This window comes from Bufo bufo, chromosome 3, assembly GCF_905171765.1.
Source record: "Bufo bufo chromosome 3, aBufBuf1.1, whole genome shotgun sequence".
Taxonomy (NCBI): domain Eukaryota; kingdom Metazoa; phylum Chordata; class Amphibia; order Anura; family Bufonidae; genus Bufo; species Bufo bufo.
The window spans coordinates 567669643-567813821 of NC_053391.1; the positions used below are offsets into that span (position 1 = coordinate 567669643).

Genomic DNA, 144179 nt, shown 5'->3' on the forward strand with positions numbered 1-144179 from the left:
TCCTGGTTGCCATGGTAAAGTGTAGTGGGGAGCAGTATACTTACCGTCCGTGCGGCTCCCCGGGCGCTCCAGAGTGACGTCAGGGCGCCCCACGCTCATGGATGACGTGTCGCATGGATCACGTCATCCATGCGCATGGGGCGCTCTGACGTCATTCTGGAGCGCCCCGGGAGCCGCACGGACGGTAAGTATACTGCTCCCCCGCTCCCCACTACTACTATGGCAACCAGGACTTTAACCGCCTCAGGACCGCCGTACGCAGGATTGTGTCCTGGCGGCGGCCCTGCTCTTCTGGGTGGACGCATATACGCGTCCTCTCGCGATAGCCGAGATTTCCTGTGAACGCGCGCACACAGGCGCGCGCGTTCACAGGATCGGAAGGTAAGCTAGTGGATCTACAGCCTGCCAGCGGCGATCGTTCGCTGGCAGGCTGGAGATGCGATTTTTTTAACCCCTAACCGGTATATTAGACGCTGTTTTGATAACAGCGTCTAATATACCTGCTACCTGGTCCTCTGGTGGTCCCTTTTGTTTGGATCGACCACCAGAGGACACAGGCAGCTCAGTAAAGTAGCACCAAACACAACTACACTACACCCCCCCCTGTCACTTATTAACCCCTTATGAACCACTGATCACCCCTGATCACCCCATATAGACTCCCTGATCACCCCCTGTCATTGATCACCCCCCTGTAAGGCTTCATTCAGACGTCCGTATGATTTTTACGGATCCACTGATACATGGATCGGATCCGCAAAACACATACGGACATCTGAATGAAGCCTTACAGGGGGGTGATCAATAACGGGGGTGATCACCCCATATAGACTCCCTGATCACCCCCCTGTCATTGATCACCCCCTTGTAAGGCTCCATTCAGACGTCCGTATGATTTTTACGGATCCACTGATACATGGATCGGATCCGCAAAACACATACGGACGTCTGAATGGAGCCTTACAGGGGGGTGATCACCCCATATAGACTCCCTGATCACCCCCCTGTCATTGATCACCCCCCTGTCATTGATCACCCCCCTGTAAGGCTGCATTCAGATGTCCGTATGTTTTTTACGGATCCACGGATACATGGATCGGATCCGCAAAACACATACAGGCGTCTGAATGGAGCCTTACAGGGGGGTGATCACCCCATATAGACTCCCTGATCACCCCCCTGTCATTGATCACCCCCCTGTCATTGATCACCCCCCTGTCATTGATCACCCCCCTGTAAGGCTGCATTCAGATGTCCGTATGTTTTTTACGGATCCACGGATACATGGATCGGATCCGCAAAACACATACAGGCGTCTGAATGGAGCCTTACAGGGGGGTGATCACCCCATATAGACTCCCTGATCACCCCCCTGTCATTGATCACCCCCCTGTCATTGATCACCCCCCTGTAAGGCTGCATTCAGATGTCCGTATGATTTTTACGGATCCACTGATACATGGATCGGATCCGCAAAACACATACAGACATCTGAATGGAGCCTTACAGGGGGGTGATCACCCCATATAGACTCCCTGATCACCCCCCTGTCATTGATCACCCCCCTGTCATTGATAACCACCCTGTAAGGCTGCATTCAGATGTCCGTATGATTTTTACGGATCCACTGATACATGGATCGGATCCGCAAAACACATACGGACATCTGAATGGAGCCTTATAGGGGGGTGATCAATGACAGGCGGGTGATCACCCCATATAGACTCCCTAATCACCCCCCTGTCATTGATCACCCCCCTGTCATCGATCACCCCCTTGTAAGGCTCCATTCAGACGTCCGTATGATTTTTACGGATCCACTGATACATGGATCGGATCCGCAAAACACATACAGGCGTCTGAATGGAGCCTTACAGGGGGGTGATCACCCCATATAGACTCCCTGATCACCCCCCTGTCATTGATCACCCCCCTGTCATTGATCACCCCCCTGTAAGGCTGCATTCAGATGTCCGTATGTTTTTTACGGATCCACGGATACATGGATCGGATCCGCAAAACACATACAGGCGTCTGAATGGAGCCTTACAGGGGGGTGATCACCCCATATAGACTCCCTGATCACCCCCCTGTCATTGATCACCCCCCTGTCATTGATCACCCCCCTGTAAGGCTGCATTCAGATGTCCATATGATTTTTACGGATCCACTGATACATGGATCGGATCCGCAAAACACATACGGACATCTGAATGGAGCCTTATAGGGGGGTGATCAATGACAGGCGGGTGATCACCCCATATAGACTCCCTGATCACCCCCCTGTCATTGATCACCCCCCTGTCATTGATCACCCCCTTGTAAGGCTCCATTCAGACGTCCGTATGATTTTTACGGATCCACTGATACATGGATCGGATCCGCAAAACACATACGGACGTCTGAATGGAGCCTTACAGGGGGGTGATCAATGACAGGGGGGTGATTACCCCATATAAACTCCCTGATCACCCCCCTGTCATTGATCACCCCCCTGTAAGGCTGCATTCAGACATTTTTTTGGCCCAAGTTAGCGGAAATTATTTATTTTTTTCTTACAAAGTCTCATATTCCACTGTGTCAAAAAATAAAATCTCACATGAACTCACCATACCCCTCACGGAATCCAAATACGTAAATATTTTTGGACATTTATATTCCAGACTTCTTCTCACGCTTTAGGGCCCCTAGAATGCCAGGGCAGTATAAATACCCCACATGTGACCCCATTTTGCAAAGAAGACACCCCAAGGTATTCCGTGAGGGGCATATTGAGTCCATGAAAGATTGAAATTTTTGTCCCAAGTTAGCGGAAAGGGAGACTTTGTGAGGAAAAAAAAATATCAATTTCCGCTAAAAATTCTATGAACTCGCCATGCCCCTCATTGAATACCTTGGGGTGTCTTCTTTCCAAAATGGGGTCACATGTGGGGTATTTATACTGCCATGGCATTCTAGGGGCCCTAAAGCGTGAGAAGAAGTCTGGGATCCAAGTGTCTAAAAATGCCCTCATAAAAGGAATGTGGGCCCCTTTGCCCACCTAGGCTGCAAAAAAGTGTCACACATGTGGTATCTCCGTACTCAGGAGAAGTTGGGCAATGTGTTTTGGGGTGTCATTTTACATATACCCATGCTGGGTGAGATAAATATCTTGGTCAAATGCCAACTTTGTATAAAAAAATGGGAAAAGTTGTCTTTTGCCAAGATATTTCTCTCACCCAGCATGGGTATATGTAAAAAGACACCCCAAAACACATTGCCCAACTTTTCCTGAGTACGGAGATACCACATGTGTGACACTTTTTTGCAGCCTAGGTGGGAAAAGGGGCCCACATTCCAAGGAGCACCTTTCGGATTTCACCAGCCATTTTTTACAGATTTTGATTTCAAACTAATTCCCACACATTAGGGCCCCTAGAATGCCAGGGCAGTATAACTACCCCACAAGTGACCCCATTTTGGAAAGAAGACACCCCAAGGTATTCGCTGATGGGCATAGTGAGTTCATAGAAGTTTTTATTTTTTGTCACAAGTTAGTGGAATATGAGACTTTGTAAGAAAAAAATAAAATAAATCATTTTCCGCTAACTTGTGACAAAAAATAAAAACTTCTATGAACTCACTATGCCCATCAGCGAATACCTTAGGGTGTCTACTTTCCGAAATGGGGTCATTTGTGGGGTGTTTGTACTGTCTGGCCATTGTAGAACCTCAGGAAACATGACAGGTGCTCAGAAAGTCAGAGCTGCTTCAAAAAGCGGAAATTCACATTTTTGTACCATAGTTTGTAAACGCTATAACTTTTACCCAAACCATTTTTTTTTTTTACCCAAACATTTTTTTTTTTATCAAAGACATGTAGAACAATAAATTTTGAGAGAAATTTATATATGGATGTCGTTTTTTTTGCAAAATAGCCCTTAGCACTGCCCCATAGAAGATTGCATACACATCCCAAGCATACCTGTGTGCACTTGTGTCTCTATTCCATGTCCAAGAAAAGCACTTTTATTCTGCTGGAAGACAGCAGCCAAGTGCCCAAAGCAAACCAGACTGAAGAGGAGAGGGCTGCTTTAGTTGCTCATATTTTGGGATTAGTAGCGACTAGAAATATGAACCTGACCTTGTTTAAAAGCTGACAACCTTTCAAATGATACCAGAAACATAGCATTATATCCACTATATCAGAAGATATAGCCGTTAGAAATCGAGTCAGGAGTGAAAGCTGTTTTTACTTTCACTTTCAGCTGGGCACTTGGGAGCTGTTTTCAAGCAGAATAAAAGTGCTTTTCCTGGACATGGAATACAGATACATAGTGCACACAGGTATGTCTGGAATGTGTCTGCAAACTTCTGTGGTGCAGTGCTCTTAGTTATAGTGGTGAAAATGAGGTGACAGACTAACTTTAAGACCTTCCTGAAAAAAATCTAGAATCCTAGACATAGGAGGAGGACTTAGAGGATCAACCAAGACATTAGAAAATTTTAAGAAGGCTATCCAAACCTTAAGATAGATAGCAAAGGTTACAGTTTTCCTGCAGGACAAAAGGATATAAAATACTTCACCAGGTTCTCCTTGGTCAGAAGGGGGCAATTAGAATGAGCCTTGTCCGTTCCTGCCTCAGCTTCTGCAATACTCTTGGAAGAAGTCTTAGAGGAGGGAAAGCATCCAGAAGTTGAACTGGCCAAGGAAGAGAGAAGACTTCTAGCCCTTACAGAAGGTCTTTTGGATTCAGGGAAAATAAAGTTTGCATTTAATGTTTTGTCTGGTTGCGAACAAGTCTACCTGAGGATGACCCCAAAGATGGACTATCTTACAGAAAACATCTTGGTTTAGATACCACTCCCCCTGATCTAAGGAAGAGAAAAGACAGGAGGCAGAGCCTCATGTATGTTGCTGCTTGGTGTGGGATAATAGTAAGTGATCAGTTGCACTTACCGTTTTTAGTTGTGAGAAGTCACAACTGCTTTTCTTCACTTTGCTGATATTTCCCCGTCCAGCATACGGGATGCCTGCGCTGCTGCCTAGGTTCCTGCCAGTAACACCAGAGCGGTCCTCGGGATGAAAAGAATCGTAGGAAAGCAGAAGAAAATCAGAACCACTATGTCGGCGCTGTCGCAGGAACGTGATACCGGGTCGGTATAGAAGAGCAATATTTCTTTTATTAATACAGGTCTACGCGTTTCAAGGGCGGAACGCCCCCTTTGTTTGGACAGTATTACCTGATCTAAGGGAGCTTCGGCTTAGAAAATCCACCCCTCTGTTTTCTGTTCCTTTTAAAAGGAACAAGAGGCATAATTAGAGAAAAGATTTCTGCAGTTAAGGACATTAAAGCTTCTGATCTTGTCCTTCCTTGCCTGTTTAGGTAGGATACTACCGTAGCATTGTCTAAAAAGATCTTTACCCCTTTTCCCTATAACTTGGGCAGAAATCCTTTTAAGGCTAGAAAGACTGCTCTTCGGCTCCTTTCACACGAGCGTGACGGATTAGGTCCGGATGCGTTCAGTGAAACTCGCACTATTTTAAGCAATATCAGTCAGTTTTGCGTTCAGTTTTTTTCACGTGGGTGCAATGCGTTTTGATGCGTTTTTCACGCGCGTGATAAAAAAAAATGAAGGTTTACAAACAACATCTCTTAGCAACCATCAGTGAAAAACGCATCGCACCCGCACTTGCTTGCGGATGCAATGCGTTTTTCACGCAGCCCCATTCACTTCTATGGGGCCAGGGCTGCGTGAAAAAACGCAAAATATAGAACAGGCTGCGATTTTTACGCAACGCAGAACTGATGCGTGAAGAACAATGCTCATGTACACAGACCCATTGAAATGAATGGGTCAGGATTTAGTGCGGGTGCTATGCGCTCACGTCATGCATTGCACCCGTGCGGAAAACTCGCTCGTGTGAAAGGGGCCTTAACTTCCTCATATTTTGGGAATCCTGACTGACCTGAACTTCCCACTGACAATGAGCCCCCCACCCGGTAGGACTGGCATCCATGGTGATATTTAGGGGTTGTATCACCTGAGGAGTAAGAGGAAGTGGGGCATCTAGAGGGAACAATGAACCCTGCCCCTCTTCCAGAATCTACCAATGAAGCATCCTGGAATAAAAAAGGGACCAATTCACAGCTGGGATTGTGGAGGTCATTCTGCCTAAGATGGACATTCCCTCCCTGATAGTCCGTTTGCTTGAAGCAACAAGACTCTGCATCTCTTCCCTTAGGTAAGATGTTTTGTCCTGAGGGTGGACACACTGCTGTTTTACAGAGTCCAGGATTAATCCCAGGAAGACACCTCTGGGTAGGAGCAAGTTTTTTTTTTTTCAATTTCAATTTATCTGCCAACCCACATTTTATAGAATTCCTACTACTTCTGAAACACAGGAAGACAGAAGATCTATGGATTCTTCTACCACCAAAAGGTTGTCAAAATAAGGAACAATTAAAATGCCCTTTTCTTTTATCTGAGCCATTATTTCCCCCATTAATTGTGTGAATAGTCTGGAATTAGCGACCCCCAATTAGGGAAAAATAGGCCTACACAGAGTCACTGGGGACCAGAGAGAAAGCAGTTACCTGGGCAGCCTAGTCCCGGCAGAAGCCGAGGGCTAAAGTAGAATGGGGGCCGAGGGATATAACCAGGGACTGGAAGTGGCAGATGGTGACAGAGGGAACCCCGATGGATGGGATGAAGGGGTTTCTAACCAGGTTAGGGAGCATACTAACCATCCGACATGTTCGGGCACCGCAGGATCACTCCTTCTGTAAACTTGCACCTAAGTGGGATTACCCGCACCCCAATGCGGATGCAGTAATGGGGGACTGGTGAGGTACACGCCCGCCGGGAGTGCTAGTAAAGTAGAAACCCACGATGAAGAGGGTAAAGAACACCTGGGCAGAGCCAACTACAAGAAAACATGATTTAAACAATAGGTCATTTTCGGATGACATATTCCCTTTAATAGCACCACTGCCTTCTGAAACAGCTAATTGGTGGGGGGCCCTGGTGTTCAACCCAACGGATCAGATACTGATGACCCAGAAGATAGGTCATCAGTATAAAAATCTCGGAAAACCCCTTTAATTATCTCAATGTCAGATCTTGCTGTTGGTTTGAAATGCCTGGCAACAGACCCTTTTGAATATGATGGACTTTAAATTTGTATACTGGTTATCTAATGTAAACCATGAAATTACCTTTCTTTCTTGCTTCCCAGCATTGGTTATCATGAGATTCATGACAAACAGACTGGGCATTCTTCCACTTGATACTAAAAGAGCTATGTGCATTTGCCTGGAGAGATCTTTACCTTTTAGGCAAATTGACAGACTGTTCGTCAAACCCTTACAGGCCAGAAAGGGCAAAGCAGCTAGTATAGCCTCCTTAGCTACAGTAGGGGACCAAAGAGTTTTATTTCATTTTACTGTTTGTTAGAAAGCATCCCAATTCCTAATCTTGTCCATGCTCATACATGGCTGCCTCGGCAAAAATTGTTGGTCCCTTTTCAATATATTTGGCAGACAGCATCATGGGTCTTCGCACGTAGCTTTTAGAAGCACTGCAAGCTGGATATCCCATCTTCTGAGTGTTAGACCTTTGGCAGAATAATCATCAATGCAGTCTTGCAAGAATTCTTCCCTATCTCAAGTTTTCTAAATCCAAGTATTGCCGTGGACTATGAGACAGGAAAATTTGCTTTCCTGAAATTTTCTTTTCCTTGAGTCCAAGGCAGCAAAACCTCAACCAATAAATGATTTTTGTGGCCATTTGTTTGCTTGCTGGCTTTTAGTAGGCTCTACCCTTTCTTGGTTTGGAATCCAAAGCCCAGTGGTGCTGCCTCAAGCTCAAGGAAAAGAAAATATCAGACATGGCACCTATAGGACATGGTTTCACAATACATAGAAACATGTTATAAACCGATTCAGAGTTCGTGCTTGCGTTGTTTCGAGGTATAAAAGAAAACACAGGTAGAAATTTATTTCTATGACATTTTTATTTCATTTCAGCTGCTAAAGGGCACACTACAGCACATGTGCAACAACGTGAAGTTCTAAATTTTTTTTTTTTGTTTCATTTCTTAAAAACGAGATTGGTCCTAAAAATATAGAAAGAAATAATTTTAAATTCACAGAAAAACTGTACATTTATCAAAAGTCACTATAACACAGTTTGGTTACATATATATAAAAAATAATATAGGAGGATGTGAGAGCTGGTGGGGTAAATCCTGGTGTGGGTCCAAGCACCTTATAATCTGCAGGACTGGCCTTGAAGTGGAATGCAGTCATACAGAGATGCTTAGCGCACTGGTAGACGATCCACACTCATACTCTCATTCAGTGTCGCAACGACTAAACCTGTGTTTATCCTATTCTGAATTTGAATTATGTTGTTGAGCATATTTTGGGTATATGTCTGCTACCAGTTTTGATACATATACCTTCCGTCAATGTGGCCTGTGTCTTAAACACAGCAACCCTCATAATTGTAAAAACACACACTGCACTGAAACGTTGGGGCATCCGTCTCACAAGCGTACAAACTGGATTATTAAAGAGAGCAGACAGAGCTCAGGTGCGGTATCAGACAGTCAAGTTGATAAAAAGGGTCCATGCACAGCAAGAATAAAAATACCCACATTTGCCAATGATTATTGGGCTTGTAATAAAATAATGTGTTCATCAGGAAGAGGAGGGCTTAAAAGCGGCCATGATGGTAAAGCAAAACATTGGATGCTTGGGGACGAACCCAAACTCATAAGAGTGCTGCCATGTAACTATTGACATATAGGACAATAATTCCTACTAAAACTGATTCCATGTCTTTTCGGGATGGTTTCAGCTTGGGAAAAAAGACTGACACCACAAGTTGTAACAAAAGGCTGCCTTCAACCTTAAAGTGATTGTCTGTTTTTTTACCTAAAAATCTCCAAAAATTTTTACCAATTAATTTATTGATAGGTCCATACGGTGGCAGGAAAAAAATCTGGTTGCCTGTAGCAGGAGTAGCTTAGTGGTAACTGCATAGTAAATACACCCATGAATGGTAGCCGAGCTGTACCAAGTTAGCACAGTCACTACACAGAGTAGACTGAGCGTCTGCTTCTGGCTCCATGGTATTATTTCTGGTGCTGGCAACTGGTCATGAATATCTTGCCTTAAAAGTGGAGTTCCAACATTAGCTTAATGTTGGGGTCCTTTCACATGGGCAGATTCGTGCCCGGTAATGATCACCAGTCAATGATATCAAGAAGCGAGGGCTCTTTTAAGGAGTTTCACATGCACAAGTAACTACCCGTTTGAACGGCCACATAAATGATGGGATAGTTCGTGCACACATCAGTTTACATTAATGTCTGCAGTGCACCCTGTTTACACAGGCATATGTACTGCCGACAAAAGATCATTGTTATGTCAGCATAAAAGAATTGATCAGCCAACAAATGAGCTTGTTTTTGTTAGCTGATCGGCTGGCCTTTTATGCGGGGTAATGATCAGGCCGAACCAATACTCCTTTCATCCGAAAACTGACCTATGTGAAAGACCCTTTAGACCTAAAAAATAATACGACATTCAAAGGTGGACATTCACTTTAAAGCATGGTATAGAGAAAGCCTGGTTAGAGGAGTACTAACATGCTATGTAACCTACAAATTTCATATTACGACAGCTTTATTAAAGGTTAACCTGATCATTTCTGCTTGTAGCATGAATTCCCAGAAAAATAAAAATAGACATTAAACTCAAGTACTGAAAATATACCAAAAAAGGCTTTAACATTACTTAAGATACGGCGGTCATTTAGAGAAAAATAAATATGTCTGCATTTTATAAATTCATTTTAAAGTCTGTTGTCTACTACTCAATACAAAAAAACAAACAAAAAAAACAAAAAAAAACTCTTGAATATCCTGCATATAAAAATATCTGAGTGCAGTGCCAGCATACATCTAAAGATCTACCCTCGCCCAGTTCCGCCTCAGAACACATTTCATATATGAGGGAACAAGCTAAACCAAACGCAATCCCCACGACAGGGAATAAGAATAATCCAGTGTCAAATTCCAGAGGATCATTTTCTCTTTGATGTAAAAAGATGACATTTTATTGGGTTTAGTGCATAGGACATTATAGTTTATTGCTTTACAATGCAACACACTGGTTGCAGCTGAGTATTGCTCCATATACCACCTGCACTATCCCATTCATTTTCCTATTACTTGCAGGACTCAAAGCAAGTCAAAAAGACTCAACCACATTGTTCAGTTCCAAAGGATGTAAGATTGCAACATGTGCGAGTCTTGGACTTTCACATGTGAAGGGATTAAGACTTGCTTCCTCTAGTGAATGAGATTTTGGTGACGTTCGGCTAGGAAAGATCACCCTTATAAAGTGCAAGATCAGCTATACAAAACTAACCTGAAGACGAGACTGAAATGTGTAGATATCAAAGCCAAAGATATTTCTGGGGGGGGGGGAGGTATTTATTATAGACCAGAATTTTAAGCTGGTCTATATCATCCCCTGTGGAGCCGGAGGATGTGCCTAATTTATGATTAAGTACAGGCCTCGTTATAAATTAGGCACATCCTCCGGCTGTCTGTGTGCCTAAAGTGACATCTATGCCAACTCAGAAATGGCATAGATTTCAGGTCTTCTTTTAAGTCAGAAAACTGGCGTAAAATATGATAAATATACCAGGCCTAGTGGTTCACGCCTCCCCTCCTTTTCAGTAAAGCAGCGAGGGCGCGACGGCATTTAAAATGTCGCAAACACGTGGTTTGCAACATTTTTACACCAGAAAACTGGCATGGAGGGGAATGATACACTCTCCCTATATTTGTAGGCAGAACTTGGATCAAAGGAATGGGGTGAAATGTGCTGGCACTGCAGTGTCTATTATGGAAGGAGAATATTTGTCTCTAGAAAAGATGAAAAAGTTAAATGAACTTTCAATGCAAAATAAATTATAAGGGGCTGACTGAACCAGACCGCACAAATCTACTCTGGTTTACACTTATATACATATGCCAAGTGTTATGTATATACCTATACTCACTGCAGCATTTATAGAAAGAACTGGATTAGCGGATGGATCCATGATCCATAATAACTCAGAACGTATAACCTTCTGGACAGACCTTATGAAATGAACAGAAGAAGCAACATGAAATACTCTCCTTCAATCTACACAATGGTCCTGGAAAGACAAGAGACCTCAGTAAAGCAGTGGAGTATTAATGGTTGTAGATCAGTTTCTGAAACATTCCAGCCAAAAGATGAACCACTCGATTCTTCTGAGGAAACGAATGAACTAAAACGTAAAAAAATGGCAATAGTCACCATCAGGGTGAAGGTATAAAACAGACCGTTACAACACTTATTCGTAAAAAATTGTCTTCAGGAGATTGGTTCTCTGAAAAATGTTCAAACAGTCAAGATATTAAATACTAAAAGCAAATGGCTATACAACAGACACCATGATAAATAAATACACAAAGTAAATAAAAATTGAGAGGTCACATCAATTCTACACAACGTATTATAAAGTCAAACGAAGAAAATACAAAAAAAATAAAGAAGTGTAGCAAGTGTCCTCTGGAAACCCTGTAGTGCTTAAGGCCTATAAAGACCAAAGGTACTTCTACTAGGTGATAGCTAGTACCTCTGAGTCTAAACATTAGGGGGCAAATAACACAAAAAGAAAAAAAAAAAGAAAAAGCCACTGGCATGGGAGGAGGTAGTGCCAAAAGATGATGGGAACAAAAAATGGCTTACATAAACAGTGATTAACCAAAGGAAGCAGCACATTGAAGAAAACCTGGTTGGAGCCTGGGGCACACAAAATTATTGTTCTGTCAGAGCTAGTGCACTGAATACTGGCCATACAACACCACACGCTATAGAACAGATACCTCATCTATGGTCCAAACCAAAATGCACAACATCGCTATTGCTATTGAGTAGGTCCTGGTGCCCGATGTAAGGGTCAAAAACCCGGCCTCAGGACTGAAGTGAGCAGATGCTGAAAGTGTAAAAAAAAAAAAAAATGAGAGCTTATGAACAACTCAAGCACACAACTAAGATGTATATCATAAGGTAAGTTTGTGCCCATTTTCTGTGAAGGTATTGGCTATGTATACATGTACAGTATAAATATATGCATTTTGCACATTATGCTAATGTAAGGGTAGGAATGGAATACATGTAAACGTGCATATTTCAGCTGAATTATCCAAGTTCAGTAGATATGAAACATACTGGCTCATGTACACATGGACACTCGGTAGGCATGTCTACATAAGCATACTTAACACTGAGATGTGAATGAAGATACAGCCAAGATGAGCTGGGCACAGAGGAATCTTGTAGCACAGCTACTTCTAGTTGAGGCAAGGCTGCCCTGGTGAAAGAATTCCACCTCAGAGACACCGAGGGAAGGGAAGGAATTCAGACACACTGGGTTAGAAGAAGGGGCCCAAGGGCACCAGAAAGCGAGTGAATGAAACCCTAAGTTGCCATAATTTTCCTTCAAAGAGGGGGTGTGCACCTTTGAAAGATAAACGGACAACAAGAGAGATGAACCCGTTTTTCAGTGTTGCAGAGATGCACATACAAATGTTGAGCTAAAAAAAATTTCTGCGCTTTAGTCTCAAAGGGAATTGTTTTCTTGCTCTTGGTTAAATTCCTCCCATCGGCTTTCGTAGAACTTTTTCAGAACGAGCCCGGCCTTCCCGACTACAGAGTCATCCTCGTTAAAGAGTTGGCAATTACTGAACACCAGCTCGGCATCTTCTGCAAATTCTTTACAGCTGGAATATCTAGAGACAAGAAAGACGGAGGATGTGATAAAAGGATTGGGGCATGCTATGCATCTCACACATAACCCAATACAACGGGAAATCAGCTGATCCTAAATAAGCATTGAGTAATAATTTCACCTAACAAAGCGGTTTATGTGAAAAGAACCAAATCTATATTTTTTTGCCAGACCCCAAAGGATCATACACTTATCTGCAATCACGTGGAAAGGTAATAACAGTTCACAGGCCAACCGCTTTAAGGCAATCAGGAGCATTCTTCTAGAAGACTTACCTTCCATTCAGCAACTTGTTCCGCATAGTAGAAAAATCCATAGGGCTTTTGATGATTTTTCTGTATCCAGGAACAAGGCGTGGGTTCACAGGTTCTAGGAAGGGCCATGCATCGTCATGTGACTCCATCTCCATTAAGATGATTCTAAATAGACACATATACTTGATTAGACTCCTACTTCCTATCACCAACACTACTATCTGCCATTACAACTGTACTCTTTAGGTGATAGAGAATGGAAGTCACCTGGCATTCAAAGTGCCAAGGATTATACCACACGAGCGTCAGCAGACACAGAGGCATATCAATGATACAAAATGAAACGGCATGGCTAGCAATTAGCTATGGCTGACCAAAATCATCCAAATGGTTGGAAAATAACTATTTTCGTTGCACAAACTGTAACCAATAATTCTATTATAGTTTACCATAACCCCTTTGCGCACCTGGACGTAACCATATGCCCTAGATATGTTAGGATTGTATGCAGCAGATTCATGGGCCATGCCTGCTCCATACAAGGTGGGTATCAGCAGTACTACACAGCCGACACCTACCTCCAGTGGCCAGGATTAGAGATATGGTAAGTATTTAGCCCCTGAGATGCTACGGTCAATACCAACCGCAGCATCTGGGAAGTTAGATACAGGGAGGGGGCTCCCTCTGTCCTCTGAATGGCACCTGTGCAATAGAACCACAGGGTGCCAATCTGTTGCTATGGCAGCAAGGGGCCTTCTGAAGGACCATAGGCCAGCCAGTCAAGCACTCCGCTATCTTCAACACTCCCAGAGAGAATAAATGGAGTAGCAGGGTGCATGCTCGACCTCTGCTCCATCAAAATGGGGGAATGGGATCAGTGGGGGTCCCAGCAGTTGGCCCCCTAGCAATCAGCTAGTTATTAACTTATAAACTTGGCACAATCCCTTTAATAGAATGCTGGGAAAAATCACTATTCATAGTAATACGAACACATTGCTGTGAATAGTACAATCGCAGCTTCAAATAGGTTTAAAAAAAAAAATTATATTAAAAAAAATATTAAAAGTTAGTAGAAAAAATGGCACATCCAGAAATGGTAAAAATATGAAAATATATTTGATATTTTAAACATTATCAAGCTTGGTGAAAGACATTAAAATGTAATACCAATGCTAGAATTGCCTTTTTTTTGTTAAGGTTGAATGTTCCCTAAAATATCAAAACTACAAAAAAAGAAAAAATGTTCCGGCCCTTGGAAAAAACTAAAATATTATTTCCAAAATTGTATACATCTTGAAAGGGGTTAATAAATGTTCCCTGGGATTTCTGAACATGTCTGTGTCATAAATAGAATAAAAGCCAACCATTCCATTTATATGAGCATGTTAGTCATAGGCCTGCAGTCTACTCCCTCTTTTCAGTGTGCTTATGGGAATGTGGACAATTTGGGCATTGGTGAGGTTGGATGAGAAGGTCCTGCAGTCAGTGTACCAATTAATTCCAAACGTGTCTAGTGGGGTTGAGGTCAGGACTCAAGTTCCTCCACACCAAACTCATTAAATCATGTCTTTAGGGATCCTGTCTTGTGCACAAGGGTACAATGATGAACATGGCAAGGGTCTTCTCCAGAGTGTTACCACAAAAGGCTAAAATGTGTCTTTGTGTATCTTATGCAACAATAAAAAGCCATCAATATAAGTGGGGAACAACTCGACACCCCTGCCTCTTCACCGTTTATACATATAGTAGTAGCTGTGCTGAAGAATGTAGCATTGTCCCATTTACGTGAAAGGAACATTACCCTTGACTGAAAGTAAGGGACCTCGCCAAAACCCTGAATAAAAGCCCCAGGCTATTAACCCCTCCTCCACAAAATTATACAGTAGGCACGATATACCAATAGCAAAAACTACCACTGAAATGTGATTCACCACACACTTTCAGCGCTCTGGTCCAGTAGAGGTGTGCTTTATACAACTCCAGCCAATGACTAGAATTGCACAGGGTGATCTTGCACTTGTGCCGATGCTACTTCCACAAGAGGTTTGGAGAGAGTGGTCAACCCTTTATGGCTGAGCTGTTATTCTAGACCAGTGATGGTGAACCTTTTAGAGACCGAGTGCCCAAACTGCAACCCTACAACCCACTTATTTATCGCAAAGTGCCAACACAGCAATGTAACCTGAATACCACAGTCCAGTATAGTATATCTTCCATGTACTTTATCATTTAGCTATAATACCCTGCCTGCATTCAGTGCGCTGTTCACAGCGCGCCCTGCGCTGATGAATGGCCGGAGAAGTCTACAGCATATTGGTACTCCATAGACTTTTTCCAGGGAGTGAGACTCTGAGAAGACTCTGGGTGCCCCCTCCGGCACTCGTGCCATAGGTTCACCACCACTGTTCTAGACACTTCCACTTCACAATAATAGCACTTACAGCTAACACGAGCAGCTCTAGCAGAACAGAATTTTCACAAACTGACTTGTGGCGAAGGTGGCATCCTTAGCCAATGCCAAGTTTAAAGTCAGTGAGCTCTACAATACGACCCATACTACTACCCCACCAATTTTTCTAGACATTAGTAGAAACTCAAACTCCTGAACACCTCATCAATATGACTGACTGATGGTATCAGAGCAAAATGGTTTTCTGAGGTCCATCATGATGATACGATCGAGAGTAGCTCTGTGACTTACTCGCAGAATGTTAAATCAGGGCACTGGCTTCGCGTTCCAATTCGTTTCCGTTTTGCTAGTGATGCTTCTGCTGGAGAAGGTTGAGAGACTGTCGATGGCTCTTTTCTACGAGACTGCTTCAAGGGACTGTTATCTTGATATCGTTGCACACTTTTTTTGGCTCTTTTTGAGGAGCCACCGGGTCGTAGATACTCGCTTTCTCCTTGCTAAAAAAAAAACATGATATTTAGTTACACAAAAACAGTAAAAACGAAATTTCAACTTGCAAGCAAAACACTTTTTTGTACAGATATTAATTACATTTACGCCTTTCATATGCATACATGCTTTACTGGTTGCCCTGGGTAACAGACAGCAGTGTTGCTTCACTCTGCTGTCAGTCATGTGACTTAACAGCTTTGCGCTAAAGCAAGGTGCAGCAGGTAATTTCTGCAGCGGATTCTGCCTTGCACTCTGCCTCACCCACTTAACCTGACTTATACATCTACTTCTACTTCTCGGGGGGGAAAAATGGAACAGGTTCTTCCTAAATATGGAACTCTTTCTGAACAACTTATTTCTCAAAGTATTTACACCAGACAACTGGCATAATTGGATTTTTTGTACTCACCGTAAAATCCTTTTCTCGTAGTAGGCATTGGGGGACACAGCACCATGGGTATATGTCCAACTACCACTAGGAGGCGACACTAGACATAAAAAGTGTTGGCTCCTCCCCGTTGGGCTATACCCTCTCCACAGACACTAGGCAGCTCAGTTTGTACCAAAAGCAGTAGGAGAGAGAAGAAAGGCAAGGAACCAACAACTCCCGTACCAGGAAAGATCAAGAGACCAGCCCGGAGAAGCTGAAGTAAAACAACATAGGGAGGGATCTGTGTCCCCCAATGCCTACTACGAGAAAAGGATTTTACGGTGAGTACAAAAAATCCAATTTTCTCGTGCATGGCATTGGGGGACACAGCACCATGGGACGTCCCAAAGCAGTCCCCGAGGGTGGGAAGAACAACCATGCCACCTGTGGGCATACAGGTGCGGGAGAACCATGTGACCCAACAGGAGAAAAGCACGGAATAGGCAGGACGCCTCATAACAAGGGAGAAACTCCAAGGAGGCCACAGTGACGACTGCCAGCACCCCAGGACAAATGCCTGGGAGAAGGTCCCAAATGCAAGAAGAAGGCAAGGAACACCCAGCTCAGCCGAAGGCTGGAGTGAAAGTAGGACAGCATCGCGTATCGGATCTACCCAACATCCCAATTGTCTCAGGCGAAAGCACAAACACCCTGAGGTCAACCCCTGAAGGGCCAGGGGAGCAAGGGAAATTGGAACCACTGAAGGCCAAACGAGAGAGTGAAGCTATAGCAAGGCTCACATGTGAGTGGAGCAGGTCTCCTCTCACCGCAAAGCAGGTGAAAAAACTAAGCGCCCTATTGAAAGGAAAAGATCCTAAAGGCGCTAAGGGAAACCGCCAACCCCTGGAAGGGGAGGGGGTTGTAGGTAAAAACCAGGAAAAGAGAAAAGACAAGACCTGCATCCCCAACCAGGAGACGAGGAACGAGCCTCTGAAAACAAAATATCGCTGAGAAGCGCAAGACCGGAGAAACTCTGGCGAAACTCATTATCAGGGAAGAAGGGAACCAGATGCAAGCCCAGGAAATCTCAGCAGGGGCACACTGGAGAGAGGGAAGCCATAGCAAGGCTCACATATGAAGGGAGCAGGACTCCCCCCCCCCCCCCCCCCCCACCGCGAAGCAGGTGATGAAGATAAACGTCCAATTGGAAAGAGAAAACTCCCAAAGGCGCTAAGGGAAACCGCCAACCCCTGGAAAGGGAGGGGGTAGGAAGTAAAGGCCAGGTGAAAAGAAAAAAATAAGAGAAGACCTGCATTCTAAAACCAGGAGACGAGGAACGAGCCCCTGAAATAAAATAATCGCTGAGAAGCGCAAGACCGGAGAAAACTCCGGCCAAATGAAGTATCAGGGAAATGCAGGGCAAGGAAATCTCAGCAGGGACACACTGGACTGAGAGACATGGGAGGAGAAGGAGAGTACTCCCAAAAGTCTAAGGAGGAAGGCTCTACAAACAGGAGGAGTCCCTCCCGAAGGATACCATAAGGTGGAAATGCAAACCGTAGCAATAAACCACTCAACACCAGGTACTTGAAGTGGGAGGATGGGAAGACAGACATGAACCCCATGAGGTCCAAAAGGCTATTGGAACCCGCAAGGGGAACAATCAACCCAGGCCCCTCCCAAACAACGATAATCCTACAGAATCTGTGTGATCAAATGAAAGGGGACAGGGACTCCAGAAAGGAGTTACCCGCAATGGGCTCACAAGGAACCAGGAACTGAACCACCAGAGGACAACAAAAACCAGAATATCCAAGAAAAAATGAAAAGAACCACCCTGTGGGAAGGAATTGGCCATGGACAACTAGCCATTCCAAGAATAGTGGCTAGCAATCAGCATACATTGTCCCGGGGAGGGCAAATACAGCGGCTTGGGTTGTACCACTAAAACAACAGACGCCCATATGCATAAGGAATGGTGAAGTCGCTATAAAAGAAGCGGGGGTGACTACACGAAATGTAGAAACCAGCTGCGACCGACATACAGAAGGCTCCCAGGGGGAGAGAGTACCAGATGGGCGAGGACAATAGCAAGGTCCCAAAGGACTGCCCTCTGTTAGATAGTACAACTAAGCATAGATATAAGGGAAAACCCGGACCCAGAAGGAACTACGGAACCCTGTCCTATGTCAGAGCAATCAGCAGAAAATTCACCTACCAGGCAGGTGTGTGACGCTCAGTGGTTCTGTCCCTGACTCATCAGGGAGGACGTCCAGCGAGGAAATGTCGCTGACCCCAGGAGGATTCCGTGTGGCGGAGGACATCAAGTGATGGCCGAAAAACTACCGCAGCGGCCGGAGCTCAGCAAGCTACGTATCCCAACAAGGAGAAGATCCAGTGGAGATCACTGTACTCCACGAGGAATGGTCCGCCCTGTAATAGAAAACAGCGCGGATACTCCTTTATAATATGTGGAACGCGGAGTGCAGCCGAAAGTAGTATTTGATAAGGATGGCAATAGCAACCCTAGCACAAAAACCAACAACCACCAGGCCATGGTGTAGGGAGCGTGGTGGTATGTGGACCACCCACCCACCAGATCAGAACAGATCAGTCATATACTGGGTACACCAGAAGTAGAAATAGACCGACAAGGAGGAGGTTGGGCTGGCCCACCCCTGCCAGATATGGCTACCATATTCGTGCTGAACCAGGATGCCGAAAAGGGAAGTAACCAACATCCGCAGCACAGAGTAGAGCCCGGGGAAGGAAGCACCCAGTAATACAGAAAATGTATGGGCCACAGATTGCACCATAGGGCCCAGCACGTGGGTACTAAAAATACACGCCCAAAACCGAGGTAAAGTGGCTGCATGATGCACACTAAGGAGGGTGGAAACAAAACCACAGCATCCAGGAATGCGACCGCATTTGGAGGGTACAGGTCCTCAACCTGTAAGGTAGACATGAGGCTGTGTAGTGCAGAGATACGACCAGACCGGTGCAATGGGTACAGCATCTGGAGATGGCCGAGGTACTAGGTCTAAGATTAGAGCGAAGGGTCCACATGGAGCACCCTAGGACCAGAGAAGTGTAACGGCTGCCACGTTAGCTATGGCACCTATATTTCGCTCGGGAAGGGAAAAATAGGGCCACACGGTACCACAAGGAACGACAGGTGCACACCACAACAAGGTAAGTGCAATGGCAACTGAAGAATGCCCTCTATTTCACCTAAAAAGAGGGAAATAGGGCCGCATGGCACACCATAGAGCCCGACAGGTGTAACGGCTGCAGCAGAGACGGTGCAGGAACTCACCTAAGAAGGGAGTAAGATGGCTGTTTGGTGCACTCTAGATGAGGTTGCAGTGGCAACGGCACTACAAAGTGGCCTCAATATCTCGTCCAGTAAGGGAGAAATAGTGCCGCAAGGTACACCATAAGGCCAGACAGAAGCAACGGCAACAGCTCCTGGAGATAGAAAGGTTAAATAAAAATGAAGGGCACAAGGTGGCAGCCTGGTGCCCACTAGAACCAAACAGAGGCAATTGCACAGCAATTGAGAGTGGCCTCTATATCTCGCCGGGAAGGGAGAAATAGTGCCGCACAGAACAATAGAGCCCGCCAGGGATACTGGATACAGCATCAGGAGATGGTGTAGGGACTCTACCCATGAAGGGAGCAAGGTGGCTGGAAACAGACAGGTGCAATTGCTACGGCAATTGAAGGCGGCCTGTGTATCTCGCCCGGCAGGGGGAAATAGTGCCGCATGGAACACCTAACCAGTCAGCAGGAACTCTACCTATGAAAGTAACAAGGCAGCTGGAAACAGACAGATGTAATCGCCACGGCATAGAAGCCGGCCTGTATTCTCTGGTACAGGCATTACAAAAGAACCTTTAGAGGCCGAGAAGGGGAGCCAACCCTACAAGTGGCGTTTGCCTGAATTATCAGCTTGCCTAAAACATAGCCCCTGGATAGGGGCCAGGAAGGTCTGTCGTGCACAGCCTACGAGGGCGTACATACCAGAGACACCGCGTAGGTGTCCCAGTTGCTAAGCACGGTGACGGCTGCCTTACCTGTGCGGTAATTACCTGTGCAGGCAGGAGGGCGCCATCTGAAAGTCCACTAGAGGGGCACCAAACCTGGTAGGGTAGGTACCACCATGCACGTTTGACTTGACCACGCAGAGGGATTCTGCACGGTGGAAGACCGCCTGATGCTCTGTTCCGAGGGAATCGGTGCAGAGGTGTCCCCAGAGGCAACTGACAGAGAAGGCTTCGTCACCAGCCTCCGGCCTGTCCTGGGGGACCCGAGGATGCTGGGGAGGGGTGGAAGCTAGTTGAGACCACCCAAGGGTGGTCCATGGGCTACTCCTTGCGTGACCCTGTATCTTAGCGTGCGCGTGGCTCAGGGGGGAAGGAGACCGCAATTTGTAGGTAGCGCTCCAGCGAATCCGCCAGGGACTGAAGGATCGCCATGGAGAGAGCCCATTCGCGCGCGGGGGGGGGGGGGGGGGGCCTACCACGTGGAAACCTCCGTAGACAACGGACGCACGAAAATCGTGGCGATCCGATACGGAGGCTGGGAGAGGAGGCCCCATAGAGCAGCAGTGCTGACCTATCTAACCCCGGAAACAACAGTTTCCAAGAGGTGCTGCAGCAGCTATATAGTAGGCAGGAAACCTCATGCAGGTGGCAGGGCTGCAGGAGAATGCAGCAATAGAGAGGGGAGAGAGGGAAGGGGCCTGTGGAGCAATTCAGCCAGAGGCTGCCTACCGGACCCCAGGAGTTATGCAGCGCACCCAGCGCAGAAGCTGGCGACCGGAGATAGCAGGAGCCGGCGACCGGAGAAAGAAGGAGCCGACAGCCGGAGAAAGAACCGCCCCTCAGAGAGAGAGCAGAGAACCTGGGGCCGGCTTGGCAGGCAGAAGAGGCCCCTCCCAGGCTCCCCCCACGGAGGGGAGGAGACGGAGTAAGCCCGGGAAGAGAAGAAAGGGGGCGGGGAGTTGCGGCCTAGTAGGCCCGAAAAGCCGGGGACTAAAGTAATGGAGCGCGGCCGGGAGCGAACGGCCGCGACCGCGATAGTGCCCCAGAAATGCCGCGACGAACGGGGGCCAGGTGGGGGAGAGAGCTGAGGAAGAGACCCCCAGGGAGAGAAAAAAACGGAAGGCCAGGGGTTTCAGGGGCCAGGATACAGCTGAGAGAAAAAACCCACAAGCTATGTAGCAGAGGCAAGGCAGCTTATCAGAGGCAAGGTATTGTCCCACACAGCAATAAAAGCTGTATCATGTATCCGGGTAGGGAACATGAGGGGGGAACGCGTCCAGGCCCGGGAAGGAGGGTGGGATCCCTAATCTAACATACTCACCCTCAGACGTCTTCAGTCGCAGCAGTAACCACCCCCTCGGCGGACTCAACACGGGAACCGTGGGACTGCCGGAATTCCACTGCGGAAGCAGATTTGGGGACTGGGTGGCTGCCAGGTACCTGAGTACGCGCCCGCAGGGGGGCAACTAAAGTGGAACACGATGGAGCCACCCCTGCCGCAGGCCGAAACCTGCAGAGAAAGAAAGAAAAAATAAAATAAAAAAGTAGCAGGATGACCTGCACAAAAAAGCAGGTCAGGTCTGCCTCCTATGGACACTAGAACAAAACTGAGCTGCCTAGTGTCTGTGGAGAGGGTATAGCCCAACGGGGAGGAGCCAACACTTTTTATGTCTAGTGTCGCCTCCTAGTGGTAGTTGGACATATACCCATGGTGCTGTGTCCCCCAATGCCATGCACGAGAAAAATACATGGATAAATCTTGCCCAAACAACTCAAAATCCTCTGCTTCCCTTTATATAATACATGATGAATCTTTTTGATGTCTAGTGCCTCCTAGTGGTAGCCGGGCATATACCCATGGTAATTTGTCCCCCAATGCCATTAACGAGAAATTGTTTGACTGCAGCCACCAGTAGGGGGAGCTCAGTAGATAGGTATTCAGTTTCCATTGAACTTAATGGAAGCTGTAAAAATCTCTGTGCTCTAAGCTTACCCTAGTGGTGGCTGCCAGAAAATGCAATGGATTTATGTTGGGAACAAAAGTTCAGTGCCAGGCCCCCCTCCCCCCAAGACCTATAGCAGCCACGTGGTATGCCTCCATGGTGAATATGCAAATCACTTACCAAAGAGATACAGTTGGGACAAAACCAGTCTCCTTCTGGAATGTCTGTTATCGGAGGTCGATGGCAATAGGTGTGGCAGCCGCGATCACAACTATCACACAGCAGCAAGCAGTCATCATTGTCACCTTTTCGACAATAAAGGCAAGTCTGTAAGAATGATAGAGTTCATTAAACCATATAGTACAAGACATTAAACAGTAACTGTAGGGGTGCCCTCGCTCTCTTACCACTTTATTAACGGAACGCTCCCAAGCTAAAGACTTCTCAAGCTGCTGCAGACAGAGGGAGAGCTGAGCCGAACTCCGGCATCGATCCACTGTTTGGTGCCACAAACGAAGACGCGATGTAATGCTGTACTGACTGCCACAGACGGAAAGAAGTTGTACAGATTCGGTACATTATTTATATGTTAAGTGAAAAGGAAAAATTTGGAGACAATAGGATTCCTGCTCTTACGTTTCAGTGGTAGATGAGGTCTCTGGGTCAGTGATGACAATCTTCTCATGCTGCACCTCGCTCAATATCCACAGTGGTTCCTTCAGGTATCTTCTTTCCACATTCTGTTCCAGATCCAGAAGCCGCAGCACAGCTATGTCTAATGGATTATCTGGCTCCCTGTGTGCTCGGCCTTCTCTTTTCACTTTTGCTAAAATATCATCTGATGCTTCCACTTTGTGCTCATAGTATTTTAGGTCACTCCGAATAGAGTCCAACCCAGGAGGGGTCCAGCCCTGTAAAATATGTGAAGGCTAAGGAAGGTTATGAATGTCCAGTCAGGAGATCAAAAGCAATACATATATGTCACTACATACAAGCGCCGACTATCTATTTATTTTGCTCCTTGGCAAATTTTTCGCTCAGTTCCACTAGAGTAGATCTACGATCTGTGACTACAGCTTAGCTACAGCGTCTACAGTGTCTACGAGGTAGTCGGAGACACCTCCTGTCTCAATATTGAGGCTGCTGCTCTCTTCCTCCCCTTTGAATGTGTAGAGGCAAATAAACCTTAGTAAGGGGGTGCCCCTGGAGAGTTGCTTTAAAGGGAACCTGTCATCAGGATTTTGTGTATAGAGCTGAGGACATGGGTTACTAGATGGCCGCTAGCACACCCTAGCTTACCCAAAATCCCGGTGACAGGTTCCCTTTAAAACCATCAGAGACATTGTTTTCTACAACCTGCGAGACTAGTCTGACCATGCTCATCTGAAATAAAACAAGCTCAGTAAATTAGAGAAGAAAACGAATGGTAGATGGGACTGACCCGCAGCTGCAAATCTGACATCATGACCCTCTGTTCCAAGTCTTCCACCCGCTGTAGAACAGAGATATCCACCTGGAATGTCCGCTGCTCAACTGACCATTTGTCCAGTGTTTCTTGGCTCACAGGGTGACCTTCAGTGGGTTTGAACTGAAAGAGTGCATCTAGGTGCACAGACACATGGTACAAATACAAGTTAGCACAACCACCACTTTGTCATCAAAGTACACATTCATAATGCACAGAAACTATTTCATATTTTTAAATAAAAAAAATAAAAAAAAAATAACAAAAAACCTCTTACCAGTGATTGGCCTCGTGCACATCTCCTTGAGGTGCGCAAGATGCTTTGTGAGAGGTTTGTGCAAGGATTTTTCACGTATACCTCGTGGATGAAGAGCTCTCAGCAAGGATTCCAGCACAACTGGGTCCTTTATCCACCACCAAGCATTTTTCATATCTGTATTTTCAGAAAAGCACATAGAACTGATCAGGTAATTTTAATTCAGAAATATCTTATCAAATACTACTAAAACAGAACATGCAAGAGTATTCTCCGATGTTTTGTTACATTCCGATCTGGAATTAAAACAGATTTTTATTTTGATTTTTTTGTAAAGGACCTGACAAAATAATTCAAATTCTTACAGTGGAATGAAAAAAATTCCTTGTTTTAAATAAACATTGAAAGTCATGAGTGCATGTGTGTCCACCCTTTTGGTACTAAACACCCCTTTTGCATTCAAACTGTCACATGACCTGTCACAAGATGAGAGTATAAAAATACGCCTGTTCTGAAAGGCACCCAAGTCTGTAACTCTACTGAGCAAGCGCCATGAAAACCAAGGAGCTCTCCAAAACAGGTAAAAGGACATAGAAAGTCATGGTGAAGTATACATCAGGGGTGGGTTACAAAAAAACTCTGAACCTGGTGCTGAACTCCTACTTCTGCTCCCGTTATTAAAACACTATTTTCATGCAGTTGCCACTGGGAAGGGGGGGGGGGGGCTGAATGCAAAGCGATTACTACAGCTTCACTTCAGTCAATGGTAACTGTATAAATTCCTATGCACTGAGCTCCTCTACTGGTGGCTGCAGGCAGCTAGTTTAGTAATATATTACCTGAAGGGAGGCAATGATTTGTATGAGGGAGATTTATCAATGTGTACCGGTATATGCCAATATGCTTTTCAGAAAAGAAAAAAAACTTTTTTCATTGTTATTTAATATTTCTTCCGACATGTTGGAACTCTAGGGAGCTGTGCTTTGCGTTCTGCATTGCCTGGGAGTGATTGACACACACGTACTAAAAAACTGGTTCAGGCAGGGGAGCCCATACTAAGTTTTGCTACGGGGCCCTGTGAGATCTGTGTGTGCTCCTGCCTTCAGCAGAGAGGATCCATTCCAACACATATGGGTGAAACACTTACCCGTAACCACCGCATGTCTAAGCTAGTTCAATACTCTATTATATAAAACATTATTTAACCAAAGTCATTTCCACTACTGTAGCCATAGCTCACTAAACCAATAACTTACTTTCTGGTATAGGCCTTTCTATCAGTTGATTGTAGTACTTTTGCTCTATTTGGGTGAATAGTTTACTGGACGGCCGCCCTCTTTGTTTCTCCCGTGTCGTGACATTGCCCTTAGGCTTGTTACATACTTGGCAAACGGTAGATACAGATGGCAGCTGAGAACCAACAGGCTGATGCTGTTCATTTGCCAGTCCACTGACCTGTGTAATGTAAGAAGCTGGTATCAAAGTGTTTTATGCAGGCTACATCAGTATGGAGATTTCTGAATTGGCTACCATAAGCTCTATGACTTCAGGATCCACAAAGGAGAGCGAGTGGTGGAGACGCATTCAGATGTCTTTATTGGAGTTGCTTTTTAAAGTGCATTAAAGTTTAAGCAAATACATTTAGAGTTTTTAAGATTCCCTGCTAGAGGTCATTCTACAGGAAGTAGTGTTTACTTAAAAAAAAATTCTGGCATTGTCACATTGTTCGTTTTCAGTCATTTACTAGGAACCTATACATTCCTCACACAAATCTCCAACCCACCAAATCCATTTTAGCAACCTTACACAAATGTGTGCCTCAATATTGCCTCCACCTGACAAAGCTTTGCTTACCTTCTCCCTCACTTCTTGGATCTAACCCTTAGGCCTCTTTCACACGGGCGTCATGGATTTTGGCCGGATAAGAAGCGGGTGCGTCGCGGGAAAATGCGAAATTTTTCGGCGCGAGTGCAAAACATTTTAATGCGTCTTGCACGCGCGTCACAAAAAGTGACAGGTTTGGTACAGAAGTTCAGGTTTGGGTTAGGTGTTGTGTAGATTTTATTATTTTCCCTTATAACATGGTTATAAGGGAAAATAATAGCATTCTTAATACAGAATGTTTAGTAAAATAGGGCTGGAGGGGTTAAAATAATAATAATTTATTTCCCCTCCTCCACTTGTTTGCACAGCCTGGCTCGTCTTCTTTCTTCTTTGAGGACCTTTGGTGACGTCACTGCGCTCATCACATGGTCCATCACATGGTCCATCACCATGGTGATGGACCATGTGATGAGCGCAGTGCCGTCACCACAGGTCCTTTTCCTCCTGGACAGCAAAGAAGACGACAGAAGAGATGCCGGCTGCGCGAACAAATGGATGAGGTGAGTTAAAAAAAAAAAAATTTGAATCCCTCCAGCCCTATTTTACTATGCATTCTGTATTAAGAATGCTATTATCTTCCCTTATAACCATGTTATAAGGGAAAATAATAATGATCGGGTCCCCATCCCGATCATCTCCTAGCAACTATGCGTGAAAATCGCACCGCATCCGCACTTGCTTGCGGATGCTTGCGATTTTCACGCAACCCCATTCACTTCTATGGGGCCTGCGTTGCGTGAAAAACACACAAAATAGAGCATGCTGCAATTTACACGCAACGCACAAGTGATGCGTGAAAATCACCGCTCATGTGCACAGCCCCATAGAAATGAATGGGTCCGGATTCAGTGCGGGTGCAATGCGTTCACCTCACACATTGCACCCGCGCGGAAATCTCGCTCGTGTGAAAGATGCCTTATGCCTTAGAGTCCAGTGCGGAAAACGTGCTCCATGTGTGAGCATGGTTCCCTGTTATTGACACTGCTCATTTCACCAGATAGCATGGCATCATAATGATTTATAATGCTGCGTGTCTCTGCCTAACATTGCATCTACGGAATCATACTAACATAATACCATCAGTATAATTGAGTAGATGCAAGGTTGGTCAGAGTCACACAGCATTATAAATCATTATAATAGCATGCAGTCCTGGGAAAAATTTGATTTTTTGTACTCACCGTAAAATCCTTTTCTCGTAGTAGGCATTGAGGGACACAGCACCATGGGTATATGTCCAACTACCACTAGAAGACGACACTAGACATAAAAAGTGTTGGCTCCTCCCCGTTGGGCTATACCCTCTCCACAGGCACTAGGCTAATCAGTTTGTACCAAAAGCAGTAGGAGAGAGAAGAAAGGCAAGGAACCAACAACTCCCGTACCGGGAAAGATCAAGAGACCAGCCCGGAGAAGCGGAAGTAAAAAACATAGGGAGGGATCTGTGTCCCGCAATGCCTACTACGAGAAAAGGATTTTACTGCGAGTACAAAAAAATCCAATTTTCTCGTGCATGGCATTGGGGGACACAGCACCATGGGACGTCCCAGAACAGTTCCCGAGGGTGGGAAATGAACAGCCATGCCACCGGTTGGGCATACAGGTACAGGAGAACCATGTGACCCAACAGGAGAAATGCCCGGAATAGGCAAGAAGCCTCATAACAAGGGAGAAACCCCAAGTAAGCAACAGCGAAGACTGCCAGCACCCCAGGACAAATGCCTGGGAGAAAGTCCCAAATGCAAGGAGGAGTCAAAGGGGAACACCCAGCTCAGCCAAAGGCTGGAGAGAAAGTAGGACAGCACCGCGTATTGGAGCTACCTAACATTCTAATTGTCTCAGGCCAAAGCACAAACACCCTGAGGTCAACCCTTGACAGGCCAGGGGAGCAAGGGAACATGGAATCACTGAAGACCAAACAAGTGAGGGAAGCCATAGAAAGGCTCACATGTGAAGGGAGCAGGTCTCCCCTTACCGCAAAGCAGGTGATGAAGTTAAGCGCCCTATTGAAAGGTGAAAACCCCAAAGGCGCTAAGGGAAACCGCCAACCCTTGGGAGGGAGGGGGTAGTAAGTAAAGGCCAGGAAAAAAGAAAAAGATAAGACCTGCATCCCAAAACCAGGAGAGGAGGAACGAGTCTCTGAAAACAAAATATCGCTGAGAAGTGCAAGACCGGAGAAACTCTGGCCAAATGAGGTATCAGGGAAAAAAGGGGACCAGAAGCAGGCCCAGGAAATCTCAGCAGGGATACACTGGACTGAGAGACATGGGAGGAGAAGGAGAGCACTCCCAACAGTCTAAGGAGGAAGGTTCTATCAACAGGACGAAGACCCTCCCGAAGGAGACCATAATGTGGAAATGCAAACCGCAGCACTAAAGCACTCAATACCAGATACTTGACGTGGGAAGCCACAAGGCTATTGGAACCTACAAGGGGAACAATCAACGATTATCATACAGAACCTGAGTGGTCAAATGAACTTGGACAGGGACTCCAGAAAGGAGTACCCGGTATGGGCTCACAAGGAACCAGGAACTGAACCACCAGAGGACAACAAAAACGAGATTTTTGTATAACTTACCAGTAAAATCTCTTTCTCGCTCTTTCCTTGGGGGACACAGAAGACCTTGGGTATAGCTCATCTCCATAGGAGGCGTGACACTAAGTGAAGACTGTTAAGCCCCTCCTCCACAGCTATACCCTCAGCCTGGAGAGAGAGACTGCCAGTGAGAAAAGGCAAAGTCCAACAAAGAACCAACAAGCCAACTACCCAACGGGTAACACAAACTCGGAAACCGTGTAGAGAAAAACAACGAATGGGTGGGTGCTGTGTCCCCCAAGGAAAGAGCGAGAAAGAGATTTTACTGGTAAGTTATACAAAAATCTCGTTTTCTCGCCCAGTTTCCTTGGGGGACACAGAAGACCTTGGGACGTTCAAAAGCAGTCCAAAAGGGGAGGGACCACAGCTCCAAGGCGAAGCACCCGAAGGCATCAAGGAACCGCCGCCTGCAGACCCAGGCGGACCAAGGCAGCATACGCCGAAGCCAGAGTATGCACCCTGTAGAACTCTGTAAAGCGTGCAAGGAAGACCTGTGGCCGCCTTGCTCAAATGCATGGCCGAAGCCCAATGCCTCCGGCCCAGGAGGCACCGACCGCTCTGGTGAAATAAACGGTGACAGCAAAGGCAGAATCCTGCCCACGGTGCGGTAACCTCAGCAATAGCCAATCTGATAAAGCGGAGGAAAACCACCCTGGAGTCCGTCAACTCTAAGCGCGGACCTCCAGGAAACCCAAGAGACCGAACGTCGACAAGAGTCGGAGATCTCCAAGTAAAAACTGCAAGGCCCAAACAACGTCCAAATCGGTGAAGTGTTGAAGCGAAAGGCAAACACCACCTTCAGAAGGAAGGAACGGGATGTAGAACAGCCCTGTCCTGGGAAAAGACAGAAGGCTCAGAACAAAAAGGGGCCATTCAGGCACCCGTCAGAGACACGACTGATACGGAAACACAACCGTACAGGACAGGCGGGGTAGAGAGAACTTCTGTAACGGCTCCAAAAGGACAAGATTGGAGCGCCGAGAACTCAGTATGTAGTTCCCAGGGCGGTACCGACGGACAGTACAGAGGAACCAAAGAGCCATTTCGAGTAAGAAGGTCTTGACAGGCCCAGAGGGCCGGGGAACGCTGGAAGAGGAAGAACAGCGCTGACACTTGATACCTCAAGTAAAGGAATCCCAGTCCCAGGTCCAGGCCGGACTGGAAAAAAGACAGAACCATGGGGAGAGAAAAAGTCAGAGTGGGGAATGCACAGCTTCCCACAGAACCCCAGATAAAAAAAAATCATAAGTCTTACGACAGATCCTGGCCGAAATACAGCCAGGAGCGGACAGTAGCGAACCCGCTGGAGTCGCCTGGCAAGCGGGCTAAAAACCAAATGTGATCAGGCGCAGACCAGTAACACGGGCAGAAGTCGACAAAACTGGTCCCGTCGGCCCCCGAGCAACGTTGTCCCGTATCCACCCAAGTGGGGGAGCAGAAGGACAGACGGAAAGGAACCAAAGGGTCCGCCCAGCATCCGCCAGATGCCAGGACAAGACAGGCTAAAGTTCATGCTGATGTAGCCATGTTCTACAGTCCCGGTGTAGGAGATCAAAGGACAATCTGGACCGAAAGGTAGTCCTCCCCAAGTTACCGAGAAGGTAAGTCTACAGCAGGACCATTGTCTTAGAATGGACCACGCAATCTGCACTCAGCGGGAGGACAGAACGCGGTAGACTCGGTAAATAGGCACAGCTAATACAGTCAGTGTGAACAAGGGAGACAGTACGAGGCCAAAAGGAACACCGGAACCATCCACATGAACAACCATGCTCTCCCTAGAGGGGAGGACAGTGAAGGAACAGCCTCTGAAGTCTGGCGGGACAGAAGCCACATCGGAGTGATCTGTACCGAGCGGGAGCCAAACAGAGCCGGCGAGATAAGGTAGTCGAGACAGAGGCCAGCGTAACACCCTCCAAGCGAACGGAGGAGTGGCAACAGGGAAGCCATAGGACAGCTCAAAAGCAGAACCCTGCTACACTGTGAGATGCCCGGTTCACCGCCTCGCAGAAGGCGAATACCCTGAAGAACCCAAGGCGGAGGTCCTCCGGACCTGGGTAATCGAGCACCCAAGAGAATTTGGGTGACCTTCCCGAGAAAGCGGCCCGCACCTGGTAGCAGATCAGACTGAAGCGTAGAGGCGCCAAGAGGAAGGACTCATACCACACTACATCCGAAGAGGAGGAAATTGCAGCAGGCAAGGGAACCGCAGTCCTGCCAGAGCCAACGAAGAATCCGAGGGGCGCTCCAGACAACCGCACTCTCGACCATGTGACCACTAGCGCAGGGAAGCAATACCGCGGAAGGACGAATGGGCACGCATCTAGGACCCATGAACACTCCCTGGGATGAAGGGCCAACTAAATGAATGAGTACCACACAGCTCCGTGCAGCAGAGAGCAAGTAGAGCCCGTCCGGGTCAGGTGGACAGAATGAACTCCTTAGAGACGAGTGCAAGGTTTGCGGCAAGCATCGTATCCCAAGAAAACAAAAGTATGCCGCAGGAAGTAGATGAGGCATACGTACGAGCAGCCCGTAAGCAGTGAGAAGGCCAACCCACCACAGGAGGAGAAGGCATACACGGCCCAAACAACGCACAAGAACGTCCGCTCACTGCAAAAAGGTTAATTCAGCGAAAAAGGGGGCTCGCCACAGAGTGCCACAGCATGTACGGAATTGCAAAGTGCAACCTGAAAGGGAGTTATGCACAAGCCTAGTATAGCATGCGATGGAACGCAAGCAGTCCGCCCCGAAAGGGGGGAATTGTATCAGGCAAACTGCAGTCGGCAAGAGTGCAAAGGCCGGTCCCAAAGGGGAGTGATGCTTAAAGCCGTACCTACTTCAGAGAAGCAGGACATACCCTATAATCCAGCAGGAACGCAGGAGGTCCACCTAGTGAAAGGGGAACATGCACAGGGTTATCCTAGCATTCAGTGAGTGTGCAATAATACACCCAACACTGAACTCAGCGAGAGTGCAACTACTCTGCCAATGAAGGGGGATATGTACAAGTCCAGCACAGCCATCAAGGACAGCTGTGAATCTCATGAGCGTGCCAAATTCTGCCCATGGAATGAGGGGTGGCCACGCACAAGGACGGCACCGTATCCAATGGGAGTGCAAGCGTTCCACCCATGTTAGAGGGCAATGCTCATGGCCAGCAAGGTATCCGGTGAGAGTGTAGCATGCCGCCCAGAAAAAAAGGGGGGTAATGCACATGGCCAGCATCTCATTCAGGGAGAGTGCGAGCACCCCGCCATGTATGGGAGTCATACACATGGCCAGCATCGTACTGGTGAGAGACAAACACAGTCAGTGAGAATGTGTGTATGTCACCTGAGGAAGGAAGGAAGGCATGCCCATGGCAGGCAGCGAATCCAGCGAGAGTGCGTACACCGCCCACGGAAGAGGGGTCATGCATATGGCCGACAGCGGATCCAGCGAGAGTGCAAGCACCCCGCCATGTATGGGGTACATGCACATGGCCAGCAACGTACCTGCGAGAAAACAACCACAGACGGAGGGATGTATGTATGCTGCCTGAGTCATGCCTATGGCCGGCAGCGAAACCAGTGAGAGTGCAGCATAGCAACATAGTACATAAGTACATCATAGCACATCAGAGAGAGTGCAGCGTTCCGCCTATGGAAGGGGGTCGTGCACATAGCCAGTACCGTATCCGGTGAGAGTGCAGTATTCCGCCTAAAAAGGGGGGTCATGCACATGATCGGCAACAGATCCAGTGAGAGTGTAGCGTTCCGCCTAAGAAGGGGGTCACGCACATGGCCGAGAGCGAATCCAGTGAGAGCGCTGCGTTCCGCCCATGGAAGGGGGTCACCCACATGGCCGGCAGTGAACCCAGTGAGAGTGCAGCGTTCCGCCTAGAGAAGGGGGTCACGCACATGGCCGACAGCGAATCCAGTGAGAACGCTGCGTTCCGCCCATGGAAGGGGGTCACGCACATGGCCGGCAGTGAATCCAGTGAGAGTGCAGCTTTCCGCCTAGAGAAGGGGGTCACGCACATGGCCGGCAGCAAATCCATAGAGAGTGCAGCATTCCGCCTATGGAAGGGGGTCATGCACATGGCCAGCACCGTATCCGGTGAAGGTGCAGTATTCCGCCTAAAAGGGGGTCATGCACATGGCCAGCCGGCAGCCAGGGAGAGTGCAGTATCCCGCCTAGGAGGGGGGGGGATGCACATGGCAGGCACCATAACTGGAGATATGATGAATGCTGCCTACGGAAGGGCCGCATGCACTTGGCCAGCGCCATATCCTGGAAGAGGGCAGGAAAACCACCTAAAAGGGGAAATGCCCTAGCACCGACGCAGGTTGGGAGCGCAACACTATGCCACCTGTGGAAAGAGGGCATGCAGACATGCAGCACTACTGATGAGGCTGCAGCGTCCTGCGCAGTCCAATAGAAATCTGTTATTATTTCTTTTCTTTTTTTTTTTTTTTTTTTTTTCATTAAAAACACAGCTTCTCTGAGGCTAAAGGGGGGCCACCTATAGGGGCACAGATAGTCAGGAAAAGTGGGGCCAGCCATACAGGCCCATTGGGAGCCGGCCTGTACCCAAAGGGTTAACATGGATCCGGCCTGGAGGGCGGCGCTGCGATCCCCTGGGGGCGGAGGAACCCCCCGGCGGGAAGAATTCGCGCCTGGAGAAGTTCCTGCCCCCTCCACCAGAGGCCGGAATTTTGCGGCCTAGTAGGCCGTGAAGCCGGGGTCTAAATTTGCGGCGCCCGGTATGTACCGCCGGGACCTGAGGGGAGGGACGCATCAAAACCGGCCGCGGGTGCCCACCCCGCGGGCCGGTCGGAATTGCGGCCCAGCAGGCCGCGAAGCCTGGGCCAAAATTTGCGGAGCCCCACCGACCGGCACCAACGGTCGGCCGGGGCCTGCTGCATAGAAGTCAAGCCCAAAGCCGGCCGCGGGAGCCCACCCCGCCGGCCGGAAGAGTCAGGGGCTCGAATGGCGGCTTGCCGGCCGCGGGAGCCCACCACGCCGGCCGGAAGAGTCAGGGGCTCGAATGGCGGCTTGCCGGCCGCGGGAGCCCACCCCGCCGGCCGGAAGAGTCAGGGACCCGGAATGGCGGCCTAGCAGGTCGCGGAGCCTGGGCTAAGATTTTTGCGGCGCCCGGCAGCACCGGGATACCAATGTCGGCCGGAGGCGAGGCCTTACTCTACAGCCGTCAGGAGCCTCAGGCCTTGAGCAACACTCCGGTAGGAGATGGGGGGGGGGGGGGGGGGGACCCAGAGAAATAAACTATGTTGCCGCTTCTGTAGCTGGCTGTGGAGACAGCCACTGGCTGCATGTCTATGGGGGCCAGGCAGGGGGCAGAAGGAGATTGCCGCTCTGCGGCACCCCAGGGGCCAGCATAGATCCAGCAAGGGACTAGAGGCCCAGTATGGGGGTCAGGCACGCAGGAGACCAGGGTGGGGGGGTGGCGGACGTAGGGCTGGAGAAGCCTCTCTCTTACTACAGCCGTCTTCACCCTCGGTCCATTCCAGCAGGGTCGCCCCTTCAGCTACTGGCACCGTAGTGGCAGGACGCTGGAAGAGGGACTTGGCGTGCGGGCGACCCTTGCGCTGGCGGGATGTAGGGGAGCTGGGCTGCCCTGATCCACCTTGTCTTCTGTGGGGGAGGCAGCAGTGCGGGTGACCGGCACTGGCGCAGCTCAACCCCGGGAGAACAGAGAGGTCTAGTGCGACTCTGTTATCCCTGATGATCTGGAACAAAAAGAAAAAAGTAAAAATCTAAAATTGAAACAAGGAGAAACCAGCCCTGCAGAGCAGGGAGTGTCTTGCCTCCTTGGACACTAAGCAAAAAACTGGCAGTCTCTCTCTCCAGGCTGAGGGTATAGCTGTGGAGGAGGGGCTTAACAGTCTTCACTTAGTGTCACGCCTCCTATGGAGATGAGCTATACCCAAGGTCTTCTGTGTCCCCCAAGGAAACTGGGCGAGAAAGCCAGAATATCCAAGAAAAAATGAAAAGAACCACCATATGGGAAGGAATTGGTCATGGACAACTAGCCATTCCAAGAATAGTGGCTAGCAATCAGTATACATTGTCCCGGAGAGGGCAAGTACAGCGGCTTGGGTTGTACCACTAAATCGACAGGCACCCATATGCATAAGGAATGGCGAAGTCGCTGGGTGTGACTACACGAAATGTAGAAACCAGCTGCGACCGACACACAGAAGACTTCCAGGGGGAGAAAGTACCAGACAGGCGCAGACAATAGCAAGGTCCAAGGAAACTGCCCTCTGTCATATAGTACAACTAAGCAGAGAATATAAGGGAACACCCGGACCCAGAAGGAACTACGGAACCCTGTCCGATGCCAGAGCAATCAGCAGAAAATTCACCTACCAGGCAGGTGAGTGGCGCTCAGTGGTTCTGTCCCTGACTCATCAGGAAGGACGTCCAGCGAGGATAATGTCGCTGACCCCAGAAGGATTCCGTGTGGCGGAGGACATCCAGTGATGGCCGAAAACTACTGCAGCGGCCGGTGCTCACCAAGCTACGTACCCCAACAAGGGGAAGGGTTACCAACCCTACAAGAGGCGTTTGCCTGTATCAGCTTGCTTAGAACATAGCCCCTGGTATAGGGGAACCAGGAAGGTCTGTCGTGCACAGCCTACGATGGCGTACGTACCAGAGACACCACGTAGGTGTCCTAGTTGCTAAGCACGGTGACGGCTGCCTTACCTGTGCGGTAATTACCTGTACAGGCAGGAGAGTGCCATCCGAAAGTCCACTAGAGGGGCACCAAACCTGGGTAGGGTAGGTTCCTCCGTGCACGTTTGTCTTGACCTCACAGAGGGATTCTGTATGGTGGAAGACCGCCTGATGCTCTGTTCCGAGGGAATGGGTGCAGAGGTGTCCCCAGAGGCAACTGAGAGAGAAGGCTTCGTCACCAGCCTCAGGCCTGTCCTGGGGACGACCCGAGGATGCCGAGGAGGGGTGGAGCTAATTGAGACCACCCGAGGTTGGTCTGTGGGCTACTGCTTGCGTGACCCTGTAACTGAGCGTGAGCGCGCCCCATCAGCAGGGAGGACCCTGGGGGAAGGGAGACCGCAAGTGGGAGAGTCAGGCAACGACAGGGAGGGAGCCCATTCAGGGGAAACCTACACAAAAGGGTGTGAGGGAGACAAGCTGACCACATGGAAACCTCCGTAGACAACGGACGCACGTGAAATACGTGACGATCCGATAGGGAGGCTGGGAGAGGAGGCCCTCATAGAGCAGCAGGGCTGTCCTATCTAGCCCCGGATGCCACGTTCCCAAGAGGTGCTGCAGCAGCTATAGATCAGGTGGTCAGGGCTGCAGGAGAATGAGACAATTGAGAGAAGGGGGGGGGGGGGGGGGGGGGAGGAGCCTGCATAAGCAAATCAGCCAGAAGCTGCCTACCAGACCCCAGGAGCTGTACAGCGCGCCCCATGCAGGAGAGCAGCAAGATGGCGACCCGGTGAGAGAAGGAGCCGGCAGCCGGAGGAAGAACCGCCCCTCTGAGACAGAGCAGGGAACCCGCGCAGGAGCTGGATTCTACAGGCAGGAGAGGCCCCTCCCAGGCTCCCCCCACGGAGGGGAGGAGACAGAGCAAGCCCGGGAAGCTCAGGAGTGGGCGGGGGGTTGCGGCCTAGTAGGCCCAAAAAGCAGGGTCCTCAATTAGTGGAGCGCGGCCGGGGAAGGACGGCCGCGATCGCGGAAGAGCTCCGGAGCTGCCGCGACAAACGGGGGCCAGGTGGGGGAGAGAACTGGAGAAGCGACCTCCAGAGAGAGAAAAAAAAACAGAAGGCCAGGGGGCTTCTGGGGCCAGGGTACAGCTAAGAGAAGCAGGTATCCGGGAAGGGAGGAGAGGGGAAGAACGCACCCAGGCCTGGGGAGGAGGATGGAAGACCCTAATCTAAGGGAACATACTCACCCTCAGACATCTTCAGGCGCAGCAATAACCACCCCCCTCGGCGGACTCAACACGGGAACCGTGGGACTGCCGGAATTCCACTGCGGAAGCAGATTTGGGGACTGGGTGGCTGCCAGGTACCTGAGTAAGCGCCAGCAGGGGGGCAACTAAAGTGGAACACGATGGAGCCACCCCTGCAGCAGGCCGAAACCTGCAGAGAAGGAAAAATAAAAAATGATTGAAGAAAAAATAAAATAAAAAAGTAGCAGGATGACCTGCGCAAAAAGGGCAGGTCAGGTCTGCCTCCTACGGACACTAGAACAAGACTGATTAACCTAGTGCCTGTAGAGAGGGTATAGTCCAACGGGGAGGAGCCAACACTTTTTATGTCTAGTGGTAGTTGGACATATACCCATGGTGCTGTGTCCCCCAATGCCATGCACGAGAAAGAGCAGTGTCCATAACTGGAGATCACACTCACACTGAAGTGTGTTTTACGCACTGGACCTACTCATCTGAAAAAGGCCTTAGGATCAATTTCAGATGAGTGTGTTCACTGCATGAAACATACTCCATTTTACAGTTAGAGTGGAGGTCAGGCAGAGACACACAGCATTATAACTCATTATAATGCCATGCGGTTCTGTCACAAGAGAAGTGACCAGGCCAGGAAATCATGCTCTCACATGGAGCGTGTTTGCCGCAGTGGAAACGCTCGCCTGAAACTGCCCTTATATATTATAAGCTCATACATTGAAGAGCATCATTCCTAAAGTTTGTTATCTACATGGTTTACATATATTCTGCTGCATTATGAACGGTAGATGATGGCGCTACTATTGAAATAATATACAACTTAGCACATTTAAAAATAAAAAATGAACCTACATAGTAAAATTACCTGTATTGGCTGTGTAGTTGCAGTGAGAGAGGATGGGGAAAGGAGAGTGTTTGACTGCGAGTTGAGATTTTGGGAATTTTCAGTGCAAGGAGTCCTAAGGAGCGAGTTGAACAACCGGTTATCCTTCTCATCTGTGTCGGTAGCACCCGGACAGGGCCCAATGTCAAATGTAGACGTTCCTTCAGTGTGAGGAGGACTATTCTCAGGTGTCAACACCGCACTGTTCATAATAGAAGTTTGACACTGTGTCAGCCATGACAGCACTGTTGTCTGGCTTATTCCTTGGTGGCTTTCAGAAGGATGCGTATTTGTCGGCAAAAGGCCATTTGGTGGAGCTTGCTGAGACCCAGGACACTGACAGTATTTACAATGCTCTGACTTCCTTGGTCGACCTCGTGAGCGATTGAGTGAAGAGTAATATTTATCTTCTGTCCCTTCTTCCTCTTCATTCTTCACCCCAGAAAATTCTGACAGTTCGGGTAGTGCAGTGTCGGAAGTTTTACCTGGAAGAGAAACTGGTGTTACAGTTTACATTATTATGCAGCTGAAGACAATGGTTGGCTGTAGCAGTGAGGTGCTGAATCCAGGTATGTCAACTACTACCGCGACGTGTCTGGTTCTGTCACCTCAATGCTGCAGTCAATCACGGTCCTCAACCGTAGACTGCTGAGGACAGCGATTACATGCCACGTCCAAGTACATCTCCACTGCTGTTTAAAAACAAGCATCATACCGAAGGAGTGCTGCACAGAACGACAAAGAAGCTAGCTGTGACTATATTATGGTTTTTTTTTTGTTTTTTTTTTAGTAAAACTTTGTAGGGATCGTCTGAGATTTTTAATTATCCTAGACAAACCCTTTTAAAAAGAGATTATCTAGGACTACTAAAAGAATTTGCATGGGGGCTGGATGTGGTGTAAAAATAAAAATAAAACGGCTTGTCAATCTATGGCCTCAGCGGTGACATATACATGAAACCACCGAGGCCAGCTGTCACATGTATTTAGGGAACGTTAGACTTCCGGTATGAAGAGAATAGGAGCTGCAGCACTGGACCCAGGACACTGACATGGCGAGCGGGTTTTTTCCTTTTTTTTTTTTTTTTTTTACCGTGTCCAGCCCCCTTCACATTTTTTTTTTTTATCAGTCTTGGACGACCACTTTAAAAGGGGTTATCCAACCCCTAAAATGCCCGGGTACCTCATACTAGTTATACTTACCCCGCTGGCATCGCTGGTGACGCTAGGGAGGCTCGTTCCCATCGTGGCCTGCTATTGGTTCAGACCATGAGGATACTATCTATCCCTATGGTCTGAACCACAGGAGTGATCTTGTTTTACGTTGATTTTTCTTATTTATAGCTTTAGATATATGTATTTATTAGCCACATGCTATATATCCTGTTTGTATATTTGCTGATTTTCAGATATTTTTGTTTCTGTATTTTATATGTTGGACGCATCCCCTTTGGGTGTGGGGGTAAGACTTTGTAGGACACGTGCAGTGGCATATTCACCTCCATTGCGAGTAAGGACTGGATTAGTTGGCTCTGAAACATTCTATTTGGGAGCGATTGCCTGGACCAAGTTCACGCCATGTTTTCTGCTCTTTTAACGCATATTATAAAGAAGTAATATTTTAGCATGACATACTAGTTCCAAACCACATTTTTTTCTATCTACTGGTGTCAAGACCCATGCACTAACAAGAGGTGAGATGGATCTGCTTCTATATTTACTCACCAGAACTGTCTGTCATTCCCTCTACAAAGATGCCGCCTATGTGTGGAAGCAACCAATAGAATCTGCGGTACCGATCCTGACCCAGGGACATACATCGAAGCCTCTGAGAACAGCTAATGATTTTCTTTCTCAGAAACGTTTGACGCTGTAAACCAAACAGAAAACAGTGAGAAATAAATTCAGCGTACAACACGTAAACATGAGACACTTGCTCCCAGTGTGTTCTGCCAGATATTTTTTGTAGAAATCCAGCAGAGAACACATGGGTTTATTTATCCTGCTGATGTCTTCACTTTTCAGATGAGGCACAGATTAGGCTCCTGCTCCAGCCACCTGTCTTACAATCAACCACATGGCAGTGAGGAGGGGGACATGGCTGAGCACCTCGGACACAAAGAGAATATTTCTTTATATGATTCTCAGTTTTAACTGTAAGCTTATACAACACACAAGGAGACATTCTGACAGGGCCCCGCTCTGACTCCTGCTGGACGCGTCTCCTCTGGCTTCCCCCTGGCCATCTTGGCTTGACAGAAAGGTCAATTTGTGCTTGGGAACTGTCCATCAAGCAGAGAAGGGCAAAGATAAGCCCAAGCAGAGCTGCCCAGTGCACAGGTCCCGCTTCTTTTTAAAACTAAGTTCTCTCTAAAAAGTCAGAGCCTTTCAGAATAAAATGTATTTTGTGACGAGGGAGCGTGTATTTTCTTGTAGCAGGAATATGCTGACAGGTTCCCTTTAAATGGCACACTACTGTGACCATGCTTTAAAATGCACAGCTGAAAATTTTAATCTTGTATAGTATGCAAGCTATTGCCATTAATAAGAGATTCATTTATTAAAAGTTTATTGCAGGGATTTATGTTTATATACTTTGCACAAGTGAGTGATACCTTAGTGAGCTTTTCTATCTGTCTTTCGAGATCCAAAGTATTCACATTAGAGGAAACTTCTCCCTGCAACAGAAAAACATGAAAACCGAATATCACTTCTGTTTCTGCTCAACATTTCATTACTTGTGAAAATGAATCTTCGTCTACACAGGTTAATTATATGCGATTGTTCGAAAACGTTTCAATCTAACAAATACGTAGAGGTGACTATTTAACTGAAATCTATTCGGCTTAATGCACACGATCACGATTTCCTGCATAGATCATGAACATTGTATTCTATGAGAATTTGAAATTCTCATGTACAAAATGCTGATTTTTTTAATCCACAGCATGTCAATTTATGTTATTTTTCATGACCGAATTTCATGCGTATTTTCTCCATTCACTTCAATGGGGAGAGTAGAATCCACATAATGCACGCATACAATGTACATTCGCACAAAAATCCACATGCAAATGCACAACAATTGATACCGATTGTCAACATGGATTTCCCTGGGAACACCTGCAGATTTCAGTGCGGATTCTCCACATAAATCCTAATTGTGTGCATTTACCCTTTAACCTGACAACCTCTCCTGACATTTAACAACTATTTGCACTCCCCCTGTAATAACATTTCTGGAGCTCCTTGATATATGCTGTACCATTCATTTATTATTCCCTGTAGAAGTTAAAAATGAATTGCTAGCAGTTTGCAATGAAGGTCCAGCTGAGTATTACCAGTCTGGGGTGTTTCCCTGCACAGTCTGCCACTGAAAGCACTGACTGGATAATGCCAGACTGTGCAGGGACACACCCCCAACTGGTTAACACCCAGCTGGACCATCACTGTAAACTGATAGAAATTCACTCATAACTTCCAAAAGGAATAATGTCACAACATAGAACCATACGAATAGATGCTCCAGAACGGTTTTGACAAGAGGTGCGCATGTAGCTGCTGAAACACATGCGTCAGGAGAGGCTACAGTTCCTCTTTAAAGGGAACCTGTCACCTAGAAAATGCATATTAAACCACCTTATGGATTATAAAAGGTGTCTGTGTCTTTTCTGTGCAATGCAGTAAAAGTCTAAAACACAGACTTTTATTAAACTGGTCACGCTATGTAAACGATAGTCTTGAAGTCAAGGGACCAGTGGCCTTCTTGCCTGAAGTCTAGCACGCCCCCTGCCCCCTTTACCTCCCCTTAGCATTTGATTGATAGGATTTCCTTCACTACTGGACGCTTGAATGTAGTCTTGCGCGTGCGTTGTGTCCCTGCAATACCGGCGCCTGCGCACTGTTCCATTCCGCTATGAGGTATTGTGCAAGACTACATTCAAGCAACCGGCAGTGACGGAATCGGGCATCCTATCAAACACTATGCGGAGGTAAAGGGTGGCGGGGCGCGCTTGACTTCAGGCCGCTGCCCCCTTGAATTCCAAGACTATCGTTTACATAGTGTGGCCCGTTGAAAATTATTTTTGCAGACTTTTGCCGCATTGCACAGAAAAGACACAAACACCTTTATAATCATGCTACAGGCTGTAATAAGGTACTGCTGGCGGTTTAGTATGCATTTTCTAGGTGACAGGTTCCCTTTAACTTAAAGATATGAAGTAATGAAGTAGCCAGACTGTTCTGTGGCAGATGATTCATCATCTCCCTGGCCAGAAAAGTGGCTTAAAAAGTTGCAAGTTTTTTTTTTTAAGAAGTCGTATTTAAAAAGTCGCAAAGGGCAGTCCTCTCCACTTTTCAGAAAGGGGGCGTGGCAAGGGCAGGAAGGGAGCATGGCCAGCCGCCGCAAAAGGTTTATCTTAATTTCCGCCAGTTTTCTGGGGCAAACGAAGCCAGAAATTTACAGCAGCTCTGTTTAGGCGCACGGACTGCCGGAGGAAGTGCCTCATTTATGACAAGTAGAAAGAGACAGTCTTGATAAATCTCTTGTTTTTCGGAATATATATTTATTACACAGATGAGGTGGCTGTATGGTGAAGCCTTGTTTAAAGCTCAGTGGTTATGATTTACCTCTTCATCCTCAGGTGGTTTCAGTAAAACAGATTCGTCACCCACAGCATCTTCATTTTCCTCATTATTGCGGGTGCTGCTTCTTGTCTGATGCTCTTCTGCACTGTTAATTTGGAGGTCTTGCTGTCCCATCTTCTTTCCTAATGCAAACTTCAACCTGTGGGATATTAATATTACTTTACCAGATAAGTTAAAGACCCCGGATTTCTGTGCGTCTGTCACTACTTTAGGCTGCCATCAGTGAGGTGAGATATTCCCTTTAATGACTGGCAACATTTTTTTGTTTTTGCCTTTCCACACTTCAGCAGACATAACTTTTTTAGTTGTTCACTAACGTGGCTGTAGGTTGTTCACTAACATGGCCTTGTTTTATGCGGGAGATTTTTTTGGGGGTGATTTTTGGAGTATATATATATAACTGTTTAACTGTTACAGGTAAAGGATTAAAAGCCAGAACTGGCGCTTTCTCCAGCCCCACAGCTGTTGGTGACATAACTGGTTCTTATAGCAGAAGAGCTCCAGCAGACTTTAACCCTCCTCTACTGCAGACTGAGGACCCGCACTGCCTGCCATGGTCGTTAAAAGGTTAAATTCATTTTTTTATGAAATCTACAAAAAAAAAAAAAAAAAACAACAACATGGTTCTGCACAGTAAATCTGCCTTTCTTTCTGTCACGTATAATACTGGGTGAGACTGACTGGTCAAGTGGTAACGATGATGAGAGGTCAAAAAGACTATTACATATGGTATCAGAGAACATAAAATGTTTTGTCTTTCAAGTAAATGAACCTGCTGGTTTATGTATTCCTTAAAGTAAACCTGTCATTGAAAATGAAATGCAATCTGCAGCCAGCATGTTATAGGGCAGATTGATACAAGTTGTACTGGAACTTTTTCCACAAAATTATTTTTTATTCATTGAAATCTCTGCTCAGTGAGTCACGTAGGCGGTGTCAGTCAGTGAATGACGGATATGGAAAGAATGTCAATCACTGATTACGACCGCCCACATGACTATTTAGCTCAGAGTGAGCCCAGATTTACATAATGAATAAAATGCAAGTTACAGTGAAACTTTTCTATCAAAGTTATGTTCTAAATCTACTCCGCTCCTCCTGCTCTATAACATACCGCCTGCAAAATGCATTGCATTTTCAATGTGACAGGTACTCGATAAATCTAGTTGAGTTAATGCACTTTAACGTCCTTTCACAAAACCTTTTGACGTGTCATTGCAGCAGCTTTGGTGGTGTTACCTGCGAATTTTGCCCTCAATTATCCACTTGTTCTTTCTATAATTAGACATGTTCTCCAGAGTTTTATCAATTTCACTGCAGAAACAAGCAAACATTTAATGTTAGGCGTTTATATAAGATAAATGTACACAAAAAATATGATAAAATTCTAGGAGATATTATTTAAGAAGAAACATTTTATTTAAAAACATGGGGGCACATTTATTAAGACCGGTGTTTTAGACGCATCGGCCTCTACATTTTTTGCTCTCTTACATTTAGACCATTTTCTACGCCTAAACCATAGAAAATGGCCTGTCCCCTTCCCCGCCACTTTTTTAGACCTGGTGTGAACAGGGAAAAGTCGCAGATTGCAGCGCAAAGGACCTTAACTCCGCAATCTGTGCCCGAAGTACCGCTAATATATAGGTGTACTTCTGTTTAATAAATGACCCACATAATTTAGTGCTAAAATTTTATAAAATATAAAAACTGGTCAGTTCAAGAAACAAAACCTCACCTGATAATCAGAGTACTGGCATTGAGTTCATTAATAAGAAAAGCAAGCACAGCAGCTTTGATGTGTGGTGGATGTGCCTGAAAAGGATGAGTGCGGAGGCTATCACAGACCTCAATGTCACCACCATATGCCTCCAGGAAGATACGGAGTATTTCAGATACATTTTCCCTGGTTAAACTGATTTCTGAAACTTTTTCTCCCAGGATTTTCAAAGACTGCAGACAGACAAAAAGACACAAATATTGATTTTGGGAGGGATTTCGACTAGGTAAACCATACAACATTGGTTAGCATGAAGCTGTTCGGATACCTGGCAGTACGATGGAAGCCCAGGGTCAAACAGTGCAACCTTCAACAGTTTCACCAGCAAGTCTTGCACCTCCCATAAACTGTCACCCATATTGAAGAGTCCTTCCTGTAGGGTGAAGAGGCTGGGTACATCCTTAGTTTCATCCAATCCAAACACTTTTCCATACGACTGTAGAAACTCCACTGTCATTAAGCAATGATGGAAGGCACTACCGGGTAACACTACTCCCGGAACATGCGGAAAGTCTGGCAATGGCTGAAATGAAGACAGTATTCAAGAAATGAGATGAACGTTTGACAAATCCTTGAGGGATGTTAAGTAACAGTTCTCAAAAGCACCAATTCAACAGCATTCAATACAAGTTTTAAATTTAGAGACAAATGGAGAAATAGGTAAGGTGCAGTCAAAGTCCTGTCAAGTCTCCTTGCTCTCTGGAGACATTTATGTCTTACGCTGAGAACGCTAGTTATAGACGACAGGCTGGATGATACAAATGCTTGTCAAGCTGCATTTCCATAAGACTGTAGTAGTTAGGCACTCAATTGTATGTCACCAGACGGTGCAGAAAATAGTCAAGCTACAATATTCCTACTGCCGATGTATTATTTAAAAGGGCTATTCCCATCTCAAACATGTATGGCATATCTACTGGAAAACCTATTCTGAGATGGGAATATTCCTTAACGTTTACCACCAAATGTGATTAATGGTGTACAAAATCGCTCGATTATAAGAATGTGGGACAGATTCATATGGCTGAAACAGTAAACAGAAACTATCAAGAACACTAATACGTATAGGAAACATGTATATTTTCTATGGCACAATGCTGTAAAACAGCCCTTATAACTGTTCTAGGCGGATCACACACCTGATGATCAGACAAACACATATCTTCAGTCGGTTTCTTCATCTCCTCCAACATAAACTGCTGGCGCTTACGTTCTTCCAGGCGTCGCTGTTCTGCAAGCTGCTTCCTGTCTGGCTTTGGAACAGGGGGAGTTGCCACTTTTTCCTTCAGTTTTCGCTTTGTGTTCTTCTTTACTTCTATCTGCTCAGCCTCCTTTATCTTTTTCTCCTTTTCTTCTTTTTCCTTCGCTTTCCTTTCTCTTAACTATTAAAACAGCATTAGTTACTAAAACAATCAATCAACTAAACCACAATAATTATATCATTGATACACTTGAAACTGTGTATTGTGGTCACTATAGGATATATAGTACTAGTCAAACGTTTGGAAAAACCTTTTCATTGTATGGTGTTTTTTTTTCCCCTTCCTTTTTTACATTGTAGATTCATATTGAAGACATGAAAATGATAAACGAAATCATATGTAATTAAGAAGTAATCAACAAACTGTTAAACCAGAATAATTTTTTTTATTTTGGATTCTTCAAATCAGTTCCCTTTTGCTTTGACGGCAAATCAGCCTCATAAAGCCTTGTCAAGAGTTAATTTGTGGAATTTCTTGCCTTCATAATATGATTGAGACCACCAGCCGGCCCCTTCTAATAGCTAATCCCCCACCAATCTGATATTGATGACCTATCCAGAGGATAGATCATCAATATAAATTCGCAAATAACCCCTTTAAAGACATGAAGGTCAGTCCATCTGGAAAATTTCCAAAATTAGAAGGTTATCCTCAAGGGCAGTCATGAAAATCATCAAACACAAAGATGAAACAGACTCTCATGAGGACTGACCAGGGAAAAAAAGACCAAGAGTTACCTCTGCTGCAGAAGATAAGTTCATTAGGGTTACCAGTCTCAGAAATCGCAAATTAACAGCATCTCAAATTGGCGCCTACAAAAATGTTTTACATAGAACCAGACATATCTCTGTTCAACGGAGACTGCGAGAATCAGGTCTTTATGGTTGAATTGCTGCTAAGAAGCCACGACTGAGGAACAACAAAAATAAAGGAATTGCTTGGGCCAAGAAACACAAGGAATGGACCAGTGGAAATCTGTCCTTTAGTCTGGTGAGCCAAAATTTTTGATTATAACCGCCATATGTGAGAAAAAGTGAGTGGATGGTTTCTTCATGTGTGGCTCCCACCACGAAGCGTGGAGGAGGTGTGACACTGTTGGTGATTTATTCAAAATTCAAGGCACACTTAACCATGGCATTCTGCAGTGACACGCGATCGCATCTTGATTGCAAACACCACACTTACAGGCTATGTAAGGGTTATTTGACCAAGGAAAAGAGTGATAGAAGCCTGCGTCAGACGACATGGCCTCCACAGTCACACGATCTCATCACCCTCAACTGAGATGGTTTGGGATGAGCTATACTGCGCAGTGAAGGAAAAGATGGCAACACGTGCTCAGCACCTCTGGGAACTCCATTAGGACTGTTGTAAAACCATTCCAGGCATCTACCTCATGAAGCTGACTGAGAGAATGCCAAGAGTGTCCAAAGATGTCCTCAAAGCAAAAAGGGGGCTAATCTGAAGTCGAAAATATAAGACATACCGTATTCTGGTTTAACATTTTGTTTACTACTTAATTCTGTATATGTTCCTTCATTTTTTGCATCTTCAATATGAATATACAATATGAAAAAATAAAAAAACAAAAACATGCAATGAAAAGGTGTGTCCAAACTTTTGACTGGTATGACTAGTACTGTATATACACTACTGGTGAGGAACATCAACATTTACAGTTATTATTGGTTTTACACAGTTCAAGTCCAGCAAATAACATGAAATGGTACAAAGGAACAAAAGTAAGGTTAAATAATAAAAATATTAAATCTTAAAAACTTAAACGCAACAACTGTTTTCACCCTAGAAGTGTAGATATGTCCTATAGAAAAAATGCACACAAAACAAGGTATCCGAGTACAGTTTTCTATACCATCAAAAAGCACTTGGAAACCGGAAGAAACTGACAGGAAGAGGTCTGAGGTCTGAAAGACCAAAGACCACAACAAAATCAGAAGACAAGTATTTGAGAGTCAACAGTTTGCTTGATTGGCAGTTCACTGCACAACATCTTCAAGTACAGCTTTATGCTGTGAAAAACTAGATTTCTCATTAATGTCATTGGGGGACACAGCACCATGGGTATATGCCCAGCTACCACTAGGAGGCGACACTAGATATCAAAAAGGTTGGCTCCGTCCAGGTGGGCTATACCCTCTCCACAGCTACTAGGCTAATCAGTTTAAGTCTAGTGTCCGTAGGAGGAAGACATAACCTGCTCTGTTTTTTGCTGCTTTTTATTTTTATTTTATTCTTCTTCATTTCTTCTGCAGGTCTCTGCCTGCTGCAGGATGGGGCTCCATCGTGGGTATCCACTTTAGTTGCAACCCCTGCGGGCACGCACTCTGAGCACCTCACCAACACCCAGTCCCCCATTACTGCATCCGCAGTGGCATGCCGGCAATCCCACACAAGTGTTGAGTTTGCCGAAGGGGTGACCCTGCAGCGCCTGAAGACGCCGGATGGTAAGTATCTCCCCTGTGTCCCTGCCCCAGGGGGTCCCCTGGGTTAGGACCCCCCCCCCCCTTTTTTTTCTGGCCAGGGGATTGGATTCATTCTATTAGAGGGACCTGGGTAGGTTCCTCCTTCCCCTTCCTCCCTTGGATATCCTTTTCCTCCCTGGCCACCCATGCCACTCTCGGCCCTTCCCTCACCTCTTTGGGGACACAGCTACTTTAGTCCCCGGCTTCTGCCGGGACTAGGCCGCATCTTCTCTGGCCTGTCTTCGGGCACCAGGTGCTCCTTTTGCCTCGTTTCTTCGCTCCCTGAGTGTCACTCCTCCTCAGGAGCCCCCCACACCCATTTTTTTTCGTTCTGGAGGGCCCCCAGTCTCCCTCGGTCCCGTCCCGCCGACGGCACACCTTTTCCGGCCACCTCATTAATCGAGGCCCCAGCCTCTTCCATGCCTAGGGTCACTACACTTGGGAGGGTTGGTTAACCATGGCCAATGTTTTTTTCCATAGGGTGGATACATTTAATTTTTCCGTGATTTTCTGGCTATTGTTGTCCTCAGGTGGTCCCGTTCTGTAGACCCTTCTTGAGGCTCTGACTGGGTAATCCTGCTTAGAGTCCCTGCCCCAATGATTCTTCCACCATCAAGCTGGCCGGTTCCTTCTGGAGAAGCTACTCACAGCATCTCTGACCGCACATGCTCTGTATGACAGCTGCTTTTTTGGGCCCGGTTCTTTTCCCTCCTGGGTCCCCATAGGCTTGTTGCCCTCTTGAGATTCTATCCTCTCTTCCCGTTCCCCCAGGTCCGGTACCTGGTATCTGGGAGTTTATTGCTACGGTTTGCAATTTACATCGTATTGGTCACTTTTGAGATGGAGCTTTCCCTCGTTTTGAGAACTGTTCCTCCTTAGGCTGTTTGGAGTCCTCTCCGTTCTACTCCAATATCTCTCAGACAAGTGTGTCTCCGCTTGTATTACCAGGGCCTGCTACTGGTTTCCTTTTCCCTGAGACTTCATGTGGCCAGGGATATCTCTGGTCTTACATTTCACAGCGATATTTTGTTAGTTTTTCAGAGGCTTGATCCTCGCCTCCTTTTTATGGGAAGCAGGTCTTTACCTTCCCTTCTCCTGGCCATTACCTAGGACCCCCTCCTCCCCCAGGGGTTGGCTGCTTTCTCTAGCAGGATGGAGTTTCCACCTTCTCATAAGGTGTTTCTCTTCCCACCACCTGCCTTGCTGTGGAAGGAGGCTTGCTCCCTTCCCATGGCGAGTCCTTCCTGCGATTTCTCTCAATTGTTTAGCCTCCAGTGCTTCCTTGATACCTCTCTACCCTGGCCTTTACATGGGTTGGACACGGACAGGCCGTGTTTTTGGTCTGAGACAATTTAGAGTTTTTCCTTGCTGGATCCTCTTACTGGCCAGGTCCCTTTGCTTACAGGCCTTCTGAATCGCCTTCATTTTGCCGAGGGGTGGTCCACAGGGTCTTTTAGCCTGGAAGTTTTTTCCTTAGTTAAAGGGTTTCGTATGCCATAATTAGCTCTCAGACACTAGCGATCCGCTAGTGTCTGCTCTGGCCAACCATCCTAATATAAGAGCTTTTTGGGCAGCCGTTTTGCTAAAAAAATAACTTTTATAAATATGCTAATGAGCCTCTAGGTGCTATGTGGGCGTCATTAGCACCTAGAGGCTCCGTCTACCTTCATACACAGCCACCGCCCAACGCGTCCCTCCAGCCCGCCCATCTCCTGATGAATGCGATCCTCCGTGTGACGCAACGGAAGAATTCTCGCGCATGCGCCGTGCGCGGCTGTATTCGGCGCATGCGCAGAGAATGTCTGACCGCTTCCCTGCTCAGACATCTCCACTGCGCCTGCGCCGATGACGTCATAGTGCTCCAAGGAACAGGCGCAGTGGAGATGTCTGAGCAGGGAAGCGGTCAGACATTCTCTGCGCATGCGCCGAATACAGCCGCGCACGGCGCATGCGCGAGAATTCGTCCGTTGCATCACACGGAGGATCGCATTCATCAGGAGATGGGCGGGCTGGAGGGACGCGCTGGGCGGTGGCTGTGTATGAAGGTAGACGGAGCCTCTAGGTGCTAATGACGCCCACATAGCACTTAGAGGCTCATTAGCATATTTATAAAAGTTATTTTTTTAGCAAAACGGCTGCCCAAAAAGCTCTTATATTAGGATGGTTGGCCAGAGCAGACACTAGCGGATCGCTAGTGTCTGAGAGCTAATTATGGCATACGAAGTGATAGAAACCCTTTAAGGACTGCTTCCGTACTTTTTCCAGGCATTTTGTCTCCTGCCAGGCACCCTCATAGTCTATTTTTTCTTTTTGGGTCTGTCCTCTTATGGATTCTCCTCCTGGAGCATCCTTCTATATGCAGAGCGCTAGGTCTTTAACAACAGACGTTGCTGTGCTGCTCTCCTGTTTCTTCAGGGAGAGCCCTGGTTCTTCCGGATTCTTCCTCGGGCTCTCTAGTGCGCACTAGTTCAGTTCTTGGTCCTACTGCAGGACATCCAGCCCTGCTCCCTATCCTCTAGCGCTTTATTTTTCCCACCTTGGGTGGAGCTGGGCGTTTACCTTGTTCCTTCTTGCAAGCCTTGTTTTCCAGGCACTTGTCCTTTGGATCCTGACGGTCTCCCATATTTTTCCTTTTCTTTGGAACCATTTCATGCTTTCTTTGGAACCATTTCATGCTATGGCCTCTCCTGGTCTGGTTGGGTCACAGGGTTCTCCAGCACCTGGGAGTCCAACTTTTTGCATGAGATTTCCTTTCCACCCTCGGGGACTGCTTTGGGACGTCCCATGGTGCAGTGTCCCCCAATGACATTAACGAGAAAATTGGATTTTTGTGCTTACCGTAAAATCCCTTTCTTGTTCAATTCATTGGGGGGCACAGATCCTACCCCTTGTTTTAAATTCTCTTCCTGCCACCGGGCTGCTGTTTTCGTTTCATTCCCCGGTCCAGAACATGTTGGTTCTTCGCTTTTGTTTCTCTCTCCTACTGCTATTGGTACAAACTGATTAGCCTAGTGGCTGTGGAGAGGGTATAGCCCACCTGGGCGGAGCCAACCTTTTTGATGTCTAGTGCCTCCTAGTGGTAGCTGGGCATATACCCATGGTGCTGTGTCCCCCAATGAATTGAACAAGAAAGGGATTTAACGGTAAGCACAAAAATACAATTTTTGGTACTTACTATAAAATCTGTTTCTCTTCTGGGGGACACAGGCGCTTGACCATGGGTATAGCTGCTGCCACTAGTAGTCGAACAATAAGCACAAAAGTGTGAGCTTCTCCCACCATCTACACCCTTCCTACAGGGACTAAACTAAAACAGTTAGGCCTCATGCACATGGCCGTTCAGTGCATTGGGGACTGCAACATGTTCTATTTTTTTTTGTGGTGCGGAGGCACAGACAGAAACACCACGTAGTGCTTCCATGGGATTCCGATCCATGCTTTATTCAAGTGAATGGCTGTTTGCAGGCTGCAAATACGGCCACGGTCGTGCAATAGTTGTGTGCATGAGGCCTTAGTGTAAAAGCAGTAGGAGAAGCATGAAAAAACAGGAAAACCAAACAATGTACAAAACCAGAACCCCGAAGGCAACAAAGAGTCCTGTAAAAAGAGAGAACGCGTGGGAGGTTCTGTCTACCAATGAATGGAAGAGAAACAGATTTTACGGTAAGTGCAAAAATCTAGTTTTCTCATCCGTATCATTGGGGGGGGGACACAGTCTTGACCATGGAACATTACAGAGCAGTCCCAGGGGTGGGTCAAGAACAAAGAAATCATCTGGCCAATCAGAGAACCGCAGTCTGCAAAACTCTATGCCCCAGAGAAGAGTCAGAAGACGCAAAGGTGTGTACTCTGTAAAATTTAGAAAAGGTGTGCAAAGATGACCAGGTAGTCCGATGATGGACTACCCAAGAGGCCATCTACTGCCCAAGCAGAATAAGCAGTAACCCAGAAGGGTTGGGTTCGGCCACTGATGCGGTACGCTTCCACAATGGCCAAAACTAATCCATCGGGAAATGGAAGCTTTGGACACAGCCAGCCCTCGTCTCAGCCCCTCTGGAATGACGAACAGCGAATCCGTCTGTCGGAAAGATGACGTCTGAGACAGATAGATGCGAACGACTCGTAACAAATCCAGAGTGTGGAATGACTGCTCACGAGGATGAGATGGGGCAGGACAAACAAGGTAGAATGATTTCTTCATTGAGACACAACCTTCGACAAGGAAGGACTGAACAGGGCGAAGGACTACTTTGTCCTGATGGAGGATCAGGAAGGGTGACTGACAGGAAAGAGCCGCAAGTTCGACACCCTCTGGATGGAAATGATCGCCACCAAGTAGGACAGGAAGCGAAGGGACACCTGCTGCAAAGGCTCAAACAGTGAGGACTGGAGAGCGCTGAGCACAAGATTAAGGTCCCTAGGATTCAATGGAGGACGGTAAGGGGGTGCAGCATGCGCAACCCCCTGCAGAAAGGTCCGAACTGCAGAAAGCGAAGACAAGTTCCACTGAAATAGAATGGAAAGGGCCGAAACTTGCCCCTTGAGAGAACTAAAAGCCAGCCCCAAGTCCATGCCCGACTGCAGGAATGACAAGGGTCGCACCAACGAGAAACTAATGGGAGACAGCTGGTGGCGTTCGCACTAACTAAAGTAGGACTTCCAGGTCCAGGGATAGATCCGGGAGGATGACTGCTTCCTGACACGAATCACGGTATGGACAACAGTATCCGAGAAACCCCGAGCCCTTAGTACAGCAGCTTCAATAGCCATGCCGTTAAATGTAGAGACCTTAAATTCGGGTGGAAGATCAGTCCCTGCGACAAGAGGTCCTCCCGAAGGGGAGGACGCCAGGGTTTGTCAGCGAGTAGGGGGGACTAAGGATGTGTGCCACACTTGGCGTGGCCAATCCAGGGTCACGAGGATGACGGGCAGACCTTCGGACCTGATTTTCCGGAGAAGATGTGGAATGAGGGGAAGAGGAGGCAACACAAAGGGAAACGTGAACTGACTCCACGGGATCCCTAGGGCGTCCGACACCAGAGGATCCTTGGATCTCGCAACGAAGTTCTCTAACTTGCGGTTGAAGCAAGAGGCCATAAGATCCACATCCGGCCGACCCCACCGCTCGCAAATTGTGAGAAAAACCTGCGGATGCAGAGCCCATTTGCTGGGATCGAGACTCTCCCGGCAGAGAGAGTTGGCGATCCAGTTGTCGACAGCGGGGATGTGAACTGCGGACAGAGCTGGGATATGGCTCTCTCCGCCGAGTTGAGGATAAGCGCTGCTTCCAACATGGCTGCGGGGCTCCGGGTGCCACCCTGGTGAGTGAGGTATGCAACTGCCGACGAATGGCCCGCAATTCCAGAATATTGATCGGAAGGGAGCGTTCCTTGCGGGACCATGTGCCCGCCCCCCCCCCCCCCCCCCCCGGTGGAGGAGGAGGAGCAGGGAGAGATTCATGCCCCGCCCCCACCATTGAATTGCGGCCTCCAGGGAGCTACATAGCAAAATAGCACTGTCCGGCCCGACTGCTCCCCCGAATGAAGGGGAGCACAACCAACTGAAAAAAATACTCCTCTGCGAGGAACGCCGCTCCAACCTGGACGTCTGTGATGCCGGCAGCGGTGAACGTGCCCCGGAGATGCGGCTGAAGAGTAGGCCGCAGGGAGCCTGTCGCCTCAATTAAGCATTATCCCCCCCAGCGAGGGAATGGCTGGGGCGACTGGAGAACCAGGAGATGTGTCTCCGGGCCCAAAGCAGAGAACCCCCCCCCCCCATCCCCCTTTCCTGCGATCCACGGCATGGGAGCGATGCAGGCGGGAAGGGTCTGGAAAATTATAGGGGTCATTCACCTAACGAACCGAGAGGTGGCGGGGGGGATGATGTGGAGACGTGAAGCTGTGACAGGAGAACATACATACCTGTCTGGTGACTTCTGACCCTGTCCCTCCCCCTGTCGGTGTGCTACCCCTTGGGGAGGACCGCTACACCGGAAAAAGGTGGTAGGGGGCTTATCGCAGGCCAGCCATGGTGATACAAAGGATTTGGGAACCTCTGGTCCTTCTTGTCTTCTGGAGCCCGGGAACGAGCAACGGGCTTGGAGACCCTCTGATCTCCCGTCTCTTGGGTGGGAACACAGGTAGCAAAAAGGCAGGCTTCCTGTAGCCCAGCTAACAAGAAAAAAAGGGGAAAAAAGAAAAAAACTAAAAGAAAAAAAACAGCAGACCTGCAAAAGCAGAGAGGTCTGCCTCCTACGGATACTAAGCTAAAACAGTTTTAGCTTAGTCCCTGTAGGAAGGGTATAGCTGGAGGGAGGAGCTCACACTTTTGTGCTTAGTGTCCGCCTCCTCGTTGCAGCAGCTATACCCATGGTCAAGCCTGTGTCCCCTAATGATACGGATAAGAAATAAGGCTTCAAGCTACAGGGCTGACAGGTTGAGTAGAACTAAGAAAGCCACTGGTAAGGCTGCAAAATAAAATAAAATAAATTGTCTTGGCGAAGAAGCACCCCAGTCGACTACTGAAGATTGGATGATGGTTTTATAGACAAATTAATCCAAATTTAACATTTTTTGCTCTATAAAGACGCGTGTCTTATAAAGTGAATACTGATGAGCGCTTCCATTATGGAAGCATTCATTAGTACACAGGAGATGCGGTCTTATGGTCAGGTGTCTCTTACAGAGCAAGAAATGATATTTGGTACATCATGCAGGGTTTTTGTATGCGGTCGAGTAGGTAAAAGGATGGTTCCTCATTGTGTGACACCAACTATCAAAAATGGAAGAGGAAGTGTGATTGTCTGGGGCTCTTTTACTGGATCGATAGCTGCTTGCACAGGGTGACTGCCACACTGAACTAACTCTTCATTGTTTACCTACTTGCCATTTGATGAGCAGATGTAATTACATCTCAACCGTACCATTCACTTCAATGGGGCGGCTCCTTCCCATTCAAGTGAATAGGACGGAGCCGTCCCATAGAAGTGAATGGGATGGCTGAGATGCAATTACACCTGCTCACTGCTGCGGTGAAGATTGCGAACAGTGCAGGGAGTCTCCCCTCCGCCGATCTGATAATGATGACCTATTCAGAGGATAGGTCATCAATATAAATAAAGATCACAACCATTTTAAACCCCATTGAGCTTGTTTTGGATAAACAGGACAAAAGGATAAAAGCAAAGGACCCTACTACACGTGCAGCACATTGGTGGAAACTTTTGAAACAATTTTGAGCAGAACTTTCTGAACAATATCTGAATTCCATCGTAAAAACTAGATTTTTGTATAACTTACCAGTAAAATCTCTTTCTCGCTCTTTCCTTGGGGGACACAGAAGACCTTGGGTATAGCTCATCTCCCTAGGAGGCGTGACACTAAGTGAAGACTGTTAAGCCCCTCCTCCACAGCTATACCCTCAGCCTGGAGAGAGAGACTGCCAGTTGCGTGTCCAAGTAGTGAGAAAAGGCAAAGTCCAAAAAGTGGAACCAACAAGCCCACTACCCAAAGGGTAAAACAAACTCGGAAACAGTCAGAGAAGAACAAAGAATGGGTGGGTGCTGTGTCCCCCAAGGAAAGAGCGAGAAAGAGATTTTACTGGTAAGTTATACAAAAATCTCGTTTTCTCGCCCAGTTTCCTTGGGGGACACAGAAGACCTTGGGACGTTCAAAAGCAGTCCAAAGGGGGAGGGACCACAGCACCAAGGCGAAGCACCCGAAGGCATCAAAAAACCCGCCGCCTGCAGACCAGGCGGCCCAAGGCAGCATACGCCGAAGACCGAGTATGCACCCTGTAGAACTCGGTAAGGTGTGCAAGGAAGACCAGTGACCGCCTTGCACAAATGCATGGCCGAAGCCTAATGCCTCCGGCCCAGGAAAAACCGACAGCTCTGGCAAAATGAATGGTGACACCAAAAGCAGAACTCTGCCCTTGGTGCGGCAACCACAGCAAGAGCCACTCTGAGAAAGCGGAGGAAAGCCACCCTGGAGGCCGTCAACCCTTTGCGCGGACCTCCTGGAAACACAAGAGACCGAACGTCGACAAGAGTCGGAGATCTCCAAGTAAAAACTGCAAGGCCCAAACAACGTCCAAATCGGTGAAGTGTCCGTTCCCGGGGGTGGGAAGGGGAGGACGACTGCCTCAATGAAATGAAGGACAAACACCACCTTCAGAAGGAAGGAAGAGACGGAATGGAGAACAGCCCTGTCCTGGGGGAAGACAGAAGGCTAGGAACAAGAAGGGCCGCCACTCAGGCACCCGTCAGAGACACGATGGCTACAGAAACCCAACCGTACAGGACAGAAGGAGTAGAGAGGACTTCTGTAACGGCTCCAAGGAAAAATTGGAGCGCCAAGAGCCCAGTATGTAGTTCCCAGGACGGTAACGGAGGGCAGTACAAAGGAACCCAAGAGCCGCTCCATGGAAGAAATTCCTGACAGGCCCAGAGGGTCGGGGAACGCTGAAAGAGGAAGGACAGGAACGACACTTGATACCTCAAGCAACAGAGTCCCAGCCCCAGGTCCAGGCCGGACTGGAGAAAGACAGAACCATGGAGAGAGAAAGGCAGAGTGGGGGAACGCCCAGCTTCCCACAGAACCCCAGGTAAAGCCCTAAGTCCTACAGATCCTGGACGAAAACTCGGCTAGAAGCGAACACTAGCGAGCCCACTAGAGTCGCCTGGGCAAGCGGGCGAAAAACCCAATGATCAGTAACACGGGCAGAACGGTCGGTAGAACTGGTCCCGTCGGCCCCGAGCAAAGTTGTCCCGTATCCACCCGGAGTGGGGGAGCAGACGGACAGGAACCGAAGGGTCCGCCCAGCAACCGCCCGATGCCAGGACAAGACAAGCTAAAGCCCAAGCCGATGTAGCCACCACAGGAAGACGGACTAAATGGTAGTCCTCCCAAGTTACCGAGAAGGTAAATCCATAGCAGAAACATTGCCTAGAATGGAAAAAAAACGCAATCTGCACCCAGCGGGAGGACAGAACGCGGTAGACCAGTTAGATAGGCACACAGCTAGTACAGTCAGTGTGGACAAGGGGGACAGTACGAGGCCAAAAGGAACACCAGAACCATCCACATGAACAACCATGCTCTTCCCAGAGGGGAGGGCAGAGAAGGAACATCCTCTGAAGCGTGGCCGGAACAGAAGCCACATCGGAGAGATCCGTGCCGAATGGGAGCCAAACAGAACCGGCGAGAAAAGGCAGTCGAGACAGAGGCCGGGATAACACCCTCCAAAGAAAGGAGGAGTGGGCAACAGAGAAGCCATAGGACAGCTCAAAAGCAGAACCCCGCTACACTGAGACGCCCGGTTCACCGCCTCGCAGAAGGCGAATACCCTGAAGAACTCAAGGTGGAGGTCCTCCGGACCTGGGTAAGCGAGCACCCAAGAGAAGTTGGGTGACCTTCCCAAGAAGAGCGGCCCGAACCTGGTAGGAGGAAATAGTAGCAGGCGAGGGGACCGTAGTCCCGCCAGAGCCAACATAGAATGCGAAAGGCGCTGCAGACAGCACTCTCGACCATGTGACCACTAGCGCAGGGAAACAATGCTGCGGGAAGACGAATGGGTACGTGTCTAGGAACCACGAACACTCCCCGGCGGAAGGGCCAACGAAATGAATGAGCACCGCCCAGCTCGGAGCAGTAGCGAGCAGGTAGAGGCCGTCTACTTATATATAAGGCATTCATTTATTGTTTGTTGGACAACACCTTAGGCTTACACAGGTGGACAGAATGATCTCTTTAGAGAATAGTGCAAGGCTTGCTGCAAACACCGTCTCCCAAGAGCCCCGTAAGCAGTGAGAAGGCCAACCCACCTACAGGATGAGAAGGTATACACGGCCCAAACAACGCACAAGAACGTCCGCTCACTGCAAAAATATCACTCAGCGAAGAAGGCCAGCCAGAGTGCCACAGTATCTACGGAAGTGCAAAGTGCAAACTGAAAGGAGTTATGCACAAGACTAGTATGGTATGCAATGGAACGCAAAACTGACCGCCCCGAAAGGGGGGAAATGTACCTGGCAAATTGCAGTCGGCAAGGGTGCAAAAGCCCGCCCCAAAAAAGGGGGGAATGCCCAAGGCCGTACCTACGTCAGAGAAGTAGGGCATACCATACTTCGCCCCGAAGGGCGCCATGCACATAGCCACACAGTATCCAGCAGGAATGCAGGAGGTCCACCTAGTGAAAGGGGGACATGCACAGGGCTATCCTAGCATTAAGTGAGTGTGCAACAATTCACCCAACACCGAAACTTCGTGAGAGTGTAACTACTCCCAATGAAGGGGAACATGTGCAAGTCCAATACGGCACATACAAGGACAGCCTTGAATCTCGTGAGCGTGCAAAATTCCGCCCATGGAATGAGGGGTGGTCACGCACAAGGCCAGCACGGTATCCAATGGGAGCGCAAGCGTTCCACCCATGTTAGAGGGCCATGCTCAAGGCCAGCAACGTATCCGGTGAGAGTGTAGTATGCCGCCCAGAAAAGAGGGGGGGGGGGGGGTCATGCACATGGCCAGCATCGCATCCAGGGAGAGTGCGATCAGTCGGTGAGAATGTGTGTATGTCACCTGAAGGAGGCATGCCCATGGCCGGCAGCGAATCCAGTGAGAGTGCGTACACCGCCCAGGGAAGAGGGGTCATGCATATGGCCGGCAGCGGATCCAGTGAGAGTGCAAGCACCCCGCCATGTATGGGGTTCATGCACATGGCCAACAACGTACCGGCGAGAGAACATCACCGACCGAGGGAGTGTATGTATGCCGCCACAGGGAAGGAGGCATGCCCAAGGCCGGCAGCGAATCCAATGAGAGTGCATCATACCACCTATGGAAAGTGGTCATGCACATGGCTGGCAGTGAATCCAGTGAGAGTGCCGAATGCCGTCCACGGAAGGGAGTCATGCCTATGGGCGTCAGCGATCCAGAGAGTGCAGCGTTCCGCCTATGGAAGGGGGTCACGCACATGATCGGCAACAAATCCAGTGAGAGTGCAGCGTTCCACCAATGGAAGGGGATCGTGCACATGGCCAGCACCGTATCTGGTGAGAGTGCAGTATTCCGCCTAAGAAAGGTGGTCATGCACAGATCGCAACGAATCTAGTGAGAGTGTAGCGTTCCGCCTATGCCATAACTGGAGAAGGTGACGAATGCTGCCTACAGAAAGAGCCGCATGCACTTGACCAGCGCCGTATCGTGAGAGAGGGCTAGGAGGGTAAAATGACCCTGGCCGCGCCGCAGCCGGGGAGCGCGACATGCCGCCTAAGGAAGGGGGGCATGTACTGACATGAGGCTGCAGCGTCCTGCGCAGCCCACAAGTTATATATATATATATATAAAATAAAAAATATGTTTTTTTATATATATATATATATATATATATATATATATATATATATATATATATATAGGGCGGCGCTGCGATCCTCTGGGGGCAGCCATACAGGCCCATCTGAAGCCGGCCTGTACCGCGGCGCTGCGATCCCCTGGGGGCACCCATACTGGCCCATCTGAAGCCGGCCTGTACCCAAAGGGTTAACAGGGATCCGGCCTGGAGGGCGGCGCTGCGATCCCCTGGGGGCGGGGGAACCTCCCGGCGGGAAGAATTCCCGCCTGGAGAAGTTCCAGCCCCCTCCAACAGAGGCCGGAATTTTGCGGCCTAGTAACTGTAGGCCGTGAAGCCGGGGCCTAAATCTTTAGCGGCGCCCGGCTGACCGGGGCCGCACAGTATTCAAGTACCGGCCGGGGAACGAAGCGGCGCATGCACATGCCGGCCGCGGGTGCCCACCCCGCGGGCCGGGAGAGCCGGGGACTCGGATAGAGCGCCGGGATCGCGGCCGCAAAGTCTACGGTGCCCGGCCGACCGGAATGTTCCGACGGTCGGCCTGGGGCTGTTAGAGCATAGCGCTCATATTGCAGGCCGCGGGTGCCCACCACGCTGCCCGGAAGCGAGGACCCTGCGCTCGGCAGCCATTTTACCCATGGAGCGGGCCCTGGCTTATAACAGCGCCCCATGTGGCCGACAGCCACAACCACCTTGCCCTTGGGCCGGTGCCCGTGAGGGCAGAGGAGGGTCAGGGGCAGCAAGGCTCTGGCCCTGAAGCAGTAGTCGGTAAGAGGGAGGGGGACCCTGAGACCGGGTGCCTGTGAGGGTGGGACGCCTGCATAACCCCTCCGTCAGGGGCAGCTAGTTGCGGACCTCTGCAGCTCCCCAGGCATTCTTCTTGTAGGGAGAAGGGTGCCAATGACCTATGGAGGCCAGGAGAGAGGGAGCAGAATGTCGCCCTGCGGCAGCCCAGGGGCCAGCCTAGGTCTAGCAGGGACAGAAGGGTCCATAGGCCCAGTATAGGGTCAGGCACGCAGGAGACCGGGGGGGTGGGGGACGTAGGGCTGGAGAAGCCTCTCTTACCACAGCCGTCTTCACCCTCGGTCCGTTCCAGCAGGGTCGCCCCTTCAGCTACTGGCACCGTAGTGGCAGGACGCTGGAAGAGGGACTTGGCGTGCGGGCGACCCTTGCGCTGGCGGGATGTAGGGGAGCGAGGCTGCCCTGATCCACCTTGCCTTCTGTGGGGGAGGCAGCAGTGAGGGTGACCGGCACTGGCGCAGCTCAACCCCGGGAGAAGCAGAGAGGTCTAGTGCGTCTCTGTTGTCCCTGATGATCTGGAACAAAAAGAAAAGAAAAAAGTAAAAATCTAAAATTTAAACAAGGAGAAACCAGTCCTGCAGAGCAGGGAGTGTCTTGCCTCCTTGGACACTAAGCAAAAACTGGCAGTCTCTCTCTCCAGGCTGAGGGTATAGCTGTGGAGGAGGGGCTTAACAGTCTTCACTTAGTGTCACGCCTCCTAGGGAGATGAGCTATACCCAAGGTCTTCTGTGTCCCCCAAGGAAACTGGGCGAGAAAAGAATGCCTTGATTGTGTTCAGCCGTTATCTACAAGAGGTGGCTACTTTGAGGAGTGATGAAAAATCTAGATTCAATTTTGTCAAACAAAATGATTCCATGAATTTTATCTAAAGTTATTTGTTGAATGTGTGTGTAAATATTATATATATATATATATATATATATATATATATATATACACACACACACACACACACATATACAGTGTGTATACCTATTCAAGGGTTGAAGAATATTGATTGCAGTAAAGGCTGATAAACTTACTTTTAGTTTCTTTGCTGCCTCTTCTTTAGCTTCTTTTAGTTTCTTAGCTGCCTCTTCTTTAGCTTCTTTTAGTTTCTTTGCTGCCTCTTCTTTAGCTTCTTGACTCCTGGCCTTAAAAATAAAAACGGACATAAGTTGATTAAGATCATCGAAAAATAAGTTATGACTGGTGACAAAATCATTAAATTACATTGTATTTATTAAGGAGCATTTAGATCCTAGGCTCTAAGAGCATTTTTATTTGCTTTTATTTGCTCGTATGTGTTAGTTAGGGAACAAATATGAGGTTATTCATAATATCGATTGGTAACTTAATCAAACGCCACTTCTCACAGAGGCTCAACATCAACTGGATGATGTACCAAATTTTTATACACATCCCAACCTACAAGGAATATTTTTGAAAGTTGAAAGTGGTTTTCTGAGATTTTCAAACTGGTGACCTATCCTCAGGATAGGTCATTAGTATCTGACTGGTGGGAGTCCGACACCCAGGACCCCCACCATTCAGCTGTGTCACGTGGCCTAGGAGCAGCTTAGCCCCATTCAAGTGAATGGGGCTGAGCGCGATACCAAGCACAGCCGCTATACAATGTACGGCACTGTGTTTGGTGAGCACTGAGAAGGCCGCCGACTTCTTAAACAGCTTATTGGTGGGGGGTCCCAGGTGTCGGACCCAAACCAATCCGATACTTATGACAAATCCTGGGTGTATCATGCCAAATGTCTCTCAAGAGAATTCATGGTCACAAAACCTGCAGTATTTCTATGCTCAAAGAGATTCTGCAGCAAAGCTTATTGAAGGAGAAGTCTTCTACAGGTAAGGACTCTTTCACACATCCGTGTGCATCCATGACAAGATGGTCATCAGTGAAGATGTCCGAGAAGGATCTGTTTTTGGTTCCTGTGTCTGTTCTTTGCCCTCCATGTGTCATCCGTATTCCACGTACAATGCCAGGATGAAAATTATCTTCCAGTGCATCTTCTACCAAGGGTCCGGGTAAATCACTGACAGAAGACAGATACTATCCATGTTGTGTCAGTGGTTTTCATAGACCCAGTCTTCGATGATAGTGTTTAGTCTGGATCACGGACCAAAGCAGTGTATGTCTCCGTAGTTTTCCACTGACCCACGGACAGTGGAAAACCATTGATGTGTAAATATTAACATCAATGGTTACGTGTGCTGTCTGTGGAGAACTCTGACAACACACATCTGCGATTCACAGACATGTGAAATAGGCCTTAATATAAAGCCTTTCACAAAAAGTGAGCTACAGAGGATGAGATGAAGTCAGGAAAAAAAATATATATATATGAAAATAGAGAATAATGTGTTCTACTGTCAGACCCAACTGCTGACTCCCAAATCCCCTGCATGTGCTATGTAACAGCAAAGTTTGAAGTAAAGGGGGCAGCGGCCTCCTCGCTTCAAGTCAAGATAAACTCACCCCCTTTCCCTGCCCCTTGACCTCTGATTGACAGCAGATAGTTCTCGGCTGTTCAGCAAAGAATGCCGAAGTCTCACACATGCCCCCATGTCTCTATTAATGTGCCCACACATTGCTGTACGCCGCTGTTAGGTAGTTTTTAGCGGTTCAACGCACAGACTCACGGATGCGAGTGCGCATCAAGACGTTTACGCGCATCAATGTCTGGACAGAGAACACTCCACCATTAAGTTCATTCATATTGGGCCACAAAAAACAGGCTGATGAACATTGATGAACCTAGTCTAAAATCTGGGGTTAGTCTTTGATGATTGTAATGTGGTTTTATGCACCACAAATGGTTCAGTCCTTAGGACCATAGAGCAAAACGAGCACTGTTCCACTGTTCCATATACAGACTTACCTTCCTTCTCATTTTCTTCCTTAACTTACTCAGCTGCACTTTTTCAACATCACTAAGAATATCTACATGGGAGACAGAAACAGATAAAAATTAATCCAGCAAGGTATACTCATACAGTGTTTAAGGGAATATATTTTTTAATACGTGTTCTGTATCTATAGATAAAGCAAACACATCTTTAAAGAATAATGGAACCCTCTAAATTCCATAGTGGTCTCTATACCTTGATTTTCCAGCTTCCTCAATAGTTTAGCATCAGGTTTGCTCAGAAGATCAATCATCTTCACTTTTGGAGGACGACCTCTTCCTCGCTTCACCCTATTGTCCTTAGCTCTAGCTTTCTCCATATTACGGGGACGTCCCCTTTTCCCTGTAATCGCCAAAATGCGTGAGGGAATTTCCTCCGATTTTAACAGTACCCACTTTGTGCCCTGGATAGGAAAAATAAAAAGAACTCGTCAATTTAACTTACACTAAATCTAAGTTGAGCAAGCAGCAGTGTTTTTTTTCCATTAGGGTCCATTCACACGTCAGTGTGTGTTTTGCGGACCACACATCGCCGGCACTAATAGAATATGCCAATTCTTGTCTGCAATTGCGGACAAGAATAGGACATGTTCTATTATTTTTTTGGGGGGGGACGGAAATACGGACCCGGAAGTGCGGATCCGCATTTCGGGATCCGGGCCGCACATCGTGCGGCCACATAGAAATGAATAGGTCTGAATTGCGGACGTGTGAATGGAGCCTTATCGTGGTTGTGCCAAACAGACATTATATATACGCAAAGTATAACGGGGAAGGGGCAAGATTCAGGGGTAAGCTTATCCACTGCCAAAAATGGCCCTCATAGGGGTTAACGGGGAAGGGGCAAGATTCAGGGGTAAGCTTATCCTGTAAGCTGGGCAGGACAGTTACACCCAGCGAGTATTGTGCATGGCTCAAATTCTAATTAAAAGGGACCAATGCAAAGTACAAGCTGGCTTTTGGGACATTTTCCATGGCAACTGTCCTGTCCAGCAGGAACTGAACATCCAGAATGGGAAGGAGAGCATCCCTGCAACAACCCTTTAATTAAGAAGGGGTCAAAGAAGTGCTGTCAGTGCTAAAGCAAGAAGACATGCATCAATTCATTACCATGGAAAGTGACTGGCCATACTGTTTCCAAAGATAGTTTGGAATTGCTCTTTCCAGGATTGTAACTTTTCCAAGAGGTATTTGATTTGGATAAAGAGTAAGCAAAGTCCTGCCAAAGTGCACCGAGTAAGTAGTACTGAGTAAGAGTGGAAATTGACTCACCTCTGGAGTGTGACGCTCTTCATAAAAATCTCCAACTGGCATTCTTGGACTAAAACTAAAGTGTTCTCTTCTGACGTGAGGACCGGAGTATTTAGAGAGGTACTACACAACAGAATGACAAAAGGTGAAAAATGTATTACACAAAATATACCAAAGATCACAAGAGGTGAGCCATGAAGCGACCACAGCATGCAAACACTTGATTTACAAGGTTAAAAAGACCGCGCCCCCCCCCCCCCTTGTATTTATGAATAGGGATGCATACAGTCAGGTCCATAAATATTGGGACACCGACACAATTATAATATTTTTGGCTCTATACACCACCGCAATGGATTTGACATGAAACAAACAAGATGTACTTTAACTGCAGACTGTCAGCTTTAATTTGAGGGTATTTACATCCAAATCAGGTGAACGGTGTAGGAATTACAACAGTTTGCATATGTGCCTCCCACTTGTTAAGAGACCAAAAGTAATGGGACATAATAATCATAAATTAAACTTTCACTTTTTAATACTTGGTTGCAAATCCTTTGCAGTCAATTACAGCCTGAAGTCTGGAACGCATAGACATCACCAGACGCTGGGTTTCATCCCTGGTGATGCTCTGCCAGGCCTCTACTGCAACTGTCTTCAGTTCCTGCTTCTTCTTGGGGCATTTTCCCTTCAGTTTTGTCTTCAGCAAGTGAAAAGCATGATCAAATCGGATTCAGGTCAGGTGATTGACTTGGCCATTGCATAACATTCTACTTTTTTCCCTTAAAAAACTCTTTAGTTGCTTTTGCAGTATGCTTTGGGTCATTGTCCATCTGCACTGTGAAGCGCCGTCCAATGAGTTCTGAAGTATTTGGCTGAAAATGAGCAAATAATATTGCCCGAAACACTTCAGAATTCATCCTGCTGCTTTTGTCACATCATCAATAAATACAAAAGAACCAGTTCCATTGGCAGCCATACATGCCCACGCCATGACACTACCACCACCATGCTTCACTGATGAGGTAGTATGCTTAGGATCATGAGCAGTTCCTTTCCTTCTCCATACTCTTTTCTTCCCATCACTCTGGTAGAAGTTGATCTTGGTCTCATCTGTCCATAGGATGTTGTTCCAGAACTGTGAAGGCTTTTTTAGATGTCGTTTGGCAAACTATAATTTGGCCTTCCTGTTTTTGAGGCTCACCAATGGTTTACATCTTGTGGTGAACCCTCTGTATTCACTCTGGTGAAGTCTTCTCTTGATTGTTGACTTTGACACACATACACCTACCTCCTGGAGAGTGTTCTTGATCTGGCCAACTGTTGTGAAGGGTGTTTTCTTCACCAGGGAAAGAATTCTTCGGTCATCCACCACAGTTGTTTTACGTGGTCTTCCAGGTCTTCACCGGTGCGTTCCTTCTTTTTAAGAATGTTCACCGGTGCGTTCCTTCTTTTTAAGAATGTTCCAAACAGTTGTTTTGGCCACGCCTAATGTTTTTGATATCTCTCTGATGGGTTTGTTGTGTTTTTTCAGCCTAATGATGGCTTGCTTCACTGATAGTGACAGCTCTTTGGATCTCATTGAGAGAGTTGACAGCACACTTGAAATTAACTCTGGGCCTTTTATCTGCTCATTGTAATTGGGATAATGAGGGAATAACACATACCTGGCCATGGAACAGCTGAGAAGCCAATTGTCCCATTACTTTTGGTCCCTTAACAAGTGGGAGGCACATATTCAAACTGTTGTAATTCCTACACCATTCGTTCACCTGATTTGGATGTAAATACCCTCAAATTAAAGCTGACAGTCTGCAGTTAAAGCACATCTTGTTCGTTTCATTTCAAATCCATGGTGGTGGTGTATAGAGCCAAAAATGTTAGAACTGTGTCGATGTCCCAATATTTATGGACCTGGCTGTATATGATCTATTTAGGAATAAGGATATGTTATCCATCATAGGTAGGATTAACTCACTTAAGATGGATGGTTTGGCCTCAGATGCTTTTACCTATAAAAGGTGATTAGGAGGGATTTAGATTTGTTACAAAGATTTTTTGGGTGGGGTGAGGGGTGGGTCTGTCCTGAATCACTATAAAGCAGCCCAGTGTGCACAGTTAATGAGGACAAGTGTGGTAGGGTTGACAACATTGTGGGTTCACTTAGGACAGGGATGTCCAACTTGTGGCCCTCCAGCTGTTTAAAAACTACAACTTCCACCATGCTCTCGGCTATAGGCTGATAGCTGTAGGCTTTCCAGACATGCTGGGAGTTGCATGTACTGTGCATGCCCGGACCCGGCGGTGAAGCGAACAGGCACTAGATTATGAATGGAGACGAAAATGACCCAGCAAGGATACAGGGCTGGCCGGACGATACAGAGGGGAGGAGTCAGGAGCAAGTAAGGCGGGGAGCACTGGGCACTTGCAGCACACTCTCCGCCCCTGGGCACTTGTGATAGGTAATTTGCATATTTTTAAAACTTCATTTTAGGTACTCTTGAGGCTCTGAAAAACTAAACATGGGTACCATCAGTGTTATGGATCTGCCTCCCACAGAGCTATATCATCAGTTTAAAACATGTTATGTAGGTGACAGACTCCCTTTAAGCCTATTTGACTCCAGTTCAGATGTATAATACCGTAGAAGATGAATGTTTTAGAGGTTGTGGTGAGAGAGGAAGTCTGACAGGTATACGAGCTATTCTAACCCACCGTATGTCTTTTGGAAGCGCAGCTGGACAGAATATCAGAAAAGAAGAACACTACCAGAGAGAACATGCTGAATCAGAGTAAAGTATATCTGGTGAAGAACAAGAGCCCTGTCCTTGTTTTAGAGGGTGTGATCGAAAGGTATTTTAAATCTAAGTGTGGGAAAAGATTAGATGCAAGTAGTTTTTTTTGTTTTTTTTTTAAATATACTTTTATTCAGGGAAAATACCAATAAGCAGTGTACAAAGCCGTTGGTTACACATAGTAAATATAAATGTCATCACAAGTACATTAAAGTATCACTTTGAATATAGAACAGGCATATTTCCCATTTTTCTCCCCCCCCCCCCCCCCCTCCCACTCACTTACAACTGATTTCCCCAACTTTGAACCAAACTATCGGTCAAAAACTCTCCATCGAAGATGTCTGCGTAAATATTCCTTATTGGACTATTTAGCCGTTTACAGATATATAACACCTTATGTTCATAACCTGTTAATACAAACTCCCATCACGTATTCTCCACTTCCAATTTTTCTAACATCCCCTTTATCTGTTCTTCCAGGTACGACTTAGTGTGGCGGAATGGCGTCATCTCTTGAATTTCAACAGGGGTTAGAGCATAAGCAATAAACTTCCTCCGCTTCGCAGCCTTTTCTTTATTATTTTCTGCTTCTAACCTATCCATGTAAAGAACATGTTTCATTGTACCCACAGCTTCTTCCAGTGTAGGGATGGTAGGGTAAATCCAATGTCTTAGTATCGTTTTTTTAACTGCTAATAAAAATAAGTGAATGCCCTTGATGTGTGTGGATTGAGTTATTTCCCCTTTGGTGTCCCAAGGAATATAGTGAAAGATACAATGCAGTGGAGTCAGTTGTACACCAATTCCCCAAATCTGCTTCATGAACGCCAACGTCCCCTTCTATAGGGGAAGTAGAGAAGGGCAGCTCCACAATCCGTGTAACAAATTGGCTCTCTGCAATTGACATTTTGGGCACCATCTAAGATAATGCGCTGGGGCATCTCTATAGGATAAGTCAAATGCATATGGTTCCTTGTGTAATATTTTAAAATGCATTTCCCTCCATATCTCGTTACCAATTGCCTGCCTCACCCGCTCCATTCCCTCTCTCAACTTAGGAGTTAATGACCTATCCTTAAGCTCACTTTCCCATTTCTGGAAAACTTTTGCTTCCAGAGGAATAGAGTAAGTATTCAGAATTTTCCAATACAAGTCTGATAAAGAACAACTCTGAGTTCCCATTAAGGCATCAAACCAAACTCTTCTCTCCTGATCTCCCATATGAACGGCTTGAGATCTACAAAATGATCTTAATTGGTTATAGGGTAGAAAGAGTGAGGGGGGGCAACTGGAACTGCGATTGGAGAACCTGCCATGAAAGGAGCTCAGTACCTGTGGGATTAAGTAGCTGTTTCAAGGAGGTTATCCCCTTCTCCCTCCATAGTGTAAACATCACAGACTGTCTCCCTACTGGGAAGGCCAGGAGGGTCCATAACGGCATATACGGAGAGAGATATATGGGCAATCAAAATAGTTTACGGATCCATTTCCACGCTGCTAAAGTATCCTTCAAAAGTGTGTATTTTCTCATAAGAGGAGGGACGTCTCGGAGACTAGTGTGTAAGATGGCCCCAAGATCCCATGGAGCAACTAGTTCCCTTTCTAAAGGAGTATTTGAGAAATTTGAGGAACCCTTTTGCCAATCCTTGATATGTCTCCAAAGGGAGGCCAAATTATAGTTCCTGACATTAGGCATCTGTAAACCACCTTCCCATTTCAGTAAACACAATTTTGCATACGCAATCCTCGGTCTCTTCCCCCGCCACAGAAAACGCGAGAAAGCACCTTGAATCCTGTTGATATCTGTATGTTTCAGCAGGAGAAGGATGGTTTGCATGGGATAAAGTAGTCTGGCAAAGCTGACCATCTTTAATAGATGGGCTCTTCCAAATAGAGACAGCGGTAAGTGTAGCCACTTTTCAAGTTCGTCCTCTACCCTCTTGATTAACGGGTCAAAGTTTAACTTGTACAGAGATAATGGGCTCCTACCTATTTTAATGCCAAGATATGTCAGATATTGAGGAACTACCTCCACATCTTGGGGCATAATCGGTGAACAACGATCTCTGGTGTAGTCCCTTAAATATAGCAATTGGCTTTTACTCACATTAATTCGGTAACCTGTCATATCTCCAAAGTAGTGTAAGGAATCTAGAACTCTCCGTAAATCTGTGGCCGGGGAATCAATGAAGAGCAGAATGTCATCCGCAAAACATGTAAGCTTAGTTTCTCTATTTCCTACCTTGATACCTTAATACAGAACTGATTGTATCAAGAATCTGACCAGTGGTTCTAGGGCCAGGTTAAAAAGGAGCGGGGATAGAGGATAACCCTGCCTTGTACCTCTGTGGAGGCGGAAAGGCGACAACAAAAATCCCGGTAAGTGAATCTGTGCTTTTGGGCTAGCATATAAACTGTCAAGAAATGCCCAAAACGGCCCACTGAAACCGAAGGCCTCCAGCGTCCTTCCAAGCCACTTCCAGTTTATGTTATCGAAGGCCTTTTCCGCATCCACAGACAACAAGGCAGGGCAAACAGTTAGGTCCTGTCTATGGAATAAATAGTCTTGTACCGCCAAAACCGTCCTAATGTTAGTGACGGCTGCTCTCCCTTTAGTAAACCCTACTTGATGAGGGCCAATCAGGGACGGCATGAGTTCCGCTAGTCTATTCGTCATCAGTTTAGTCATGATTTTCAAGTCCTGAATAATCAGCGAGATCGGGCGGTATGAGCCCATCTGGGCAATATCTTTACCCGGTTTAGGGATAAGCTTTATGTGAGCTAGCTTTCCCGTCGGCATGATGTCTCCCCCATTTAAACAAGAGTTAAATAGCTCCTGTAAGATTGGGGAGACTTCCTCTTTAAAGAGCTTTGAGGAATTACGCAGGGAACCAGTCTGGGCCTGGTGCCTTCCCGTTCCCAAGTGATTTAATAGTATTTTGGACCTCCTCAACTGAAATTGGTTTATTAAGACAACTCAACATGTCCTCTGTAAGTTTGGGGAGAGAGACTTTAGCCAGGAGTTCTTCAGCTCTCATATGGTTATACTCCTCCTGGGAGTATAACGCTTCATAATATTTCCTAAAGCATTCCACAATATCCTTCGGATTTGTGTGTTTTTTCGCTGTTTCATCGAATATTGTCTTAAAGGCAGGATTATAGCGTTGCGTATTTATCAAATTGGTCAGCATTCTCCCTGCTTTATTGCCGTACTTAAACAATTTAGCTGAGTGATAATCCATGTGCAACTTTATCTGCTGTTCTAAATTGTGATCATAGTTGTGTTTCGCCGTGACCCATTTGACCTTATTTATTTCAGTAGGATTTGCTAAAATGGAGGTGTATGCACCAACTACTTCCGTGGCCTGTTGGAACCCCAGCCACACTTTTCTCTTTTTGGCCGCTGTATACGAGATTAATGTTTCCTCTAATAACCGCTTTTGCCGTGTCCCAAAGAAGGCAGTGATTATCCCTACGACCTGCATTATTATCTAGAAATTCCCACCACCAACCTCTCAGCCTATCTATAAAATCATCATCTGACATCAGGTAGCTAGGCAGGCGCCACACTCTGTCAGTACCTCTAGGAGTAGTCTCAGCAAGTGTAATGCACACCGGGGCATGGTCTGACACCACCATGTCTATGATCTCTGCTAGTAGAACTTTTTTCGAGAGCTGCGGCGATGTCAAAGCATAGTCAATCCTAGACCACGACCGGTGCACATGAGAGAAATGCGTCAATTCCCTCTCTACTGGATTCAGAAACCACCATGTGTCTGTCAGTCCCGTGGACCTCAAAAAGGATTCCAGGGAATACCTCCCGCCCCCAATGGATTGCTGAGGTTGGTGCGTGGGTTGTTTTTGTTTTCGGTCTTCCGCCGGATTGTGTACTGCATTGAGATCTCCCATAACCAAAATTTGGCTCCCTGCCTCCTGAAGAATTTTACTTTCCAGGCTTCTGAAAAAAGAGGCTTGACCGGAGTTGGGCCCGTAAACATTAAATATGTTCAGGGGTCCCAAAACCGTGCTTAGCTTGAGGTGTAAAATTCTGCCTTCCTCATCACAATCAGTCGAGACAACATCATGACTAACTCGCTTGTGAATAAGAACTACCACTTCTGCCTTCTTATTTCTCGATGGAGAGCCTAAAACACGCCCTACCCATAGACATTGCATACGCCATAGATCAGCTTCCTCCAGGTGCGTTTTCTGAAGCAATGCAATGTCTGCATTTCATTTCTTAAGGTGTTTGAGTACCAATAATCTTTTCTGTGGGGCTCCGAGGCCCTTTACATTCCAGGTGACTACTTTTTATAAAATATATAATAGAAGGGACTTGCAAAAAGCGTCCCCTGGAGGAAGCCTCCTACGTTTGTTAACGTCACATGTAATAAGAGCAGCACATCCATGAAGTATGACCGAATAAGTAACTAAAAACATTTCCCCCAACCTTATAACAATAACATTAACATGACGTTTCATTCGTATAAACCTTAACGATCCGTAAGGTAACTTTTTGGACTTCACTTTTTTCGCACTGAACTGGCGAGAGCATCCGGACTCTGTCTCGCCAGATTCCCTCCAACTCAATTTCATCTTACTGTTACCCCTATTACCCGTAGATATCTAGCAATAGTGACTCCCCTCCCCCCCCCCCCACTCTCCCCCAGCTCCCAAGAAGAAGGTACTCACACCGACGTACACCCCTACAATGTCAGTAAAGAGTCCATCATTCTTTAGGATTGCGGGAGTCGCAAGAGTCAGTGATCGAGATGTGTGAATTTTATTCTATATTTTTGTATCTCTAGGACTGTAATGAGTTAACTTTTTCTTCAAGTGCCTCCCACCCCCCTCTTTGTTTCAAGACTGGAGAAGAGAGGGGGGCAAAGAGCTGTGCTGTGGGCAATGTCTGGTTTCTCATCTTTGTACAGGTGTCACAAGGGAGGTGTATAGACTGTGGAGGAATGCATAATCCAATCATATGACTTGATGATATATATATATATATATATATATATATATATATATTATTCACTGCCTATAGAGAAGCACCTACTTGAAGTGTCACATATGACGTATGCAGTATTATTGTTAGAATAGACGCCATTATAAGATGGTGGATACTTAGTTGTTTACATTAGTTCGCATTCCAAAGTGGTGCACAGTGCGCAGATGTTAGAGTGTTCTCTCTGTTTCTCTTATCTCTTTTTCCTTTTTGACCAATGAAACAATGTTTAAGCCTCAGAGAGGACTGCCCTCTTCTGAAGATGTATATACAGCTTACTCTTTGTAATAAAAGATAGAGATTGCTTTGACCAGCTTCTGTGTCAGTGTCCAGTCTCTCAACCACGCGTGGATATTAACCCCCTGGGGGTACATTGATTTGGAGCACCAGAGTGCATCTCAAATGCTCTAATTTAGGGCGACTTTAACATCAGCAAAGTGATATCTTGGATCTTCCATAAATGTGACCCCCAGCCTGCCTGAGCGGCCTCCAATAACAGACATCAGTCCCAGTTAGATACTTGACTGATGGCTTCTCCAGACATGTGCGGGTAAGCTTCAAAAGATCTTGAACTCGGTTACCCGCCTGAACGACCTCCTCTAGGCGACGAGCGTCCTCTGGGCGTTGGTCCTGGCCTCGGGCTGCCAGAAGAGTCGCAGTCTTCCAAGGCCTCTATCGCATCTCTTGGTGAAAGATAGGTGTCAGTCCCCCCATTTTGTCTAAGGACACGCAGGATGGCTGGGTAAATGAGGGCGAATCTTTCTTTTGTACTAATTGCATACAAATCTGGGAAAAGGATCTCCTCTTCTTAGCCACTTCCACAGAATAGTCTCCAAACAATAAAAGTTTATTTCCTCTTACCATGAGAGGCTGATTTAAGCGCTTGTACTTCAGCAGGATAGATTCCTTGCCTGTGTAGTTTAGGAATTTTACTATCACCGGCCTCGGTCTGGACATTTGGCTTTCCAAACGTGCTTCCCTGGGAGGGCCGATTCTATTCTATTCTCTTTCCACAGTAAGTGGTAATTCAAACCCCAACGTTTTTGGGAGCTCTAAGGAGCAAAAACGAGCCAACTGATGTGCTGGAATGTCCTCAGAAAGACCTATAATCCGAATATTACTCCTCCTGGAGCGGTTTTCCAGGTCTTCCACTTTGTCTTGCAGGGCCTGATTAGTATGTACAATTTCTCTGACCTGGGATTGAGTTTTCCCCAGTTCATCTTCCAGGGTCCCTGTTCTTTGCTCTAATTCCCGAATATGGGAAGAGTTCTGTGCGATGTCTTGTTGCAACTGCTTCATGGTAGCAGCAATGGTAGATTCTAGCGTGGCCTTTATATCAGGCGCTAGTATCTGCGCGACTGCCAGCGTGATATCTTTACTTGGGAGCTCCATCTCCTGGAGCTGCTGAGTTTATGGAGGCAGCTCACCCATGAAGTGGTCAGCGTCGGATGGAAGGGGGGGCTGAGAAGAGGAGCGGGTTGTTCTCCGCTTACCCTCCGCCATCTTGCCTGATTGCAGCTGGGCTATGTCCCGCGGTGGGAGAGGAGAGTCCGTCTGTGGGGAGCCGTTGAGGATTAAAAACTTGTCCATGTGCCTCCCGACCGAAGATGAGAGGCAGCGATCAGGCCTCTGGTCCCGGCAATCCCCAGATATATAGCAAGGTATGCGGAGCTTCTTAAACCGCACGTCCTCACATGTGCGCGCCGGAACCGGAAGTCCGATGCAAGTAGGTTTGATGAAATCTCTACATTTGAAGCGATATGGGAATTGTGGAATATTTTTCTAAAGAATAGGATGTATAACTAATGGGTTTTTTAGGGTGGGGGTTAACATTTTTGGTTTAATGTGTATTTATTCTGTTATTATTTGGATGCATATTTTATTGCCATTATTGGAAAATTAATAAAAAATATATATTAAAACGACTTACAGATCACATTTATAAGACTACAACCTTACTCCATTTCATGGTTTAAAGCAGCATTACCTTTATAACCTCAGGGAACTGTTTCATTCTTTTCCCACAGGGAGCATAGTACCAGGTCTCTCCTTGCCACCGGTGACTGCCTTTCCTTATCCGAACTTCACGGTTCCAACTGCAAAACCAAGGTCACAGTATGGTCACCGGGTGTAAACCTAAAGTTTACAGTTACAGAAGACTACTTCACAGTTCTACTGGGTCTCAGTCTCTATGCACTTATAGATATAGATTTTTATTACACGTACAGTCAGGTCCATAAATATTGGGACATCCACACAATTCTAACATTTTTGGCTCTATACACCACCACAATGGATTTGAAATGAAACAAACAAGATGTGCTTTAACTGCAGACTGTCAGCTTTAATTTGAGGGTATTTACATCCAAATCAGGTGAACAGTGTAGGAATTACCACAGTTTGCATATGTGCCTCCCACTTGTTAAGGGACCAAAAGTAATGGGACTGTACATACTAGTAGTTTTGCAGGTTACAGACTAGGGATTTTTCCACAATTCAAAGCATTAAAACTAAAAAGTGACTTACCCATGCAGGAGAGGGTACCGCACGTCTTCAGGAGTAGCTACCCTCCTCCGTAGTGCAGCCCCTGCCAGATAAAAGCATTTATTTATTTTAACTGTTTTATTGACACAAAAGAAATAACACCAACATCTTACAATCGTGTTGCATGTCATAATACAAACGGGTATAACAAGTCCATTTCGTGTAAGTTTTCCAATCATCCACTGCATTCTAGGGATCGACCGATTATCGGTTTTACCGATATTATCGGCCGATATTCAGGATTTTGAACTCTATTGGTATCGGCATCTATTTTGCCGATATACCGATAACGTATTGGGAACACAGAACGCGCTGCTCTCAGCGCTCTCCGTGTTCCCTCAGCAGCACAGGGGAGAAGGAAGCAATGTCTTCCTCCCCCTGTGCTGCTGCTGCCGCCAATTAAAGGAGAGAGAACAAAAGAAGGGGAGGGGCTGTGGCCACCGCTCCACCAATTAATTTAAGTCTTTCATTAAAAAAATAAAAAATAATATTAAAGTATAAATGAAAAAGAAAGATTTACAAAAAAAATTAAAATACACGTTAACAATAAACATTAATTTTCAGCAGATTTGTGTAGGAAATTAATTTTTTTCAAAAATGAAAATTCCCAGAATATCGGTATAAATTATCGGCTATCAGCCTGAAAGTTCACAAATTATCGGTATCGGCCCTAAAAAATCAATATCGGTCGATCCCTACTGCATTCCCTATCTTTTGTTGGAAGTTTGTCCTTTGACTCCACTAAACCGACCGATCCAAGGATCCCTGGGCTGTCCACAGTGCAGAGTACAACGTGTGTGGAGAGCTGCACCACAAACCCCAGAGCTTTTCAAATTTTTGAGGTTTGTTACGGTGTTTAAACACCAACACTAAATATGATATAAGATTTATCTGTAATTTCCACATGGATAGTCGGTGTATTGGGGTCATACCATCCCAAGGCAATACATTTACGTACCATAAATAATGACTCTCAAAAATATTGTCATGTAGTGATCCCAGTTATCTTCGTTCATAAGTCCCAGCAGGCAAATCTCAGGAGTGCAATCTATCTGAACCAGCAAAAATTTGGAAACAAAGGCAGTCACCTCCCTCTAGAATGTAGCTATTTGACTGCAACTCCATATAATGTGCCAGAAGTCTGCTTCTAGTTCTCCACATCGTGGGCATGCTGTGGATGATGCGCTACCAATTCCGTTAAATATGTTTGGTGAATAATGTACAGTTGTATTATTTTTGTTATTAACTGCTGGCGATACCTGTAAATGTGATTACAATAAATCTGTTACGGATTCTTCTGCGAGTGTGGATATCATTCTTTTCCATTTATCTATTACCTCGAGAGGGCTGTTCTTGACCTTTGCTTGTACTAAATGGGAATAAAATGTTGACACTAGTCCTCTGGGACCCTGGGTTTTAACAACCCCTATTAGTGGGCACTTCGAGATCGTGGTGTTGGTGCTTGGGAATATTGTCTGTATGGCCGACCAAAGTTATAAATATGAAGAGTGAGTGCGAAGAATATTGTACTTCTGAGACAGTACTTCAAACGTCATTAGTACTCCTTGATCGTATATATCTCCAAGAGTTTTAATCTCTGCCGCCTGCCAACTTTCAGCCTCCATGACTACTTGTATCTGTGGCAGCGATTGATTGGTTCATAGGGGTATATCTGAGACAACCCCCGTAAACTGGGTCTGTAATTTCGCTTCTTTCCAGATAGTTTGTGCCAGCCTATGCAGCGGCAGCAGCGGTCTCTGGAATTTAGGAGGCATTTCCAAGACTGACCATATTGAATAACAGTTTAGGAAATGCTTTAAGAAGTACTCTGAAGTGGGTAGGACCTCCGCAGTATACCAAGTGCTAATAAGTCTCAGCTGACCTGCTAAATAATATATATAGTAATCTGGTAAAGCCATACCGCCTTCTGTTTTTAGTCATTTTAATGTATCTAGACTTAGTTTAGCACGTGATCGTCCCCATATAAAAATTCTAGTCAATTTCTCTAAATATCGATTTAGGCATAGGTACCTCTGAGTGTTGAAGGGCATATAACACCTTAGGACAGTGATGGCGAACCTATGGCACGGGTGCCAGAGGCGGCACTCAGAGCCCTCTCTGGAAAAAGTCTATGGTGTACAATATGCCTTAGACTTTTCCTGCCATTCAGCAGCGCAGGGCGCACTATGAACAGCACAGGCAGGCACTGAATGTAGGCAGGATATTGTAAATAAATGATAAAGTACATGGAAGATATTCTAAATTGGCCTGTAGTATTCAAGGTAAATTGCTGTGTTGGCACTTTGCGATAAATAAGTGGGTTTATGTTGCAGTTTGGGCACTCGGTCTGTAAAAGGTTTGCCATCACTGCCTTAGGAAGTATAATCATTTTAATTAGATTAATACCTCCTGCCACAGAGATGGGTAATGTTTTCCAATTTTGGAGCTTGTTCCGTATATGGTCCTTCAAGGGATAAATATTGAGTGACAGGGTCTGAGTATATCTTTTAGTAATATTTACCCCTAGATACTTGAAGGTGTCTACCACCTTTAGTCTTTCAACATGGGAGGGACCTGTCCAACCTGTCTTGCCTAGAGGCATGTAAACTGACTTTTCGCAATTAATTCGTAGGCCCGAAAACTCCCCAAATTCGTTTATCAAAACCATTGCACCTTTAAGGAAAGTGTCAGGTGATGATAAATATAAAATCATGTCATCTGCATATAGTCCTATAGGGACTTCTTTCTCCCATGGTCACCCCGGTTATATTGCTGCTGCTCCTCACCCTAATTGCCAGAGACTCAACTGCCAGTGCAAGCAAGAGTGGCGACAGGGGGCAGCCCTGTCTCGTACCTCTATGAAGAGGAAAGTTTTCAGATAGCTCTCCATTTATCAATAGCCTACTGACCGGGCTGCTGTACAGGAGGGTAATCCATTTGAGAAATTGTGGGCCAAATCCAAACCCTTTCAGGCAGTTTATCTATTGAATTGAATGCCTTGGCAGCGTCTAATGAAGCCAGGGCCCAATCCTCATTTAAGGCGAACCCCACCTGCGTAACTACCTGGACCTGCCTGATGTTCTCAGTGGTGGATTTCCCTGGCATGAATCCTGTCTGGTCTGCATGAACCAAGGATTACCTGATTTAAACGAGTGGCCAGAATTCTGGTCAGTATTTTGTAGTCTACATTTAATAATGCTATGGGTCTAAATGAGTCACACTCTAAGGGATCCTTATCAGGTTTGAGTAATAGTATAAGGCTGCGTTCACACGGGCGAGATTTCCGCGCGGGTGCAATGCGGTAGGTGAACGCATTGCACCCGCACTGAATCCGGACCCATTCATTTCTATGGGGCTGTTCAGATGAGCGATGATTTTCACGCATCACTTGTGCGTTGCGTGAAAATCGCAGCATGCTCTATATTCTGTGTTTTTCATAGAAGTGAATGGGGTTGCGTGAAAATCGCAAGCATCCGCAAGCAAGTGTGGATGCGGTGCGATTTTCACGCATGGTTGCTAGGTGACAGTATATTCACTGTATTATTTTCCCTTATAACATAGTAAAATAGCGCTGGAGGGGTTAAAAAAAATAAACAAATTAACTCACCTTCTCCTCTTGATCAACTCATCATTAAAGAAGTAAAGAAGAGACCGGGAACTTCGCGAACAAGAGGAGAAGGTGAGTTAATTTTTTTATTATTTTTAACCCTCAATTGATCACCTACTATGCATTCTGTATTCAGAATGCTATTATTTTCCCTTATAACCATGTTATAAGGGAAAATAATACAATCTACACTACAACTAGGGGTGCACCGAAATTCCAGCGGCCGAAAATATCGGCCGAAAATGGGCCTAATCCATTTCGGCCGATATTGGTACATATCGGCAGAAAATATGGGGTTTGGGATTTGTGCGGGCGGGCGCTTTACTTTAAGTCACTGCATCTTTATTTTACCTTACAATCGTGACGCTCCAGTAACAACTCTGCAGGCAGAGCGGAGGGCGGCGTAACGTCACTTACTCACGTGACGCGCCTGCTCCGCCTCCTTCATTCATAAAGTGGGCGGAGCAGGTGCGTCACATGAGTAACTGACGTTACGCCGCCCTCCGCTCTGCCTGCAGAGTTGTTACTGGAGCGTCACGATTGTAAGGTAAAATAAAGATGCAGTGAGTGATTAGTCTGCTGTGAGCAGCAGGGCCAGGGCTGTTATGGGTAGGGGGATCGGTCTATGGCACTGGTATTGGGAGGGGGGGATCTGTGCACTGTTATGGGGAAAGGGATCTGTGCACTGTTATGGGGAAAGGGATCTGTGCACTGTTATGCCCATAACAGTGCACATATCCCCCCCTCCATAACAGCGCCACCCACAGATCCCCCTCTCCATAACAGAGCCACCCACAGATCCCCCTCTCCATACAGATCCCCCTCTCCATACAGATCCCCCTCTCCATAACAGAGCCACCCACAGATCCCCCTCTCCATAACAGAGCCACCCACAGATCCCCCTCTCCATAACAGAGCCACCCACAGATCCCCCTCTCCATACAGATCCCCCTCTCCATACAGATCCCCCTCTCCATAACAGAGCCACCCACAGATCCCCCTCTCCATACAGATCCCCCTCTCCCAGCAAAAATTTGTTCTTGACCTGAGGCTACGTCTGTTTACAGTTTGAGGTTGGTTTTACAACTGTTTCTTGCACTGTTGTTTTGTACAATCACTTGTACATGTTGTTTTGTACAATTACTTGTGTATGAGGAAGCACCATGTTATATAATATGATTTATTAAATTCATGAAAAAGAATTATTAATAAAATCATTTAAAAAAAAGTATTTTAAAAGTATTTGGGCAAAAAGGCAGTTTCGGTTTCGGTTTTCGGTCAAGGGCATCCTGAATTTTCGGTTTCGGGCCATAATTTTCATTTCGGTGCACCCCTAACTACAACTAACCCAAACCTGAACTTCTGTGAAGAATTTCGGGTCTGGGTATCACAGTCTGTTTTTTATCACGCGCGTGCAGAACACATTGCACCCGCGCGATAAAAACTGAACATCGGAACGCAATCGCAGTCAAAACTGACTGCAATTGCATTCCTACTCGCGCGGGTTTGCCGCAACACACCGGGACGCATCCGGACACGCTCGTGTGAACCCAGCCTAATAGTGTCTTCCATATAAGTCTCAGGCAAGTGTCACCTTTCCAAGGAGAATTGGAGGGTGGATAACAGTTGAGAGGCTAGTACCTCCACATATTTAGCATACACTTCTTTGGAGACCCTATTAAGGTCTGATATTGCTTGTGTTATTTCTTCTAAGCTAATTGGTTGGTCTAGTTGGGTACATTGTGTTGTAATAAGAATAGGTAGGATATGCCCTCTATATACGAAGCTATCACCGAATCAGTTGCTGTTATGCTAGATATGTATAAATCTTGATAGAAGTGTGTAAAGGTGCGGAGAATCGCCTCTTGCGTGTCGTGTAATTGTCCTGCGGGGTCTCTAACTGCTAAAATCGTTGAGGAGGGCGAATTATGGCGGACTAATTGAGCCAGTAGTTTAGCAGAGTGATTTCCCAGTTCGAACGCTGTCCGTTTCATGAAAAATTATTTCCCATCAGCCTTGTCCTTAAGTGTCGCTAAATATTGTCTTCCCGCTTGGAGCCATGCGTTTCTGTTGATGTCTGTCAGGTGATTAATAAATTGCTGTTCCAGTGTAGTACACCGGGTTTCCAGTTCTGCCTCCAAACGTTTGGAGTCTTTTTTTATAAAGGATATGCTGAAGTGTAAGGACCCTCGAAGAAATGCCTTTAAGGTGTCCCACACCAGTGCTAGGTTAGGTTTGTTTGCGTGTATTTCCAGAAACTCTCGTAGCTGGTAAGGGATGCCATCTGCTGATCCCAAGAGGTTCAGCCAGAATGGATGTATATTCATCCTGTACATTATTGATGGCGTGCTCTGCATAAGAGTGCCCAGTATCGGTGAGTGATCCGATATCCCCCTGGGGAGGGACGTTATCGCACAAAGATTTAACATCACTAACTCGTTATGTAATATATAATCTATTCGGGTTAAGGACAGAATACCTTGTCTGTGGGATATTTAGCTCTCCAGAGGTCCAACCATCTAAATTCAGTCAGAAACCTATTAAGTCTTGAGGGAGTCCCTATGTTTATTGGGTCCGCATTGCCCAGAAAGCGGTCAAGAGAGGGGTCTAATATCATGTTTAGATCTCCCATGCAGATTATTCTATCTTGTGGATAGGTGGCTGCGAATGTAGCAGCCAGGTGAAGAACTTGCATAGAGCCTTGGGGTGGGTTATAAATCCCTATTAATGTATATTGTACATTGTCAATTAGAGAGTGAACAAAGACATATCTGCCTTCTGAATCAATGACTAGGTCTTTCACCTCCCAGCACAATAGTTTGTGTAGTAACAGGGACACTCCTCGTGAAGAAGTGGTATGAGTGCGCGGCCCACGAGAGGTGATAGCGATAAGATGCGTCTCTTGCATACACAAAATCTGTGGATTAGAGTGTCTGATAAAAGCAAGCACCAAAGATCTCTTTTGTGGTGTCCCCAAACCCCTAACATTCCATGAAAGTATTTTTAGCTCAGCCATGGATTCCAAGGCAGGTATATGTGATCAGAAGTGAAGTCAAGTGCAGTGGATGTATTAGTGTGCAACATTGCTACATAATTAACTGTAAATAAAACATAATTATTGAAGAACCGAAAAAATAAAAAATTGCAAAGAATCTGGGTTGCCTAACCTTATGTTGTCTGAGTGTTAGGTCTGTAATAATTTCTTAATTTCATAGGCCAGTAAAACCGCGATGCCCCGCCTACGATGTCAGTTGGCAGAGACATGCGGGCTGCGTCCACAGAACTGATGTATCCATTTTACTTAGGTGCACGTATATAACAAAGCCCTATATCATTAGCGAGAGTAAGGCAAAATGTAATGAAGAAATTACGGAGGAATTACAACTAGCATGTGTCTCGGTGAAAGCAAACCAGTTCGCCGATGTCGTCAGGTGACCAGTCTCTAGATGTACCAGGAGTCTCAGCATCTTGGGGATCTTCTCCACAAGGCCAGCCATTTAGAGACTTCTCCAGGTGAAGTAAAGAAGACCGCTTTGTCGCCGCAGGATAGCCAATAGAGTACGGGATGTTAGCTTCTCTCAGACGTCTCTTGACATCCATGAAGGTGGCTCGTTGTTTCTGCAGTTCCATGGAAAAATCTGGGAAGATGGAGACTCTGGCGTTGCTATACCTGATTTCTTGTCGCCTTCTTGCCAGAGCCAATATCCTGTCCCTGTCTTTGCAGTTAAGGAACCTTGCAAACATGGGGCGATTTGGTGCCCCCGGTGGAGGAGGTTTTGCTGGTACTCTGTGGGCCCGTTGTACCGCGTAGGCAGAGGAGAAATTTGCATCTGGAAAAAGTTCCTTTATCTAATTTTCCATAAACTCATCTAGCGCCCAGCCCTTGCTCTTTCAGGCAAAAAGATGATTCTGATGTTGTTTCTACGGAGCCTATTTTCTAAGTCGTCTGCTTCCATTGGTCCGCTTTGGTATTAAGATCAGAGATGGCTCTTGGAACAGTAGCGGTGGCGTCCCCTATGCGGGATATGCGTTCTTCAGTGTGTTGGACCCTTTCTCGCAGGTTATGCAGGTCTTGGCGCAGTAGTCCCAGATCTATCTTTACTTCGTCCAGTTTTCCTGTGAGGGAAGTCTTGCAATGCAGTAATGGCTTCAAAAACCTGGGCGGTTACTTGTTTAAGAGTGGGTTCTTCATGATCTTGCTCCTGGGAAGTTACCTTGGTCGGTATTTCCGATGCAGTACTTGCCCTAGTGTGCATATTCCATTGCAGTAATGGCGACCTCGCCCTGTCTTCTGGCTGTCTAGCAAATTCGCACAATTTTTTTTAGTGGCGCTCTGTTTTTTGTGGCCCCATTGTTATATCAGAATAGTAGACAGTTCTGCGATAGTCGGGGAAGAATTCAGGGCTCTAAAAAGGTATAGTGTGCTCTATATATGCAAGGATATTGGTAGCAGACTCAAGGCTTATATTCTTCAGAGATGTCTGGTACCTTTGTATACACAACAGTGGTTTGGTTATGAAGTCAGGCAGTTTGGTCCTGCTTTCTTGAGCCATTTATACAGGAGACTGTATTTAGGCTTCTGGGTGATCAGGGATATTGCTGAAAGCGTCGCTGCAAGGATCTGAATCTGTCTAGGCTTCTTTCCCCTCCCCCGGCGCTGCGGAGGTGCCGACAAGATGGCCAACTGGCGGGAAATTTCAGCACGCTGTGTTTGCGGCCGAATCGCTCTCCCTCCACATCAGCTATTGCGCCTATTGCCTCCCGCTCTTGTTCTTGTATGCCTCACCAGGTCCGGAGTGTCAGATCTTACTGCCAGTCCTCCGCCTGGACCCACACGTGGCTCTCTTGCTCCGGTTCCCGGAGCGTCTCCCAGTGCAGCTCCCGGCGTGTCTCCTCTGCGCTCTCTGCCCGGTACGTTTGCACGGCGCTGAGTGCTATATGCTGCAGGGCTGGGTCAAGATATCTGTCAGGCTCGAATGGTCATGGATCTGTCCAGATCTGTGGTCCCAGCCGTGGAGCTCCTCTCACTTGCGTCCGGCCATCTTGGCTGTTGGACACTCCCCCTCAGATAAAAGCATTTTGAAATTAAAACTATACTGTATTTAAAAAGAACCTAAAGTCATTAGTCACAAACAAATGGAGGTTTCTGGAGATATTAAAAATAAAGTTGTGATCATAACAGCAGACATTTTCCAGGGCTTCCGACCACTAGTCTCTCTCCTCTTGCCAACAACTGAATGAATGTCATTGAATAGACAAAGCAGATAAGAGACTGCATTTTTGCATCAATTTTAAGTGGTACTAAAAAATTACATTACCCTGTGACAGTCTTGTTAATTTGTGGGCGACTTAACAACAAAGATGAATCATATCACTAGTTCAGCAAGTATCATGATCAGCGGTGACTTTATACACTGTGTACAGTTACACGGACATGCCATTCAGCCATATGCTCTCAAATGGTCACACTTGTAGTACAGAAAGAGAAGACCTCCTATAAGAGCGAGTTGCACACCCACAGCATACCTACTCAGTCCTGTACCCAATCAGGATACTTGTAAACTCCTTAAAGGTGTTGTTTCGTTTTCTCATACTGATGACCCATCTTCAGGATAGATAATCAATATCAGATTGGTGGGGGTCTGACTCCCGGGAATCCAGACGATTGGCGCTACCTTCTCTTCACTGTTTACCGGCTGGCCTTTGACACTGCAGCCGAGGAGCAGTGTAATTACAGCCACAACCACAGTTGTAGTTACACTGCTCCACCTCTGCAATGTGGACGATGAGCAGGTCAACAGTAAACCACTGTCACTTCAAACAGCTGATCAGCAGGGGTGTCAGGAATCAGACCCCCAATCTGATATTGATAATGTATCCTGATGATAGCTTATCAATGTGGGAAACTGGACAACCCCTTTAACGTGGATTTTTACTTGCATCTGGAACACTGAGATTTCTAGGAATGAAGCAGGATCTTTCACTGGTCCTGACATTACAATATTAGTACCTGGCAGTGTAGGGCATGATTAGTAGAATTTTTTCAGATACGCTGCTCTGTTGCCCCGCTGTGCCTCTGGTTCTTTTTGACGCTCTGTATGCTAATTAATAGCATTGGTACAGGGAGGAGACGGTCGCATTTCTCAAGGGGCGTCTGCTCCCTGTGAACTGTCCAATCGCAGCAGAGAGTGTCACAGCCAGGAAGAAGCTGTTTTTTCTCCCTGGCTGTCCTTCTCACAGGAGAAGGAGACGCCCCTTAAGAAATCTGGCCGTCTCCTCCTCCATGTACCAATGCTATTAATTAGCATACAGGGCGTTAAAAGAGAACGGGGGGCACAGCGGGGGAACAAAGCAACGCATCTAAAAAGAAAAAAGCGCACTGCCAGGTATTAATTGTAATGTCAGGACCAGACATGTTGATTTCAACTGCCCAATCTTTTTGTTCTCGGAGAGATCAGTGCTGCCACATGTCTAGCAGAAGCTCCGTTCCCCTCTTCCTACTGAGAACATAAGCCTGTTTCACCAAGCCGAGCATCCAAGCGTATGAGGGGGATCAGATGTCAGGAGAACAAATCAACAGCTAGGTGGTTGTACATTTGAGACTGTACTTGGGTCACAGTTTAAGCCACAAACATGAGATTTTACCAAAATCTTTTTCCAAAAAGTTAATATTTGATTAAATATGATTTTGTTTTAGAACTGATTTTTTGTTGATTAACCCCTTCAGGACCGGGCTCATTTTCACCTTAAGGACCAGGCCATTTTTTGGAAATCTGACCAGTGTCACTTTAAGTGCTAATAACTTTAAAACGCTTTGACTTATCCAGGCCATTCTGAGATTGTTTTTTCGTCACATATTGTACTTCATGACACTGGTAAAATGAAGTCAAAAAAATTTTTTTTTTTGCACAAAAAAATACCTAATTTACCAAAAATTTGGAAAAATTTGCAAATTTCAAAGTTTCAGTTTCTCTACTTCTGTAATACATAGTAATACCCCAAAAAATTGTGATGACTTTACATTCCCCATATGTCTACTTCATGCTTGAATTGTTTTGGGAATGATATTTTATTTTTTGGGGATGTTATAAGGCTTAGAAGTTTAGAAGCAAATCTTGAAATTTTTCCGAAATTTACAAAAACTCAATTTTTAGGGACCAGTTCAGGTCTGAAGTCACTTTGCGAGGCTTACATAATAGAAACCACCCAAAAATGACCCCATCTAAGAAACTACACCCCTCAAGGTATTCAAAACTGATTTTGCATACATTGTTAACCCTTTAGGTGTTGCACAAGAGTTATTGGCAAATGGGGAGGAAATTTGAGAATTTCATTTTTTTGTCTAATTTTTCATTTTAACCCATTTTTTCCACTAACAAAGCAAGGGTTAACAGCCAAACAAGACTGTATCTTTATTGCCCTGACTCTGCCGTTTACAGAAACACCCAATATGTGGCCGTAAACTACTGTACGGCCACACAGCGGGGCGTAGAGTGAAAGGTGCGCCGTTTGGTTTTTGGAAGGCTGATTTTTATGGACTGGTTTATTTACACCATGTCCCATTTGAAGCCCCCTGATGCACCCCTAGAGTAGAAACTCCATAAAAGTGACCCCATCTAAGAAACTACACCCCTCAAGGTATTCAAAACTGATTTTACATACGTCATTAACCCTTTAGGTGTTGCACAAGAGTTATTGGCAAATGGAGATGAAATTTGAGAATTTCATTTTTTTGCCTAATTTTCAATTTTAACCCATTTTTTCCACTAACAAAGCAAGGGTTAACAGCCAAACAAAACTGTATTTTTATTGCCCTGACTCTGCCGTTTACAGAAACACCCAATATGTGGCCGTAAACTACTGTACGGCCACACAGCGGGGCGTAGAGTGAAAGGTGCGCCGTTTGGTTTTTGGAAGGCTGATTTTTATGGACTGGTTTATTTACACCATGTCCCATTTGAAGCCCCCCTGATGCACCCCTAGAGTAGAAACTCCCTAAAAGTGACCCCATCTAAGAAACTACACCCCTCAAGGTATTCAAAACTGATTTTACATACGTCATTAACCCTTTAGGTGTTGCACAAGAGTTATTGGCAAATGGAGATGAAATTTGAGAATTTCATTTTTTTGCCTAATTTTCAATTTTAACCCATTTTTTCCACTAACAAAGCAAGGGTTAACAGCCAAACAAGACTGTATCTTTATTGCCCTGACTCTGCCGTTTACAGAAACACCCCATATGTGGCCGTAAACTACTGTACGGCCACACAGCGGGGCGTAGAGTGAAAGGTGCGCCGTTTGGTTTCTGGAGGGCTAATTTTGCTGGACTGTTTTTTTGACACCATGTCCCATTTGAAGCCCCCCTGATGCACCCCTAGAGTAGAAACTCCATAAAAGTGACCCCATCTAAGAAACTACACCCCTCAAGGTATTCAAAACTGATTTTACAAACTTTGTTAACCCTTTAGGTGTTGCACAAGATTTAATGGAAAATAGAGACACAATTTCAAAATTTCACATTTTTGGCAGATTTTCCATTTTAATATTTTTTTTACAGTTACAAAGCAAGGGTTAACAGCCAAACAAAACTCATTATTTATGGCCCTGATTCTGTAGTTTACAGAAGCACCCCATATGTGGTCGTAAACCGCTGTACGGGCACACGGCAGGGCGCAGAAGGAAAGGAATGCCATACGGTTTTTGGAAGGCAGGTTTTGCTGGACTGTTTTTTTTGACACCATGTCCCATTTGAAGCCCCCCTGATGCACCCCTAGAGTAGAAACTCCATAAAAGTGACGCCATCTAAGAAACTACACCCCTCAAGGTATTCAAAACTGATTTTACAAACGCTGTTAACCCTTTAGGTGTTCCACAAGAATAAATGGAAAATAGAGATTACATTTCAAAATTTCACTTTTTCGGCAGATTTTCCATTTTAATATTTTTTTTCCAGTAACAAAGCAAGGGTTAACAGCCAAACAAAACTCTTTATTTATGGCCCTGATTCTGTAGTTTACAGAAACACCCCATATGTGGTCGTAAACTGCTGTATGGGCACGCGGCAGGGTGCAGAAGGAAAGGAATGCCATATGGTTTCTGGAAGGCAGATTTTGCTGGATTGTTTTTAGACACCATGTCCCATTTAAAGCCCCCTGATGCACCCCTAGAGTAGAAACTCCAAAAAAGTGGCCCCATTTTGGAAACTACGGGATACGGTGGAAGTTTTGTTGGTACTAGTTTAGGGAACATATGATTTTTGGTTGCTCTATATTACACTTTTTTGTGAGGCAAAGTAACAAAAAATAGAAATTCAGAAATTTCATCTCCATTTGCCATTAACTCTTGTGGAACACTTAAAGGGTTAACAAAGTTTGTAAAATCAGTTTTGAATACCTTGAGGGGTGTAGTTTCCAAAATGGGGTCATTTTTTGGAGTTTATACTCTAGGGGTGCATCGGGGGGGCTTCAAATGGGACATGGTGTCAAAAAACCAGTCCAGCAAAAACTGCCTTCCAAAAACCATATGGCGCTCCTTTCCTTCTGCGCCCTGCCGTGTGGCCATACAGCAGTTTACGACCACATATGGGGCATTTCTATAAACTAAAGAATCAGGGCAATAAATATTGAGTTTTGTTTGGCTGTTAACCCTTGCTTTGTTATGGGAAAAAATGAATTAAAATGGAAAATTTGCCAAAAAATAGCTGTTTTGGCACTGTTTTTATTTTTTAATATTTACAACGTTCATCTGACAGGTTAGATCATGTGCTATTTTTATAGAGCAGGTTCTTACGGACGTGACGATACCTAATATGTATACTTTTTTATTTATTTAGGTTTTACACAATAATATCATTTTTGACACAAAAAAAAAACATGTTTTAGTGTCTCCATAGTCTGAGAGCCATAGTTTTTTCAGTTTTTTGGCGATTGTCTCAGGTTGGGTATCATTTTTGCGGGATGAGATGACGGTTAGATTGGTACTATTTTGGGGTGCACATGACTTTTTGATCGCTTGCTATTACACTTTTTGTGATGTAAGGTAACAAAAAAATAGCTTTTTTGACACCGTTTTTTTTTATTTTTTTTTACAGTGTTCACCTGAGGGGTTAGGTCATGTGGTATTTTTATAGATCAGGTTCTTACGGACATGGCAATACCTAATATGTCTACCTTTTTATAATTTATCAGGGTTTTACACAATAATATTTTTGAAACAAAAAAAAAATCATGTTTTAGTATCTCCATAGTCTGAGACCCATAGTTTTTTTATTTTTTGGGCCATTGTCTCATGTAAGGGCTCATTTTTTGCGGGATGAGGTGACGGTTTGATTGGTACTTTTTTGGCGTACATGCGACTTTTTTGATCACTTTTATTACCTTTTTTGGGAAGTAAGGTGGGCAAAATTTCAATTTCCTCATAGTTTTTATTTTTTTATTTTTATGGCGTTCACCGTGCGGGGAAAGTAACATGACCGTTTTATAGATCAGGTCGTTACGGACGCGGCGATACCTAATATGTGTAGTGTATTTTTTTATTTTATTTTTTATTCAGTGATAAATGTGTTTTTTTGAAACTTTACTTTTTTCACTTTTTTTTACTTTTTTTTTGACCCAGACCCACTTGGTTCTTGAAGATCCAGTGGGTCTGATGTCTGTATAATACAGTACAGAACAATATATATTGCACTGTACTGTATTTTACACTTGTCTGAACAGATCTATGCTTTCAGCACAGATCTGTTCAGTACCATGGACAGCAGGACGCCTGAGAGGCGTCCTGTTGCCATGGGAACCTTCCCCGTCTGCTCAGTACTGGTCAGAACTGCGCAGACGGGGAAGGGTAAGTACAGGGCTGAGGGGGGCTGTCTGGGGGCTCTCTCCGTCTCCCATCGGGGGGCTGCAAAGGCACAGCAGCCCCCCGATGAGAGAGGGAGAGAGCTCCCTGCGCTGTTAACCTTTTCCATACAGCGGTCCGTACGGACCGCTGTATGGAAAGGGTTAAACGGCTGACATCGCATCGCAGATGTCAGCCGTTTATACCAGGGTGCCAGCAATGTGCTGGCACCCTGGTATCCCCACTAGACACCAACGATCATTGAAAGGGAGGCGGGCGGGGGATCGCGATCCCGCCTGCCGCACCGCCCGCCTCCCGCAGCTTACCGCACCTCCCCACCGCCTGCGACACCCCCCCTGCACCACCCGCCCACATAACATCATTCAGGGGTGCAGGGGGGGTGAAAAAGCTTTATTTTGGGCATAGTAAAGTTTCTGATCCCCGCGGTCAGGGACCGCGGCGATCAGAAACCGCTACAAACCGCAGGTCTGAATTGACCTGCGGTTTGCAGCGATCGCCGACATGGGGGGGTCACAGGACCCCCCTCGGCATTGACCTAAGGTGCCCGGCTGTGTGTGACAGCCGGGATCTCAGCGCTGTCACCATGTCTGCAGACATGGTGACAGTTTATGCCATGATGTGTATACTCATCATGGCGCGCTAAGTAGCAGTGCGCCATGACGAGTATACTCGTCATAGGTGGGGAATATTTTCACACTATCTCCTTCTCTGATCGCTTCCCTGACAGGAATTGGGGCGATCAGAGAAGGAGAAGCACATAGTCCCTCCCTAACCCCCCCTTACCTGCCCCGATGCGCTGTGATTGGTCCCTCTGCAGTAATGGACCAATCACAGCGATCGCGGGCGGGTCAGAGCTCCAATACAGCTCCTGCCGGCTTCTCTGGTTGCCTAGCAACCCCAGCACGCCGGCTTCACTGGAGCTTCAGCGCTTCGCTCCCTGCGCTGACAGTGAAAGCCGATCACGTACATGCACGTGGGAATGCGGTGAGGCACCACATTCCCCCACGTACATGTACGTGATGTTGCGTGAAGGGGTTAAAAAGTGTGAAAATTCTCCTGGCAACACATATAGTAAATAAGGGGTTAAAGGGGTATCCCCATCTCAGCCATTCCTGGCTAAGAACATAAAATCGCTGTATAAGGCAGCCAGAGACGGCCAGAGTTCTGGAAACAGCCGAGCTAGCTACTTCCCTAAGTAACAGACCTAAGAATACTACCACAACCACTCTAATGAAATCTTATGGTTGTATTATAAATAAATACAATATTACAAGGCTCATAGCTGTGCGATATGCCACTAAGGCATCATTTACACTTATGTAGGCCAATAGGGACTTACCCTTTACTTCCCCAGGCTCCATGTCTTCCTCCTCGGGGTCGGGGACAGTAGCACTTGGTTCGGGGGTTGCATTATCTGTGTAAATTTCAGTCTGTGAGTTGCTCTCTAATGCAGCACTGGGTTCTTCTGCTTTACTTCCTTCTGGACTTTTATGCATTTCAGGCTTATTATCTGTAAACACAGCTATGCTCAGCACTGACATACACAAAAGTAAAAGCTTAAAGAGGTTATCCTGGAAAAGATAATGATGACCCATTCTCAGGATAGGTCTCCGTTACCACATCGGTGGGGGGCTGAGTTCTGGCAACCCTGCCAATCAGCTGTTTCAGGGAGTCGCTGCACTCACTGCAGCCAGCTCTTGCCAGCTTTCTAAGCACAGCACCGTACATCGTATAGTGGCTGCTCTTGGTATTGCAGCTCAGCCCCATTGCCTTGAATGGGGCTGAGCTGCAACTAGGCCAAGTGACCAATCTACAGTGATGTCACGGCCTAGGAAGAGGCAGTGACGCTCACTGAGCGCCTGGTGTCTTCTAACAGCTAATCAGCGGAGGGTACAAGGTACTGGACCCCCACATATCTGATAATGATGACCTATCCTGAAGATGAACAATATTACTGGATTTTGCATAAAACTGTAACACATGAAGCAAAAGATAACCATGACTGACAAATAACTACAATAAACAGCGACTAGGAAATAGTCAGTAATAACAGTAATCAGAAACTTGTCAGCAGTAAAAATGTATATTGCCAACAATAGAAGAATCCTAATGTCCTAGAGACTTCAGGGCTTCGTATTTACAGAGCTATGTGATGTCCATGATTATGTGCCATAGAAGAATCATATGCCTCTGTATCGCTAATGGATATCTGCACAGATTATGCAGTAATAGGGTAGTAAAAGTAATATGGCACTTTTGCTGATGCACAATCTTTCAATAGTGTAGTTGGGCAGTGCCAAGTAACAGGACAGTATGTACAGTGCTGCAGTCTAGTAAGTGGCTCATCAGTACTGCTCCCTGCCCTGATGAGTCCAACCATGCGCCAGATTTATCACGCTGATCGATAAGTTTGGAGCATCTAAGATTTTTGTCTAGAGCTGTTCCTCCAGTTCTTGCACGCCACCTGCCTACTGGAGTAAATTTACTCCTTTTTGGCAAATTTTTAGAAAGTGGCAGTTGATAAACCTAGAGTGCAGCTAAGTAAATGTTATACACAACCGCTTTCAAAAGTGGCAAGAGCTGCGTAAAAACGCAAAAAAAATCACATAATTTTGCACAAACACAACATGCTCCAGATATTGCCCACTTACTGTAACTACCTTGAACTCCAGAGTCTCCCAACTCAGGAGATACAGACACAGAACGAGATAAGCGAGGGGTCTTCACTTCTTCAACCACAGGATAGAAGGCAGCATCTGACATTGATATACATCCAAAATCTGGAGATTTGACCAGTGGATTCTCGTCTCTTTGTTGTGCTTCAACTTCTGTTTCCTCCTGATCATTTAACATACTGCTGACTGATTCTATTAATTTACAAAAATAAAATAAAAATTTAGAAATGACACACACATATATATATATATATATATATATATATATATATATATATATATATATATATATATATATAGCGCCTCTAGGAGCAAGGCAGGCCTTGCTGTTACACCTAGACGCTAGGCTCTCTCTACAACTGCCGTGCCCTCTCCACTTTAGCAGAAGTCAGGGCGTTTACATCGCCTGGCCCTGTCAATCAAAGACTTGCACTGCGCTGTTCACTTCAGTATCCAGCACAGGTGTAGTCCAGGAAATTCCCTTTTGAGCAGCGAGTGCAAGACTTGCAGAGGGCGCAAAAGTTGCAGAGAGAGCAGAGTCTCTAGGTGTAATGGTAACGCCCCCGTTGCTCCTAGAGGCTCATTTACATATATTAAAACATCATTTTTCTCAGCAATGCGGGAAAATATGAACATGGGACCAACACAGATGCCTCCAGGTCAGCACATGCAGTGCACATGCAACAGGTCAGCCAGTTTCAAATCTGATGACTGATTTAAGCCCAAAATGTAAATGCAGACATTTGCCCAGGGTAAAAAAAAAATAAAAAAAAATCCTACCACTCATGGATAACAGTTTTGATTTGTTAACTACACTGCAGGAGGTCTCTCAGGACTTTACCCACTTTTGATATTCATGGAAGCCGCATTCCCTTCAGAGCTACCTACGGTAATTTTTTCATACTAATTAAAACATGAATAAAGAAAGCAAATGCTAAATTAGTGGAAGAGGGGAGAAGAAAAGGCAGAACATAAAGATAACCAAAAAGAGAAAGAAAATCAATCGCAAATTGTCTGAAAATCAAATGAGGAGATATAGCTTTCTTGTTGCAATTTTATAAAATGATGAAAGGCAGGATTTCACATAACTTGAGAAATTGCACCCAATTAAGCCTATAGTACAAAGAACTTATTTTTTTTTGGGGGGGGGGGGGGGGTCTATTAAAAATACTAAATACATTAATAAAGTATATTACAAAAAGTCTTATGACATTCGGGACATTTTAACAAAAATGTATTCAAAGGTTTAGTTACTCTTTACTAAGTCATCAATAAAAATAAAAAAGGCGTGTTTTTGGTACAGTAATGGGGACCAGCCATCTAAAATATCACCTATATGTACAAGTGATCCGACCATCAGACCTTTCACATGCACCATGACAAAGTATTATATACAATACATAAGTAATATGTACCCATACATTACGTTACAAGGGCAATGATTTGAAGCATTTATTGTAACCTACCACCAGTGGCTTCATTTTCAGAGGCATCCATGTCGGTATCTATGTCGGAGTTGAGGACATGGCACTTTTCAAGTTGGGTTGGAGGAGGAGATGGGTCATTCATACTACTGACATCTGGACTAAGTCGTTCAGTTGCCAGATCTGGTCCGTTGTGCTCAGATATTTTATGACCTATATTGCAACACACAACTGTCAGCGCAGTTTATCATTTGTACTGTATAACATGAATAAGGACCAATGCACATAAATGGTCAATAGTGACAACTGAACAGAACTGTAATAACTACTGTATTGTTCATACCATAAGATGCACCTGACCATAGGACGCTCCCTAGGTTTAGACAACAGGAAAGTAGCAAATAATTTCTTCTAATTAAAACTTAGCTTGTAGTTTAAAGGGAACCTGTCACTTCCCAAAACCATCCCAAGCCGCCAGCAGTACCTGCGTGTAGCCAGCAGTGTGTTTCTCATGATGCCTTTCTTCCTGAAGGCAGATGCAGCAAAAGTACTGAAACCGTTGTTTTATCCCCTGCCCGGCGTACTTCTCCACACATGCTTGAAGTCAAGGAGGCCCCCTTCATTGTGACGGACAGCGCTTATGCACGAGAGTTCGGCTGCCTTTGCCGAACTGCCAGTCACAGCAAAGGGGCAGGGAAGGGAGCGCGGTTACCGTGACTTGAAGCAAGGAGGCCACTGCCCCCTTGACGTCAAGCACATGTGGAGAAGAGCGCCGGCAGGGGATAAAGGAACACTTTCAGTACTTTAGCTGCATCTGCCTTCAGGAAGAAACACATCATCAGAAACACACTGCTGGCGGCTTGGGTTGGTTTTGGGAGGTGACAGGTTCCCTTTAATGAAGTGGAGGGGTCAATGTCACCAAGTTTATTAGGGTAGAGGGGGTTAGTAGTTTTGGTCAGCTCCTGTTAATCCTAGTGTGACATCTTTTGACCATTGGCGCTTGTAGTCAGATGATAGGAGTATAAACAGTGCAGTACAGTACCCACTGTGTAGTCCTCTTCTTACCGCTCCGACTCCTCCCACTGGTGACATCATCAAAAGTCCTTCAGCTACACTAAGGCCCCTTTCACACGAGTATTCCGCGCAGGTTAAATGCGTGATGCGAACGCATTGCGCCCGCACAGAATCCGGACCCATTCATTTCAATGGGGCTGTGTACATGAGCGTTGGTTTTCACGCATCACTTGTGCGTTGCGTGAAAATCACAGCATGTTCTATATTCAGCGATTTTCACGCAACGCTGGCCCCATAGAAGTGAATGGAGCTGCGTGAAAATCGCATCCGCAAGCAAGTGCGGATGCTATGCGTTTTTCACGGATGGTTGCTAAGAGATGTTGTTTGCATACCTTCAGTTTTTTATCACGCGTGTGCAAAACGCATTAAATTACATTGCACCAGCGCGATAAAAACTGAACAAATGAACGCGATGGCAGAGAAAACTGAATGACTTTGTTTGCGAAATCGCTTATTTTTCACTGAACGCATTTGCAACGCATCCGGACCTAATCCACATGCGCTCGTCTGCAAGGGGCCCAAGTCAGCTCTTTCATGTATTTCCCTGCTGCCTACAGACCTTCAGCATGGGGAGGGAGGTGTTTCTCACAGTCCTCTCCATTATCGCTCAGCCTCCCCTCCTGCCTGCACTGATCACCTCGATCAATGTCACGCAGGGAGAGAGAGAAGTGTGCAGACACACAGCTATCTCATTCATACAGCAAAGCGCTGTATGGGTGTTCTGCGGGATCATTAAGGAAGCAGAAAGGGGGGTCTGGCACTGCTAGACCACCCTGACTGCAAACTTTAAGACATGGTCACTTTAAAGAAAAAGGTTTCCTGTGAAAAAAAGTGAGTCTTTGTAATTACTAAGACTTCTTGTAACTCACACATGCATTTCATATGTTGCTTCTCTCTATATATATATATATATATATTTTTGATAGTCCGTCTATGGATGTGTATTGTTATAAAGGGTACTTTCACACTTGCAGCAGAGAGATCCGGCAAGCAGGAACTGCTGGAACTGAATACCGGATCCGGCAAAACGTATGCCAACTGATGGCATTAGTAAGACTGATCAGGATCCTGATCAGTCTTAAAAATGCCGGATCAGTCCAAAAAAATACATAATCAGTCTTTCCGGTGTCATCCGGCAAAACGGATACGGCATTTACTTTTTTCCGGTCTGCGCATGCGCAGATCGGAAGGACAGATCCGGCATTCCGGTATTTTGAATGCCGGATCCGGCACTAATACATTCCTATGGAAAAAAATGCCGGCATTCCGGCAAGTCTTCAGTTTTTTTCGCCGGAGATAAAACCGTAGCATGCTACAGTTTTCTCTTTTGCCTGATCAGTCAAAATGACTGAACTGAAGACATCCTGAAAGGATGTATGGGGATAAAACTGATCAGTTCTTTTCCGGCATTGAGCCCCTGTGACGGAACTCTATGCTGGAAAAGATAAACGCTAGTGTGAAAGTACCCTTAGACAGTTCTCTTTGACAAACTTTTTTAATCCAATGTTGCAGGTTGCAAATAGTGTTCAATTTACCTGAAGTAGCTGCACGTCCTTAGCAAAACTACGTGGCTTTGTTGCCTACCAGAGTTTAGCTTTTTTTTTTCTAGGCCACTTTAGAGGGTAAAAAAGCTGGCCTACACCTAGACAACTCCTTTAAATTGAACTTAAATTTCAGTTCCCTAGAAGACTACATCACAAAACTCCACACTGGTCGCACCTGTCGGACAATTTTTCCACAGATTTCATTAACTGCAATCCCCAGGTTGAAATTTATGAAGAAAATCCATGGGGCTGAGCACATGTCCTGACCACTACACAGAGCAAGGAGCTGTACTATTTCAGGTGTGCAGCGGCTCCTTCTATTAGCTGATCTGACACCCCACCAAATGAGACGTGCACGACCCGTGTATCGAAAGAACCATGACAAGGAGTTGCTGGACTAGAATAAGCATCAGCTAAGTTACCCCAACCAGACAACTCCTTCTAGCTCAGCTGGACACCTTTAAAGGAAATGGATCACCAACATTTTTTTCTGCCTATTAAAACCAAATAGTAACATTTTTTTTTTCTAATCTCCTTTTAGTTTCTGATTACAGAATTTTTTATTCTACTTCTTGAACATGATTATGGGGGCGGCCATCTTGCCTGAGCTGTTCTGAACAGCACTGAAAAAGAAAGTTACTTTACGGCAGCCCCATGGTCCATAGACACAATGTTCAGGAGGGGACCTCCTGGACTTCTATAGTAGAGTTTTCTAGGCATGCCCTGTGACCGATGCAGAGGTCATTGTACAAGGAAAGGATAGATAAGCTTTGACAATACCTTATTGAGAATGATGGATCCTGTCTTATCTGCCATTCTAATCCTGGCTGTAATGATATCACCTCTGTGTATAGATAAGCAGGTAACTGCAGTAAAGTGATCTGTACAGACCAAGAAGTGGTGCCTAGTATTAGGCTTAGTTGCCAGTGCGAAAACTGAAGGATTTTATGGCAATTGACGTGGAAAATAAAAATAAACCACCAATTATTTTTTACAAATCTTAGGCTACTTTCACACCTGCGTTAGGTGCGATCCGTCTGGTATCTGCACAGACGGATCCGCACCTATAAATGCAAACGATGGTATCCGTTCAGTGCGGATCCGTCTGCATAACAGCTTTTTCAGATCTGAGTTTTCACTCAGATCCGACAGTATAAACTGAGTATAAACTCAGATCCGACAGTATAGTCTAACACAGAGGTGTCCCCATGGTGATGGGGACGCCTCAAGTTAGAATATACTAAGAACTGTGTACATAACTGCCCCCTGCTGCCTGGCAGCACCCGATCTCTTACAGGGGCCTGAGATCTACACAATTAACCCCTCAGGTGCCGCACCTGAGGGGTTAATTGTGCGGATCTCAGCCCCCTGATCGGGTGCTGCCAGGCAGCAGGGGCCAGACCCCCCTCCCTCCCCAGTATTAAAAGCATCGGTGGCAGTGGCCACAGGCTAACAACCCCCCTCCCCCATCATTGGTGGCAGCGGAGCGGCATTTCCGATCAGAGTCCCAGTTTAATCGCTGGGGCTCCGATCGGTTACCATGGCAGCCACCAATAGTGTGTCAATGTAAACGGATCCGTCCCCATTAACTTACATTGTAAGTCAGGACGGATCCGTTCGGCTCCGCACCGCCAGGCGGACACCAAAACTGTCCGCCTCCAGAGCGGAATGGAGCCAAACTGATGCATTCTAAATGGATCCGCATCCATTCAGAATGCATTGGGGCTAAACTGATTCGTTTGGGGCCGCTTGTGAGAGCCTTGAAACTTGATCTCACAGGCGGACCCAAAAACGCCAGTGTGAAAGTAGCCTTAAACATAAAAACATGATTTAAACAATAGGTCCTTTTCTGATGACACATTTCCTTTAAGTAGGGCCAGAGTCTCTCACATTCTGCATGACTTCTAACAAACAGCCAAAACTTAGCTCTTAAAAAGGAGAATCCCATCGTACAAAGTGCAGGCATATCGCTAGGCTATGCCATTATTTTATGATCCAAAACCTTGGACCGACCACGAGAATGAAGGGGATGCTGTGGAATACACACCTGTTTGTGCATCAGAGCAGCCCACAGCTTCGGTCTTGGTTCCATCGGCCTCTAATATTTGTGCAGCATTTGAATCTATTCCCTGCTGTCTTTCCTGGCTTTGAGAGGTAACAGAGACGCATTGTATGCTAGAGATCGGTGATGCCGGGTCTGAACAAGATGTCTCAGAAAAGCAATGCGTCTCATTTACTGCAGCTGCCACTTTTACATTAGAATGACTAAAGTTGAACAAGTCTTGACCAGTGATGGTGAGAGATGCTGGATGGCTGGAGGCAGAGTTTTCCCAGGTGTCCTGTGAGCTTCCTTTACAAAACGGGCCATTTGTCAATGGAGATGCTAAACCATTGAGCTGATGTGGACTTTGCCCATGACTGTCAATCACAATCGTAGACTTGGGGTATTTCCAGAGGTAGTCAAAGTTCTTGGATGTAGAGTGACTGGTACTAATGGCATCTGATGCATACGTCCCATGAGGATTAGTTGGGATGGAGGGGGAGATCAGGCCATTCACTGGCATGTCGCAATTCAGACCTAAGTGGACAAATGTCAGACATTAGGCTAACTTATTATGACAACTTCTGGATAAATGCCTCTTCTACATAATGCAGTATAGGGGGCCGTACACTAATTATTGCGCTGAGAAGCAATGTTAATTTGGCTGAGAAGCAGTTATAGATCAAAGCTAAGCTTGTGGATGCGCGATCCAATTCTCTTTTCTCTTTTTTTGAACTTCTGGATAAACTTTAATTATAAACTAATAGTTTTTTCAAATGAAACGTTAATTGCTGAATGATGGAATTAAACATGTAATAAAGCTTCCCAGCCAACAGTAACCAATCCAGAAGAGGATCGGCAGCACCACATAGGGAACCTTCACACGTGTTGAATTCGTCATAGACAAACCCAACCTGTAGTTACTAAGTGATCTGCGGCAGAAATACAAGGCCGAGACTCTGATGGGCAGTTTGAGGCCGTAGATTTGACAGCTTTTTCTGTGAGGAATCAAGTGAGAATAAGTTGAATGTCACTTATTTTCACACGTTTTTCTGTGGAATTGCTGAGAGATTTAAAAAGCCCGAGTTCACCTTTTGCTTGCTGAGGAAATATTACAAGAGAATTATTTGTGTAAACCGGTTCCATCAATTGAGGCAGCTGTTTCAGTCCTGAGGCGCTGGATAATGGAGGCGGACCAGTGCTTCCAAAGTGATTGTTTGTCTCCATGTCTACAAAGCAAAAGGAGTAAAGAGTTAAAAGATATAAAATAAATTTAAAAAAATAAAAATCACATAATAACTTTAACGGACAATTACTTTCCATATGAATGATTTAGGACATGCCTAATGGTGCCTGACCGAGAAGAACTCTTAAAGGGGTTCTCTACTTGTTAGAAGGCTCCCTCCACAATGAGCGGACAACGTGCCCCCTGCTAGTAATCGGCTCTTCACTGGGAGTAAACCTGCCGATAAGTTTTCCATTTCCCTGCAGCATCACCACAGGTGAAACAAAGCATTACACAGCGCACGTTCAAGTGAATGGGCTGTCCAATTAAAGGGGCTGTCCGGTTCAAAGTGGAACTCACCCAGGCAGCCCCTCCGAGATGAGCATTGGACCATTTCAAGCTCTGCTGCTCTCCCTTGCCCTGCGCTGAACTGCACAGGGAAAGGGCTTTTTCATTAGATCCAGTGACATACTGGGTCTCTGCTAGGCAGAGGCTTCAACCTAGCAGTGTTCCCAGTGACGTCACCGGCTTTAACGGGCGGGCTCTAGAACTGCTCCAGCAGTGTAAATGCTCTAATGCTCATCTCAGAGGGGCTGCCTGAGTGAAGAAGGGGATATGTCTGGCTTCAGAGCTGACCCTTTAAAAGAGGTTGTCCCATTTACTATATTAATGACCCACCCTCAGGATAGGTTATCCATATCAGATCGGCGAGGGCCTGACTGCCTATTCACTTGAATAGGATGGAGCTGTCCCACTGGAGAAGGACGGAGGAGCTGTAATTACACTGCTCACTGCTGTGATGTCCACAGTGCAGACAAGGCAGCGGCAGAACAGCGGAGCGGATGTGGTACCGGCAGTCAGGCCCTCGCCAATCGGAGAAAAAAAAAATTAACTCTTTTTCCGATTCATAATATTTTAAAAAAAACAATAAAGCAAACCAGGTTATTTATGGTGAAAAAAAACATTGTCTGTAAATAATTGCCATTGTCTGTAACCTTGTCTTAAGGTGGCCATGCACATAAAAGCAGATTTCAGCCGACTGTCGTTTGAAAAACTAGGGCAAACAAGCATTCGCGATTGCCGCCGGCAGACTCCTGTCTGCCGAAAATGCAATCCCCCCATGCCGGAAAACTTTGGCGGTTCATTGGCTGAAACTGCATGCTGATGGCACGATCGGCTGAATTTAGCCGATCACCTGCTATTGTGCTCAAGCAACAGGAAGTCCGCCTTGTCGGGCAGTTTAGTTGTTGGGACCGTTTGTACCGCCGATCATTATCTCAAATGTATAGACAACTTAAAAAAAAAAAAAAAAAAAAAAAAAAAAAATTAATAAAAATAATAAAAGTATCAAATTGTACCAATAAAAACTAGTGCACAGTCCACATGAAAATGCCGACTGAAAAGTAAAAAAATAAATAAATAAAAGTTATGGGAGTCAGAGTATGGTAAAACAAAAACAAAAACAAAAAAAACACGACATAAACCTGGTATCCCTGTAATTATACTGACCTGCAGAACAAATTCACCTTGTCGTTTTCACCACAAAGTGAAACCGTTAACTGAAATCCAAAATAACAATGGCAGAAATGTGTCCTTCCACCGCAGTTTTTTGTTTTTTTTACAGGTCCCAAGTAAATTATATGGATCAGAAATTGTGCCATTAAAAAAAATACAATCTTCAGAGTACACATCATTCACAGATTGCGGACATTTGACCTGTAGTGTGGATTGTAGCAAGGATGGTGATACACCGAGTCCAGGAGGGCATCAGCAGCCAAAAGCAGGCTGCGACGGGGGGGAGCCTGCCTAGCACAGCGGGTGACACTAGGGAGGCTCACCCCCCCCCCCCCCCCATATATTCGTATATTTTGATCCGCACGACGGGGAGATGCAGCACCGGAAGTGCGGGCATCAGGAGGGATGCGGGTGATGGGGAGCGGGGCAAGTATAACTTTTATGAGGTGCCCAGGCATTTTGGGGGGCATTATAGGTGTTGGATAACCCTTTTAAAACCTTTATAATGGAAAAGTAATTTAATTCTCCACTATACTTTCTGTGGCAGTTCTTTCTGGTTTTCAAAATCTCTGCTTGCTGTCATTCAACGGGAACCTTCATTTTAATCTCAGGCATAGAAATCTGCCTTGGTCATGTGATGGTTACCAGGAGCCTGACATGATCATAAAAATGGGGGCCCCATAACCCATGGAGCTTCCTGAATTGAACAAGCCCCTCAGGCACTCGCACAGCCGCTCCATTCATTTATTTGGGGGTTCTGGAGATAGCCTAGTCCGATCATGTTCGTGAAGAATTCGGGTCTCTGTTTTTGGCTCTCCATGTGTAATCCATATTCCACAGACACTGCTAGGCTGAAAAATCCGTTTTCAGGGCATCTCCTACCTATGGTCCATGAAAACCACGATCCAAATAGGATGTGCGAATACACACATTAAAGGGAACCTGTCACCTCCAAAAAACATCCCAAGCCGGCAGCAGTACCTGACAGTAGCCAGCAGTGTGTTTGTAACGATCCTTTTCTTCCTGCAGGCAGATGAAGCAAAAGCTATAAGAACGTTCTTTAATCCCCTGCCGGCGCGCTTCTCTAGTCAGGCTTGACGTCACGGGGGCAGCGGCCTCCTTGCTGCAAGTCACGGTAACCACGCCCCCTTCTCTGTGATTGGCAGCGCTTATGCCCGACAGCCGGCTGGCTTTGCTGAACTGCCGGCTGTCAGTCACATCGAAGGGGCAGGGAAGGGGGCGTGGTTATCTTGACTTGAAGCAAGGAGGCCGCTGCCCCCGTGACTTTAAGCCTGACTAGAGAAGCGCGCCGGCAGGGGATTAAAGAACGTTCTTATAGCTTTTGCTTCATCTGCCTGCAGGAAGAAAAGGATCGTTACAAACACGCTGCTGGCTACTCTCAGGTACTGCTGCCGGCTTGGGATGTTTTTTGGAGGTGACAGGTTCCCTTTAAAGTCAATGCCGTCCACGGAGACTACCGACATGTGAAAGAGGGCTCAGAAACTACTGTTTCTTTATGGGATGCCTGTACACAGACAGGTGTAGATGACTATGCTTTCTTATACAGTCTTGGCATCAAGCAAATAGGCTCTATGGAAATCCTGAGTGTAATGCATGAAGGCAATAGGCTTAGATGCAGAGATGTGACCTGTCTGCCTGTAGCAGTGGTGGCGAACCTATGTAATGGGTGCCAGTGGTGGCACTCAGAGCCCTCTCTGTGGGCATCGCACCCTGTATAGTCTATGGTGTACCAATATCCCTTAGACGTCTCCTGCCATTCATCAGCGCAGGCGCACTATGAACAGCACAGGCAGCGCACTGAAGATATTATAGCTACTACATGGAGGATATACAATACTGGACTGTGGTATTCAGGTTACATTGCCGTGTTGGCACTTTGTGATAAATAAGTGGGTTGTAGTTTGGGCACTCGGTCTGTAAAAGGTTTGCCATCACTGGCTTATAGTAGATATACTCTAGCTGCAGAAGGCACTGCTGGCAATATCATGGACTATAAGACTCACTAATGATTACCATGTGTATGGCATCAAACTACTTCACCACTTTACAGACGTGACATTCTTACAGGATGTGGACACTTTTGCAACCTCATCTTACTACCAACTGACAGAAGGGGAACAACACACGACAGCAGGATCAGACTAACCACCATGGAGACACATCGGTCTGCAGAGTGGGGGCAAACAGGGGTCGCGCTACATTTTTTTCTGGAAGAGTAAAAATACTCCTCTTACCATTTTTGAGGAGTATTTTTAGCCGATGAGGAGTACAAAAGTTACAGTAATTCAAATAGTTAATACGAAGACATACATACTATTAAGGGGTTGCTATTTATGCAGGGAAACCATTACTAGAATCTAGAACTGTCTTCCATGCATAAATAGCAAATTTAGACAATTTTAAATTTAGCTGAGGTCACTGTTGCGCTGAGGGGGTCGGCACCACTGAGGTCACTGTTGCGCTGAGGGGGTCGGCACCACTGAGGTCACTGTTGCGCTGAGGGGGTCGGCACCACTGAGGTCACTGTTGCGCTGAGGGGGTCGGCACCACTGAGGTCACTGTTGCGCTGAGGGGGTCGGCACCACTGAGGTCACTGTTGCGCTGAGGGGGTCGGCACCACTGAGGTCACTGTTGCGCTGAGGGGGTCGGCACCACTGAGGTCACTGTTGCGCTGAGGGGGTCGGCACCACTGAGGTCACTGTTGCGCTGAGGGGGTCGGCACCACTGAGGTCACTGTTGCGCTGAGGGGGTCGGCACCACTGAGGTCACTGTTGCGCTGAGGGGGTCGGCACCACTGAGGTCACTGTTGCGCTGAGGGGGTCGGCACCACTGAGGTCACTGTTGCGCTGAGGGGGTCGGCACCACTGAGGTCACTGTTGCGCTGAGGGGGTCGGCACCACTGAGGTCACTGTTGCGCTGAGGGGGTCGGCACCACTGAGGTCACTGTTGCGCTGAGGGGGTCGGCACCACTGAGGTCACTGTTGCGCTGAGGGGGTCGGCACCACTGAGGTCACTGTTGTGCTGAGGGGGTCGGCACCACTGAGGTCACTGTTGCGCTGAGGGGGTCGGCACCACTGAGGTCACTGTTGCGCTGAGGGGGTCGGCACCACTGAGGTCACTGTTGCAATGATTTTATGAGGTTTAAAGGGTTTGTCCTAAGATCGATATTTATCACCTGTCGTTAAAGAGGACCCCTCACTAGTGTTGAGCGAACTTGTGTTGTAAGTTCGGCGTCTAAAGTTCGGGTTATCGAAGTATCCCGTTATGGATTCTAAATTCCATTATGGATTCTTCGATAACTTGAACCCAAACTTTAGACGCCGAACTTAAAACACAAGTTCGCTCAACACTACCCCTCACCTCTCCTGATTTGTCTGTTTTGGTAACTACTTGCACCCCCCCATGTAATAACAATCCTGGAGCATGTATTCTTATGACTATGTTGCACCATTCCTCTGTTATTCCTGTTATTAGTTATGAATGACTTGCTGGCAGTTTGCAGTGAAGGTCCAGATGGGGGTGTCACTGCACAGACTGATATTATTCAATCAGTGCTGTCAACTGGTAACATCCAGCTGGACCTTTATTGCAGACTACTAGCAATTCGTTCATAAGTTCTAGTAGGAATAATAGAGGAATGGTACAATATAGAGTCACAAGAAATGACTCCCCAGAATTGTTATTGCATGGGAAATGCAAGTCGTTACTAAAACAGACATGTCCCCTTCAAGTACATGATCGCTGGGGGTCCCACCTTGGTTACCATAGTCTAGTGTTTTCTGGGTCAAGTATGGATAGGTAAATAGTGTTGATCTTGGGACAATCCCTTTAATTTTTACTGCTGTTTCTATGCCGCTGGTCACTGGGGTTTGCCAAAGTTACGTCCTTGTAGATGAGCTCTCAGGTGGGTATGTCAGTGCCACCGGGGCTGTTGGTAGACTCTGAAGAGACCTGCGGCACTGGCAGCAGGCACAATGGATGGTGGTACATGCTGGTGCCAAGGGCACAAGCGAAAGACCCAGGCACATACCTCGCACCGCCAGTCACTTGTTGTGGATCTGGATGACGTCATCACGTAGTGATAACCACTGATCTAGGGTGCAGCAACCTTTGGCACTCCAGCGCTGCTGTGAAACTACAACTCCCAGCATGCACACTTGCTCAGCTGTTCTTGTTACTCCCAGAGAAGTGAAAGGAGGATACTGGGAGTTGTAGTTTCAGAACAGCTGGAGTGCCAGAGGTTGCTGATCCCTGATCTAGAGGCTGTCATTTTGTGTTATGCTTGATCTTGCTATAAGGGGGAATTCGTCTTCCATGACCAGGTTGCCCTATCTCATGCCACAAAATTGCCACCACCGCTGTGGTTATTGGATGATACAGTTTTACAGCGAAGACTTCATGCGCTTGGCAGAGGGACTATGTCCTGGAGGCTGTAAATGGCCACATGCAGTCCTTGTAGCACCATGTGCCGCCTTGCGGCGCCACATTACAGAAGAAATCCTTATAGCAAACAATAGGTCTAGTTCAGCGTCTGATGGAACATGCTGCAATGAATCCTTGATGGATTCATAAGAAAGCTGACAAGTGACATAGGTAGAGGTCTACGAGTGACAGGTCTGTCGTTGTGGAGGTCTCCTGTTGGCGTGTCCAGCGCTGAGACCCTCGCTGACTTCGATAAGCAGGAGTCTGAAGAACTCAGCCACTTTTCCTCACTGCCGAGCGCCGTAGTGAAGACGGTCCCCTAGACCTTCTATTGAGGCCGTCTTCAGTACCACACTCAGCAGGGAGGAAAGACCGCGCTCGGGTGAGATTAGAGAGGAAAACAAGGCGCTCAGATCGGGACCCCCACTATATTTCACAGCAAGGTCACTTACCCCGCCAGTGAGGATCGCGCGCCTCCTTCCTTACTTCAGCGTGGTGTGCCAGAAGCTCTAGTAGCCTGCTCAAACTGACCAATCACAAAGCTCCTCACTGTAAGGAGCCTTGTTATTGGTTGTTTCAGGCAGCATTGCTGCGCTGCCCGTGCCGCTCACTGCGCTGATGAATAGCAGGGAAAAGTCTAAGGTGTATCGGTACGCCTTAGACTTTTTTCAGGGAGTAAAATGGCCTGAACAGGCGTCTATGACGCTTGTACAGGCGTTATTGCGACCTCTGGGTGCATACATTCACGGTTTTGGTTTTAAATAGAGTCTCTTTGTAAAATTGCTTCATTTACACACTTCTTGTATTCAGGGGTTATGACCACCCTGCAATCCAACAGCAGTGGTCGTGCTTCCAGATTACACGATAAAACGCCGGCCCCCCCCTGGTAGTCACAGATCACCGTAAACCAAAAATAAACCCCCTTTTTAAAATCTAACCTTTAATATTTCCTAAAATTATTTGTAACAGAATCCCCATAGATAGTATAACAAACCATAAATAAATCTCTATAGCCTTGAAAGAATAATATCCTAAAGGTTGGGACCACAGGAGTGCGCACAGGCCGCTGCTATTCCCTAGTGTGGAAGAACGACCACCACTGCTGGATTACAGAATGGTCGGATACAAGCAGTGGATAATGTGATGGAAAAATGAATCGAGTAAAGGAAGCAATATGGACAGTCACAATACATTAGTGAGTGCCTTGTGTTAAATTCCACTACATGATAAATACCATTTGTTGAAGTGAAGACAACCCCTTTAAGCTTAGGGTATTTACTACTACAGGTCCAGGGATAAGTTTAGGATATTTACTACTACAGGTCCTGGGATAAGTTTAGGATATTTACTACTACAGGTCTTGGGATAAGTTTAGGATATTTACTACTACAGGTCCTCGGATGAGTTTAGGATATTTACTACTACAGGTCTTGGGATAAGTTTAGGATATTTACTACTACAGGTCCAGGGATAAGTTTAGGATATTTACTACTACAGGTCCTCGGATAAGTTTAGGATATTTACTACTACAGGTCCTGGGATAAGTTTAGGATATTCACTACTACAGGTCCTGAGATAAGTTTAGGATATTTACTACTACAGGTCCAGGGATAAGTTTAGGATATTTACTACTACAGGTCCTCGGATAAGTTTAGGATATTTACTACTACAGGTCCTGGGATAAGTTTAGGATATTCACTACTACAGGTCCTGAGATAAGTTTAGGATATTTACTACTACAGGTCCAGGGATAAGTTTAGGATATTCACTACTACAGGTCCTGAGATAAGTTTAGGATATTTACTACTACAGGTCCTGGGATAAGTTTAGGATATTCACTACTACAGGTCCTGAGATAAGTTTAGGATATTTACTACTACAGGTCCTGGGATAAGTTTAGGATATTTACTACTACAGGTCCTGGGATAAGTTTAGGATATTTACTACTACAGGTCCTCGGATGAGTTTAGGATATTTACTACTACAGGTCTTGGGATAAGTTTAGGATATTTACTACTACAGGTCCAGGGATAAGTTTAGGATATTTACTACTACAGGTCCTGGGAGAAGTTTAGGATATTTACTACTAAAGGTCCTGGGAGAAGTTTAGGATATTTACTACTACAGGTCCAGGGATAAGTTTAGGATATTTACTACTACAGGTCCTCGGATAAGTTTAGGATATTTACTACTACAGGTCCTGAGATAAGTTTAGGATATTTACTACTACAGGTCCTGGGATAAGTTTAGGATATTCACTACTACAGGTCCTGAGATAAGTTTAGGATATTTACTACTACAGGTCCTGGGATAAGTTTAGGATATTTACTACTACAGGTCCTGGGATAAGTTTAGGATATTTACTACTACAGGTCCAGGGATAAGTTTAGGATATTTACTACTACAGGTCCTCGGATGAGTTTAGGATATTTACTACTACAGGTCCTCGGATGAGTTTAGGATATTTACTACTACAGGTCCTCGGATGAGTTTAGGATATTTACTACTACAGGTCCTGGGATAAGTTTAGGATATTTACTACTACAGGTCCTCGGATGAGTTTAGGATATTTACTACTACAGGTCCTGGGATAAGTTTAGGATATTCACTACTACAGGTCCTCGGATGAGTTTAGGATATTTACTACTACAGGTCCTGGGATAAGTTTAGGATATTTACTACTACAGGTCCAGGGATAAGTTTAGGATATTTACTACTACAGGTCCTCGGATGAGTTTAGGATATTTACTACTACAGGTCCTCGGATAAGTTTAGGATATTTACTACTACAGGTCCTCGGATGAGTTTAGGATATTTACTACTACAGGTCCTGGGATAAGTTTAGGATATTTACTACTACAGGTCCTGGGATAAGTTTAGGATATTTACTACTACAGGTCCTCGGATGAGTTTAGGATATTTACTACTACAGGTCCTGGGATAAGTTTAGGATATTCACTACTACAGGTCTTGGGATAAGTTTAGGATATTCACTACTACAGGTCCTGGGATAAGTTTAGGATATTTACTACTACAGGTCCAGGGATAAGTTTAGGATATTTACTACTACAGGTCCTCGGATAAGTTTAGGATATTTACTACTACAGGTCCTGGGATAAGTTTAGGACATTCACTACTACAGGTCTTGGGATAAGTTTAGGATATTCACTACTACAGGTCCTGGGATAAGTTTAGGATATTTACTACTACAGGTCTTGGGATAAGTTTAGGATATTTACTACTACAGGTCCTGGGATAAGTTTAGGATATTCACTACTACAGGTCTTGGGATAAGTTTAGGACATTCACTACTACAGGTCCTGGGATAAGTTTAGGATATTCACTACAGGTCCTGGGATATACAGATGATATTCAGTACACAGGCTCCAGGGCGCCTGTAACAATAGGAACCTTGCTGGGGATTTAAATGCAGGGCTGAGCTCCATTTGCTGCTCGGATGAATCACTCTCATATCAGAGGGAGAAACTGTTCAATCATAAAATGGAGCGAGCAGGTGACGAGCGGCGGGAGCACACGGCGCAGTACAGCCATATTAATAATGGGATTATTAGCAGGAGGCCATTACATTACGGTGTGGCCTGCACCGGGGTGCGGTGTCGGGGGCTCCCCGCGGGCTCCTCTCCCCTCCCGGACTCTCCATCATCACATAAAGAACTTGATGAAGTGGCCGCTCCGGGAGACCTGTCCCTGACTCCGCCGCAGTGAAGTCACTGGGGCCTACACTCCCCTCTGAAGCCCCGGGGTCTCCCGCGTCACTCCCCGGCTGCCCGTACTCACCTGAAGCCGCCAGAGATAGGTGTAAGTGGCGCTGGTCGCGGCCTCTTCTCACATGGTCCCCGGCCTGGCCTGGGGGAGGTAGCAGGACGAAGCCGCGGCTCCGGGGGTTGGAAGCTGAGTGTGTGAGAGCGAGGCAGGAAGTGCTGGCGTAGGCCGCGCGGTCCTAGAGGAGCCGGCTGCACTCCAGGCTCAGAACTTGTCCCATAAGCTGTGGATGTGAGAGGACTAGCGTCACTGCAGAGTGGAGTGTGCACTCACTTGTTATCGAGGCTTCATGGAACATCTGTAAATGGAGTCATATGTTATCTGGAAATGTTAGGACCTCACCTCAGAAATCACAGGGCCCTGACAAAATGAGAGTGGCCCTATCTACCTCTAATTAAAGTTATGGAACAATGGCTGGGCTTCTTGGAGAATCCCCAGAGGCAGACAACCACAGCATCCTCAACAGCCATGACCACCTCCCCAAAAAAGGACCACATAGACCTTCCAGGAGTATGATACTGATGACTAGGGATGAGTGAACTTCTGTTTTCAAGTGCGGCGTATAAGGTTGGGGTTATCTTAGATATCCCTTACCCGAACCTTGTACGCCGAACTTGAAAACAGAAGTTCACTCAACATTACTGGTGACCCATCCTCAGGATAGAATACCAGAGTAGACGGCAGCATGTCCTTCAAGGTTTCTTTATTCAAGTTGGGTCCATAAAAATGTACAGAAAGTGCCAAAGATAGTGCAACGTTTCGACTATATCCTAGTCTTCTTCAAGCTATGATATAGTCGAAACCTTGAAGGACATGTTGCCGTCTACTCTACTAGGTATCGTATATGGAGCAACCAGAGGATCTATGGTTGCTGACAGGCTGAGGCATTCCTGAGAGAAAGTCTAGGGACATTAGTGATGCTTTCGCAAATATTTTCTACTATCCTCAAGATAGGTCATCAGTATCTGAACGGTGGGGTCCGACACCCGGGACCCCACCAATCAGCTGTGTGAGAAGGCACTGGCGCTCCTGTGAGCACCGCGGTCTTCTCTGTGCTTACTAAGCACAGCGCCGTACATTGTATAGCGGCTGTGCTTGAAGTGAATGGTGCTGTAAGCGATACCAAGCATAGCCGCTATACAATGTACGGCACTGGGCGTGGTCAGCACGGAGAAGGTCACAGTGCTCACAGGAACACCGCTGCCTTCTTGAACAGCTGCGAGCTCGGCTATATTCTGAAGTCCCATTGAAATGAATGGGAAGGGCACCGCACAAGCATGACCACCGCTCCATTTACTTCTATGGAGCTTAGGGAAATAGCTGAGCCAGCGCTCGCCTGTTTTCAGCCGGTGTGCTCTCTGGCACTTTGTGGACCCGCACCTATCAGACACTGGGGTCATAACCTAGCAGAGGGATCAGCAACCTCCGGCACTCCAGCTGGGGTGAAACTACAACTCCCAGCATGGACAATTGCTTGTCTTTTCTTAGATCTCCCATGGAAGTGAATGGAGCATGCATGCTGGGAGTTGTAGTTTCACAACAGCTGGAGTGCCGGAGGTTGCTGATCCCTGAACTAGCGATATACCGCCAGTGTCCAAGATGGGAATACCCTTTGATATGTTGCTATGAGATTTCAAAAGGTTTGTAAAAGCTAAGTGACTCTTTAAAGGTATAGATTGTAAAATGCAATATACAGTCAGGTCCATAAATATTGGGACATCGACACAATTCTAATATTTTTGGCTCTATACACCACCGCAATGGATTTGAAATGAAACGAACAAGATGTGCTTTAACTGCAGACTGTCAGCTTTAATTTGAGGGAATTTACATCCAAATCAGGTGAGCGGTGTAGGAATTACAACAGTTTGCATAAGTGCCTCCCACTTGTTAAGGGACCAAAAGTAATGGGACAGAATAATAATCATAAATCAAACTTTCACTTTTAATACCTGGTTGCAAATCCTTTGCAGTCAATTACAGCCTGAAGTCTGGAACGCATAGACATCACCAGACGCTGGGTTTCATCCCTAGTGATGCTCTGCCAGGCCTCTACTGCAACTGTCTTCAGTTCCTGCTTGTTCTTGGGGCATTTTCCCTTCAGTTTTGTCTTCAGCAAGTGAAATGCATGCTCAATCGGATTCAGGTCAGGTGATTGACTTGGCCATTGCTTAACATTCCACTTCTTTCCCTTAAAAAACTCTTTGGTTGCTTTTGCAGTATGCTTTGGGTCATTGTCCATCTACACTGTGAAGCACCGTCCAATGAGTTCTGAAGCATTTGGCTGAATATGAGCAGATAATATTGCCTGAAACACTTCAGAATTCATCCTGCTGCTTTTGTCAGCAGTCACATCATCAATAAATACAAGAGAACCAGTTCCATTGGCAGCCATACATGCCCACGGCATGACACTACCACCACCATGCTTCACTGATGAGGTGGTATGCTTAGGATCAGGAGAAGTTCCTTTCCTTCTCCATACTCTTCTCTTCCCATCACTCTGGTACAGGTTGATCTTGGTCTCATCTGTCCATAGGATGTTGTTCCAGAACTGTGAAGGCTTTTTTAGATGTCGTTTGGCAAACTCCAATCTGGCCTTCCTGTTTTTGAGGCTCACCAATGGTTTCCATCTTGTGGTGAACCCTCTGAAGGGTGTTTTCTTCACCAGGGAAAGAATTCTTTGGTCATCCACCACAGTTGTTTTCCGTGGTCTTCCGGGTCTTTTGGTGTTGCTGAGCTCACCGGTGTGTTCCTTCTTCTTAAGAATGTTCCAAACAGTTGTTTTGGCTACGCCTAGTGTTTTTTCTATCTCTCTGATGGGTTTGTTTTGTTTTTTCAGCCTAATGATGGCTTGCTTCACTGATAGTGACAGCTCTCTGGATCTCATCTTGAGAGTTGACAGCAACAGATTCCAAATGCAAATAGCACACGTGAAATGAACTCTGGACCTTTTATCTGCTCATTGTAATTGGGATAATGAGGGAATAACACACACCTGGCCATGGAACAGCTGAGAAGCCAATTGTCCCATTACTTTTAGTCCCTTAACAAGTGGGAGGCACATATGCAAACTGTTGTAATTCCTACACCGTTCACCTGATTTGGATGTAAATACCCTGAAATTAAAGCTGACAGTCTGCAGTTAAAGCACATCTTGTTTGTTTCATTTCAAATCCATTGTGGTGGTGTCACGGCGCCGTCTAGGAGGCGGGCACGTCCAGAGCGTGCGCGCATCATCAGTGCGTCCAGCGTCACCCGCGCTCCTGATAATACTATGTGTGCATCTATCTGCATTCATGCTAATGGTTTTAGGGCTGAGCGGCTGTGTAGTCTGTGTGAAGTCATGTGACGTTGGCCACGTCACATGACCCCTCTAGCTCCCTATTTAAACAGGCAATCTGCTGGCCACAGATTGCCTGTTATTTAGGTTCCACCTGCGATTTTGTCTTTCCTGGCGTACTGACCCCCTGCTGAACTCCTGACGTTCCTCTGCTGACTCCTTTGGTACTTCACGACCCTCCTGGTATTTATGACCCCGGCTTCTCCTGACTATTCTCTTCTTGCTCCATTTGTACTTTGTAGATTTCCTGGTATTGACTCGGTCCGTTCACGTTCTTTTGTTTGTCTGTCTGTCATCCCTGCACTTATTCCAAGCTAGGGATTGCTGTCCAGTTGTCCCCTGTCATTAGGACTCGCGAGGCAAGTAGGCACGGCCAGGGGTGAGGGTGGAGCGCAGTGGTCACTTCCCTCCCCCCTGTGTGTGTGTGTGTACGTGACCGTTACAGAATAACAGGCCTACTGAAACCACTGTACCATGAATCCTCTACTGACCCTGACTGAGCATGTGTCAAACCTGACGCAGATGGTGCAGGAGCTAGGGGAGAAGATTCTTTCCCTAGAAATAGGACAATACGCCGCTGCTCCTCAGGCCTCTGGTCCGAACTTGAGCCCTCATATGGAGCCACCGATCAAACTTCCAGAGCCCTTCTCTGGAGTTCGGAGGAAGTTTCACTCCTTTAAAGGGCTTCTGTCAGCCCACTAAACCGTTTTTTTTTTTTTTGTTTAATAATAATCCCTACACTGCGATCTCTGCATACATAAGTTAAATAATCATTTTGGTTCAGTAGAATTTGATAAAAAGCAATTTTTTAAATATGCAAATTACCTTGCTACCAGCAAGTAGGGCGGCTACTTGCTGGTAGCAGCCGCATCCTCCGATCCTAATGACGCCCCCTCCGCACTGTGATTGACAGGGCCAGGGAACGGAATCGTTCTCTGCTGGCCCTGCCTGTTAGCATTCAAAATCTGGCGCCTGCGCCGCGGCCGTACGTATCTTCAATCTGCGCAGGCGCACTGAGAGGCGGCCACTCGCTCGGCCGCTCCATCCTCAATGCGCCTGCGCCGATGACGTCACATCTACACCCGGCGCAGGCGCATTGAGGAGCGAGCGGCCTCCTCTCAGTGCGCCTGCGCAGATTGAAGATACGTACGGCCGCGGCGCAGGTATACGTACGGCCGCGGCGCCAGATTTTGAATGCTAACAGGCAGGGCCAGCAGAGAACGATTCCGTTCCCTGGCCCTGTCAATCACAATGCGGAGGGGGCGTCATTAGGATCGGAGGATGCGGCTGCTACCAGCAAGTAGCCGCCCTACTTGCTGGTAGCAAGGTAATTTGCATATTTTAAAAATTGCTTTTTATCAAATTCTACTGAACCAAAATTATTATTTAACTTATGTATGGAGAGATCGCAGTGTAGAGATTATTAGTAAACAAAAAAAAAACGGTTTAGTGGGCTGACAGAAGCCCTTTAAGGAGAGCTGTAAATTGTATTTTAGTTTACGCCCCTTGTCTTCCGGGTCGGAAAGCCAACGGGTGGGCATTGTTATTTCCCGCTTACAGGGGGATCCCCAGGAGTGGGCCTTTTCTTTACCCCCTGATGCTAGTTGTTTAACCACGGTAGAGGGTTTTTTCAGGCTCTGGGTACCCTGTATGATGAACCAGACAGGGCCCTGGTAGCCGAAACTGCGCTGAAAGCATTGGTTCAAGGCAACCTCTCTGCGGAGGAGTATTGCACCCAATTTAGAAGGTGGTGTGTTCCCTCAGGGTGGAATGAGCCAGCTCTTAAGTATCAATTCAGGTCAGGCCTATCTGATAATCTAAAAGACCTACTAGTGAGTTATCAGCTCCCTGAGACTCTTGAGGAGACTATGACCCTAGCAGTCTGACTCGACCGACGTGTGAGAGAAAGACGACAGGAACGACAGTTCTCTTCTCAGGTACTGGTCCAGTCTGAGGGTTGCACCAGGAGTGGTGTGGAGGTCTCCTCTGAAGAACCTATGCAAATTGGGATGACCAGAGGGGATCAGCGCCGCAGACATTTTCTTGAGGGGGCAAAACATTGTGTTACTGTTGTTACCGATCATAAGAACCTAATGTTTCTCGAGTCGGCTGAAAGGTTAAATCCCCGTCAGGCTAGATGGGCATTGTTTTTTACTCGCTTAAATTTTTCCATAACTTTCAGACCTGGAAGTAGAAACGTGAAGGCCGACGCACTCTCTCGGAGTTTCTGTGCATACCAGCCTACAGAGACTCCGCCTGAAACCATTTTACCAGCTAAGGTCTTCGTAGCAGCCTTGTCTCAGGACATCACGACTCTCATCAAGGCTGAACAACACCTAGCTCCGCCATCCACTCCTACAGATAAGTTATTTGTTCCCGTACAGTTTCGTCTCCAACTGCTGGGTGAATGTCATGACTCTGTTTTTTGTGGACATCCGGGCATTGAGGGCACTAAAGAGCTGGTTTCCAGATTATTCTGGTGGCCTACTTTAGCTAGAGACGTCAAGTCTTATGTGTTGGCCTGTGAGGTTTGTGCGAGGTCTAAGACCCCTAGGACTCGCCCGGCTGGGGACCTACGACCCTTACCCATTCCCAGTAGACCCTGGTCTCATATCTCGATGGATTTTATCACTGATCTGCCACCTGCAGAGGGTAAAACTGTGGTTTGGGTAGTGGTCGATAGATTCAGCAAGATGGCTCACTTTATTCCCCTGCCTAAACTCCTGAGTGCGAAGACGCTAGCATCTTTGTTTGTGGAACAAATTGTACGTTTACATGGCATTCCAGAAAATATTGTATCTGACAGGGGTGTGCAGTTTGTGTCCAAGTTTTGGAGGGCCTTCTGTCTGAGATGCCGGATTTCTCTGTCCTTTTCATCTGCTTATCACCCTGAAAGTAATGGACAGACTGAGCGCCTCAATCAGTCGGTGGAACAATTTCTCAGGGCATATGTTGCAGATGATCAACAGTTGTGGGTGAAATACCTTCCATTAGCCGAGTTTGCTCTGAATAACCGTGTTAATTCCTCTGCTGGGGTCTCTCCTTTTTTTTGTAACTATGGCTTTCATCCTCATTTTCTTTCTGGGTCATCCGTCTCCTACTCTAACCCTGAGGCGGATAGGCTCTCCTCTGAACTGTGCACAGTATGGGCTCGGGTTCAATCGAACCTGGAAAAGGCTCAAGATACTCAAAGAGTCAAGGCCAATAGGAGACGTTCCACGGGGGTGAACTTTCAGGTGGGTGAGAAGGTGTGGTTGTCCTCTAAAAAAATTTCACCCAAAGTTGCTTCAAGAAAGTTTGCTCCTCGCTTTGTAGGGCCGTACAAAATCGTAGAGGTGATTAATCCTGTGTCATTTAGGTTAGAATTGCCCAACTCGTTCCACATTCATGATGTATTTCACAAGTCCCTACTAAAAAAATACATCGAACCTATTGTACCGTCACAAGCCGCGCCTCTGCCTGTTCTGGTTAAGGATTCTGTGGAGTATGTGGTATCTAAAATTGTGGATGTCAGGAGAGTGCGTAATTCCTTGCAGTATCTGGTGCACTGGAAGGGCTATGGACCTGAGGAGAGGTCTTGGGTACCAGCTAGGGAGGTTCATGCCCCTAGACTGGTTAAGAAATTTCAGGAGGATCATCCCAAGAAGCCGTCACCTGAGTCCTTGGGTCCGGTGGCCCCGCGTAAAAGGGGGGGTACTGTCACGACGCCAGAGCGTCCAGAGCGTGCGCGCATCATCAGTGCGTCCAGCGTCACCCGCGCTCCTGATAATACTATGTGTGCATCTATCTGCATTCATTCTAATGGTTTTAGGGCTGAGCACCGAGCTGATCACTCGGTGCTCGGCTGTGTAGTCTGTGTGAAGTCATGTGACGCTGGCCACGTCACATGACCCCGCTAGCTCCCTATTTAAACAGGCAATCTGCTGGCCACAGGTTGCCTGTTATTTAGGTTCCACCTGCGATTTTGTCTTTCCTGGCGTACTGACCCCCTGCTGAACTCCTGACGATCCTCTGCCTGCTCTTTGTGTACTTTGCTGCTCTCCTGGTATTTGACCCCGGCCTCCTCCTGACGATCTTCTGCTGACTCCTTTGGTACTTCACGTCTCTCCTGGTATTTATGACCCCGGCTTCTCCTGACTATTCTCTGCTTGCTCCATTTGTACTTTGTAGATTTCCTGGTATTGACTCGGTCCGTTCACGTTCTGTTGTTTGTCTGTCTGTCATCCCTGCACTTATTCCAAGCTAGGGATTGCCGTCCAGTTGTCCCCTGTCATTAGGACTCGCGAGGCAAGTAGGCAGGGCCAGGGATGAGGGTGGAGCGCAGTGGTCACTTCCCTTCCCCCTGTGTGTGTACGTGACCGTTACAGGTGGTGTATAGAGCCAAAAATGTTAGAACTGTGTCGATGTCCCAATATTTATGGACCTGACTGTATCACCAACAAAAAAGTACAGCGTTCTTGCACCTGAGTGGGCCCCTCAACCTCTGGGCCCCAGTAGCAGCTGATACGGTTCTAGTTATACCCATGTTCTTGATGATTTTTGTCTAGCAACCATCTATGAACCATCAATGCATCTCCCCATGAAATATAATACCAACAGAAATCAATGTGAAAAGTGTGCAAAACACAGGGGGCCACATTTACTATGGTGTTTGGGCCTGTTGTTAGTAGAAAAAAAATGCTGTTTTAGACAGTGCAATTTTATTAGTCACATTTACTACTGAAATTGTGCCTGTTTTGGAGGCTTTTGCACGTTTGACTGTTTCGAAGTTTTAGACTAATTTACGAGTTGTCAAATTTTTGCGACCTTTTTTTCCTACCTATTTAGGTGTGTCTTTTTCACAACTGAATTCGGCGCATGGGGGGTGGGGCAGGCAGTCAGCCTCGGCTCCTCCACAGACCAGAGCAGCTGATGTATCCTGCTGCTGCTGCTAGGAACAAGGTGAGTATGTGGAGTTTTTTGTTTTTGTTTACCTTCCCGTGAAGGGGTTACAATGCTGAGCATAATCCTGTGACGGGACACAGCTGGGCATAACCTGTGAAGGGGGCACAATGCTGGACATAATCCTGCTTAGGTGCACAGCTGGGCATAATTCTGTGAGGGGGCACAGCTGGGCATAACCTGTGAAGGGGGCACAAGCTGGGCATAATTCTGTGAGGGGGCACAGCTGGACATGACTACTGTGAAGGGGCACATATCTGTCATAACTACTGTGAAGGGGCACATATCTGGACATAACCTGTGAAGGGGGCACAATGTGGGCATAAATACTGTGCAGTGGCATAAAGGAGGAATACTTACTATATGGGGGAATTTAGGGGACTGGGGGGAATTAGGTGTTTAGTTATGTTTTGGGCAAAGTTACAGGCGTGTCCTAGTGTGGAAAAAATGTGCACACATGGTGTCCCTCTTCCTTCTTTTCAAAAGTTGGGAGGTATGCCATTACAAAAAATGTCACGCAAGATTACTGTGACAAATGTCGTAGCCCTAGCCTAACTCATCAACTTCTGTGCGACTTTTAATAAATATTCGACAGAAGACCGACAGCTGAATCAAATACACTTGTCTCATTTTTACACCTAAAAACAGGTGAGCTTGATAAATGTGACCAACTTATTTTCCTGTGCCAGTACTAGAAGTGTCTCATTACACCTAGGGATATTTTGCCTAAAGCCAATCTGTCACTTGTTTTATGCTACCCTATCTGAGGTCATCATAGACTGGTGACAGAGACCCTCAGAAGAACACTGCCGCACTTTTCTGAACTGACCCAGTCGTTTTGCTGAAATCAGTTTGGAGAAGCTGCCCCCATCTTTCTGCTAGGCTCCATGGTCTGCCTTCTAGGGATGCTTGAAAAAGGCTAGAACTACATCCGGAAATCCGTGTGCAAACAGAGATCATTTGTTTCCGGATGCAGATCCGTCTGACAAATGCATTGAAATACCGGATCTGTCTCTCCGGTGTCATCCGGAAAAATGAATCCGGTATTTATTTGTTTCACATTGTTGAAGGTCTGCGCATGCGCAAAACCGGAAAACCGGATCCGTCAATGCGGCAATTTCCTGAACACTTGGTACCGGATCCGGCATTAATACATTTCAATGGAAATTAATGCTGGATCCGGCATTCCGGCAAGTGTTCCGGAATTTTGGCCGGAGAAAATAACGCAGCATGCTGCGGTATTTTCTCCGGCCAAATACCGTAAATAGGACGGAACGGAAGACATCCTGATGCATACTGAACGGATTGCTTTCCAATCAGAATGCATTAGGACAAAACTGAAGCAGTTTTTTTTTGCGGTATCGAGCCCCTATGATGGAACTCAATACAGGGAAACTTTAACGCTAGTGTGAAAGTACCCTAAGTCAATTTCTGTTTTCTCCTACAATTCTGAGAACAGACAACATACAATCTGGAAGATATATTCAATAATTCAATATATGCAACCCTGATACGGCCTTATGTTCTATTTTCCTCCTTTATATTAGCTCCATTTATCTGAATACATATTTTGCTTATTGCTATTTGCTCCGCTGTACAAATCGACTGTTGTGCTTTGAAAATGTCAAAATTTTAGAATCATTGGCTTTATTTGCTTGGTGTTAATTGTAGAAAAATGATTACTGGCTGCTGATTAGGTGTGAATGTGTTTGGCACATAAATGCATGATTGACAAGGACGTCTTTGATGAAACACACAAGGGAGAACAAGGGAGAACATACCTAATGTTGGCTACACAGTGCCAGGCAGCCACTGGTACACAGCTTGGTCACTTGGATGGCAAATCATATGACATCCAAATGCTCTGCCCAGATTTCATCAGTGATCGGTATACTAGGAATGTGGAAGATATTGCCTTTAAAATACTTTTTCCAGTCCACCTGATCACATTCTCATATAATTTAACATTATAATAAACCGCAACTATGGGATATACACCGTCCCTAACTGGTCACTCTCATCACAGAGTACACGCCGAAACGCGCGCCGGGGCTGGCGCCATCCTGGAGGGAACACAGCATGGGTAACTGTTCTTTGTCTAATTGACTTTTGTATGTTCTTATACACTTGCACTTTATTGGTTTTTACTTTAGTACATGGACATATGTAGGAATTGTTTATCCGCTGTGGTCTCCCTCCAGGTGATGCCGCTTTTCCCTGCACTTGTATCCTCTTCCTTTTTAAAATTTTTAATAGGTATGTCATTTATGTATTTTGAAATCATGCAATAAATTGGTATTTAATTACAAGCGGTCTGATAGTGATTTTAACATTAATTGGGTGTGTTAAAGGGGCTGTGCAACCCCTCCTCTTGGGCAGACCCGCAAGCCTACTTACCTGCTTCTCAGCACTGGCTTCCCCCTCCTTCTCTCCCTGGCCTCAGCTGCTCAGCTGCACTCACAAGATATAAACTTCAATTTTGATGTAGCTGCAGCCAATTGCTGGCTGCGGCGATGACCTGCTCCCCTTGCATCACATGATCATTTGACATGACGGAAGGGGAGCACAGCAGGTCACCACTGTGGCCAGCAATTGGCTGCAGCGGCATCTAAATGGAATTTTACATCCTGGGAGCGCAGCGAAGCAGCTGAGGCCGGGGAGAAAATGAGCAGGGAGCCAGTGCTGGGAAGCAGGTAAGTAGGCTTCCCTTCACAGGTCTGCCCAAGAGAGTTTTTTTTATAGTTTTTTTACCAACCCTATTCCTCTTCATATCTGCATTTACCCATGATTGCAAAAAATAGAAAGCGTTAGTATTGATGCCTTCATAATAGACGCACGGAGGGATTTATCATACATAGCAACCAATCAGATTTCACCTTTCATTTTCCAAAGGAGACCTGAAAAATGAAAGGTGGAATCTGATTGGTTGCGAGGGGCAACTAAGCCAGTTTTCACTTACCAGTTTTGATAGATCTCCCCCACAGAGTTATCATCTCGTTTTATATGCTTTTGTGACGAGTTTACCGAAAAAATAATTCAACCACTATTTATATCTATCTGAGCCTCTGTTACTATAATAAATATGTACAAATAGTAAGAGTAAGGTAGAGTTCACATTTCCGTTTCATTTTCCGTTCATCTGATCTATCAGAAGAACAGAAAAACAATGGATCCAGTGTATCAGTTATGCCCACTTGGCACCCATTTCCGTTAGAGATCCATTATTTTACATGAAAAAAAAAGTTTCCGTCTAAAAAAACGGATCTCTGATGAAAATGGCTCAGACGGATACCAAATCTGCATAACTGATGCACTGGATCCGTTTTTTTCTGTTCTTCGGAGAGATCAGAAGGACGGAAAATGGAACGGAGACGTGAACTCTCCCTAAGGCCTCATGCACTCGACCATATGTATGGTCCACATCAGATCCAATTTTTTTTGAAGATCAGATGTGGATCCATTCATTTCTATGGGGCCCGCAAAAAATGCGGACAGCACACCGTATGCTATCCACATTTGTATGGACTTTCTACGGGCCGGCAGACTAAAATAAAACGTCCTATTCTTGTCTGTGCTGCAGACAAGGATAGGACATTTCTACAGGAGTAAATATTGTCGGCATGCACGCAGCTGGGATCCGTGTTTTGTGGATCCCTGATTTGCGGATTGCAAATCTAATACGGTTGTGTGTATGAGGCCTAACAGAGCCTCCAAAATAAGGTATACAACCACGCTTCTTTGACCTGCCATGAAGTTGGACTAATCGAAGTTTTCTCAAGACTCTCTGGTACCCATGTGATGTAACCCACCTCACCACATACTACAGTAGACCGGCACAAATCCTGGGTCACAATCACAATATGAAAAAAAATAATATGATGAGTACCAGAATCGTCTTTGCCACAATACCGGTATTTAAAGGGGTTCTCCAGGAATTAAAAAAATGAAAATACTTAAATATTTGTATAGAATAAATATATTCACAAATACCTTTCATTACTTAGAATGGCTTGTTTTGTCTAGAGAGCAATCATTAGGAGAAATAAAATGGCCACCGTCCTATCAATACACACAAAACCTGTCCTAATTACACAGGAGGACAAGTTACTTCACCACAATGAGCCATAGTGCTGCCTCATCCTCCTCTCAGGAATCATAATCCTGAATACAGGTGAATCTCTGTGGGAAAGGAGAAGATGAGGAGACATGAGAGGAGGGTGAGGTGTGGCTAATGAGCAGCAGCTCTTGTATGTAGTCTCCATTACCACAGCAACACATTACCACAGTCTGTCCTGTCCGTCCTCTCAGTACTTCATGTCTTCTCATGAACTAAATTCACCAGAGATTCAGCTAAAGTTCTTATCAGCTGTATTCAGGATCATAATCCCTAACAAGCAGAGAGGAGGAGGAGGCAGCTCTTTACCTCAGTGTTGTAAAGTAACTTGTCCTCATGTGTGATCAGGACAGGTTTTGTGTGAACTAATGGGACAGCGGCCATTTTGTTTCCCCTGATGATTGCTCCCCAGACAAAACGAGCCATTATAACTAATGAAAGGTATTTGAGACTATATTTATAATAAAGTAATATTTAAGTATTTTCATTTTCTTAATTCCTGGAGAACCCCTTTAAGGGGAGATTTATCAAACTGGTGTAAAGGAGAACTGGCTTAGTTGTACACAGCGACTAATCAGATTCCACCTTTTATTTTCCAAAGGAGCTATGAAAAATAAAAGGTGGAATCTGATTGGTTGCAGTGGGCGACTAAGCCATTTTTCCTTCACACCAGTTTGATAAATCTCACCAGTAATTTCTATGTGCAAGGCGGGTGAAAGGCCATTACTAAAGCTGGAGCATTTTTATGACCCAAGCTAAAATTTCATACAGCGATATGGTGATTTCAGGGAATGCATCGCACTACTGGGCTGTCCTTCATCTTTGACTCATTTTGCCCTATTACAAGCCTGTGGGTTATTATTTATTTATCTGTGGTTTCAAATTCATATTGATTTATTTCTAAATGGTGAAGTAATATTTGCAGATTGAGCACATTACATCTCATAATACGGGAAATTCTGGACAATCAGATATTCATTGCAAACAATTATATTTTCATTTTTTAATTTACTGCTGTTTATACAACTTGGACATACCACCAATTTATTAATACCAAAGTATTGTTTGTATTGTATTTGTAATTCTCCCTGGCAAAACTGTATTGTTGGTACCATATTTTTCACCCTATAAGTCACACCTTTTTTTTCCACAAAGTGGGGGGAAAATGTCAGTGTGTCTTATGGGGCAAATAATAATAAGCACTTCAATTATGGAAGCGCTCATTAGTACAGGAGGAACGGGAAGCAGTGAATGCAGCACTACCCTTGCGGGCTCTATACTCACTGCTTCCTGGTCTTCTCCTGCAGGCACCTCACAATGTGCAACGTCGGGTCATAGAACAGCACAGCAGGAAGACCACTGGATGTCGGGAGCGGCGGCCGGAGCAGGAGAGGTAAGTTAATTTTTTTATTTTTTGTCTGCTCTGAGCATGGGGGTCTGATCTGAGGTCTGAATGTGGGTCATTCCCATTGGGGGTCTGATCTGAGGTCTAAATGGGGGGGTCTTATTCACATTAGGGATCTGATCTCAGGTCTGATTGGCAGTCATTCACTTTGGGGTTTGGTTTGAGGTCTGAATGGGGTCTTATTAACATTGCCGGTCTGATCTGAGGTCTGAATGGAGGTTCTTATTTACATTGAGGCTCTGATCTGAGGTCTGATTGGCAGTCATTCACATTGGGGTCTGATCTGAGGTCTGAATGGGGTCCTATTTGACGTAGAGATGAGCGAATTTATCAAAAATTTGATTCGGCCGGTTTGCTGAATTTTCCAAAAAGATTTGATTCGATCCGAATTTATTTGCGGCAAAGCGCTTTAAAAACAGCTATATCCTGGCTGCAGAGAGCCTGTATAGTGGTGTAGAACACTGTGCCTTGCAGTAACACGCATAGGGAGTCTGCTGTGGTAGTGAAATAATACTGTGAGTCCGTATGACATGCACATGATGGGCGTCGCTCTTAGAATCACTGCACACTTCACTTATTTAGGCAGTTACGGGGCCAAAACTGACCAAATAACTCAAGTGTGAACTCAGCCTTACAGGTCGATGTTAGTGCCAGGTATAAAGAACCGTGCAGAGGCCCAAGATCCTACAGAGCGCACTTCTTTTACACCGTCGTCAGCTGATTCCACATAGATGTCTACAACACCTGTTCTATTAAACGCTTATACAAGTAGAGCCCCCCGACAGAGGGGAGAGGGTGTCAGCAGTAAGTTTATGTTGACGTCACATATTATTTTTCCCTTCCTCTGATCCGTCAGAACAATAACCCCCCAAAAAACTGATTCTGTCTGTTGAGCATCTGCCTTCACTCTGTCAGCATTTGGTCAGTAATTCATCAGTATTGCTAAAGCCAAAAAAAACAGGAGTGGATCCAAAACAGAGATGACACGTGAATGGAATATTTGCATGTCTTCTGTGTTTTGTACCCACTCCTGCTTTTGGCTACTAAATCAAAAGCCAATTCTGATGGGTACATACAGGCCTTACAGCTGCTACACAGACAGGATCCGTTGTGCGTCTCATTTTTTCCTCCCTTCTGACAGATCAGAAGAAGGGTCAAATAAATGATGATGTCATCCAGGGCGAAAAGGCAAAATAGTGGCCCAGTCATGGAGTGGGGAGGGTGGGAGAACAGCTTGAGAAGTTCACAGAGTGGCCCAATGACATAGTGTTGAGTTAGCAGCAGCATGAGGAGGCCACAGACTGGCAAGGTGACCTAGTGTGAAGGTGGCAGCAGCAGCAGCATGAGGCCACAGAGTGGCCCAGTGACAGTGTTGAGTTAGCAGCAGCATGAGGAGGCCACAGAGTGGCAAGGTGACATAGTGTGGAGGTGGCAGGAGCATGAGGAGGCCACAGAGTGACCCAGTGACAGTGTTGATTTAGCAGCAGCATAAGGAGACCACAGAGTGGCAAGGTGACAGTGTGGAGGTGGCAGCAGCAGCATAAGGAGGCCACAGAGTGGCCCAGTGACACAGTGTTGAGTTAACAGCAGCATGAGGAGGTCATAGACTGGCAAGGTGACATAGTGTGGAGGTGGCAGCAGCAGCATGAGGAGGCCACAGAGTGGCAAGGTGACATAGTGTGGAGGTGGCAGCAGCAGCATGAGGAGGCCACAGAGTGGCATGGTGACAAAGTGTTGATTTAGCAGCAGCATGAGGAGACCACGGAGTGGCAAGGTGACATAGTATGGAGGTGGCAGCAGCATGAGGAGGCCACAGACTGTAAAGGTGATAGTGTGGAGTTGGCAGCAGCATGAGGAGACCTGAGTGGTGAGGTGGCAGCAGCATCAGGAAACCACAGAGTAACCCAGTGACAGAGTGGGGAGGTGGGTGGCAATAACAGTACCCGCTGATGATGGTGGGTGTAAGAAAGAGAACTTGGCATCAGATGTGTGGCATCAGGCGGGTGGCAGCATCAGAATAGTAGCAGCTAGCCAGAAGAAACCGGTATGTTTTGTCAAGGTTTGGGTGAGCCAGCATGGATGATCTAATCTGATGCATCAGGCATTAGTGGGTAAAAATCTTGGCTGATCCACCCCTGATTCCTCTTGACAAAGGTCAGTCTCTCCACATTTTGGACAGGCGAGTTCTCCTTGGGGTAACTATGGACCCCGCCGCACTAAACACCCGCTCTGATGCCACACTACTGACCGGGCAGGGCAAACTCGGCCAGTTGCGGCCACAAAATCCAGTTTGGCTGCCCAGTAGTCCAGCGGATCTTCAATGTGGGGTGGCAGGGTGCTGTCCAAATATGCCACCACCTGCTGGTTCAGGTTCTGCTCCAGGTCTAGCTGCTGGCAGGGCCAGTTTTAGACAAAGTGTGGCCCTGGGCAAAATTTAAAGTGGGGCCCAAAAAGAAATATTGCACAAACACATAGCCTGCCTGCACTGATTGCGGACTACAAATGGTTTTTCCACGCAGATTCTCGTGCAGAGAAACTGCAGTGTAATACAGTACCAGCAAGGGGTATAAGATTATCTTTAGGATAGGTAATCAATATCAGATCGGCTGGCGTCCTTCTCCCGGGACACCTGCCGATCAACAGTTGGGAGGCCAGTGATGTCACTGTATATCAGTCACATGGCCTAGTTGCAGTTCAGTCCCATTCAAGTGAAAGGAGATGAGCTGCAATACCAAGCATCGTTGCTGTCTAATGTACGGCGCTGTGCTTGATAAACTATAAAGAGACCGCAGTGCTCACCGGAGCTCTTGTGAGCGCCGTGGCCTCTTCAAACGGCTGATCAGTAGGGGTGTCAGCAGTCGGATCCCCACTGATCTGATACTGATGACCTATCCTGAGGATAGACCATCCATATCAAATTCCTAGGTAAACCTTTTAACTAAAAAAGACAAGAAGCAGGGTGGAAAGACAAACAAATTAAGCCTTTAAAGTGTAATTATCCTTTAAAAACACTTTCTACATGTCATAGTGACCACATACCTCTTACATCCAGGGACATCTCCTGTCATGTAGACCTTCTCTTTCCTTTTCTCCTCCGTTTTACCCAGACCGCCATGACAAATTCTTTCAGCCGCATCTTGTCTCTACAGAGCTTGTAACACAGACACGTTAGATTTCTCAATTTTTCCATCAACCTCCTCATCCTGGTGTCCCCACAGTGTCATCCTGCTGCCACCTCCAATACAGTACCTGTTGTGCCCCCCAATGCCCCAGGTACTATACTGCTGAAAAAAGTGACCCTAATAGACATAATTGGGGTCATTTATCAAACTGGTGTAAAGTAGAACTGGATTTCCAAAAGAGCTGTCAAAAATGAAAGGTGAGAGCTGATTGGTTGCTATGGGCCAATTCTACTTTACACAAGTTTGATAAATTACCCCAAATGTCCCTATAGTGTCCACAGCAGCTATAATGTCCCCTAGAGTGCCCCCAGTAATAATAACACCCTATATTGTGCTCCAGGCAATAATCCCTGTATAGTGTCCCCAGAAATAATATAATTGCCCCTACAGTGCCTCCACAATAGCAAGGCCCCCCACGCTGCCCCCATATAGTAATTCCCCCATAGTAATTTCACCCACATAGTAATTTCCCCCACATAGTAATTTCCCCCACACTGCTCCCCAAAGTAATTTGCCCCCCACACAGTAATTTCTCCCAAATAGTAATTTGCCCCACACAGTAATTTCCACCACACTGCCCCCACACAGTAGTTTACCCCACACTGCCCCCACACAGTAGTTTACCCCACACAGTAATTTACCCCACACTGCCTCTACACAGTAATTTACCCCACACTGCCTCTACACAGTAATTTCCCCTACACTGCCCCCACACAGTAATTTACCCACACTGCCCCCACACAGTAGTTTCCCCCACACTGCCCCCACACAGTAATTTACCTCACACTGCCCCCACACAGTAGTTTGCCCCCACATAGTAATCCCTCCCTTAATAATTTGCCCCCACATAGTAATCCGTCCCATAATAATTTGCCCCACACAGTAATAGTAATTCCCCCATAGTAATTTTACCCACATAGTAATTTCCCCCACACTGCTCCCCCATAGTAATTTGCCACCCACACAGTAATTTCTCCCAAATAGTAATTTGCTCCACACAGTAATTTCCACCACACTGCCCCCACACAGTAGTTTACCCCACACAGTAGTTTACCCCACACTACCCCCACACAGTAATTTACCCCACACTGCCCCCACACAGTAATTTACCCCACACTGCCCCCGCACAGTAATTTACCTCACACTGCCCCCACACAGTAGTTTGCCCTCACATAGTAATCCCTCCTTTAATAATTTGCCCCACATAGTAATCCGTCCCATAATAATTTGCCCCACACAGTAATAGTAATTCCCCCATAGTAATTTCACCCACATAGTAATTTCCCCCACACTGCTCCCTCATAGTAATTTGCCACCCACACAGTAATTTCTCCCAAATAGTAATTTGCTCCACACAGTAATTTCCACCACACTGCCCCCACACAGTAGTTTACCCCACACAGTAGTTTACCCCACACAGTAGTTTACCCCACACTACCCCCACACAGTAATTTACCCCACACTGCCCCTACACAGTAGTTTGCCCCACCCTGCCCCCACACAGTAATTTACCCCACACTGCCCCCGCACAGTAATTTACCCCACACTGCCCCCACACAGTAGTCTCCCCCCACATTGCCCCATATAGTAATTTGCCCCCACATAGTAATCCCTCCCTTAATAATTTGCCCCCACATAGTAATCCGTCCCATAATAATTTGCCCCACACAGTAATACCACCATAATATTTTTCCCCCACATAGTAATTTCCCCCCAAAACTAAATAAAAAAAACCTAAAAGCTAAATACTCACCTATGTTGAGGCGGGCACACTTCACTGTACTGCGTCCCGGCACCGGCGCGCGCGATGACATCATCATGCACGCCTGCGACGGGATTTCCCTACTGCATAGGCCTCAGGCATACTAGGCCTGAAACCTATGGCGGGGATCGGCTGCGGGGCAGGGAACTATGGGCATTATGTGGGCATTCGGGTCGGCGTTGGACCCCCAGCGGTGCTGGGCCCGGGGCTGCCGAGCCAAATGTCATCCACCACTGACTGGAAATGGGCCCGTTTGGTGATGGGGGAATTTTCCAAGTTTCCCCCCCCCCTAACGCCGACCCTGGCTGCTGGTGAGTAGTTTATTCACTAGGCAGGTTAAGAAAGCGGCTCCTCATTGACTCTAGACTCAAGCTGCTGCTGATGGAGCTGGTGCCGCTCCTACCGTCCCCCCTCCACAGCAGCCATGGCAGTGGAACGAGAGCACAGAGAGGATGGACGAACCAGACCTGCGAGAGGATGGACAATGGCGCAGATAGGCAGCCGCCAACTAACTACATAGTTCAGTTTGTCCTCCCTCTCAGCGGGTGTAAAAAAGGCCCCCATTTTGGACCGATAGCGAGGGTCCAACAAGGTAGAGAGCCAGAAGTCACCCCTCTGCCGAATGGCTGTCACTACCCAAGCAAGTGAGCATGCAGCAGGCCATTTGCGCAAGTGACTCAGAGGGACTCCCTGCCTCCATCTTCACTGCATACTGACACAGTGTGCCTGGGTTATCTACCTCGTCTTCCTTATCTCTCTTTTGCTCCTCCGGCTGCTCCAGCTCCTCCTCTCCTGTTACCTGTGTAGAAAAACCACCCATTTCGCTACACATTGCTTGTGCTCCAATGTCCTCCTCCTCCAGTTCAGCCCCCACAGGGCTCATGTGGCCGTGAGATGTAGGCGCCACGTCTCTAGTCCCCTGACCAGCCAGATGTACCAGGATATGAAGCAGTAGACTGACGTTCATCCCGTAGTCCTGGCGACTGACAAATAACGTGGCATCCTCAAAGGCCTGAGCAAACGGCAGGTGTCACGCATGAGCTGCCACTGGCCGACATTGAAGATACACAAGGGAGTACTCCTGTCCACTTGGATCATCAAGAAATCGTTTATGGCCTTTCTTTGTTCGTATAGTCGGTCCAACATATGGAGGGTGGAATTCCAACGGGTGGAAACGTTGAATATCAGCCTATGTTGGGGGACCACTGTTGTGCCACGTTTCCAGAAAGTCCAGAAAATGACCGAAACGTCTTTCTCTCTACACCACGTTATGCCGCTGCAGTTCAAGGAGGGTGTGCTTGGCGGTGTGCGAGTGGTTAAAGTGCATACAAAGTTTCCTGGCCATTTTTAGGATGTCTTGCAGATGGGTGGAAGACTTCAGGAACCGCTTGACAACTAGATTGAACACGTGCGCCATGCAGGGTGTATGGCTCAGCCCTCCTTGACGCAGCCCCGACACCATGTTCTTCCCATTGTCGGTCACCATGGTTCTGATTTTGAGTTGTCGCAGAAAAAGCCAGGATTTTATTTCTTGATGAAGGACACGGAGCAGTTCCTCACCTGTGTGACTCCGTTCGCCCAGGCAAACAAGGTGTAGAACAGACACCGCTGTGGCCTGCACATGTGGTATGCTGGAGGAGCACTGTGAATTGTTCCTGCAGTGGAGCCTGAGTAAACGGTGGAGGGTGAGGAGGCAGAGGCGGACATTGTCGCAGGACCAACAGAGTGAAAACGTGCAGGTGGAAGCGGCGTCACCTGGCCAAGTTGCTGGTTTGGCTGGGCACGAACCACATTTGCCCAGTGGGTTGTAAAGGACATATATTGTCCTTGACCGTGGTTACAACTTCACACGTCGGAGCTGCCGTGCACTTTGGCAGACACCGACAGGATCAAGGACTGGCCCACCTTCTGTTTTACACATTTGTGCAGGGCTGTTATTGCCTTTTTGGCAAATAAATGACGGCTTGGGACTCTCCACCTTGGCTCGGCACAAGCCATCAGTTCTCTGAAAGGTGCAGAGTCCACCACTTGAAAAGGGAGGGACTGCAGCACCAGCAACTTGTACAGGAACACGTTCAGCTTCTGTGCCGTTGGATGAGTGCACGCATACTGTTGTCTCTCAGAAATTGCTTTGGTGATTGATTGCTGACAGAATGACTGACGAGGAGTAGGCGGGCGAGGAGCAGGAGCATAAGGACCGGTAGAAGATGAGAAACACAGACAGCTCACTTTGGCTGAGGTGGTGGGGCCTTGACTGCCTGAAATCGGGTGCATTCCACTGGGTGATGCAGCGGTTGCTGCGGCAGGCTGGACTAACGCATTGGAGCCACGGTTCTCCCAGGCCACTTTATGGTGACTCTGCATATGTTGACGCATAGCCGTGGTGCCAACATTGGCACTCTGGCCACGCTTCACCTTCTGCCCACAGATTCGGCAAATGGCCATGTTCACCTCCTCCGGCTGCTTAACAAAAAACTGCCACACCGCCAAGTAGGTGATTTTACCCCCAACACTCAGCACTGACTGACTGCTACCACCGCTGCCTTCGTGAACCCCTGCACCACTACTTTCCGGGCAGGTAGGCTCCTGCAAAGTGGGTGGTCTACCCCGGGCATGTTTGGCTCCCGACCTCCCACTCCTGCCACCCTGCTGACTCCCGGCCACGCCACCGACTTGCTGGCTCCGCCGCTGCCTCACGTGCAAGCTGCCACCCTCTTCTCCCGATGATGATGAAGCCCCTTCATCACCTGGCTCCCAATTGCGATCCGCTACATCATCATCGAGTACTGTCTCCACGTCAGTGATGTCCTCCTCAACGGTCTCTGAGCCAGGAGCCTGACCGATTGCAACACCAGCTCCCACGCCACTCTCCTCATGACTACTTGCCCGCCTACCAGAGGAAGCGTCAAATGTCTCCTCCAGATCTTGGCTGGGCAGTAGCTGCTGACTGTCCTCTAGTAGCTCGTCCTCGCTGTATAGTGGAGCTGAGCGCACAGCATATAATACTTCTCTGTCTGAGGGAACAGAAAAGGACAGAGGCAGGTTGAGGACAGGTGAGGGCACAGGGCCTGCTCCCGGGTCATGCGAACTAAGGGTTGTGTCTGACGAACCCACCGACTCTTTGCTGGGGGTGTCTGATATCACTTGGGACGAAGTGGATAACCGAGTCAACCATTCAAGAACCGCTGGCTTGCTGGTCAAGACACGACCGCTAGCTGACAGTGGGAGCTCAGGCCTCTGGAAGTTGCCACGCCCCCTTACTCTGCTGCGACCTGTGCCTGCGCCAGAAACATTTAGGCCTCTGCCCCTCACCTGTGCAGGGCCTGTCACTTCTCTGTCTGACATACTGTTAGATCAAATAAGTAAATAAAAAGGAAATACACCCCAAAAAAGACTGTAATTTTGTCACTTCACCACACAACGGCAAATAATAATTTTTTTCCCACTAATACACGACAAAAAAGGCTTTAGAACATATAACTGCACTGCTGAGCAGCAAATAATACTTTTTTTTTTACGCCACTAATACACACCAAAGAGGGCTGTAATTTTCTAACTTCACCACACAATGGCTAATAAGCCCTTTTTTCCCCACTAATACACGCCAAAAAAGGCTTTAGAACATATAACTGCCCTGCTGAACGGCAAATAATACTTTTTTTCTACCACTAATTGTCACAGCGCGGTTCACTGTGACGCTTTCTGTGTAGGCTGGCTGCATGCACCCTTGCGTACTGGCTGCAGGCTGAATTCCTGTGCAGGCTGGTTGCTTGGGGCTGCGTGCTGGCTGCGGGGTCAGTGAACTCGCCTGTGGATATTGCTATCCCCGTGTCAGCATGTCTGCCTTCTGAAGAGGGTCCATGACTTCTCCGGAGGGGGAATCACCATCCATGTGCAGCTCTGCCTGGGCCTCTTTGCTTCTATTGCTTGTGGGGAAGGTCCCTGCTTCTGTCTGTCTGTATCCGTGTGCAGCTCTGCCTGTGGCCACCTAGCTGCTATCGCTTGCGGCTCAGGTAACTGCTTCTGACTTTGCATTGCCTTGCCTGTCTGTGTATTTGAATCTGTATTGGTATCGCTATCTGACTCTGCTGGTACCATTCTTGGTATCTTCTGGTCTGCTGGACAAGCTGCCACTGACTCGGTTTACGCTTCTGGCAACTACAGTGGCTCAAGTCTATCCTCACCACTAGAGGCGCTAGTGAAGACCTGGTGTTGCTTAGTTACTCCCCTCCAGAATATTGCTAGTCAGTGGCGCATTGGGTACACACCCGCTGGTTTGTTACACAAATACACGCCAAAAAGGGCTGTCATTTTCTCACTTCACCACACAACGCTAAATAATACTTTTTTTTGCCACTAATACACCCAAAAAAAGCTTTAGAACATATAACTGCACCTCTGAATGGCAAATAATACCTTTTTTTTTGCCACTAATACACGCCAAAAAGGGCTGTAATTTTCTCACTTCACCACACAATGGCTAATAAGCCTTTTTTCCCCCACTTATACATGCCAAAAAGGCTTTAGAACATATAACTGCACCGCACAATAAGGCTACATGTACACAAATGTTGTTTGTTTCCGTGTCCGTTCTGTTTTTTTTGCGGATAGGATGCAGACCCATTAATTTCAATGGGTCTGCAAAAAATGCGGACAGCACACCATGTGCTGTCCGCATCAGTATGTCCGTTCCGTAGCCCCGCAAAAAAAAAAATCCTATTCTTGTCTGTTTTGCAAGAATAGGCAGTTATATTAATGGTTGTCCGCGCCGTTCCGCAAATTGCGGAACGCACATGGACGCCATCCGTGTTTTGCCGTGTTTTGCGGATCCGCAATTTGCAGACGGCAAAACACACAACAGTCATGTGCATGTAGCACTTGCACCCCAATAAAAATAATGACAAGCAGCAGTATAATGGCAATTTAGATCCACAGTCAGTGCAGCAAGGTGTAATAGGATTGTAATAGGATTGTTCCTATTACCCAGGCGGAAACCTCCCCTACTGAATCCTGTTCTGCTTCAATACTGTGGAATAATTCCTCCCTATCCTTTCCTTACACTTCTAATGCTCTTTCCCTGAACTTCTATTCAGCAAAATAAAAGTTTTAGTCTTTTCTAGCACTGTCCCTAGCGCCTGCTGACGTCTCTCCCTGCACTAAGCACACTGGAAAATGTCTGAATCCAAGATGGCTGAGGCTATTTATAGGGCTGTGACAACACAGGGCTGGCTGGCTGCTGATTGGCTGCATGCATGGCATTGTGGGTGATCCTTTGTTCCCAGAGTTCTTTGCTCCATGTCCTAACATGTGCAGCATCTATTTTAGGAAAAATTGCAATTCGTTACTACGAAGCGTGAGGAAATTCGGATTCGGTGCGAATCTAATTTTTCCTGAAATTCGGATCTAATTCCACTTTGTCAATGTCGATTCGATTACCTCTAATTTCCGGTCTGATCTGAGGTCTGATAAGGAGTCTTATAAACATTGGCGTCTGATTGAGGTACATTGGGGGTCTGATCTGAGGTCTGATTGGGGGTCTTATTAACGTTGGAGGTCTGATTGAGGCTCTGAGCTGAGGTCTGATTTGAGAGCTCCTATTTTCCTTCTCTAAAACCTAGGTGCATCTTATGGGCAGGTTTGTCTGATAGGGCGAAAAATACAATATATTCACATGCAGCAGATTTGGTGCAGATATTTCTATGACTTTGGAGACAAGCACTGACGGGAAAAAGGTAAGGGTTTGTTTTTGCCATACATTTAACATATATGTTGGGGAAAAAAGGATGCAAAAGCCTAGTACACTACACTTTTCCATCCTGGAAAGTCCAGCAAAAAAAGTATACGTTACCGTACATTCACATGAACGTATTTTGTTTCCGTGTTCGTTCCTTTTTTTGCGGATTGGATGAGGACCCATTCATTTCAATGGGTCCGCAAAAAATGCGGACAGCACACCGTGTGCTATCCACATCTGTATGTCCGTTCCGTAGGCCCGCAAAAAAAACAGAACATGTCCTATTCTTGTCAGTTTTGTGGACAAGGATAGGCATTGTTACAATGGATCCACAAAAAAACGGATGCCACATGGACGTCATGCATTTTTTTTGCGGACCACAAAACACACAGTCATGTGAATGTAGCCTCAATGGATATTTTATTTTCAGTGGACTATTATGAGGTATGGCATCTAAAGCAGCTGTTTAACATATACGTCGTATATACGTTGAACGTGGGACAAAAACCTGGTGTTAACACAGCCTAACATGTCCAGCAAACTGCGTACCCACTGTCAGACTTGGTGCTAACTAGTCGGTAAAGCAAGAGCTGGCAAACTTGCCCTGAGGCGGTTTAGCTAACAGGGGAAATCTTACTCAGAAATGTAACTAGTTAACCCTAAGCGGTCTCTGTGGGTCTGGAATATTATCATGCATTCATAGGTGGACTGAGCCTACAGAGAAATCTCCAGGTGGGCTGATGCCCCTGGGCTGCCCATGTCCTCCTCACTGCCGGCGGCTGAGTAAATAATAATCTGATACTCTCAGCAGAAACTAACTCTGGGAGCATCAGGTACTTATGTACCTGGCTGGCGGCCATAGGTGCCATCCTAAAATTATTGCATCTCTGTCTTCAGGACGGTGATACAGTTGAATACTGTGGTGAGGTATGGGAGCCCATGGCTTCCTGCCCTGCTGCTCACCCTCATAGGCCACAAACCACTATACTGCTTTCCTTGGCCACTTGGGGAGCATACTACTGGGGCACTATAGTGGTCATTACTAGGGTACGTCCAGGCAGCATATTGAAGGTACTAGGGTTGGTTTGGTGCTGTGACTCGCATCTCTATTCTTAATTAGAGACAATTAGAGGAGAAGAAGGGGGCAAATCATGGCAGCAATTGATAGTCACTACAGAGGGACAGTGTCTGGGGCAGTATATTGTGCTGCACTGTGGTATTTGTCTCTACTGGCCAGCCCTCTTCTACCTCTCTGCTTCATGTGAGGAGCAAGAACAGGTGAGCTTGTCACAACTCTCAGGTTACGCACTCTCTAACCTCTTTGCCTGGGTTCTGGAGCAGAGATTGTTACAGGTAAATTGAACAGTCACAAAAAATTCTGCAACAAGTCTGCTGCCTGTATAGCCTTACTGTTACTCTTAATAGGGGTTATTCCACAGATTTTTTTTTAAAAAAAGGCAAAATATTTGGAGTAATGCACATCATTATTTTAATTATATCAATCAAAAAACACTGCTCTCCAATATAACTTTCACCTTTTTTCTCCCTTTAAGAATTTAGAAGTAGCAATGAGTGAATAGGTCCTGGTCACCTGTTTTATTATGAGATCACTCCCCCAACACTGTTGTTCCACCACTACATGCAGGAGAAGGTGGACCAGAATTTCAACTACAGGAGAAACAGCAGGGGATGCTCCTATAGACAAAAATGTAATGTACATAAAAACTTAAGGGGTCATTTATCAAATAAATATGCCTAAATTAGATGTATTTCTGGCACAGATTGTGGCTGGCGCCTCTTTATAACTCTGGCGGATCCACCGCCAGGTATAGGGTTTATTAGGACCGGAACTTAATATTTTTATCACAAGTATATTGCAATAATTCATCATTTGAAATGGTCAATTCGCCATTTTTTCGGGATCAAAAAAAGTGATCAAAAAGTCATACCCACTCCAAAATGGATCGATGAAAACTACAGATCGTCCCCAAAAAACTCTGCATACATAACTATAAAAAGTTATGGGAGCCAGAATATGGCGATGAAAAAAAAAACCATTTATTTTCTTCCGAGGTTTTACTCAGTTTTTAACCATTTTTTTATAGTAATAAAACACAAAAAAACTATATAACTGTGGCATTGTTGTGATTGTCCTGACCCGACAAATGAAGGCAACAGGTCAGTTTTACTACACAGGGAACGCCATAAAAACAAAACCCATAAAATTCCACCCCATTTGGAATTTCTTTCGAGTATCCCACTATATTGAATGCAATGTTAAATGGTGCCATTAGAAAGTGAAAGTCCCGCAAAAAACAAATCCTTATATATGAATGAAAAAATAAAAAAGTTAAGGCTCCAGGAAGGTAGGGAGTAAAAAATAAAAATGCAAAAATGGAAGATCACTGGGTACTGAAGGGGTTTGTATACTTTTTTTTAGAATCATGTAATAATCTTGAAACTACCAGGTCTTATTAACGGCCCAACAGAATTTTACTGCATTATTACTACTTTTTTACATATATATTTTTTTATGATTTCTTTTAGTTTTTAATAATTTTGTAAGAGCACTGAAGGGAGAATAGTCTATGACCCTATTGTTGTGCCTTTTCATAGGTAAATGCATTGATATCCAATTCATTCTAGTCAAGATGGATGTTCATTTCCTTTAAGAGCCATGCTCGACTATATTTACAATTTTGTATGTCTTGAGTAGGCCAAAGTAAGGTCATACAAAGGTTTCTGCTCTTTAATGTTATTCTTCTCATGAATGTACCAGTCTGAGAAGATGCCTCCTTGTCTACTTATAAATTTATGACGGGAGATAAAGATAAGCTCTATGCAGCTGGTGATAATTACCTATACAATTAGGTATTTATTAATGAAGCAAAATATATAATATTCATTTAATGAGCCTTAGTCCTTAGCATAAGAAAATCAGTAGGATATATATATATATATATATATATATATATATATATATTACTTTATATTATATTGTTATATGTTATGAAGACAACATGTATCAATTATATTGTATATATTTCTCATTAGAAGAATATCTGTCTCTAAAAGAGTGTCTGTGAAGATGTGTGTTTTGTAACAATTATTCGCATCTTTGGTATGAGAGGAGGTACTGATATCTCTGTGATAAAACAAGGCCATTCAAGTTATTTATGATCCATAAATCAACAGTGTGAGAAACATTCAGAGAGACGCCTAGAGATCTGTCTCTAATTGCTACAAGTGTCAGAATTAATCCCTATGGCTTTGAATTAAAGCTTTTAAGGTCAAGTGTATAAGAATACGTTTTATTCAGACTTACATAAGTTAACCCTTTATACTATGATGCAAATAGCTTATACAGCAGTGCCACCTATGTATCAGTAGGTGACAATACAACAGTAGCAAAAGTGCATTCTGGGTAAGGTTATGATGTCACATTTTTTATCAATGGTCACGCCCATCCGACAATGATTGGAAAGTTCCAAACTAGGAAGGCGTGTCTAACTGATAAGTTTGTGATCATAAGCCATACACAGGAGGTAGAAAGGAAAAAGAGAGAGAAAAAAGTGGAGCTCTCTAGAGGGGTCTATCAAGATGAAAGCCATGGTAAGATGCGCTATGATGGACCACCCAGCTTTCCTAGGAGCAGAAGTGAGATTCCTACTAGGACTTGGTAAGAGACACAGAAAATGATATTTCATTTTATTAAGACTAATTTGCTAGTGTGGGTGAAATTATACCATCTAGATTGGCGAATAAATAAATAATTAAATTAATTGATCATCTCCATATTGACATGTAGTCTTAGGATATTGTGAGGCTTCATTCTACCTGCAGAAGAATCTGGACTCATAATCTAGCAAAGCATTAAATAATTGCTTTTTTATATATATATATATATATATATATATATATATATATATATATATAGTACAGACCAAAAGTTTGGACACACCTTCTCATTCAAAAAGTTGTATTTATTTTTATGACTATGAAGGCATCAAAACTATGAATTAACACATGTGGAATTACATACATAACAAACAAGTGTCAAACAACTGAAAATATGTCATATTCTAGGTTCTTCAAAGTAGCCACCTTTTGCTTTGATTACTGCTTTCACACTCTTGGCATTCTCTTGATGAGTTTCAAGAAGTAGTCCCCTGAAATGGTCTTCCAACAGTCTTGAAGGAGTTCCCAGAGATGCTTAGCACTTGTTGGCCCTTTTGCCTTCACTCTGCGGTCTAGCTCACCCCAAACCATCTCGATTGGGTTCAGGTCCGGTGACTGTGGAGGCCAGGTCATCTGGCGCAGCACCCCATCACTCTCCTTCATGGTCAAATAGCCCTTACTTTCAAAGTTTTCCCAATTTTTCGGCAGACTGACTGACCTTCATTTCTTAAAGTAATAATGGCCACTCGTTTTTCTTTACTTAGCTGCTTTTTTCTTGCTATAATACAAATTCTAACAGTCTATTCAGTAGGACTATCAGCTGTGTATCCACCTGACTTCTCCTTAACGCAACTGATGGTCCCAAACCCATTTATAAGGCAAGAAATCCCACTTATTAAACCTGACAGGGCACACCTGTGAAGTGAAAACCATTTCAGGGGACTACCTCTTGAAGCTCATCAAGAGAATGCCAAGAGTGTGCAAAGCAGTAATCAAAGCAAAAGGTGGCTACTTTGAAGAACCTAGAATATGACATATTTTCAGTTGTTTCACACTTGCTTGTTATGTATAGAATTCCACATGTGTTAATTCATAGTTTTGATGCCTTCAGTGTGAATCTACAATTTTCATAGTCATGAAAATAAAGAAAACTCTTTGAATGAGAAGGTGTGTCCAAACTTTTGGTCTGTACTGTATATATTGATAGAACATTCTTCGCCAAGCTAAGTGATGGATTCCCACAGGAAAGACTTGTTTCAAGTCCTTCCCATTTAAGATCCTAGATCCTAGATCTTAATAGTCTTACCAAAGTTATACACTCACCTAAAGAATTATTAGGAACACCTGTTTTATTTCTCATTAATGCAATTATCTAGTCAACCAATCACATGGCAGTTGCTTCAATACATTTAGGGGTGTGGTCCTGGTCAAGACAATCTCCTGAACTCCAAACTGAATGTCAGAATGGGAAAGAAAGGTGATTTAAGCAATTTTGAGCGTGGCATGGTTGTTGGTGCCAGACGGGCCGATCTGAGTATTTCACAATCTGCTCAGTTACTGGGATTTTCACGCACAACCATTTCTAGGGTTTACAAAGAATGGTGTGAAAAGGGAAAAACATCCAGTATGCGGCAGTCCTGTGGGCAAAAATGCCTTGTGGATGCTAGAGGTCAGAGGAGAATGGGCCAACTGATTCAAGCTGATAGAAGAGCAATGTTGACTGAAATAACCACTCGTTACAACCGAGGTATGCAGCAAAGCATTTGTGAAGCCACAACATGCACAACCTTGAGGCGGATGGGCTACAACAGCAGAAGACCCCACCAGGTACCACTCATCTCCACTACAAATAGGAAAAAGAGGCTACAATTTGCACGAGCTCACCAAAATTGGACTGTTGAAGACTGGAAAAATGTTGCCTGGTCTGATGAGTCTCGATTTCTGTTGAGACATTCAAATGGTAGAGTCCGAATTTGGCGTAAACAGAAGGAGAACATGTATCCATCCTCTGATGGCTACTTCCAGCAGGATAATGCACCATGTCACAAAGCTCGAATCATTTCAAATTGGTTTCTTGAACATGACAATGAGTTCACTGTACTAAAATGGCCCCCACAGTCACCAGATCTCAACCCAATAGAGCATCTTTGGGATGTGGTGGAACGGGAGCTTCGTGCCCTGGATGTGCATCCCTCAAATCTCCATCAACTGCAAGATGCTATCCTATCAATATGGGCCAACATTTCTAAAGAATGCTATCAGCACCTTGTTGAATCAATGCCACGTAGAATTAAGGCAGTTCTGAAGGCAAAAGGGGGACCAACACCGTATTAGTAAGGTGTTCCTAATAATTCTTTAGGTGAGTGTATATGTGAAAATAGTCCAGGATGGGGCGGAAGGATACAGTTATCTCTTCTAAGTTATATCCTTGGATGGAAGTGCCCATCTTGAAGCCATGTGATGTGTAGTTGGTTAGGGGGGGGGGGCAGAATGTATTTAGCATTCTATATTGATGTCTAGGATTAGACATGCCCATCCTGATATGAGGTTTTCTCTGAACAGAAGTGATGTATATAACTTATGTTCCTATTTTGATATCCTAACCTAATAACAGCTTGGTTATAATGTGACAAGTTATTTCCACTCACATGTATTGTTAAGCTTGTAATGCTTTATATTAACGCTATATATTCATTTGCATGTATCATTGTGTTTATTTACTTATATATGTTTCTAACCTTGTAACCAATAAATCTGCATATTTTTATAATACCTGTGTATTATTGTATAATGCAGAACTACATTTTATCATTAACGTCATCTCATGTCAAAAATAACTTATTTATCTGAGGAAATAGTCGGACTCAGATGTGAATTGTATCAATTAGGTTGTCTACAATTCACCAAGTCATGATTTTAAGAATTTATGACAAATTTTATAAAAAAAATTTTTTATGGTTAATTATTTTTATGACCATAATTAATAATTCTTAATTGAATTATTACCCCCCGACACTATATATTGATGTAAATATATAGTACCATCACAGCAACCTATAAACTTCATTGAATTGTGTAATTTTTCAAATGTATCATGAGAAATCACTTAACTGAAATGAACTGTTCCCCTATGACCTATGTCCGCGTGACAACTATCTTTACACACCTTTTGGCAAGAACACTCTGGTCTTACAATGCACTGTGAGCCTCGGTGGAGTATAGTCACCTACACACACAGATGCATACAGTAGAACAACTAAAATGCAAAAACACAGAGCCCTCACAGTCAACCCTCATACTTGGTCACGAATCAGTCTTCCTCCGAGTCCCCTCTCTCCCCCCCCCCCCTCCCTCTTGTCAAGCTCGCAAGCTCAGGCAAAAACTAGAATTGGCGAAACCTGTTTTCATTCACAATCTGCCAGTGTTTTGTGATTTTATTTTTAACCCGACATCATAAGCTCCACACAGACAGCTCTCTGGATAGTGGGCTTGGCCCATCCTACAGCCTGGGGCTCCTACACCCTTTACAATCCTTCATTAATGCAGGAAGCTGAAGATCTGACATCTTTATTCCACAGCACAATAATACAGATTCTTACACTGCGGTTTCCTTTAGAGAAATAGAAAAAAATGATATATTCCCCCTGGGCTTTCTCAGTTGTTCCACATGGATAGTAAAACCATCACTTTGTGTATCAGATTTGTTCTTCTGTATGTAGGCATGTTCACCTCATCCTGTCTAGTGGTCTCTAGAATTTCAGGTCCCTCATCTCCACTTTCCTGGTGTTTTGTAAGCCTGGCAATGGGATGTTAATGTTGCCCAAAGCTCACAGGCTGAGGCCTCTTGGACATGAACGTGTGCTGGCCGTGCCCGTGCTGCGGAGTGTAAATTGCGGTCTGCAATGCATTGGCACCGACCGTGAGCCAGCCGCATGTGGATCGCAGACCGATTCATTTGAATGGGGTCCGCGATCCGCCAGTTCTGCAAAAAGATAGGACAAGTGCGGAAAGGAAGCACTCCGTAGTGCTTCAGTGGGATTCCGATCTGTGCTTCCGAAGCTGCATCTCTGGATTTGCGGACCCATTCAAGTGAATGGGTCCGCATCCGTGATGCGGAATGCACACGGCCGGTGTCCCGTGTATTGCGGACCCGCCGTATCCGTCCCGCAGCACAGGCACGGGGAAACACGGTCGTGTGCAAGAAGCCTAAGGTGTATGTGGTGAAAAACCATGTCTTGCCTGAAAAGTTCCTACAACAGGTCCGGAGCGATGGGTACCGTCCCCTTTTTTTGGAGTTTGACACACTGCTAACCAACCTGCCCACCCTATCTTAATTTATATCTATCCCTGATTTACATCACTGTTAGCCAGCATTTTAAAGGTTAACTGGATGGAAGAACTGACAACGATGAGGTTCGCCCAATAACCAAACTTCTATAGTCTAAAAGACCTGGTTTTCTTGCAAGGTAATTCTGGTGTGCTTGACCTACATGGTCAAGCCTCCACAGGTACAATAAGACCCTGCCATGACAGCTAAGGGATGAAGAGTGTTGCATCACATAGGTAGATGTAAGATCTGGTTCTAGGCTGTAAGCTGAGGCCTCTGAGACCCAGCAGTCACCAGCTGCTCCGGCAGCTGCAGGAAATGAGGCAAGACCTTACTGTAAAGTCTGTAAGAGTGGGGTAAGGACTAGAGGAGTGAGGAGATTGCAGAGGTGTCTGGAGGGCAGGTCACTCACCTGGATGTCCTGCTTGGTGCTCAGGAGTAATGAGGAGTTAAAGAGGGGGTGTATCTTGGGCTCTCCCTCCACCCTCTCCGTGTATGAGCCTTTCTCGATGGAAGCAGGTGGCTGATATTGCTTCGCTGCTGATGTCACTGTATTCACTGCCCATCATTTCCATCCAGCAGCTAGATTAACATGAATTATTTAAAGAAGTAGGATCCGTTTTCATCATTGAAGGGAATGGAGGATGCAACGTTATAAAAAATAACATACAATTAATAGTCCTGCATGAGATCTGGTCTAATTGCGAACATGGTTACATTAAAGGAGCCCTTAATCTGAAGGAAAAAGCTTATAGCATTATGAGCTCCATCACATTTTTTCAGTGATGCTAGTAAAAACAAAATGTTATGAATTTCAAGCATTTTCATGGAGTTTTCCTACAAGCTTTTTTGGTGGCGTTTTTGATTGTAAATCCTTTTCCTGGTGTTTTTCAAGTACTATAAAGAAAACTGTGGGATAATGGAAACGCCTGTTGGTAGGTACAGACAAGGACAGTCAGCCCTAACCTAGAACCCAGCCCACTTTCCCTAACTACTTGCAGTATGAGCCCTACTTGGCAGAGCCACAACTGGACGATGGTCCCTACTCTAAATAAGTGCAGAGACGGACAAACGCTAACAGACAACAAACACAAAAGCAGAGTCGTACGTCAATGGGTTACACGGCCGTGCTACACAGTACCAAATTAGAGACAGACAGTGGTTAGCAGATAAGCCGAGGTCAGAAGCACAGAGGAATCACGCAAATGCAGGAACAGGGAACCTAGCTAGTGAGCCAGACAAGATTATCACTGGCAATGTGTATGGCCAGGAAGGGATTTAAATAGAGCGCCAAGTCCTTGGATCAGAACCTGATAGGTCCATTAGGCCCCTTTCACACGAGCGCCTTAGGATGCGGTTGCGTCTTGCGTGGCTGTGCAGCACATGTCTCACGACGCAGCCATGCAGAGGCTGAGGATTATTTTATTACAAAAAAAAAGCCACACCCAGAGACACATGTGCGTGGAGCTCCCAACTCTCAGATGATGTCGGGGACACAAGTTTATCGAACTGAATATATTTCGCCAGAAGTGTCTGTCAGTGGCTTTCTCCACTCTCCCCATAAAAGCCGAACACGTATGTGTATGGGTAAGCAAGGAGGAAGTTGGGAGAGATATCTGTCAGCCGATCATGTGTATGGGCAGCATTAGGCCAGCAGAATACTGTCGTATATTAAAATATTAATGGACTCGTGGGACAGGGATGTAATATTACCACTTTACAAATGTTTGGTGCGGCCTCATCTGGAATATGCAGTTCAGTTCTGGGTACCAGCCATAGGAAGGGTATCTTGGAGTTGTAAACAAGAAAGCAACTAGACTAATAAGGGGCATGGAGGGTCTTAGGTTTGAGGAAAGATTAAAAGAATGACATTTGAGAAGAGGCTTCTAAGGGATGACATATTTACTGTAACTTATACAAATGGTCCTTACAAACAATATGGGGAACAGCTGTTCCATGTAAAATCCCCACAGAAGATAAGACTCTTTGGTCTTTGTTGAACTATCATGTTTTAGTTTTTTGAAAAATGCAACATTTTCTTTTTTGGAGCAAAAAAATAAAACAAAACGCCACCAGATGATAAAACACCCTAAAACAATTTTTTTTTGTACTGGCATTTCAAGACAATTTCCTAGCATTTTGGTCTTTTTTTTTTCTGTGGGTGTTGTATTTTTTAGGATGTTCCTAGAGACTTAGGGGAAAAAAAAGCTTCAAAAAATGGTTAATCATAGACATATGTGAATTTTCAAATTTGGCTACAGTTCTTTTCAAATATTGCCAACATTTCAGGGTTGGGTCGCTGCTTCTAAGCTCCTGTCTGTGGGCTATACATGATTTAACTATGACACCAGTATGAAATACAAACTGCATCTATTACATTTAGAGGAAAAAAGGTTTCTACACTAACTTAGAAGGGGGCTCTTTACTGTTAGGCCTCTTGCACACGAACGTGTGCTGGCCGTTCCCGTGCTGTGGACCGCAAACTGCGGTCCGCAATGCACGGGCACCGACCGTGGGGATTCCGCATGCTGATCGCGACCCCATTCAAGTGATACGTCCGTCCCGCAAAAAGATAGGACAAGTTCTAACTTTTTGCGGAACGGAAGCAGGGAACGGAACCCCATGAAAGCACTCTGTAGTGTCCAGGATGACGTAATGACGTAGGGAGGAACTACATCGCGCTCCCCCCTCTCCTCCCACCTCGCTATGCTGAATTTTGGCGTACCGAAGGTGCTGAGGTGCCGGTGGTGTCTAGCAGAGGTGCCCCCTCCTTGAGCTGGCGCTTCCTGGACCTTGGACCGTTCGGGTTCCTGCTTTCTTCTCCGTCTCTTCTACGCCATCACTGACGGGATTGGAAGTCTTGGATGTTTGTTCCCTCCGTCCCTATATGTCTCCGCCTGCCTAGGTGCTGCCTTCTGCCTCCTGATTCCACGAATGAGTCATCTCTTGCCTCCACTTGATCAGGATTGGAAGGTTTGACTGTCTTGTCCTCTGTTCTTAGCTGCCTACACCTGCCCTAATGCCACCTCCTGCCTATAGGAATAAGTCACCTCATGCATTTATGAATAAGCTACTCTGCTATGGGTTTTGAATGTGCCTCCCTGACCTTGTTGCTGCTAATTGGATATATATATATATATATATATATATATATATGTGATATATATATATATGTACATAAGTGAATATAGCCTACTTTTTTTTTCTCTGCAATATTTTTGATGTTAATACTAAATAAGCACTGGGATTGATCTGGATGAACTGCTGCTGAACTTTTTTGATTTGCATGGAAAAATTACTGGGAGTGGCTT

At 46.0% G+C, this 144179-nt stretch overlaps 1 protein-coding gene across 5 annotated transcripts; it reads right to left on the reverse strand.

The window, feature by feature from the left end:
- Window positions 1-7977: 7977 nt before the first annotated feature.
- BAZ2A (bromodomain adjacent to zinc finger domain 2A) lies at window positions 7978-108529 on the reverse strand. 5 transcript variants are annotated; one of them, XM_040425626.1, is made up of 29 exons: window positions 108398-108529; window positions 98508-98645; window positions 97423-97953; window positions 92800-92970; window positions 91319-91525; window positions 89998-90168; window positions 74180-74240; window positions 73641-73749; window positions 63872-63973; window positions 62796-63003; window positions 62573-62634; window positions 60719-60829; window positions 44938-45180; window positions 44067-44321; window positions 43757-43971; window positions 43258-43332; window positions 42001-42157; window positions 39987-40049; window positions 39097-39241; window positions 37355-37857; window positions 25318-25516; window positions 24083-24238; window positions 23782-23942; window positions 22977-23251; window positions 22748-22880; window positions 22521-22667; window positions 15778-15983; window positions 13098-13241; window positions 7978-12823 (listed from the first exon to the last, which is right to left on the reverse strand). In XM_040425626.1, exons 2-29 carry the CDS (start codon window positions 98641-98643, stop codon window positions 12655-12657), a joined length of 5115 nt encoding a protein of 1704 aa, XP_040281560.1. In that variant the 5' UTR covers window positions 98644-98645; window positions 108398-108529; the 3' UTR covers window positions 7978-12654. The 5 variants fall into 5 exon arrangements, with proteins under 5 accessions (XP_040281560.1, XP_040281556.1, XP_040281555.1 ...); XM_040425622.1 differs by having other exon boundaries at window positions 22977-23269; XM_040425621.1 differs by having other exon boundaries at window positions 22977-23269; window positions 91310-91525.
- Between the last annotated feature and the right edge of the window lie 35650 nt (window positions 108530-144179).

Bases quoted from the DNA above. Each gene is read 5' to 3' on its own strand.
- BAZ2A (XM_040425621.1), bottom strand. From the start codon at position 98,643: ATGGAGACAAACAATCACTTTGGAAGCACTGGTCCGCCTCCATTATCC. The intron at 92,971-97,422 runs GTGTGTATTCCA...GTTGCAATATAG, and splicing joins CTGCTCTGATGCACAAACAG to GTCATAAAATATCTGAGCAC. The intron at 62,635-62,795 runs GTATAGAGACCA...TCTCCCATGTAG, and splicing joins GAGGAAGCTGGAAAATCAAG to ATATTCTTAGTGATGTTGAA.